At 34.9% G+C, this 144,179-nt stretch overlaps 2 protein-coding genes across 4 annotated transcripts in view; one reads left to right on the plus strand and one right to left on the minus strand.

Moving 5' to 3' along the window:
• The first annotated feature begins 7,992 nt into the window (after positions 1-7,992).
• Positions 7,993-118,233, plus strand: LOC145687693 (MAM and LDL-receptor class A domain-containing protein 1-like). Of its 2 annotated transcripts, none has more exons than XM_081761149.1 (18): positions 7,993-8,099; positions 53,914-54,064; positions 67,425-68,040; positions 76,503-76,652; positions 76,760-76,886; positions 78,624-78,840; positions 83,266-83,442; positions 85,070-85,226; positions 91,797-91,981; positions 92,810-92,894; positions 96,864-97,046; positions 99,816-99,924; positions 109,026-109,209; positions 109,933-110,020; positions 110,660-110,821; positions 111,422-111,627; positions 112,888-113,053; positions 118,012-118,233. In XM_081761149.1, the coding sequence occupies exons 2-18, from the start codon at positions 53,972-53,974 to the stop codon at positions 118,044-118,046; spliced, it is 2,940 nt and encodes a 979-aa protein (XP_081617275.1). In that variant the 5' UTR covers positions 7,993-8,099; positions 53,914-53,971; the 3' UTR covers positions 118,047-118,233. The 2 variants fall into 2 exon arrangements, with proteins under 2 accessions (XP_081617275.1, XP_081617276.1); XM_081761150.1 differs by having other exon boundaries at positions 67,425-67,521.
• Positions 118,234-129,267: 11,034 nt separating this feature from the next.
• Positions 129,268-144,179, minus strand: part of LOC145687694 (MAM and LDL-receptor class A domain-containing protein 1-like) — a 120,746-nt gene continuing 105,834 nt past the window's right edge. For both annotated transcript variants that reach the window (XM_081761151.1, XM_081761152.1), the window contains exons 15-18: positions 143,182-143,343; positions 139,955-140,166; positions 135,541-135,706; positions 129,268-129,914 (exon numbers count right to left, since the gene is read on the minus strand). In XM_081761151.1, the coding sequence (XP_081617277.1) occupies positions 129,862-129,914; positions 135,541-135,706; positions 139,955-140,166; positions 143,182-143,343 (593 nt within the window). In that variant the 3' untranslated portion in view covers positions 129,268-129,861. The remainder of the gene's footprint in view (positions 129,915-135,540; positions 135,707-139,954; positions 140,167-143,181; positions 143,344-144,179) is intronic.

The raw sequence follows: 144,179 nt of genomic DNA on the forward strand, positions 1-144,179 counted from the left end.
TGGGTAAAAGTTAAATCGACACAAAAACAAAAAATATAAATCACATCATTAAAGAAATGTGCTTGTATAATGTCTGTGGGTGCACTTGGAAACATGACAAGCTATTTCCTTGTATCAGTGCATTTTTTTTCTATTTGGTCCGTGTGCACTTTTAGTAAAATAACAACCTTTTCAGAATAATCTTTTACATTAATTATATTAATTAGATATCGATTCGTCCTTTACAATTAACGAACTGGTCACAAAGCGCATCGTTTGACTCTTGTCATTAATATTTTAATGCACTTTCAACTTGGACTTTAGAAAACATTTTAATGCATAAATTCTTGATTGCACAGACATTTCGTCAATCATTGGAGTCAAAATTGTTTTGTTTGTGATACATACATAAAACTAAACCCACAATAGCCTAAAAGTATGTCATTACTAAGAGTTAAAATTGTGTACTCTTTGACATTACAGCTTTACGACGACACGCAATCTATTTACTTTACTGATGTTCCTATAAACACTTAAATTAATCTCGAAAAAGATAAAAGAAACAGAAAAGAAATAAACGCTGGACAACAATAACGGTACTTCTAGGTTACGCTGATCAATGACAAACGTCAGAATTATGTAAAAGATATTATCGCTTCCTTTTCATCTGCATCCCAGCAAATACCAGATATTCTGTCTTTGTTGTTCCGGAAACGAGTGGCATCCAGTTTGTGTCATTGATGCACCCCGGGGTAGACATTAATATGTTCTTCCGCTCTGCCATAACTGATATCACAACTGCAATTACTTTGTTTCGTTTTCATTCAGTTGATGTTTCGATCCCTAACGTCAAGATTACATTCGGTCACTGACCCATCATAATGCTTCAAATGTACAGAAAATGAGATTTTTTTTTTTTTGCTTGTCAACATGGTTGATTTAATAATCATATTCTATTCACGTGTAGAAACATATTATATTGTAGCTTTTCTGCATACCCAAATTGTTCAATCTTTAATTATCTTGTGACTTACACAGTCTTATTAAAAATTTGCTTCTTTTATATAAAAGTAGTATTTTTTATAACATCTTTATGCTAAAAATAAATACAATAAAATTCTTAACGTTAAATTGTCCAGGAACAACTAGATACCAGCAAATATGAAACTGAGCGATTCACGGTCACTATCTTTTATAAGCTCTCCAGACAAGAGTTTGCTATTCATAAATACAACTAGCTCATCAATTGCCTAAAGATCGTGTAACACTGAAAATTATATACACTATGTGATTAAAAGTATCCGGATACCTGGCTGAAAATGACTTACAAGTTCGTGGCGCCCTCCATAGGTACTTCTGGAATTCAATATGGTGTTGGCCTACCCTTAGCCTTGATGACAGCTCTTCCACTCTCGCAGGCATACTTTCAATCAGCTGCTGGAAGGTTTCTTGGGGAATGGCAGCCCATTCTTCACGGAGTGCTGAATTGAAGAGAGGTATCGTTGTAGGTCTGTGAGGCCTGGCACGAAGTCGGCGTTCCAAAACATCCCAAAGGTGTTGTATAGGATTCAAGTCAGGACTCTGTGCAGGCCAGTCCATTACAGGGATGTTATGGTCGTGTAACCACTCCGCCACAGGTCGTGCAATATGAACAGATGTTCGATCGTGTTGAAAGATGCAATCGCCATCCCTGAATTGCTCTTCAACAGTGGGAAGCAAGAAGGTGCTTAAAACATCAATGTAGGCCTGCGCTGTGACAGTGCCACGCAAAAAAAACAAGGGGTGAAAGCTCCCTCCAAGAAAAACACGACCACACCATAACACCAGCACCTCCGAATTTTACTGTTGGCACTACACACGCTGACAGATGACGTTCACCGATCATTCGCCATACCCACACCCTGCCATCGGATCACCACATTGTGTACCGTGATTCGTCACATCACATAACGTTTTTCCACTGTTCAATCGTCCAATGTTTACGCTCCTTACACCAAGCGAGGCGTCGTTTGGCATTTACCTGCGTGATGTGTGGCTTATGAGCAGCCATTCGACCATGAAATCCGAGTTTTCTCACCTCACGCCTAATTATCATAGTACTTGGAGTGGATCCTGATGCAGTTTGGAATTCATATGTGATGGTCTGGATAGGTGTCTGCCTATTACACTTTACGACCCTCTTCAACTGTCGGCGGTCTCTGTCAGTCAACAGATGAGGTCAGCCTGTACGCTTTTGTGCTGTACGTGTCCCTTCACGTTTCCACTTCACTATCACATCAGACACAGTGGACCTAGGGATGTTTAGAAGTGTGGAAATCTCGCGTACAGACTTCTGACATAAGTGACACGCAATCACCTGGCCACGTTCGAAGTCCGTGAGTTCCACGGAGCGCCATATTCTGCTTTTTGTCTAGTGACTACTGAGGTCTCTGATAATGAGTACCTGGCAGTAGGTGGCAGTATAATGCACCAAATATGAAAAATGTATGTTTTGGGGGGTGTCCGGATACTTTTGATCATATAGTGTATCTAGAAAGAGAATCAAACTCAGGACCATACGTGGAAAAGGGAAGATTGCTATCTACGTTGAAAATGAGTACTAAAAGAAATAAAAAATCGACTACTTGCAAATATATCAACGAATACAATCGTGAATTGCAAGAAATAGATGCAATAATTGTCCGAGTGACAAAGTGGCAGAAATGGTTACTTCAGGAAATTCACAAATAAACAAATAATAATATAATACATTGATAATAAACAAATAAACAACAAAATATCAATTCCTAGCAATTATGCTCTTTAGGCTAACAAACACTATCTAAATCGAAATAAATAGATTAAATAATTTGTTGTGTAACAAAGTAGCAGAAACGAGTACTTCATGAAATACATAAATAAACAAACAGGTGTTGTTATGTTAAGACAACATCAGTTTATGACGGGCATCATCATGAAAAAAGAAATAGTGGTCTGGGATACGCTTTACTATGGTGGCAGATCTTTGCTGCCGCAGGCTCTTATCATTAAATATGTATTTGTGAAAATTCAACCCCTAAGAGAAGAAAGAGTGGTAAGTTTTACAACTATAGAGGAGTCAGTAAAAGAAGATCTCTGACAGCTCGCAGCTGCGTTGCGACTGCTCACGTGTCAAGGCTTTTTCCGGTGCATCTATAATGGCAATTTAATTAATGGTATGAAACAGAGTGATCGTGGTTAGTAACACTTGCACCAAAGTAGGAGCTGCATTTTCCCCCGCATGTGGTAAGAAACTTCAGAGACCATCTCTTGTTGGCCCTGCTATAACTCATGTTCTTTACTGCGGCATGAACAGGCTCAAAGTTTGGTATATGAAAACTTTCTCGTGCACAATGCACAATGATAATGCGTATAACGCGATAGTATCAACTCAACTAGGGTGTTACTGCAACAAGCAAATTTACTACTCTGCTACTGAAATCATAGAAGCATTTTAGTATATATATATGATGGACCATTTATCTTGATACATCCTTGTAACTTTTAAACTAACGGACAAAAACGCTGAAACTTTGTACTGTTGTAATATCGGAAGTCCAGTGCGCTAAATAGCGTCTTAAGAAAATCTCAGTTTCTCATTATCAAAGAGTTTGAATAAGGTGCTATTATTTTTTAAAAAAATACCAACACAAAAGCACTGTATCCCCCTTATACTATAGCTTTAACTCTCTTTCTAGTAAACAAAGTAGTGCTACAAAACGGTAGAGAATTGTGATAACTCTGCGTGAAGGTTTGAATGCTTTACTGTAGGGTAATTCTCAGTCGTAGAATATATGTATCTGTCGACTTTATCAAATGTTCATTTGCTTTCGTTAGGCAGGAACACAGTGCATGACGTGTTACTGTTGCAGGATTTATATTTCTATTATTTATTACTCTTTGAAAATTACTATTGTCAAACTAGGGTTCCTAATAGCCTAGTGATCAGTTCACTTCTATGTGTGTGTGTTCTTAGATTCGATTCTCAGTGGAAGCTCAGTCTCCATTAATGGACATAGTGACAAATAATTCTAAACGAACTATCTCGACCCTTTCCGTCAGTAACTAGTACATAACCAATAACTGCTAAGATGTGTTTTAAATTGATTTAATTGATCCACTTCACTAATAGTTTAATTTATAACAAGAATTTTAGGAATGATAAAAAAAAATGGATCAGAAGATTGCGATCTTGGCCAATAATTAGTTTTTTGATCAGGGGCCACAAAATTTTCAACGGCCCCTAAATCGAGTTTTAATATTTTCTATAGAATAAGCACATCATACTGAGTTAAGTGATAGTTTGGGTTTGGCTACACTATATGTAGTTTTTCAGATATAAGGCCTACAAGAAAGTTTGTGACTGAAATTTGATCTTTTTGATCCACTAAACATACTAGCAATAATATATCTTCTTCACGCGAAAAGATACACACAGTTCTGCTTCTAGAGGACTCGTCCACACAAGTTCGAATTCTCAAAAATTACGAAATCTCTCACATAGTATCCCCTAAATAAAAAAATGAAATCTTTAAGTTTTACGTCCCACGGTTATGCCGGTTAGGCTAAAGGAGACGGTGATGATGAGAGATGAGTGAAGGGGTGGAATGAAGAAAGTGGGAGGAAACGGGAGAACCCCAAGAAAACCCACGAGCACGGTGTTTGTCCACCACAAAGTTCACTTGGCGGGGGCTGGGATCGAACCCGGGACCCCAAGCACCAGAGGTGAACGCTCTACCACTGAGCCACCGCGCCCCCTATATCCCCTAAATGACTTATCAACATGACAACTACCCAAATTCCTCTCTTTCACCGAAAGCGGTACACTCCTTATTTCATGCTAAACATTACTTCTCTCCTCCGAAATGAATTTTCTCAAAGTCAATATTGAATAACTTTTTCTGAACTCGAGACTTAGTTAAAATGATTTTCTTGTACTTGTCAAATATTAGCTTATATAACGGAAATTGTCAGGGAAATTTCTTCGGTTTCCAGAAGTGAATTTTATCAAAGTACCTATCAAATGAATGTTTATATTCGAGACGTGTTAAAAGTGCATTCTTTTACCCGAGAACGGTGGATTCACTCCATGAAAATAGTTAATTTCACTCCATAGAGATAATTATGTGCTTCTCCTTGTAGTAAACCTTCTACAAGTAGGTCTTCAACGATTTTTGCGGAAGTCAGACCTAGGTAAATCGCTTTTTCACATAAAAAAACAGTAGATATATTCCATACAATAGAAGTTATTAAACAAAATTTAGTATTCTTTCCTTCTGCTCCGTTTCTTGTAATTAATAATTTCATGCCACATTTATTTGAGTTTCCAGAGCCAAATCGCTTCTAGTACTATGAAACAAAAGAATCTCCTATGTCTTGGAACATCGTTCTTTAAAACTCTAAACCTATCCGCAATGTGTTTTCCCAAATTAACTCCTAAATCAAACCTGAAACTTACCTTAATCATTTTATATCACTCTCAAGCGACATATTCACACAGAGTCATTAAGATTGTTATTCAAATATCAATACGTTTGCCAGTGTTTTATTGTGATTATTGTCTTTGACTTGTCTGTTTCCTACGATGCTCATACTGAATACCAGTAAGCGAATGATAGTTTTATGTTGTGAAACAGAAACCCGTCATACACCAAATTTAGTGCCATTACGTTCCTAGCCGATTCGAAAGTCAAACCACTGGATATAAAGAAGTGCCCTGTATTGTTCCGACTCTTCTTTACCCATATTATTTTTTTTCCCAAGTGAATAAGGTTCGTATTCTCTGAATGTAAACGTTACTGAACACAAACTTTCGTACCATTACGTTCACCGCTTACAACATTTATGTCTGGTTATCAAAACTCATTTGCAACCCACATAGCTGTTCAGTATTTTAGAATTTTTTGATCAGCAAGCATCTACAAATTAAAAAAAAATAGTAATAATTCTGTCAAGTTTCACCTCATTGTCAAGGAAAAAATCTTTGAGTTTTACGTCCCACGTTATGCCGGTTAGGCTAAGGGAGACGGTGATTATGAGAAATGAGTGAAGTGGTGGAATGAAGAAAGTGGGAGGAAACGGGAGAACCCCGAGAAAACCCACGAGCACAGTGTTTGTTCAGCACGAAGTCCACACGGCGCGAGCTGGGATCGAATCAGGGACCCCAGGCACCGGCGGTGAACGCTCTACCATTGAGCCACCGCGCCTCCCTCATTCTGTCAAGGAGTTCCGAATATTTAGTAGTGAATTAGTCTGTGATATTTTACTTTGACTTATTATTTTGTGGTCCTTTTCTCTCCCTCTTTCCACATTAAATTCGTACAATTAAATTACAGATCCGTGTTATGTGAGGTGCAATTCGTGTATTCATGTCTAACTGTTTCAAAGAACTATGAGAAAATGGTTAAATATTATCCTCAGGAGAAGAGGGAGATAGTAAAAACGGGAGTTTCTCTCTCATTTGAGGGTTGAATTTCGCAAAAGCTCTTCTTACTTTAAAGGGCTGAGTACATTATGTGTACACAATTATTAGTTTCTAAACACAATGGTTCTGATTATCTGGTAAGGGTGAAGAGAGAAGAAAAGCAACTTTTCTTAGGAGCTGAATTTCTGTAAACACAGTCTTATGAACTATGTTGGAATAGGACAAATGTTTATACAAACTTGAAATATTCAACGGTTGTAGAGGCCTGATCATGACTGATCACTGGGTTTAGTCATAGGCCTGTATTGTGCATCAAAAGTCTAACAATAGTTTTTGAGGACATTCTGAGATAAATTTGGTGAAAAGAGCAATTTTGATAGCAAATAATGTTCCAAATCAAAATGTTATGATCAGAACGCTCATTTCTCTCTCTTTCTATAGCATATATACATGACGCCTCTGTTTTCTTTGCATTTGAAATTATGGTCAATGTTTACGTTTCTAATTCTCCGCTCTGAGAGAGTTCCGCCATTACTGACAACTGAAAAGAATTTTATTTGGTTTGGTGTGAATTTAATGTACGGATCTACAGCCTAACATAAGATCCAAACACATGAGCTCCGACTGGAATCAAATGCTGGTCTTCTTCAACGAAGACGCAAACGCTAACCTTTTAGCCATGAGGAATCTCGTAAAGGAGAAGAGAACATGTTTAAGCTTACTATATTAGACATCATCGTGACATTTATCTGGTATTAAAATCTCACCTAACTGAAAATGCTGATTGATCATTGCACCTCATGCTTTCCTTCCACCAAATTTTTGTATGTATTCGTATCAAGAACCGTAATCTGAACTATATATTAAGTAATAGGTAACATGTTATAATTAAATATCGAATGAAAATAATTTCTCTTTGGAGGATAAAATTTGACAATGTGGCGACGATAATTACACTACGGAATCTGTTTGCAAGTTGGTTTGAAGGGATAAATGACAAGAAAGTCAGTTGTATGAAGTCAGTGTCGAGTGTTTTTATTATTATGTTGATAATTCCTGCGCAGAATTATTTACAATTACAAACAAGCTATCCCTGCTGGTCTAGTGACTAGTGCATGTGCCTTTGAAGCACAGGGTCCTGGGTTTCATTCCCTGTAGTAGAAAATTTTAACACATTACGATGGTTAGGATTCCACCTTAAATTGTAGACAAACGTCTCATATAGCTTCGGTGCTGAAAAGAGACGCCAAACTTCATCCAACAAGCCAACCAAATATTAAAAATCCACTAATTTATATTATTCTGTGGCTCTTGTGCAGAAAACAAAACTAAAATGAAACTTTAACGATAAGCGATCTTTCTTACTGAATTTCGGATTCTGAAAAGGTTATGAAAGAGTTCCTTTTATTGATGTGTATACAAAGGGACAAATCAACTTTACGTTGGAACAATATTGTACGCTACACTTTCTAAATAATAAAAGGGGGAAATATGGTTCGTTTTGATTCATAGAGTCGACCTCGCTTTCAGCGTCACTTGTGTCACGCATGTCACGTGGTCAGTGTCATATATGACGGCGCAATGTGTGAATGTTAGTTGGTGTCCTCGACACATGTCAGTTGTTCATCGCTATGGTTCTGTGACGGAAGTTGACAGCTGAGGCTTCTCCCGTAACTTGGTGAGTACTAAAGAACCCATGTGCTTCGCTTTGCTATTTAATTTTTAATGAAAATTGCAATACAAAGTAAGGTTGTCAAACGCCAATCAATACTTGTGGCGACATGCACTTAAACAATTATTAACTTGATTTACTACACACACACACACACACACACACACACACACACACACACACACACATATATATATATATATATATATATATATATATATATATATATATATATATATATATATATATATATATATATATATATATAGGGGAGAACATTAAACTTTTTCGTAGAGAAAGAGTGAATGTTAGAAACTTATTTCAAAATAGCACAACTTGCATAACGAAATTTGAATGACTGTCCTACGTTCACAAAGTTTTTGATGTTCAAATTAGCTACTTTTCGAACATAGATAATGTGCTATATTTGTAAAGATTAGAGAGTTAATTTTCCTTTTGCATAATAGGGTTTAGAAAAATATATGCAACTGGAACTATACTAAAATTAAATTTTGGGTCGTTTATTTGAGTATGTGTTTGTCATTACTTTGTGTTCAACTACAACAACAACAAATGTGTCTATGTTCTTTTACAATGTAATGCTCCCGAGTTGTGAGACTATTTGAACTAGAATAGAATATTCGGTTTCAGCCGGAATCACCCTATTCCTATCATTACAATTATTAAAATTGATTTCGTAATTGCTAAGAATCTGTGTTTATCAAAATCTTTTTCAAAAATCGTTTTTTTAGAGAAACAGGTCAAAAGTAAATGTCTTTTCTAGTTATCTCTTTGTGGAACTTACCAAAAAGAAAACGGAATAAAGAAGAACAAAAAAAGTTAGATTTGATAGTATACTATGCTTTCGGCAAATGTAAAAAGAATTGATACAACTTATTTTTTTTTTTTTTTTTACTATATATATTGCAAGAAATGTTTACTCTCCTTTTTGTCTGAACTAAACTAAGATAGGTTGATACAGGAGTGTTGTTATACGAAGTCGCAATGCATATTTTTTATTCTGCTCAACTTTCCAATATTTTAAATTTTACGTTTCCAATTTTTCTTTAGATCAATTATTTTTTTTTTGAGTAAATTAGATTTCGTGATTTATAGTATAACTCAATATATGCATATGAAAAAGTAACAAACCAAACAAAAGTTGAGAATATTTCAATGGCCTAGTATTCTCAACGGAACTTAGGAAATTTAACATTTGTGACAATACTAACATCCTACCCTAATAAGCAGTGAATAATATGAAGCATGAAAGAATAAACAGGTAGTTCTTATTCTGTATCTTAACTGATTTTATTGTTATTATTTAATAATTATAGTTTAACATCTATCTTAATCGCTGAGGCTAAGTAAGTTGTTATCTATATCTAAGGTGAGATCCAAGCCAGTACTCTGGTTCATATACGAGGTTTAATATCCTGCGGGAATCGAATCCCTGACCATGTACGCAGAAATCGCTTGCATTAGCGTCTTGGGATCGAAGGGGCTTATTAAGTCGAAAATAAGGCTACTAATCTAGATTAATGGCATCCGAAACCAATTAAAATAATATTGAGTTTCAGTAAAATCCAGTAAATAAATACATAAGTCGGTCTACATTCAAACGAAGTAGGAGTCTAAGGTTATAATTTCGCCAGATGTGGATTTGTTATCATCATGAAATCAATTTTTGGTATTATAATATTTTTCCATTACTTTCTTTAAATTTTCAAAATTATATTTGACATTATTTGGATTTTGAAATCAAACTTGACATCATTTGAATTTTGAAATTTAATTTGCTTAATTTTTGGTTCACTCTTCTATTTTTTAATAAGTACACCTCAAATGCTTATATGTGGCCCCGCATAGACTAGTGGCTAATACTCTCGTCTTTTAATGTGAGTGGCCCCACGTTCGATTTCCGGTGGGGACTCTCGGTCAAAAAAGTGTAAAACCTTTTTCAGGCTAGCCATCCTGAGTGGTGTTTTCCTCGTTCACACTAGGAAATTGCTGGAATAGTACCTAAGAAACATTTTTTTTTAAATGGAGAAAAATCAAGTTAAACACACGTGGTTTTTGTCTAATATATGTATGTACAATGTATGGCACATTCAACCACTTGTGCTTGCTTTTGGTACATTGTACAAAAAAAAAAAAACACATGTGTTTAACTTTAACTTTATTTTTCTCCATTTTTTTTAAAAAAAATGTGGGTTAGACCACTGTTGCACTGTCCCTCATTTATTTTACCGGTACAACTGGATATGTTTGATATTGAATGTCTACACCCAATACGTTCTTTCAGCATACTACTTCATGTGAAAGTTTAAAGTAAGTAACTCTCGAAAGCATATTTTCCACCTTGTTTCCTGATTGCGAAAGATTTGCTTATGTTTATTCATACGCGAATACCTAAAAGGTTGTAAACCACTGCCTTAGAATTTTCAAGGGAAAACAAAGAAAAAATTAGATTCCTTAGTCTGAGCTGTGATTTGAATATTTACAACATTTTTAGTTTAACGTCCCACAGTTATGATCTAAGGCTAAGACAGATCGTGATTATAATAATGAATAAAATGATGGAATGAAGGAAGTGGAAAAAAAGGAAAAAACCCCGAGAAAATCCACACACAAGGTGTTTGTTCCCCACAAAGTTCACTTGGTGCGAGCTGAGATCAGATCTTTTAGATTCGATCCAGGCAAATATTTCGCTTTCAGTAAATTATTATTTTCGTTGCTATTTTGACTTAAAAAGAGTACTAGAATGGTACATTGAGTAAAGGGCTGCGAAAGACTTTTTTCTATTGGTTGTATGCTTGCTTTGAAAGCATCGACTTTATTTGCTTTCTCGCAGAGAATTTGTTATCGTTCCTATCTTTGATATATAAAGTTCGTGCTTAATTATAATTCTTGTGAGTTCGTAAAGGTGGTTCGAGATTAGGTTAATCTGGAGGCCCATGTTGCATATAGCCCTAAATGTTGGTAACTCCGAACTTCAAACTACAAACAAATAATTTAATTTCATGTTATTTTCTTGCTATGCAGATTTAGGAGTTTGAATATGTATTTGTTCTACGACACAAAACTTGTATGTGTACTTTTTGGGAAATGACAAAGTTAAAACACAAAGTAGGTAAAGAAAAATGAGGAAAATGAATTTTTTTTTATAGTTTAAGGTCCCACGATTATGCTCATTAGACTAAAGGAGACGGATGGTTAATGAAATTGAATTATTGTGAAGTTAATTTCTTGTGCTTTCCCGCGGGCAATCGAACCCAGGACCACATACACCGAAGACATGCGCTCGGCACTAGACCAACGGATAGGCCAAATTAAATAGAGAATTCGTAATAATAATAATAATAATAATAATAATAATAATAATAATAATAATAATAATAATAGTTGTATTAGCAGGCCTCTAGTTGTGACGAAGTGAACCATATATATATTATTAGATAATTTTGAATAAAATGAAATTATATTGAAAACAACCATAAAACTTTCAGCTACTTTTATAATAATTTTGAAGTTATTTTGTAACATAGGTTTAGTTCTTTTATAACTGTTTTGTTGCTAGTATAACTGATATAAATTTTTGCCCTTTTGTATAAGGTCGCATTATAGCAACTACAATATAGATGCGTGACAAATATTCGGTGTATGTATACATACATTTTTTTTATCCTCTTGGGTTAGAATTCCCATCACGAAGCATCAACGTTAGTTTACAGTGCTGTGAGTGCAAACATGAATGTCGCTGACCCGCCAGGTTCATCGTTTCCGCTTCTCATATAAAAGTATCTATCCCTCTTGTTTGTTTATTGTTCTTTTTTTTTTGTCATGAGAAAAGTTGCTATATTGACTCTTTTAGTATTTTTGACGTTATTAATTTTATTGGCGCTAATTTGAGGAAAGTTTCAACTGTTTTGAAAATGTTTAGACTAATATTTTCACTTTATTTTATAAATATTCTGGCATCACTAACAGGACACTGTGATGTAATGTGGAAATCTTCATTTATTACAATCTTCAGCTAAATGTCTTTCTCTTGAGGTATGAGTTATTTGGTTTAATATCTTTTGCGGATTGCAACTTTCTTTGTTTTCTCATTTTGCTTGCCATATTTTTGACCACATGCCTTAGAATGCAATTCTTTCATAAACAATGAGTGCACTAATTTTCTTTCTTTCTAACAGACTTTGAAAAAGTTCTCTGTTAGATCTGTTTAGTATACGTACCTTTGCTGTAGGTATGTTCACGTATAACTTCAACATAGGTGTACCGAATTTTATGGTTCCTCTTATGTTTGTGCTATCCCGGTGGTCAAGTGTAAACTTTGTAATGACCTGATGATAATTTCTGGAGCTAGGCCATGAAATCTTTTAATGATTGACAGTGTTAATACCATAGTTGTGCGTATGTTCACGCATAACTTCAATGTAGGAGTACCGAATTTTATGTAAAATATGAAATGAAATATTTGAGTTTTACGTCCCTCGATTATGCCGGGTAGGCTAAAGGAGACGGTGATGATGAGAAATGAATGAAATGATGGAATAAAGATAGTGGGAGGAAACGGAAGAACCGCGAGAAAACCCACGTGCATAGTGTTTGTCCACCACAAAGCCCACTTGGGCGAGCTGGAATAGAATCAGGGACGAATTTTGTGATTTTTCCTATGTTTGTGCTTTCCCGGTGGTCACATGTAAACTTCGTAATGACCTGATGATAGTCTTTGGAGCTACATCATGAAATGTTTTAATGGTTGACAGTGTTAATGCGATAGTTGTGTATATGCCACATATAACTTCAAATAGCTGGAGTGATTTGATTTTTTCTTTATTCAAATGGACCCATATACTTATATTTCATTAGGATATGATAATAGTCTTCAGAGTTAGATCATGAAACTTATCAAAGGTTCACACATGTTTTATAGATCTACCCATTTTAAAGAAGTTAATGTACGCATCTAAACTATTGAGGTGACGAAAAAGTGGGAAAATGAAACGAACTTTAAAAATATTTAGCGACTTTAAGTAGACTTCAAATAAGAGCTTATAAACAGGAACTAATTAAAAGTGCTTAAAAGCGCTAGACGGTAGAAAATGGTTCTAAAAGTCTTTAAAGAACATAAAAAATAAGAAAAACCGCTTGAAAGTGAATTTAATCGGTAAAAAATGAAATTAGCGCCTAATAAAATTACAATCGAAAATAAAATTTTGTATCATGCAACAATCGGTTTTCTTTGGCAATGACTTCAACATGTTTTATAGATTTGTAACTGTTCAGTACTTTTTTTTATTATTTTCTACTTTTTTTAGTTTCTTTCCAATTATATTCTGCTTTTAGCACTTCATAAACAGTTTTAAAAATATTTCTGCTTTCTAAGTATTTTAATATTTTTTAAAATGAAAAAGCTTTTATTTGTTTCAAGTGTTGTTCATAGTACGGTCCTTACAGCTGATTTTCTTAGTTCTTTCCTATAACTGCATTTCGTGAAACTAGTCGGTTTGAATCGCTCTTGTATAAAGTTGACATATTTCTGCGCCATAGTGTACAATGCCTAGTTATCATTCTTACACACTTACTCTTCGGTGCTTTCAGGTACTAAGTTTTCTGTTGTCATATGCAGTCAATGAACAAAATAGTCACGTGATCTATTAGAATCACTATGCACAACAATATTTCTGGTGAGACATTTTTGTTTATGTTGGCAAATTCTTGATTAGAGTTTCGTCTAGATCACGTTCATAAACTAAATTGAATTTGCTGCAGTTATTAATAGAACACTTATTTGTAAAGTACGAATAAAATAATAAGGCACTTTTAGGATACCTTTTCCGAAGAAGTAAACCACCCCTTTTGGATATTAAGAAAATAGTTTACGGAACATTACAGATTACTAGTGAAATATTTATTTGTCAAATATGAAGAAAATCACCTGAGTCGTTTTTGAGGAAATCGCTCAAAAAAATCACTCCCAAGAGAAAACTACCCCTTGTGGATTTCTTAACATAACTAAATTTTATCATACTGTTAGACTGTTTATGATATATTAGCATCGATTATCTGCTTCGCTGGGTTAACCCTCCGTGGTCACTCTGGGGTCTGACAGACCCCAGATAAATTAATTTATGATCTGATGTTTTTCTGTTGTTTTTTTGAATCCTTTTCCAACCATGTAAATTCAATTTGTAACACTGCCTGTTCTTATGGCTGGTAAACTGCGTCAATTGCAAGCTGTCTGTTATACAAGACGATTGTGAAGTGTGTTTGGGGTCCAGTGTGACCGCCACGTAAACGTTTGCTTATTTTGTTCGCTTTTTAATTCCAACTATTTTCTTTTATTTCTGACATTTCTATTCATGAAATATGACTCAGAGTAAGTTAAAAGAAGATGAAATACTTGAACTTTTACTTGACAATAATGATGGTGAGAATGATATATAGAAGATTTTAGTATTTTCTTGAAGTACAAGGGCCAAAGCGTTAACCTTTTCAGGACCAACGGCTCAAGCGCTTAGCCAGCAGTTTAAACCTCCGTAACTCGGCTCCTAATTAACGTAGAGAGATGGCTTAGGTGTCTGTCTCTTCAGAAAGAATGAAAGTTGCCACATCAAGGGTCTCGAAACGGAAAGGTAGGGGAAAATTGCATGTTCTAGTTCCCTTCTCCCTCAGCATTTAGGGGAGAAACTCTCTCCCCAAAGGTGCTACAAGCATAAAAAGTGGCATCAACAAAGATAAATGAAGATATTAACTAGTGATACCCTGTGTATGGCCATTGGGCTTGCGAGGGGTGAATCAGAGGGGTATTGAATTTACCTTTCCTTTCTTCAGTATATATATATATATATATATATATATATATATATATATATATATATTACCTGAAAATTGTGGGACGCTGCCAAAACTGTTATTTTCCGTACGCCAAAAAGTAATATCACATGTACACCAGACATTCGGAACAATCATATAAAAAATGAAAGACGAAGATACAATAGCAAGCGAGTAAGAAATTCGGAACAATGTAGCTATGAGAATCACCCTGTATATATATATATATATATATTGCTGTCTACCCTGACGTTGGTAGCCCTAGCGATGTTCCTAATTGTCACAGAGGTATGAACCATATCTTATTGAAAAACTTATGGTACACAGAGTCTAACGGGGTAACTTTCGTGTCCCCGTGTCAACCGCAAAAGAAGAAAGTTTAAATGTCGTGGAAAATACACTTTTCCGAAGTTCTTGGGGCTCTGGCAACACTTTTATTTGTCTCACGCACGCAGGCACAAAAGTTACCTCGTTGAAATCTGTGTCCCATAAGCGTTTCAAAGAAGTATGGCTTTTATCTCTGTGACAATTAAGGCCGTAGCTAGGACTGCCAAAATATTTTGAAAAATATATACAGGATGATTCTCTTAGGAAACACGTTGGGAATTTTTTCTCACTTGGTATTGAATTTTAGCCCTTTATTTCTTTTACATGATTGTACACTATGGTTGGCCTACACGTGAAAATATTTTTTTTTTCTCCGTACGACAAGTAACAGTATTGCCAGCCTCTCAAAAAATTCCAAAAAACAAATAAATTCTCGTTTTTTAAAAATATTCTTCTTCTTCTTTCTCTAAGGGTTTGGCACGGGGGACACAAAGGTTAGCTGATTGGAATCTATGTTACATAAGTTTTACAACGAGGTATAGTTAAGGCCTCTGTGACAATCAGAAGGGGTACTAGAGCCGCCAACGTAAAGGTCCATGATTTTCATGAGATCTGTGTCGGTCCTGAAAAGGTTGATAATTTTACCGTTCTTCGTAAGATAGTGTATGGAAGATTTTTCTTTCATATTTTGTATAACACGTGTTTGATATGTTAGTATATAATATGCACTTATTATTAAAAATGATCCCTAAAGTAAAGAGATTTTTAGCTTTTTTTCGATAAAGTGAAAAAAAACTCATTTTTTGTTCTGACTGTTAATGAAAACTGTAATAAAAGTAACCAAATTATTTATAAGTGCTAATTTATAGCTTATGGCAAACAGAACTTATCACAGAACAGTAGAGACAAAAAATATTCCCAAAAATGTTTAAAAAGTTAAATAAGGAAAATGTAACCTATTCCCTTAGTCAGTCAGTTTTTACTATTACTAAAGCACTCTTTGATATCGGTCATTTTCGATTTTATATATATATATATATATATATATATATATATATATATATATATATTATCCGTCCCCCTCTCTCAAGTTGCGGGGCTGAATTTTGATTTAAACAGTATCGAAAGTGTCACTATTCCCCTCAGCGACCCCGAAAACCATAGATTCGACACTAATATCGGTCATTTTCGATCATATTTAAATGTCTCTCCCTTTCCCCCTACCCTAAGTTGCATCGTTAAAGTATTATAATAAAAAACATCTCAGGTCGAAACCTCATCTATGTTGAAAATTTGTTCAAAAGTGAAATCTTTAAGTTGTACGTCCAACGGTTATGCCGGCTAGACTAAAGGAGACTGTGATGATGAGAAATGAATGAAATGGTATAATGAAGAAAGTGGAAGGAAACGGAAGAACCCCGAAGAAACCCCCACACACGGTGTTTGTTCACCACAAAGTTCACTTGGCGCGAGCTGGGATCGAACCAATGGCCCCGTGCACCAGAAATCAAAGCTCTACCACATTTTACTGTAGCGCCATGGACAGAAATAGGTACTAATCCGATGGGAAAAGATCAGTACTATATATAGAGTGTGGCATTAGTTCGATACCGTCAATTTCTTTCATGTTTTGTTGCGTTTTTCTAGTTGAAATGGTTTAGCGTTATCCTGTTGTAGCAGGGCGCACTTTTGGTTCAATAGTATAGGATATTTTAGACGTAATGTAGTATACATCCGTTCCAACTGTTCAGAATAAAGGTCGACATTGATGATACGACCACTAGGAACGAACTTGAAGTGAATTTACTCCCTCGTAGTTCCACCATACACAGAGCATGACGTTATGCTCGAAACGACCTTGTTTGACGACCATTCTGGAAGTTAACCCTCGCTCAACCACTATTATTGAACATTCGGATTTCGTAAAAACACCAAATTTTCGTTGGATATGACAATCTGTTTTAGGAAACTCACATCACGAGGATTTTTCTGAGTTGTCGGCACACATCCACTCTTCTCTAGCCCTGAGCTGGGATCAACTCATGTGGCAAATTGCGGCAGTTTCTGATGGTTTTTCCGAATTCGTGAAGATGACAGATTACAGTGAACTGGCATGTGCGAATTGGTTTAACAATCGTCGTGTGCTGGTGGATGGATTTTCCTCGATGGCCTGTCCTGTGACCTCAGAATCTGTTAACCTGAGACAGACAGACTTTTGCTGATGTTTGACATTTTTACAACCTACACGAAATATCTGTAACCAACTGCATCTTTCCCTTTCGCATGACAAAGGTTTTGGGTTGGTGCCGCAGCGTTATGTTCGATTTCGAACTCAAACACTAACAATCCAGGTATCAGACGTTCTTAAGCACTCATTGCCTCTGCCATTTATAACTGACTTAAAATACTGACGAAGTGGCAACTTCCATGTTAAATAGTCCTCTTGGCACACTATCTCTTGGAAGAATTTCGCCTTGCACTTACAGTGTATACACCAGTTGCTGTTTCGGTTGTGGAAGTATTGCAAAACTTATGACATTTTCTGGTAGGACTGTGTATGTATTTAGGCCTATGGCTTTTAAATTCACCATAATAAAAATTTTTAGTTGTTCTAAACAGTTTAAATGCACTTTCTACTGTTTTATTTAGGTTATTTAGTGTTCATTCGAATCTTCGGTAATCCGAACAACTTATCCTCCAATTAATCCGAACTAACGAGATTTTTGGCACTATTATTATGACTTTGTCCGTCCGTCCGTCGAAAGGTATAAGAACAAGATCAGTAACATATATCGAGAAGCGGTTTCTTGCAAACGATTCAGTTTCAGAAATAGGTCTCATCTCCTCCGTTAACCCTCTATCAAAACTTAAAGTGGATCGAATTAAACATCTTTTGTTTTAACTCATATTGCGATAGAACAAAAACGGTAATAGATAGCGAGAAGAGGATTTTGCAAACGATTCAGTGTCTCGAGGGAACACAACATGATTATCCACAACACTCTACCGAAACCGAAAGTAGTTCAAATTTACTACTACTTCCAATTTTAATGCTGATTTTCATATAGCAAAAACGGTAAAAGATATTGGTAGATAGCGGCGTTTTTATATGGATAATACGATTATTCTGTTTACTTGCACCAAGTTTGACAATTTCAGTTCGAAGTTTAGGAGGAAAGAAGCCACATTCAGGATGGCAGGTGAAGGAAAATGAGGGATGTTTTAAAAATCACTAATGTATATATATATATATATATATATATATATACTAAATATAGTCAATTTCATACAGACGTATTCATTTTAAAATTTCACGCTAAACGGCGATTTAACATTTATTACATGTTTCTCTTGAAACTGCTTGATATAATAATATAGAATATGTTTATTTGGTCTTCTTCTTTCAAAGAAGATCAATGCATTATTTACGCGGACGAATTTGTAAATATTCTGTCTACAAGAAGTGGCAAAATGTTTTAAATTTTGTTATTACTTTTATAATCAGTGGCGTATTTACGATTTTGTTTCGTGGGGCTATGGTGAATACGTGAATAAGCACATTTTTCCTTAGAAATGGTATGAAGGATTATTGTTGTACGTGGAATTTAGTAAAGGGGGGAGATTGAGCCCTATAGCCACCATTCTAAATACGCCACTGGTTATAATATTTATTTTTAACCATTCGCAAAAAAGAGAAAAATAAAATATTTTTTGTTTAGTAAATAGAAACATGCTACTCATTAGCACGAATTGAGTAGGGAGGAAACAGCGCAATTTTTTTTTCCGCGGGAACACATGGTTGCATTTGTGGATATTTTATATATCAATTAATATACCTACAATATGACATTAATCTTTTAAGTCAAAAAGACCAGATGGAACAGTGTACTAATACATAGGATATGAAATGCAATAAATGAAAATGATATGTACTAATACACATCGATTATTTTCTATTTTAAAATTAGGATTAAATTAGGATTTTAGTGTGCAGCGAAACTGAAACTCAATTACGGCAAGCAACTAATGTACTGAAATCCCTTTTCTTTTCTTTGCTGGAAAGTCTATATATATTCTTTCAATGAATATAGAATTATATATTAGTGTGTATTACAAAGAGGAATATCAATTTGTAGGAACATACACAGCCTACATTATAGTGGCAAAATTCTTCATTTGTCAAATTTATCAATGATGGCATTATAACAATAACACATGTGCAATTGGTTGATTACCGATAGTAATAACTACTATATATTTTCAAACAAGAAGAAGGCATTCATTACGTAATTAGTGCTATACACAAAGAAGAAAAATGCATAAAATGAACTTTCTGTGGATAAACATAACACGGTTTCAGTGAATGTTTATAATTTTACCCAATTTAACTTGTTTCTAAGATTCGTTGATTGGACTTCCTTACCTATTTCCAGCATCGAAGCTATAGCATGAGATTTATAACTACAGGTAGCTTAACTGCTGGGATCTGAATCACATTTATTTCAACCGGGAATTAAAACTCTGGGCCCCGTACCAAAGGTAACAATGCTTTCCATTATCCAGGAGAAAGCTTATATGTTTGTGGTAGCATTATTCACGGGATGAGAAGAGACAGAAGTTTCATAACGATACAGTAGACGAGATAGGGCTCTTTCAGTATAAACAGACATATTTCGAGTTGAGAATTCAGAACCTTTTTCGAGACGAGATACCTGTGTAACGACCAATATATTTATTTAGTATATTCAGGGTTACACTTTAGCCCACAGTCCGAATAATTATAATCTAGTCTACTATCTTTTACTAAAATCCACTTAAACACACCATCTTGATATTACCTTTTATTATAATACGTAATGAAGTAAACATTTACACCTTTTTAAAGAATATACATGTTGATTCTACAAGATGGATCTTCTGTTATATTTTATGTTTCTCGTTTCTATGACGACCAATAACACATATAGTCAGATTACCATGCTAACATAATATCAATAATAATATCAGAAAGAAATTAATTTTATTTCTTTTCATATTTTCTTCTTCTTCTTCTAACTAGCTTGTGCATATTTCAATAGCACATATTGCCCGTAAATACAAGAAACGATATTTAAGATTATCTGTAAAATACACAATATTGTTATATAATGACACTCGAACAACAGGACTTTTTTTCGTTTAAAATAAAAAAAAGAATCCTGGACCGTTAGATATTCCATACTAATTACCTATGTTTTTGGATGACCCTCGTATATATAAAAATACAATTCATATAACTATATATCATATTCATTTTATATTAATATCATTTTCATATTTATTTTAATTTTCATAATTAATTTTATTTTAATCATTCACAAAATTCATCGATGATAAGGAAAGGTACATTCAAAATGCGGTATACTAGTTATTTATTTTTGGGTCCTAATTAAATTCTTTATTTTGATGCCATTATATATATTGAAAGTACAAATTATAAATTGAAATACCGACAATGTTTAGAATGAAACAAAATAATCAACATCATAATAAAAATTAACACAAATAAAGAAATTATCATATTAGGTATTAATTTAAATTTAAATGTCATTTATGTTAATCTTGGATACAACTTCAGAAGGAACCAATGTCTTAACTAATTGCATCCATTTACTTTTAGTATATTTTGAGAGACGCCATAATTGTAGTTCATCAATATTGCGTAAATCCAAAAGTTTACCAGTTTTCACACCCATTAGTTCGAAAACTTTAGGATTAATTTGTTTGATACATAAATAAGGACCTATATGCAAGACTTTTACCATATTAAGAATGAGCATAGTTATCATCCGTTAACTTTGTAAAGGTATTATCTTCATAGAATTCAAATAATGTACAAATAACAAACGAAATCATAACGATATTTACAGTGAAATAAAGCAAAAATCAATTGAATATGGTCTTCTCGGACGCCGTAACTTTAGCTTAAGTTACATGACCAACGAATTCATTTAAGTTGCATTGAAAGTCATAAACCGGAATATATTCTTGCGCTCTTTGTTTCCTATTTTGAGAATTTTTGCCATCTATGAAATTTCTACTAAATCCAATTCGAGGGAAATTAGATCTAATGATTACCTGCTTCCTATGTGTAGTACGATTACTATTTTTGTTGCTCCTAAGATTATGTTCGGTTACATTACCGGTACACGTGAATCTAACATTACTTTTCACATTGGGATCACACTTTACTCTCACATGGATATTTCGAACTTGGTTTCGATTAAGGTTAGTTTGGTTCAGGTTAGTATTGTATTGCACCATTGATGGATTTTCAAAATTTTGCAATGTCATACCTGTATGATTAAAGTCAACGAACTGTACCGCATTCGGTAAAGGCACCATCGGATTGTTCACTACTATCCTTTTGGTCGTTTCGTTGAATGAAGATTTCAACAGTTCCAACTCAATCGATCAATCACTACAAACATTGGTGGGAACATACGTTATCTTTCTAAATTTTATGGGTACTGAAATCAACTTTCTTCCTGCTACATGAACCAATGTCGCGTACATGTTATTAAACGGTTCTACTACAATTACTTCATCTCCAGGATTAATATCATGTTGAACATACCGTGAATACAAGCAATCAATAGCATTAACTAGACGAAGATGACCATAACTTTTCACATATTGATGCATACTAAAACCTTCGTTACACGCAGCATCAGTAAGGCAATCAAAAACATTAGAATGAAAAGAGAAGTTAGGATAATCTGATCCAACCAATATAGAATTATGTTTTTGCGAAAGCTCAGCAAATATCACCAATGCAAACTGAGGATCTGTATTTTCTGTTGTTTCTCTGGAAGTTTCAGCTTCACTTAAAGCATTCATGCTAACATGAGACGAAATTTCTTCGGTAACTGACAAATCTTCTTGTAATTCCTTACTTTGGTTATTATGCTCAGTGATTACAGTTTCCACAACTTCTACAGAATTTTGATGTAAAATCTGCTCCAATTTACGATCAATCTGATCTAATTTCGAAAGTAACTGTTGATTCATTTGCTCTATTCGGGTATCCCATTTAATGTCCATCTGTTGATTTGTTTGATCAATCCGTTGTGACAAATCCGTTGTGATAACTGCTGATTTGTCTGCTCAATCCATTGTGACAACTCTTGTGACAGCTGTTGATTTGTCTGCTTCATTTGTTCCCCAAGTTGTTTAATAAGGTCAGCGATGTTCGTGGATGTGTTAATTTCTATATTACCACTTTCTTCATGTATACTTTCACCTCCGGTAACACTCATTTTAATATTTCTGTAATTTTTTTCTCTTACTCCTTATCAATGTATACTCCGTGTTGCTGGATTTGTTAAAACTGCTACGTAATCTTAAAATCAATCTAAAGGTAGACTAGTCACTATTAATTAACGTTATCTCATTCTTGAAGTATATCTACTATACTTCGGCACAACTCCACATAAAATATAATCATGTGGCGGAAGACACCACTTAAAATGTAAGGTTCATAAGATATAATCCTGCGGCGGAAAACACCTCTTAAAATGTAACGCCAATATATATTTATTTTAGTATATTCAGGGTTACACTTTAGCCCACAGTCCCAATAATTATAATCTAGTCTACTACTTTTTACTAAAATCCACTTAAACACACCATCTTGATATTACCCTTTATTACAATGCGCAATGAATTAAACATTTAAACCTTTTAAATGTTATACATGTTGATTATACAAAATTGATCTTCTGTTATATTTTATGTTTCTCGTTTCTATGACGACCAATAACACATATCGTCACATTACCATGTTAACAAAATATCAATAATAATATCAGAAAGAAATTAATTTTATTTCTTTTCATATTTTCTTCTTCTAACTAGCTTGTGCATATTGCTCGTAAATACAAGAAATGATATTTAAGATTATCTGTAAAATACACAACATTGTTATACCTGCAATTCTTGTCTTTTAGGGAACCCTCTCTCTCTCTCAGGTAGAAGTGTTATAATTATATAAAGTAATAAGAGAAACAAAGTAGGTTGTTGATTAAATTCGCAGAATCAATCATGTATTTTCTAAGAAATTGAGGCTTAAGATAATAATAATAATAATAATAATAATAATAATAATAATAATAATAATAATAATAATAATAATAATAATAGACATCATAAGCTTATGAGGTTGGACTTTCTGCACTCAAATATTTGTACTTTCTTTTGAGTTAAGTAGCGCTCAATAATATTGATTTGTTGTCTTCATCTATAAAATCTGGGTAAGCTTGAGAGATAAAATCGAATTTTTATGTTTAGTGACCCACTGGCCCCTTTTGAGTGACCTGCTTGTCTACTAAATAATACACGTTTGTCTTCGATTTGATTGCTGGCTGAACTATTTAACTTCTCTTTAAGAAAATGTTTCGCTAATAACTCGAAACATATTTTTTTTCTATAAAATGCATGCATGACACAGGTAAGGAGGGATGTATCAGAAATTGGAATCATTAGTTTATTGCAAAAGTATTCTGCAAGCGCTTTTTCTTTTTACATTTCGAAATATGTGAAAGTGCTTTCCGTAATTGGTTAATGTGTTCTCGAAACCTTTCTTCTATCAAGTATACCAATTCTGGTTTTTCGTGAACTACATTAGGAATAATAAAATAGGTTCCTAAATATTTACAAAATACCTGATTGTGATTTTACTGAATATTACTATTTTTCTAAATTATTGAGTCTGAAATCAACCAAATTTTGAATAATTAATATGTGGAAGACTGAACTCCATCATATTGTTCATAAACATTGTATCTCCTAAAATCGCCTCTAAAATTAATTTGATCAAAATCGAAAACTAGCCAAATCGGTTTCTAAAACCTGCAATTGTAATTTTATTTTATTTCATGAAATATATAATTCTAAATTGTTTTTACAAAGTTGCCACCATACTACTGTTATAATTAACTTAAAATCTTTATCTCTTGTTAGGGACTAAAATGGATTCATTACTCTAACTCATCAAAACTGTTACGCGCTTCAAAATGAAAGTTTTCCGTAGATAAGTTTTTACAAATTCAAAACTGTTTCAAAAAAGTTTTCCCAAAATTGAGTCTTAGAAAATTCGCTTTTTTCTTTATCTGAATATGTTTTCACCTAATTTGGTGCAAATCTTTAGAGGAGTTTTGTAGTTTAAATATAAAATCAACCAATAATTCCTGGCTTTATATTGAGTTTCCAACAGAATCTGTTTTCTTATATAAAGACCAAGGTAAATGCCTCTGTTGTATTCAGAAACAAATTTCCAGGAAGTTTATATGAAAGTCAATTTAGCGGGCTTAAAGATATTTAAGGTACCCCGGAAATATTTTTCTGCGAACCTTAAATGACTTTTTCTAAAGTTGGTCCTACCTATATCAGTTTATCATACTCGAAAACGGGATTTCATAAAATTTCATTTAAAAAATGTTACAGTAGTTAAGATAAATTTGAGGAACGTTTGAACATCCAGAGCTCCTTCGTGTCTAAGAGGTTTGCGTAAACGCCTTTGGCGTGGGAGACCCGGGTTCGATTTCTGGTGAGAGCTCATGTGGTTCGGATTCCACGTTAATCAGTAGGTCCTCGTCTCATATAGCCTCGCTGCTGAAAAGGACATTAAAATCAAAATCAACACAACTCAACATTTGAATGTCCAAAAATTCGATCATTCAATGAAGAGCTGCTCGTTTTAGATTATTATCTGTCCATGTTATGTTCTGACTTAATAGGAATAATGTTAGAAGTTTTTCATGCATTTTCATGTGGACTATCTTGTTGTATCCTACATCTTATTAAACATTTGTTGTAGAAAGTGTTATGCAAGATATTTTTACATTTTTTCGTGTTCGGATTTCATCATTTAATTGAAAGTATTTATCTCATGTACCGTCGTTGCTAAAAGGAGCGTTAAGCCCCAAATAAATATAACTATTTTGCTATTTAGAATCACATTTATATCAGCAGGAATCAAACCAAGCCTACGACTATGATTCAAATCGCACATTTACAGTAGATCATTATCTCATACAAGCTTGGTGTTGTAAAAAAAATAAAATAAATAAAAACAAATATAGGAAACTAAATTTCAGTACGACAAATCAATCTTAGTTCTTTCAGATTTTTTTATCTTGAAATGTAAAATCAAGATAAAAGATAACGAGCTCCTTCGTGGCTAAGCAGTTAGCGTACGCGCCTTTGGCGTGGGCGACTTGGGCTCGATTCCTGGCGGGAATTCATGTGAATATAATTTCACGTTGTACTGTAGGTCCATGTCTCATATGGCCTCGCTACAGAATGGGACGCTAAACTGAAGTCTAATCAAAATCAAAATTAAATAAACGTATAGAACGAAACAATATTGGATAGTATTTAGTTTTAAAAGCTATTCAGTGGTCAATTTATCTGAACAGATCTGATCGTATGTCACACTGCACTTACATATTAACTTAGTATATAAAATTATTTTCCTAGAGACACTCTGTATCTAGTTGCACCTTCAATACTATTTATATATGGGGCAATGTCTGGTGGGATCCAAATCATATGCACCCCATCGAAAAATCAAATCTAGGACTATGCGAATAGAAGGCACGTATTCTGTCTGTTCGTTCACTCAGAAACTCATTAGTAAGGACTTGAGGTAGGTTGTTGACGTTACGATGAATTAATTCTGTACATAGTCATTTGCCAACTTTTATTGTCCATAACACAATTTAGGTTGCCAAACCCAAATTCCTAAATATTTTTTTGTTCGTTGTTTTTGTGGATAGCTTTTAGTGCTCCCGCATTGATCATTGTATGACTCTGCCTTGGAAAAAAAAAAGTATCTCATTTTCAAATTGTGCATGGTTACGCGGCAACAGAATACCACGATGACAAGTACATCCTTTCTACGAGCGCCGGAACCAATGCGTTGGTTCCCTGCTTGCCGAATCGAGACGAGACGCGTCGAATGATACGTGAATGTGTGACGTTGCTGTTTAGCTCTGTGAACCGTTGAGGAAACAAAGTTTATTATTTACGTGCAAAGCCTAACAACAGGAACAAGGTTGTACCCCAAAGAACGAACAATGAAACTTTATCCAGAGAAAGAGAAAGGACCTTATCTGTCACATCAAAACTCTATTATTGTTGCAATTTACTTTCCCATACGAAAGTTCAACAAGGATGTCGTACAATTTCATTTTCACAAGAAGAAAGTTTGGAATACATAATGAGTTTTCCGGATAAACAGAGGCAAGAGCAACTTTTAGTTATGATTATAGTATTACAGGGAATATACTATATTATTATTATTATTAAGTATTCTGCGTTTTGATAGGTCCTGGTACTAATGAGGATTTTTTTGTTTTCTTCTCAATTTTCAGTTTGGGCCTGGAAATGCTTCTTCCATGTTCCTCGATTTTCAGCTTCCTCTTTTAACTCCCAATATTCTACTTTCCAAATCATCGATCACTTATACTCTTTTTAATCCTATTTCTCGCTTTCCTTCCATCTTTCCTTCTATGGCGGTATGAAGCAGACAATTTATTCGCAAGATGTGTCCAATCCAATTGGCCTTTCTACGAAGGACAGTTGCTAGAAGCGTCCTTTTCTCTCCTATTAGTTTTAAAACATCTTCGTTTGTTACTCTTTCTGCCCGTTTTATCATCTCCATCTTCCTCCAACACCACATTTCGAAGCTCTCTAAATATTTCTTCTCTAACTTCCGTAATGTCCAAGTATCTGAACCGTAGTGTCAAGTCCAATACTCCATACATAGTACTTGACCAATTTCTTCCTTAGTCCAATATTAAGGCTGCTAGTTAAGAGTGACCTTTTCTTGTTGAATGATTCTTTGCCTATGGTAATTCTCTTCCTGATCTCTTTGGTACAGTACGCGTCTTTGATCAAAATGCTTCCCAGATATTTGAAATGATCAACCTCTTCAGGTACTCTTTGTTCTACTCTGACTCGTAAGGGCGCATTTCCACGGGATATTCTCATGACTTCCGATTTTTCGATGTTGATTTCTATATACTATATAGAGAATGGAATTAGCTTTTCGACAATAACTTAAGATGACTACCTCAAAATTCAGCTAAGGGCAACACATATTGTTAACCACCACAAAGCATAGAGACGTTCCTTAAACGACAAAGAGATGTCGGCATTGAGATATCGGGATGTCCAGATGCCCGCTTAACTCTTGAGACGGTACTAAGTGCGGGATTTATGTGGGACATTTCTGATCTTTTTGAGGGATAATCAGCGTATGAGTTTTGGACATCCAAATATGATCTTATGACAGACACATTCCACTGAGATCCAAAGGAAATCCTGTGGATGTTTCAATTATTCTTAAAGTTTCTATTGTGAGCATGAATGTTCCGGGAAGAACTTCCCGTTGACATGCTGTGCTAAAAGGGGCGTTATCCTAATTTAACGCTTTCAACACAAGAGTTTCAATAGAAAATGTTTGACACTCTGACCAAAGATGCGTGACCTTTCGATGCTTACAAACATGACTGAAGTAAGCAAATCTATCAGGAAGTGAGGGTAATTAATTTTCGCTGGGGGCCTGCCATCGTAGCATGCGAAAGCTCTATCTTCTTTCACCTCAGGGATTTCTCTCTTGCAATATCAATAGGACTGGCACTTTCTGTCAATAAATATCCTTATCTTTGGTCGACCACTATCTTGTGGTGATACACTGAGAAAAATCCGTTCCCCGGACAGCGGTATATTGTACAAATATACGGAATCCTCTTGCTTACTACAGAAATCAGTACGGAGCATACGTTATCCGTATGCTACATACGCACTGCCCTTAGATGTTACATCATGCCGTTGCAGGATGTCTGACGTCTAACCGTTTTCCGTATATCACATGTATATACTTATGTTACCTTCGTCAGCTATATGTTATATACGTCCATTTATATGTGAAATCCTGACCGTCTATATTGTTTCATACGGAAAGTACGTATAGATGGAATACTTATACGGAAAGTATTATAACACATGCGTTTTTCGTTATACTTATGTTGTACGTTAAGTCCAAAAACTACAGGAATTACGCTTGTAACCTACCTTTTTAAGTACGCCACCTACAATATTTTTCTCAGTGTACATTTATTATATTTCATTCCTCTTATTGCGTGAAGAAAACAAACAAACAAAAGAACAACACATTTCCATACGAAGAAAAATCCACACAAAAACTAACCAAGCAAAAAATTAAGAAAATGTGGTCTCATAGAGCAAATAAATAAATAAATAAATAAAACACGAACGAATGTGTTTCAGAAAAATATCCTTCTTAATATTAATTATGAATATTTAATATGTGTTTTCGTTAACTAATGTATATTTCCAAACGTAATGCTACTAAAGGAGTTTAACATTAATAAGGAAGCAATGGAATCTCAACAAGCAAGGACATTAGTAATGGTTTTAAATACCAGTTTGTTAAAATATACTTTCTCGAAAAAAAATACTATAATGGCCACATCTTTTGACTAAATAACTAAAGTTATTAAATACTTTACTGTTAAATCAAAGTCAGCATAGTTTTAACTAAATTCAAATCAGGTCCGTAGCCAAAACACTAGTACATGGGGGGATATTTTTGTATAGCTAGTTCACTTTAGAATCTTGCCTGGTTACTTTTTTTTCGTATATACTTACCTTAACAAATAAATGAAAGTTTCAGTGGATTGTAGATGATTTTAGAAGAGTTCAGCCACACTGGCCCCTCCTAGTTGTGGAGCTGCTTAAAATATTCCATGAAACATTGAACATTTTGCATTTTGAAGCATATTACTTAATACGATGCCAAAATGCTACCGTGATATTATTCTAACGTTGTATTGCAATTGAATCAGTAGTTTTGAAAAGGTCATGAGTCAGAAATGTAAAGTTTTGAGAAAATCGAAAAAAAAACTGTTTAATTTTTAAAAATCCTGACAGACATAGAATGATTGATATCTGTTTGAAAAAGGAGAGTTTTCTAGTCGTTGTTCCGATCCCGAAGTTGTGAGTAATTGGTGTTCCAAAATAAATAAATAAAAATTGAACTAAAGCAAAATCTAAATTTTCTTGCTCATAACCTATTCAAAACTACTCATTTAATTAGATTTGAAGAAGACATATGAGTCGAAAACACTAATCGTTATTTTTTTAAAAATATTGTCAGTTATAAATCAAATGTGAGAATTTAATTCATGCTAGGATTCAGTTGTGGAAACTTTACAAATAAGTTAATGTGATTCTGAAACTGACAAGCGTACATTGTTTACTTCATGATCTGACTTGACACGTATAAAAAGAAAGAATAATAGGACGCCATTATGCCACAATGTTACAAATGGAAACCTTTAGCTCTTAAAGTTTACATAAACTTTAATGTAACTGTAGATAAGTACTTAGAAGAAAGTTTGTAAGAAAATCAATATTGCTATAAATCAAAGTGACACCCCATAAAACCAGTCAGTTGTCTTTTCGAAGCAATAAAAAGCATGTGAACTTCTTTGAACAAACAAATTCTTTAATTAATATGTCAGCATTGAATATGGAAGGAAAAGAATGATGATAATTTCCTAATATATTGGTTAAGGTTGGTTGTAAGATATAATTGCTAAAGTCAACTGTAGAAACATCTAGAAATAAGATTTAAACATCAAGCGCTACAGAAAATACGTTTAATAGAGAGTTTATAATTCCATAACTTTTGTTTATTTACTATACCTTAAACGCCCATTTTTGCACGGGGCGAATAGATTTGTGGGAAATATTTGAATCCCCTTCCCCTTTAGAAACTTTATTTCAATAAAACGTAGCGATAAAATTAGAAAAGATACTCTAGTTCTGACATAATCATTGGAACACTTTACTCCCACAGCATATACCTTTAATCAAATTTATATGATTAGAAAATCAAGCCTGAAGCGGGTACTAATTATCTTTCAAAAGTCATTCCAAACGGGGCAGACGTTTTCCCGAACCCGAAAACCATGAATTCGACACAAAGCCCAGTAATTTTTGAAATTTTATTTTCACCTTCCCAACTCTCTGCCCATTGATATGAACTTGGACTTAAACGGGATTGGAGTGCTTGGGGTCCCGGGTTCGATCCCAGCCCCCGCCAAGTGAATTTTCTGGTGGACAAACACCGTGTGCGTGGGTTTTCTCGGGGTTCTCCCGTTTCCTCCCTTTCTTCATTCCACCATTTCATTCATTACTCATCATCACCGTCTCCTTTAGCCTAACCGGCATAACCGTGGGACGTAAAACTTAAAGATTTTTAAACGGGATTGGAACAAGCACTATTCATTTTAGCGAACCCAAAAGCTATCGACACTAATATCAGCCATTTTCCATTATTTTTACATGCCACTCCTTCCTGCTCCTTTGGGTTGTCTTACTTCCGTAGTATTTTCTCCTGATTAAAAGTCATATGTCTACCAGTTTTGTTGAAATTAATCCAGACGTTCTGGAGTTAAGCTGGAATATACAATCATACACATACATCCAAGTATATATAGATATGCAAGCAATGCCTTCAGCGTTGCCCTTGTAAATCCCCAATCCAGCTGGCATGCCCATTTATGGCTAAACTTGTGGTTAAATGTAATGACGATTGAACCTAATAGCTTGACGAACCCAAACTGTATATTCGACGCTAATCTCAGTCATTTGAGACATCTTATTTTGCACCTTTTCTCACCCTTTATGCTAATGGAAGCTGAGCTTGGATTTTAATGCTATCAGCAGTGCAATTATTAATTTTAGCGACATCTGTGACTATGAAATTTGACACTAATGTCGGTCGTTTTCGATTATTTTTACATGTGAATTGGTTCCCACCACCCTAGGGACGCTAATGGTGGTTAAACGTGAACTTAAATGCTATAGAAAGTGTTGGCAATTAACTTTGGGACCCCGAAAATTATGGATTCGATACTTATATTGGTCGTTTTTGATTATTTTTTCATGTCACTATTTCCTCCTCCTTGGTACTAATGGGGGCCGAACTTAGATTTAAACTGGATCAGAAGTGTTGCTATTCATCTCAGCGACACTGAGAACTATGGACTCTACACTAATATCGGTTATTTTCGATCATTTTGTATGTTAACCCCTTCCACTCTCCTTAGGTGTGCTAGATAGTCTTACCCAAGGTTAGTAGAAGGAAAGGTTGGGCTATTAGCTCAGACGCTTCGCACTCTGTTTTGCGTGACGTCACCAGCGAGGAGAAGCAAGTAGGTATAGTGGCGTAAGAAGCAGGCAGAATATGTCTTCTTTCTTTCTTTATGCATAACATTTTCGCTGTCACAACATCCTCCTACACACAAAACTACGAATAAATAAATAAATAAATAATCCAGCACTAAATAGAACTTCTTAATGCAGTTAATATTATAGAAACTTAACAATGTACCTATATTGTAGGATCATTTATTTATTGTTTGATGAGAGAGAATTCTTGAATTATTATTACATTTTAAATTTATTTATATCCGAAATGTTACTGTGAATGCATTTATGCAAAGTTCCAGATAAATATGTGTTTTACCAGGGTAATCTCTGAAATTTCCGAGCTCTGGAGTTAAATTAAATTAATTGCGAAACCAATGAAAGGTGAGTTCCGCACCCAGCATGAATAGATTACTTTGTGAGTACTGTTAGGCCTAGGAATATTTCAATAAATATTTAAAACAATGGATAATAATAATAATAATGATAATAATAATAATAATAATAATAATAATAATAATAATAATAATAATAATAATAATAATAATAATAATAATAATAATAATAAATTATCAATGCATTTTATTTTGTTCAATATACGGCACTCAGGCTTAAAGTTTAAAATTGGCAATTCATATCTGCTCCATATGAATGTTAAAACGGGACCATCCGTCTTAAAAATCATGCCGACTATCCACCACAGGTTATGTTTAATGTACCCATTGTTGACGCTATAATTGCACTTCGTGACATCAATAGTATACAGTCCGGAAAAATGGATTCGGTTTATATCTAAATATTTTGCATGCTAACTAGCAGGCCAATCGCCAGCCCGAAAATGTAGGGAGGCCGGTAGAAGTTAGGGGGCCTCGACCCAACCATGTGATAGTTCATTTGAAAGCCTACCGTGAAAATTTTAGGGGGACCAGTAAAGCTTTAGAGGGGCGTCTCCCCCGAGACACCCCGTGGATACGGGCCTGCTAACAAGACAAGAAATGAGGTTTTCTCGTCTTGTAGTGACTTGATTTTCGAACAAAAACTTTTTTCGTCTCGCCTCGTAGTTTTTCTAACCTCTTGTATGAATTTGTGCACAAAATGTATGTCCTGACTTCCTAATTTCAATTAGTGGTTATGTGAATCCATCCGAGTCACAGGAGATCCACGAAGGATGACCCACTTTCTGAAAGTGGATAGTCCTGTAAGTGAAAAGTTCATGCTGTTTCGGATGTATAGACAGTATTTTTTAAAAATAATAAATAAAGTTCGTATCATCAGAGCTTTATTCACGTCATCTTTATTCCAATGTGCTCTTTTCTTTTTTACTTATAAGATACTCTATTTGCGTAGGAGTGAAAATAATTTCTGTGATTGGATTAACACCAGATTTTACTTTATCATTAAAATTACTCTTTTCAGAGTTAATTTCTTTACTCTTCTTATTTATGGTACAACGCAACACAGCATTTCTAACTCTGAGATTAATAATTTGCATTTCGAGATTTTTGTTCGACTGTTCCATAATTACTAATTTTGTTTTTAGTTGTTCCATTTCAATATTAAAATCTCTAAATTCTGTTTGTTCACTTATCTAATTTTCTCTTTTTCGGAGAAAGTGTAGACACGATTTTCAGAGCCCGTTTTCTGACTTCTCGTGATTCATATGTTATTGTTCTATCAGGTGGAACACTTAGAGATGAAAGACAACCTTCAACATAACTTGTTTCATTTTCTGCAGGAATTGGACTTTGAATGTCTAGTTGGACTGAGGGAACTGCATTTGGTTTCAGAATTTTCTTGGGCGGCAAGAATAGAAGTTCAGATTTCAGATCTCGCAAATAATATTCTTCTGAGAAATGCACACTACAAACAGTCGCGTTTTTAAAGTTTATCTTTTCTTTTACATGCGTGAACCCATTGTTTAGCAAGGAGAGAGTCCTTAAGGAAATTGTGGTAAACAATACCTGTATCTTTTATCTTTTTTATTATGACTCCTTCACGTTGCTATAGCATAAGAATTCACAAACACACATGCACACTAACAAAAAACACTATATTACACGAAAGGAAAGGCACAAATACACGTAATAATAAATATGTACACAAGTACTCAAGTTCACCACACAATCTTGCAATATTGCATGTTGTACAGCCAAGCCCAGGTAAAGAAATTTTCCGAGATATTGACACGTACTCAAAAACGTACAATAGAAAGATGTGTCCACAAAAATTTGCCACGGGAAAAAAAAACAACATAATTCAACACAGCAAAAACCCAAACTAAATAAATATATAACGAATTGCTTGTGGTCTTACTAGCAAAATCTTCGCGCGCCAAGCAGACGACAAGCTCGAAGTTCCTCGCTGGTGACGTCACTGTGAAGAGAGCGTAAAAGTAGAGGCTCTGGACATAGGTTAAGAGCACCCCCTGAGTCTTACCCTACTGAAGGGTGAATTTGAACTGAAAGCTCAAGCTCATCGGAACTGCCACCAATCAATTTATGGACTCAGAAAACCAAGGACTAAACACTAATATCGGTCAATTTAAATTATTTTTATCTGTCACAATTTCACCCCCTTGCGGGTGCTAATGGGGTCTGAACCTGAACTTTAATATCTGCTGGAATGTCAGCCTTTATCTAAACGACCCCGAAAACTATCGACTCGACACTAATATCAGTCACTTTTAAAATCATTTTTTGTCTTCCCCTCTTACTCCTCTAGGAGGGCCAAAGAGGTCTTGCTCCCACCGCAGACAGAGCTTGGACTGAAACGGCATTAGGACTGTTACAAATTAACTTTCCGACTTTGAAAACTAACGATTCAACAGTAATTTCGGACATTTTCGATATTTTTATGTGTCACCATTTCAGCTTTGGGTGCTAATGAGTGCTTAAGTCGGACTTAAACGGCATTGGTGGTGTCACTATTTATCTAAGCGACTTCGAAAACTATGGCTTCAACGCTAATATCGGTCGTTTTTGATCATTCTCATATGTTTTGCCTTTCGTCTCCCCTTAGGAATACTAGGGTGTCTTAACCCAACTGGGAGCTAACTTTGGGCACCGAAACTGTCACCAATCAACTCACGGACCCAGGAAACTATAGATTCGACACTAATATCGGTCGTTTTCGTACATTTTATATGTTTCTCCCTCCCACTCCCTCTTATGTATGATGTTGGTGTTTCCAGACAGTACTGTTTCTCAGGCTATAAGTAATACGTTTACCGAATTTGGTTAAAATTACTCTAGGGCTTCCAAAGTTATGCTGGAACACACACACATACATTCATTTATATATACGTAAATATAAACTAAGTTTTAGATATGAGTTTGAATACATTTTATACTATAACATACATAGAATGAAACTTTGAAAATAAATTTGCTAAAAGTCAGGCAAAGACTTAATATTAACACAGCAGTGGTCGCGTAGCCCACTGGTACGGCATTAGTCGCCTCGAGGAGAATAGTCCTTATTTAAAATTTTATATATTTTACTGTAATATTTATACAGCTAACGTTTATTGTGTATGCATTCCATATCAATGGATTATTTAATTACTTTTAAATGAAATAGGATCTATTAGGGTAATAAAAAATAATAAATTGTAATAAAAACAGCATTTACTGAAAGGGTAAAAGAATCTGTCTGGAGGACTGTTGTCCTCCACGCGACTATTTTAGTTAAGGGTATCAATCTACGCACTCACCTGTTGGAGTGAGGAAAATATTAGTCACAATAGTAGATTGCAGAATTCGAACCCGTAACCGCCCTCTTGCCTTGCAAGAGGGCTAATTGTTCAGCTACTTTCGTTTGGTAAATAACTAAATACTTTCTTGGCAATAATTTTTTTTGTAAACAGTAAATAGTTTCTTTACGTGCTTCGTTTTTTTTGGGAGATTTCAGAATAAATTCACACTGGTAATGGCCATGATTGGTATTTTGTGTCTTAATTAGTTTCATGACGGAAGCACTAGAATAGTGCTTCAATTAACAACATGAGTGCTTTCATCTTCATTCATATTCCGAGGTATAGGTAATGAAATACCGGAGTCACTGGAATAAATATCGTGCATTTAAATTAAGTGCCAATAAGAGTTTGAATACTATATTTTAAATATTGAAGTGCAAACGTGAAATGGAAGTAAGAGTAGGAATGAGGAAAAGAGACTTTAGGAGGGAGAAAAGATTATTTTGTGGGACCTTGAATAAATAGTTGAGAAAAACAAAAAAAAACCTCGTAAAATGCTTCGTATGGAATATTGTAATGTATGGGTCAGAAATATGGACATTACACAGAAGTGATGAAAGATGACTGGAAACTTTCGAAATGTGGGAGTGGAGAAGAATGAAGAGAATTTACTGGGTCGAACGGAAAACAAATGAGAGGGTCTTAGAAGTGGAAAAGAACAATTTTAAATATTATTAAGAAGAGGAAGAGAAACTGGCTGGGACATTGACTTAAAAGGAACTGTATCATGAGGGACGTGTTAGAGGGACGTTATGGTGGCAGGAAAGAGAGGGAGGGAGCAAAGGAGACTACAATTAATGGACGATATCCAAACAGAGAAATTGTGAAGAAGAAGAGGTTAGCGGAAGACCGTGGAACATAGAAGCTTCTCAGTTGCGGCAAGTGACCTGCCAATAACGGCAGAATACTTATGATGTTGGTGATTATAATTTCGGATTTTTAAACCCAAAATAAGAGATTGAAAATTTTTTAAAAAATGCTACTTGGCGTGACAACTCTTTGTGGGCCTAAGCCGCTCCAACGCCATCTTTTTTCGACCAGCTGAACTACATCCATCCTAGTGACTAACACGTAGTCAGCGCGCTGCGACGTCCTGTCTCTAACAGACTTATCAGGATCATTGTAGACCTAGTGGCGGTCACGTCTTTTATTCACTTGGCTCCCCAGTTTTCCTCACGACGCTGGGTGGACACTAAAAGTGGGAAGTACCGGACGGAAATCGAGCTAGGGACCACACGGACGTGAGTCCAAAGTTTTAACCACTAGGCTACAGTTGTTTCAATCTTAAAGACTGAAAATAGTTAAATGATATTTTTTCGAATGCGAAATTAAGCTAAGCGAGCTTACCAATAATGTGCTTCCAATGTGCCATTGGGAAGTCCACCGAAGAGAACACTTGCCGCAGTTCCTTAATTACATAAGCACTCCCTCTCTGCTTGTCTAGTGGGTAGCGCGCACACTTTGTTGAACGGGATCCCCGGTTTAATTGCTGATGGGAGAACTTTGAGATCTGAGCGCGTTACAGTAGTTCAGATTCCACCTTAAACTGTAAATCCATGTCTCATAGGACTCGGTTCTTAAAAGGGACGCTAACGTCCAACCAACAAGCCAACCAGCAGTTAATCCTTGATAGGTAGTGTATAAAAATAGGTGTGGTTTTATAAACTGTTGCTGTCGCAGAAATCCGCCCCATCAGACTTCCCAATTCTTAAGGTATCGATAATCGCATTTAAAGGAACGACACATGTAGATCTTTGTTAGGTTTACTGTACTATATTCTTAGAGTTCTTAAGTTCTGTGTTAAATACTTACTGTGGAAGTCCTATCTAGTTGATGCAAAATCAAATATTAAAAGCAAAAACGTTACATAACGGTTCGAAATTATCATCGGATTTAATCAACAGTATCAAGATATCTGGCGAAAAGTGTTCTCTTCACGAAGTTCGTAACTCAATCAGAAGGTGATGCGAACAGATTATCTCAAGGAATGTTCTCTTGAACTGATTGGTGCGAAAAGATTGCTCCAAAAGCCGAGGAGGAGTATTGTGTATGAGAGAGAAAGAGAGAGAGAGAGAAAAAACTAAAAGTGAAATTAAGGGCTCCCCTTGTCTGTGCAACAAATTATAATGTTATTTTTAATTTAATTTTTGTTTATATAAATTTATAATTTCCATATTAGAAGCTATGATTAGGTTAAAGACTACGTATTTTTTCCTTCTTGAAGTACACATGGATTTTAAGCATAAACAACCAATACCAACTTCGTTTGTTTCCTCTTATATAAGGCTGAAACAATGTTTCGGTATACTCCCTCATTGTTTAATCCGTGCATAAATTTTAATGATAATTAACGAAGTGCATCGAGCGTAAAGTTGTTTGTGTTGGATCATAATCAGCGTCCACGTTAAAGTAACAGTGATAAACAAAGAGAAAGAGGAAGATAGTGATGAGTATTTGGAATTTGCGTGAAATTTTTTTGGAGGTGAATGTCTTCTGTCATGGACTTCTTCCATGCGAGGGGGCAAATTGATTCGGTACTGTGGTTGGTGACAATTTACTGAATCGAAAGCGAACGTAACATAACGTAACAGAACAATCTTATCTCAGTTTTGACCTAATGGCATTGAACTCATTGAAGTTTTGAAGTTCAACGATGAGTGTTAATCATTATAGGATGCATAAGTGCTACAGAATATTTTCTTTTGAAAGAAAGGTCTACTTGTTTGTGTAGTGGACGTACTCAACACACACACAAACATATATATATATATCGCCACACAAACAAAGCTATCGCCAGAAGTGACCGATATGTTTGATTTTGGTGTAGTTAACTCATAAAACAAGCCTAAGTATAACAATCGTGTTAAGACATTCTGCATTTTATATTATTATGTATTTCTGTTTCCTTCATACCCTTCTTAACCAAATATTTAATAACCGCTTGGTAACCAAAATTTGTAATTAAAAGTGAAATAAAATAAACATACGTACGTACTCAATTGAGAAATATTGTTGCCATATGTTGATAATTCTGAGAATTTGATAATGTTTAGTTATTATAAATATACAGGGTGTTTCAAAATAACACCGACAATGTTGGGAGGTGTTTCCTGACACTAAGACAAGACAAAAAGTATAGACCAACCTGGGTGCATAAATGCTCCCTTTCGGAGTTATAGTCTGCCGAAAACATGAAAAAAATGAACTTTAAAAGTCCATAGCTTCAAAACTATGAGACCTATCGTAGTCGCGTCAAGACTTCACTTAGGGATTAATATGTGCCATATTCAAATATGTTTCAGAATCCTGCGATACTTCCACAATAATTTTTATAGAGATTGTTGGTGAGTACTTCAAATTATATGCCCGTAACCAAACTCCCTCTACAAAAAATTTTGCGTCAGTACCTTAGGATTCTGAAACATGGATTTTTGGAGAGGGCACATTTTAGTTCCTTAGTGAAGTGTTGACCGACTGCGGTAGGTCCCATAGTTTTGGAGCTATGGACCATTAAAGTTCATTTTTTCATGTTTTTGGCAGCCTATAACTCCAAGCGGAAGTATTTGTGCACCCAGGTTGGTCTATACCTTTTGTTTTATCTTGGTATCACGAATCACCTCACAAACGTTGTCGGTGTTGTTTTGAAACACCCTATATATATATATAATGACAATTTGTTTGACAGTTACATGTTTGACATAATTTTTTCATGCAAACTTTCTTATATATATATATATATATATATATATATATATATATATATATATATATATATATATATATATATATATATATATATATATAAGTAAGAATGTTTGCATGAAAAATTCATGTCAAACATGTAACTGTCAAACAAATTGTCATTTTAATGCTACAGGAGGAACACTAATCAATAATGAATAGCTACCATAAAAGTAATTCTAATATTTGTAATTTGTGTTGCATATTTTTGATATTTGCTATCAAGAATATAATATCATCAAATAGAACTTTTCTAGTTAATTTATAATATATTCCTAAAATGCACATCCGACGCGGGAGACCCATGTTCAGTTCCTGGTGCGAGCTCATGTAGTTCGGATCCAACATCAGGTTGTAGACCCACGTCTCATATATTCTCAGTGCTAGAAGGGACTCTAAACCCCGACCTAACAAATCTATTCCTGAATTAAAATTGAAGCCACTTTTTTGTACGTTGCAGGCAGTATTATAGAAAGTATTGAGTTTCATAGATAACTTACATTGAAAGAAAGGTTCTTGCTTTGAGTTTAGCATCCAGCTATATAAATGTGAACTTAGGGTTTGTTGTGCGATCCGTAATAATTGTGTTCCCAGACAGGATTGAACCAGGAACCACATACAGGAGAAACCAATGTTCTAGCCACTTGTCCACATAGGAGCTCAAACTTGGAGGAAGGATTGGGAACACACTTTAATTATATTTAAACCAGACTGCTTTCTTTGTTATTGCTATTTTGTGAATGAATTACTCCTTTAGTTTTGAAATTAATCAATATATATAATAAAAGTAAGTATGGTTTGTCCGTGCGTGCCACAAAGGCTGCGAAATCAAGACCTGGAGCCCCATGGTAGTTATAAGTTATTGTAGTCCTGTATCTCCCATTCATGAAGTAGGTTTCGGTTTTGACCAGCAGGGGTCCTGAGGGAGAAAACGCCCTAGCAACGGTGTTACTGTGCTAAAAAATGGGTTAAATTTTAGAATTATCAACAATTTTGAAAAATGTTACAGACTGTTATAGAAGTTTCCCAAAGGTTCGATAATCTTCTAGAATTTTCAGGATGCTCTAGAACATTCTAGAATGATTCAGGATGTTCTAGAATGTTCCAGAATGTTCAAAATTGTTGTACAATGTGCCAGCATGTTATATTATTTTCCTATAGGTTCGAAAATGTTCTAGAGTATACACCAGTAGGAAGGTACACATTAAGAATACGGAGTCATTTTTATTAAAGGTTACAGGTATCATTATCATTATGCTCAGGTTCTTCTCAACCTATTTAATGTTCTGAAAGGAAAATGGCGGGGTTATATCTAGATGATGGGAACCAGACAAGAAAACCTACCTTAACCTAACTTAACCAAATCCGAGCTACTACTATTGTTTTTACTACTACTAGCACTACTTACTACTACTACCAACTACTACTATTACTATTTGTACTACTCATGGTAGCCCAAAGGGGGGAACAGGGGGGCCCGGGCCCGCTCTAGCTCAGGAAAATGTATTAAATTTCTTAAGATTTTCTTAATACAAATAAAAAAAACAAACATAATATAGCAACCAGGGAGATGAGCCCCCCTAGAAAATTGTCTTCGGGCGCCCATGGTATTACTACTACTACTTCTATTAAAGGCTGCTTCCCATATCTAAACACAATTCTTTCTGTGGCGCCCCTGAAGTTTACCTGTTCCAGGTTGAGTATCGCCATGCGCCAACATAAGAAGAGTCTATATAGAGTAGCGACACTATTTCCACAAAGAAACGTGTTTCAGAGTTACCGTAAGAATTACTTATTCAGAAGCATAATTAACTAAAATTATAGATTACTGAGAAACAACTTTTCCGGGAGAACATTGAGAGAAAGCTAAATAGATGTCAGTTTCATCTTCAAATTACTTAACGCTCTTTGGCACCAGTATGCTCAAATAGCACCAATGAAAGTTAACAGGCAACGATAGATTGGAGTCTGAAACACTAAATTTATTTACAAGTTTGTTTAAAAGATGATATAATATCTACAGACATCGTTGAAAATACAATCATGGTTTCAGAATTTTCGCAAAGTAACTAAAATGCCCGTTCTTCGCACATGGAAAGTACGTTTATAGGAAATGAATGACTCTCTATAAATTGGAAATTAAATATATGCCAGGGAAACTTTTAAAATATAAGATCGGATCAAGGAAAAGAGAAATTGCCAGACAGTTATTTCTATGCCAGTGATATGTTTAAAACGTAACAAGTGAAAGTAAATTGCTAAAGGTAAAATTTAGTCTAATATAAATAAAATGAAGAGTTTGTATGTCTGTCTGTCTTTGTGCTGCCTGGCGACAAGACGAGTAGACCGAGAGTTACTAAATTTGGGTCACGGTTACTTTTTTTTTGGTATTTCGAACCAGGGGGTCTCAGGGGGGCATTTACCGAGACATTTAAAAGAAGTACAAAATGACCGATATTAGTATCAAATTCATAGTTTTCGCGGTAGCTCAAATCAATGGTGAAACTAAGATCGCATTAACTTCCAAATTAACCCCTTCGGCTGCGGGCCGGGGGGTCACCGGGGCCGGGGAATACCGTGACACGTAAAAATAATCCAAAATGGCTGATATTTGTGTCAAAGCCATAGTTTTCGGGGTCGCTGAGCTCAATGGTGAAATATTTCCCATCAATTAAGGAACGGGGCCCATACTAAAGAGGGTGCCGAGACATGTAAAAATAATCTAAAATGACCGATATTTGTGTGAAATTCATAGTTTTGTCTACATTTACGTTGTTTTTTTCTGTTTAGTAGTAGATGGTTTTATTGTGGTTAAAAATAGATTAGTTAATCTTTGTATTAAGTATAAACCGTGTTTACTATTAAAGTCATTCCAATGGAAACACATCTACTTTATCGGATATGCATTCACACAAAATAGATCCAATTTTAGAAATGTTTAATTTTTCTTTCGTTGTTCAGTTTGTTTACATATATATTTTATCTGACCCGTGCGAAAAACGGGTATAACGGCTAGTTAATTATTTAAGAAATTAGGAGAATTATGTATGCTTGCTTTGGCGCGTATGCTAACCGCTTAGTCACGAAGGAGCTCTCTTTGACACGTGTGTAGGTTATGGGATAAGACATGGATTTGTAAAATGTAACCCTTATAGGATAAGGTGGTGATAGGAGGTGTTTTTGCCACTCATCAGATGTGCAAAATTGTTAGTTGAAGAAAACTCAAATTTTGGCAAATATTTTCCTTACACACTAGGCTAAGGACAAGACAGAGTTTAACGAAATTCGGGCCCTAGGGGAGAAAGGGGACTTAGATCTTTCTTTTTGCAGCTCTCCATGGCTCTGCAAGTTTTCCGAAAATGTCTATTGTACTGTAGTTTCGTTAATGTTTCATAAATAAATAATTATATTAAGCATAACACGATATAACTTAAGAAATCAAAGCGAGAAAATTTAGTATAGTAGTCCATATCTTTTATTATAATTCTTGCGGCGAAAAGGAAATAATTTGGCTTTGATAGCCTTTGGAATTCTGAATACCTGTATTAACAGTATTAACCAATCATAGAATTGTACTAGAAATAAGCTTACAATTATTTTCTCACACCTTATTTGCAGAGATTACTTAAGTTTACAGAGAAATTCATACTTCTTCCTAACAACACAAGAATTTTAAAGTACATTTTACGAAACAACGTGACTAGGTTCAAAATAATTTCAGTCTTAATGTAATAGTATCATTAAATCGATAATGAAGCGTGATTGAAAATATAAACTAAATAAAAATAGTCAAGTTAGTTTTAACCTACTTCAAATGATTACGAATAGGAAGTTCAATTCAAAAATATATCCTTTTAAATATCTTTCCCAATCAGGCAAACTTTTCCAAATGTACTGACGACCGTTATGCTCGAACGATATTACAGAAACTGAATATTGAAATTTTGACCATAAAAATTTAATTTATTTTTCACTAATTCTGTAGAAGAAATCACTGTTTCAATATTGACTCACCAAGCTTCTAAGGTTTTTCCTTTTCATCGTACAAAACCTTAAGATTATGAAACCAGTTTGAAGTCATTGTAGGTTTGGTTGCAGATCTTCCAAGGGAATAATGTGTCACATGGCAAAATTAACTTATTTTCCTTTACTTCCTGGTAAGTTGTAAACTGAGATAGCATACAATTTCCTTTACGGTCCAACTCACCAAAGGCTATAATTGACCAGATGACCAGATGGTGCACGTTCAATTAAGTGATGTGTGGTTAGCTCACATACTTCCAGCATTAGTGTTGATTTTCTAGACCGTTGTAGGTATCTTAATTTAGACAACACTCTAATTGCCTCGTGATGCTCAATTAATAGTGAATATGTTGTTTCCCTCTGTGATTTAAACCCAGGACCGTACACCAAATTACCAAACACGTGTGCACTAACCAGTACGGAGCATTGCAAGACAATAAGTAGTTAGCACTGTTTAAATTATTTATTTATTTATTTATTTATTTAACAATTACCAGATACAGCTCCGAGGCCATTTTACACTGGATATCCAACAACAACAATAACAATGGAAAGGATTTGGGAAGGTATCGGCCAAGGCCTGTTTAGTAGGTACCATCCCGGCATTTGCCTGGTAGGACTGAGGGAAACCCTGGAAAACCTCAGTCAGGATGGTCGGCAGCGGGATTCGAACCCACGACCTCCCGAATGCGAAGTCAACGCTCTACCACTTGAGCTACTTCGCTCGGTTATGTTGTATCCATGTTATTTGATAAGAAGCATATCGGCTCACTGTTTATTATTAATAGTCATTGGAAAATATAGAGAAGAGCATTTCTGATTCTAATTGCCGTAAGGTTGTTTGGAATATTTCAGCTAATTTAGTTTATCTTATGCAATAGAAGTACCTCATTTAATTAACATGCATTTCCATAGTTTACGCACACAATCTTAATATATTTTATCTTAATTTCTATTCATATCAACCGGGTTATTTGAGTTAAAATGACAAAATTTCTTTATTTTTTCTTTATTTACATAGCAAAGTATGTCGCACAACTCATATAGGCTGATAAATATGTTTTCGCTGGGTTATGTGTTTCGTGTATACTTACATCCTTTGTAAGAATTGAGAGAAAAAGTATACAGATATTGCATTATAAACGTATAATTATTATGTCATCATTAGTATTTGTTCTTCAGATAACAACTTACTTCTTCAAAATAATAATAATAATAATAATAATAATAATAATAATAATAATAATAATAATAATAATAATAATAATAATAATAATAATAATAATACGTAAAGTTGAATCAAAGACACTCTTAAGTGTCTCACCATTGGTGCAACTTTGTGAGACAATTGGACAGTAATTTGAATTAAGGTGCAGAAAACTTCAGAGTAGAAAATCAGTAAATGTAGGTCTATGAGCTGACGGATTTATCATCTAACTGAAATCTGTCAGTAGCTATTCATGTGCTGCGGCTTAGTGTAGTTTTAGCTCTACTCTTCTTATTTCAATTCTGTTATTAATAGAAGTAACCCTAGTTATTTGAGGTATATTATTGTCAGAGTTATATTTGCTCTTCATTCTTGTAATGGAGAAGAAGTAATTTGAAATTACTTGAGTCATACGCCAACAGATTGCAAGGTCAATGACTTTTGGAAGAGGAAGTAAGTATAGTCGTACATAATTTCTCATGTTTACCCGTCAATAGCAAATCGATGCATTGTTCCCCAGCTTTCTACCAACGGCCCTTGCTTCCGCACGAGAGCTCCTAAGCGACCATCGATTTCCGGAATGATGACCCAAGGAAGCTCTTTACACGACGGGATAATATTGACAAGTTGTAAAAGCTCACTGAGGGACATTGAAAGCGGTCGCTATACTGAATAATTTAGAATGCTTGCACGTTACTGATAACACGTCCTGATAATTAATCACATTTTACGAATATCAGTTTTAGTCCTTTATTTTCCTACAAACGCACATGTCGTTTGATGTAAGTTAATACACTAAGTGCAACGACCTTTCAGGAACGTTTCGCACTATCTTCTCATCTGAGAAATCAAGACAATGGAAGAATCTTTTCACTGGATCATAAAGTAAGATTTATATGCCTATATTACCGTCGTTATGGTTACAGAATAAACATTATAGTCAATGACATTATTGTCATAGTGATAACATTATTTTGTTTTCCTTCGTCTATGGATTCCTTATTAAATTAGTATCGTTTTGTCTTAGTACAGGATGGTGGTGGTTTTGTGTACAGGTCAATTTTTGTAATGGTTATATGATGAAAGGGAGAAAAGGAGATAAACCCCGAGAAAACTTTCACATACGGTGTTTGTCCACCACAAAATCTACTTAACAGGAACTGGAATCGAACGATAGACTCCGCACGCCAGAGGTGAGCGCTCTACTACAGAGCCACCAGTGTCCCTTACCCACCTTTTGTGTATATACAGGATGGACCATTTATCTTGAAATCCTTGCAACTCTTAAATAGATAAAATTCAATGAAATTTTGTAACGTGCAAATATCGACAAGAGGACTTTGTATATCATATTTAACAACACTACCCGATTAACAGTGTTGCCAATCTAACAGAAATTTATATATTTAGTAAATGGCACTACGTCAGGTTATTATATATTGCACATCTACTTGTTAAACAAAAGCTTACAATACTACATTTACTATTCAATGTTAAGAACTAAGGACGTTTAATTTTACAAAGATTCGTAGACATCTAAAGTTTGGTTGCTTTTACAGCAGTAATAGCATAAGTGTGACGGATGTGTAAATACACATTGGGAGTTCCTTAGTATCCAATACTGCCATGCTAGAACGTACTTCTTAAAATAAGAACAAAGTTACAAGGAATCGAAAATTTAACTTCCTTTTCTACTTTATTTCTAAAAAGGTACCTAAATAAAAAAATGAAATGAAATTTTTGAGTTTTACGTCCCACGCTTATGCCGGTTAGGCTAAAGGAGACGGTGATGATGAGTAATGAATGAAATGGAATGAAGAAAGTGGGAGGAAACGGGAGAACCGCGAGAAAACCCACGCACACGGTGTTTGTCCACCACAAAGTTCACTTGGCGGGAGCAGGGTTTGAACCCGAAACCCCTAGCGCCAGAGGTGAACGCTCTACCACTGAGCCATACTTAAATAAAGTATCACGTTTAATGACACAGATGGTTTCCAATAAATGTGAAATCGTAATGCCGTTTACAGCAATCTGATATTTCAACTCGTTCCGGACATTAAAAAAAATAAATGGATACAGATAGGCATACTACTCAAAATGATCTGGTTGTAGGAAATTATTTTTTTAAATGTTGCTTTTCTCAACTTCTATAACATTACGAGAATAGCTTTTAATATTTGTAATTACACCAAGTTCTCGCAATTTTATAATTTTAGTCTTGCAAACTTCAACAATATTTATCAAATATCCGGAACGGGTTGATATATCTATAGGGTGTTGCGAAACAACTCCAAAACCTGTCGGGAGATGATTCCACACACCAAAATAAGATAAAAATATAGACCAACATGGATGCAGGAATGCTCTTTTCGGCTCTAGGATCAGCCGAAAATTTTCAGAAAATTCGGAAAACAGCAATAATTCTAGAATGAAATGTCAGATTAAAGTTTGATAAAATTTGAGTTGAGTTGATTTTGAGTTTAACATCCCTTTCAGCAGCGAGGCTATATGAGAGTGAGCCTACTGATTAACGTGGAATCCGAACCACATGAGTTTCCGCCGGGAATCGAACCCGGGTCTCCCACACTAAAGGCTCGTACGCTAACCGCTTAGACATGAAGGAGCTCTAAAGTGGGATAAAAGGTAGCACTTATTATTTCTAATCTAATAATTAATTAATGCACATTTATATATGGTGCAGGAGTGGCACAAGGACAACTCCCAAAGAAATAAAGAAATCTCTTGAGTATTCTCCAAAAGTAAAGGCAAAGGGCGTCCGCAACCATGATAAGCTATGTAAGATACAAGCGCAGGGTGGAGATAAGTCTTCACAATTACTAGAATACATCATATACTGGAAATGGTCTAGTAAACATCACGGTCCTGCCATATTTACTCCCAGGTTTCCAAAGGTATCTATTTTACAGAAGTTGGGTGAACCAATAATCCGTATTGGAATAAGGGTAGAAAAAAAAAGTAATTCCCGCTCCTACCCAAAATCGACTCGAAATTAATACATTTTATGCCTAAGTAGAATATATCACAATGAGGCAAGTGTTGCACTTGGTTTTAACATCAGTCATGGAGCTCCCTCAGGGCTAAGCGATTAGCGTATGCGCCTTTGACGTGGGAGACACGGGTTCGATTCCTGGCGTGAACACATATTGTTCGGATTCGTGTGAGTTTTTTTTGATTCGTATCTTTTAGACACAATACACAGTGAACCTATATTTAACGGCATACTTTATATTCGTTACGAAATGGACATATTTCAGTTTAATATTAATTGTCTCGAACTTCGAAAATTCACTCAGCGTATAGCAACAACTACAGAGAAGCAGAGTCATTTGTTGAACCAAACTCTTGAAATATGTATAGTTTTCTATCTGATCAATGGTGGTAACTTTGATTAAAATGTAAAGAACTACATACAGCTAATACCAATGGTAAAAATACACACACACTTACATAAAATTCTAATTGCATTTTTTATAGTAATTTGTGAACGTTGAATTTAATGGAAGTATTTAAAGACGTATCTGCCATGGGGCCACGGATGAAATGACTTTAAATTTGGAATACTTATATTTATTTACAATATATCCTAAATTTGGGATAATTTTTCCTCGCGACCCCGTGGGTTGATATATTTTAGAATAATCCATTGGATCCAGTGTTTTCAAATTTGTCTAAAAAGCGCAATTAGAAATTTATTCAAGCGTGGGCACCATTGTAGTTCTTTTCACTGTTAACACTCTATTCAGCTTAGGAAACGACATTGATTTGCTTAACGCTTAAAGAAATAAATCTTGACGATACAATCTTTCCAAGGGGCAATTTTGTGAGCAAACTTCAGCAAAATGCATGATGCACATTTATCTTACTATGATTTCGATAAAATTAGATAACACCTCGTCGTTTTTATACTTATTATATGTGATGGTGGTTGAAGGAATTTTCTAAAATTATCTATTTGATGATATCAATAAAAAATATACAGGAAATGTGGAATTGTCGAGTACACGTAGTATTATTTCACTGAATAAATCACACTCAGACGAAAGTTTCAAGTACTTTTCTCTAAAGTGAGTCCAGGTAGTATGTTAATAATTTTACCTAATGGTTAGTATGATTACCTACGATGCAGGGATTCTGGGATCATATAGAACTTTTATTGGATCACAAAGGTTCTTGTGTTGTGTCAGTATTGTGGGGCAATCTTCAATTCATTTAAATTAAAATATAGCAATAACCTGCATATGAAGCCAAAAATAATGACATATATCAGGTTGTCTTAAAAGAATTGAGTTTTAGAAGGTCAAACTTGAGAATACATTTAATGAAATTTGATAATAATATTGTAAGATTACGTATGCACCATTTTCTTTCCTGACCTTCTGCCATTTTTCCACCAACACCATTAATCTGGTCGCTGTAAGTCTTCCGTGATTTCAGGTCAAAAAATCGTGACACATGGTTTCCACAGATCTCTTTTGAAACTAACTTAACACCATTCAGGAAGTTCTGCACAGACTAAATCAAATGATATCTAACAACACAAGATTTGTGCTATATGGTGGATGCATTAAAACCTCAAGCAATGTTCTCTCAATTTCTAAAGGGACTTTAAAGATGCGTGCGATCTGCTGTTGTCAGCATGTTATACGGCAACCTTATTGCTGACTCATTCCGGTCGTTTCTTTTTTGACATGATAGGTGTACTGGCGCTAATATTGTCGACAGTATAGGTCCGAGCATATCGTTCTGCCGGGCTCCATCAGCTCGTGATGCACGATACCCTTCCAATCCCATCAAACTTACGGCATAACCTTCCTTGGCGACAGTGTGGAGTTTGCCACAGACTGTGGAGCTTCTCCTTTCTTTGAACAGGACCTATTTCACACATTGTTATCGTAAGTTATCCATTTTCATCACTCGTGATCATCCATTTCAGAAATGAATTGAGTTCGTTATGTTTCAGAAAAAACATACCTGATAGTTTATATATATCAGATCATCTAAAAGTATTGAAACTTTTGTACACGAGATGGCATTAGTGTCGAAAACCAAGAGTATATGAGTCACAGCGGGCCAGTTTGCCGTCATTTGACAGTTGACAGTTGAAACTAGTAGATGTGCGAGAATCGTTGGAATTTTTATGATCAAGTAAGGACTAAGCTGTAAGGATGAGTGAACTTCCTGAGTGAACATTCTGCATTGTACACTATAGTTTACTCCGATAAATAATTAATGGTGCGCAGGCTAATGAAGAAATTTATGATGCCTATGGACAAGATAGTCAACAAAAGAAACAGAGGATAATTCAGTCGCTTTCGTTTTGGAAATTTTGATGTCTAAGTTGTTACTTGTACTGGGCAGTCACAGCGAAAGTGGATTATATTCTGACAAAAGTCGAGCATGCCTGGCATGTAAGCAGTCATGATATCGCCAATGACCTAACATTCATCACCAAACAGTGTTAAACTACTTGAAGAAAGGTGGGTACAACAATAAACTCAACGTTTGAGTGCCACCTGATATGATTCAAAAATATTTATTTGATCGAATTTCTATACACGAATCTCTACTAAAACGTAACAAACTCGAGGCACTTCTGAAGTGATTGCTCACCAGAGCCGTAGCTAAAGATTTCGGTGCCCGGGGTGAAGTAGAATTGATTGCCCCTTTACAATAATCTCACCAAGCTTTTCCTTCTATCTTTTTTTCTCCCCCCCCTTTTTTTTTTTACATATAACATACGTTTTTGTTATGCTACACTGAATTTTTGTCAAGGTGCTTGGACATACCATTGCAACAGCCAAAAGCGATCATTATGTATTCTTTTACAAATGAGAGCTGTTTTCAAGATGTTTATTTTGGACATTTTGTTAAAGTTGACTAAACTACCTTTGATTGCATACAAATCCACTTCGAGAACAATTATGGAAATGCATTCAAAATATTCGGAATGGGTGAATGCATGAATTTACAGTAATAACTGTAAACTTGTGAAATTTTATTTTGTATGTAACCACGCAAATAGCAGTTTAATTTCGATTCTTTGCAAAAGATAATTGAAATTCAGGGGCCTTCTTGGTGAACTTCTGAATATATTGATCGATGGAGCAAAATAATATGTTTAATGTTTGTATTTAAAATTCAAAATATAGTTTGGTTACTACATATATTTAAAATCAAGCAATTACTTAATTTCTTAATGAATGAAAGTTCTGAATTTAAGGTTGCTTATTATTAACATATAAAAAAAAAAAACAAAACACACACACACACACACACACACACACACACGCTCACTCCCCTAGCTCTGGTTCTGTTGCTTACGTGTAATGAAAAGTGTATAGGACAACAATGTGTGAGAAAAATCATAGTTGAAGTGAGGGGAAACTACAATCTGTGTCAAAGCCTACACTGACGCTCAGATAGGTTATGCCTTGGGATTCGAAGACATCGTGTATCACGATTATGTATATGTATTGTGTACTACTTGTGATCCTATCACACAACATAGTGTTAGACAATTCTTAAATCAAATTTTAAATTTAAAATGAATCATATGAATGATCTGGTTCTAACAATTATGTATCATTAGTAAGTTTTTATCACAAATAAATCTGATTCCTCCTTTGTTTAAGAGTAGGTAATTGTAGTAGGTGTTAACCATTATGAACTAGAAAAAAATATACTACATTATAATTCTTTCCATTGAATTAATCAATTCGATACACAATGAAATACATGTTAAATACAAAGGTGTTAAATATAAAATAAAACAAAAGGGGAAATAGTAGAAAGTACATATGAACATTTTTAATCTTGATTTAATAGGTATAAAAAGACCCATACTATGGTAGGAAGTATTATTAAACTTGTCATTTCTCTATTCGACACAATACATCTAGTGTTTTATTGTTGCTATAGAAATGAAATACTCAAAGAACAAGAAGCAAAAGAAACAGCACTAGCATTAATATGATGTATCGAAGGTGATTCACTACGCAAACAGAAACAGTACAATACCTTACTTGTGACGGCTTAGTGTGATTCATATAAACAAACAGTTTTTATTCCTCATAAACTGTATTTCCTTATCATCAAATCTTCTTTTAATTTTCTTCCTCTGTAAAGATACCTGACTTTGTCAGTTTAATTGATTCATTGAACTTCTGTGACAAGATATTCCATCTGTTTCTTTAAGAGTACGTTTACCTCTTGTAACTTCAGCTTTACGTTGACATTACAACAATATAATGATCACGCTAATTCACGGAAGTAAGAACCAATGAAACATTGATGTGGTCATACTCCACAAAGTAAATGATTATCGTAAGTAGGTAATTGATCCTTATAGAGAAATTACCTCATATGTAAACATTGTTACCAAATATACGGGTTTACTTTCGTTCGATAATATCAGGCACGAACTCGTAAAGAATGTATTGACGTATTGAGTTGTATGAGTATTTAATAATGGAACAATATATTAATACAAGAATCAGTAACAACATTTGTTGTTTAGTTTATTTACCTATCAGCACAAACCGTAAAATAATACAATGTCCTTTTCGTTGACGTATGAAGCTATTGGTACGTCACAAATTGTTGAACTACTTCTTGCATTTGTTTTTACCTCAATATTAAGTTTAGTTGAGGTAAAGGAGTAGGTGTATATAAAAGACCTTAAATATCCCTTATACATGTAATACGTGAATAATTTTGTGTACACTTTCCTGTCATTATCTACCCTCATGCAAGCTTGACAGGTTTATAGCTACAATAGTCTGTTCATGTCTCAAAGTGAAAAGATAATGATACGTTTCCGAAACACTATAAGTAAAGTGCTTGTAATTTATCTATATAGATTCACTCAGTTTAATTTGAAATAATGCATTTGTGTTTAATTTAGGCACTATGAGCACGGTAGTTCAATGGTAGATTGCTTACCTTTGGTGCGTGACTCTATCGCGGACAAGTAAGTTTATGGGGGACATAATTGTGTTCGTGGGTTTTCTCGGCATACTTTCGTTTCCTCCCATATTGTTATTCCATCGATTCTTCCATCATCATTCACTTGCCTTAATAATCGGTCTCCCTTAGCCTAAAGAGCATAATCGCAGGATGTTAAACAGAAAAAAATCATTTCATGTTTCAGGCACTACTAAATTTAAATCCTCTAGAAAATTTTTGGATGATCAACTTAAAGCAGAGAGGTAAACTGTTTAGAAGTGAAACCTATGTAGAAATTAAAAAAAATACAACCAAAAATTTAGTCTTTGGTTTCTGTAAGAAATAAAAACGAATTCTTTGGATTGTCTTTTATACAAATGTTTTAAAAAGACATTTGATCTTGAAATGGTCCAGACCGTTATACATTAAAAAAAAAGAAAAATAAGTAGCAAATTTCAAAGTTCAATTTTAAGAGAGAGAGAATGTTAAGAAGCTTTGGATTACTTTGTTATGTCTTTTGTAGTTATACTGCGTATATTGTTAATTATTTGTTCGTAATAAGTTTGAATTTATAAACATAATAATTCTGATATGTTAAACTGCAAGTAGGTTTCTCATATAGTTTCGGTGATGAAGAGAGACTTTAACGACAAAACAACGTGCAAATTCAGCATGGAGTAGACAATTACAATGCTGTTTATCAACCAGATTACACTTGTCATATATATAATACTCTACCATAGAAAAGAAGAAATGAACACATTTGGTAATTATTTCAACAATAATAAATATTGCGTTGACACATTATAAATTTACTACAAGAAGAAGGAGCAAATGTTAGGCTTACACTAACAATTATTCAGCAGGTAAATGCATTCGAAATCTATATTTAATTCAATAATTGCAACTGTGAAAAGCTATCAATTTACGTTGACATACACTGCCATTATTATCTTTACATATCAGACATACTAATATTTAAAAATGTTTTTATGAGATTACGAGCCCTTCCAATTGGCGTGATGGCTAGTGAAGAGGACTTGTAATCTCATATAATATTTGATTTTCGGTACAAAGAATTACAATTTGAACGTAAATAAAATGAATTATTTTTTTAGTTTAACGTCCCACGTTTATGCTTCTTAGGCTAAAGAAATGGATGATTAATGAAAGTGAATGTTATGAAATTAATTTTTTGTTCTCTCCCACCGAGAATCAAGCCTGGGTTCATGCGTACCAAAGGCACGCACATTATCTACTAGACTAGCGGGATGGCTAAAATTTCAACGTAATAGTGGTTCGGATCGGACCTTAAACTGTAGGTTTACGTCTCATATAGCTTTGATGCTGCAACGAAATGCTAAATTTCAACAAAGAAACAATCGAGATTGCGAGATGCACCATTACTTTCGTAGCTAATATAAACACTTTAAACTGTAAAAGGAAACAGTTGAATTATGCTATTGAAGACTTTAGATATTCTATTTCATTGACATGTGGAGTAGTTCTAGCTTACTTGCCCCCAGCAAACTTTCACTTTAATATCTTTGCTAATTTTCTTCTGTAGCCTTGATATGATAATATAGTTGTGGCAGATATGAATTTTGATGATAGGAACAATCATATCTATCTGAACATGATTTAAGCTAAAATAATATGTTGTTTATTTTCTTAAGCATTTCCGGAGAAAAAGAAGATTTCACTGCTTTTCAATTTGGTAATTGATGAACAACGATGCACGCCCATGTCGTAGTAATCCTAAATGTATTTACGCACCTGTCCATTGCGTGGTCCCATCCGACAGAAAGGGGAGTGACCGGAAAATCGGTAAGTACTTTCTAAATGACCGCTAAATAAAGATAAGTTTAAAAAAAATAGAAGGAATTTCCTAATACTTGCCTATTTTGCTATGTTCATTTAAAGCTTTTCATTTTTTTTTCAGTATTTAATACATGATTTTCTATTTTTTCAAAAGCAAACTTTCATGAGTATGTTTGATCAAAAAGAAGCACGAGAAACATAATCGTTCTTTTATTTCGATTTCGTCGCTGCGCCTCGAAGAATCGCCATGTGTTAAAACCACAACTTTTCGGGAGAAACAAAAGAAATTCCGAACTCTTAAAATTTTGCCAAATACACGGAAACACTTGAAAAAAGTAACAAAATTGGTTCTGCATATATTATGCACTGCATATTGTTGAAGTTTGCTTCAACAGTAATATTTTGAGTTTACGTAGTACCATTTACGCCTTTATAAGCACATAGAGGATTTGTATACATTGATCAATGCGTACGTGTTGAGAACCAGAAGCCTTTAATTTCAATCTATAATTTTTCATTGTTGTGGCAAAACAATTGAATATTAAGTTCTGACAATATAAGGGACGCTGCCTAACAGGTTTCTGGTTTATTTGCACGACATACTCCATTTTCGACAAAAATGTCACATAGCGATTCTTCTTGGCGCAGCGACAATTTCCTATTTAAAAAAAAGTCACAAGAATATACAGGGTATAACATTAATGCATGTCCAAAACTGACGAGGTGATTACGGATATAGAAATAAGTAAAAATGTTCCTATAAACATGGGTCCGATGCCGCTTCGTATCCGAGATACAGGGTGTTCAAATGTCGAGTCCCTCCAATGGCTCCCTGTGGAAAAGTGAATGGAAATGTTCCATATTGCAGGAATAATACAATCAAGTGGAATTATGCCTGCACAAATACATTTACACTAACATGGAGAATGAAACTAATCAACATTTGAGGTTGTTGTGTTGTCAGCGTTGCCAACCTGTTACAAAGTGTTATGTTTTCAAATAGTACTAGGAGTCCACACGAAGTGGGCAACAATGTTACTTCGTGGCTTTTAACATTTAATTACTTTCTGGCTTCATATGTAAGTTATTCTCATGTGCATTCATTTGTAACGACACAATAACACTTTAATGCAAGAGTTTTGATTTGTGAACCGTTGTTTCCTATTGTGGACCGTTAATTGACTTTACACTTGGAGGCTTTGCCTTTCGAAAACGAAGCGGGATCTGCCCCATGTTTAGGAATGTTTTGATGTCAGTAACCATATGCTAATGTGTGGACGTCTAGTGCTATTTGAAAACGTAACACTTTGTAGCAGGTTGGCAACACTGACAACCCAGTAACCTTAAATGTTGATCGGTTTCATTCTCTATGTTAGTGTAAATGTATTTGCACTGGCATAATTCCATTTGATTGTATTATTCCTGCAATATTGAACATTTCCATTCACTTTCCCATAGTGAGCCATTAGAGGGACTAGACATTTGAACACCCTCTATCTCGGAAACGAAGCGACATCGAACCTATGTTTATCGAAATATTTTTACTTATTTGAATGTCCGCAATCACCTCGTCACTTTTGGACATGTAATAATGTTACATCCTGTATATGGTACGCGATCGACAAACTCATGTGATCTTAACGAAACTTAATATGATAGTAGATCTTGAAGAGTAAGTAGAAAAATGGAATATCACGGTGAGCAGGATGCTTGTTATCCCGTATTAGTGTCTGGTTTCTTTGTCATTTGGTCTTAATATAATTTTAGCGAGAAATTGTGTTATTGCTATTTAGAATAAGAAAACACAGAGTAGATCTTTATTAAATATTAATTTGTGTCATAAGAAAACAATGATGAGCAAATTAATTAGGTGTTGTAAATGCAGTGTGTAGTTGTATTACAGATTTGCTAAAAAGAAATTTAATGAAGGACGACTTTCTTCGCATTTGGGGGACTTACTAATTTCATTTCTTGTGCTTTCTAAATTATAGCTGATAACTCTACAAAGTGTGTCACTTGGCTACGCAGTACACTATATGATACTTCTACTAGTTACCTGTTCTCAAGATTTTTGAAAGTATATTTTGCAATGTATATGAATATCTAATTTTATGAATTGTTTACGATGTGTTTCTCGTAAATTGAAGCAGTTCTCACAGTAAATATAAAAAAGCTAAAATAAATAAATAAATAAATAAAATCGTGTATCAGAAGCGAAACTTGTTTCTAATTTATTTTTCGTGCTCCAACATTAACGAGTGTAATCTGCAGTGTAATAATAAAAGCTACATAACTGACACAAAATTACGGGTATTTCCGGTTGAAGTGAAGTTGAAATTTAGCCTGCTTATAGTTTTAAGAGGGAAACTAACATTTAAAAAATCAACTTTAGTGATGTTTTATTAGAAACAGGAAAATCTTCCCCCAATATTATTTAAAAATTTAAATGAGACGTCTTCTACACCCCATAATTATTAGGCACTTTTGGTAGAACTACAATGATGAATTTTGGCACAATTTTAGCTTACATAGACTAACCCACAGAAAAATTACCAAAAGTGAATATTTTTTTTGTTTGTAAGGGGTCTAAGAGGAGAAGAAAAAAAATTCCCGTTGCTATTTAAAAGGTATTTTTTTTTTTAATTTCATGTTTTAAGTAGTTGGAATTGGAATAAAAATTTGAAATGTGTTGTGCTTATAGGTTTCTAACAGAGTTATGTAAGTAAATCACCAAAAGTAAAATTTTCCAAGCTTAGTGGATTCTTATGGGGGAAATGAAATATCTTCCCCATGTTATTTAAATGGGGAAATACCTCATAATCATTAGCCACTTCCATTAGGACTAAATTGATGAAATGTAACACTTTTGAAACCTCTAGGAACTAATCCGCAGAAAAACTGCCAAAAGAGAATACTTTCAGTTTTTAAGTGGGGAAAGAAAATTTCCCCATGGCTATCAAATGAAGTTATTTATCAATGAAAAAACTTAAAAGAAAGACACTTCTAATTGGAACAGAAACTTATAATTTGAGTGTTCGTAGGTTTCTTGAACTGAGAAACAAGAAAGTTGTCAGAATAAAATTAAAAAAAAAAAAATAGGAGGTTCTGTGGGTTTTTAAAAATTCCTCCCCATGTATTTTTAAAGATTCGTAATTTCCTTAACATTGATGTTAGAGAGAAAATATAAAAATAAAACACGAGTAAACAAATATAGTATTAAGAAGTAAAAGTTGAAATATGAGCTGTGAGTCCGTGTGCCGAGCAAACGAGTACGTCTGAGGGCGAAGGTAGACTATTGGTATATTAGACATGGCGAGAGCAATAGTGTTCTATGTGATTATATATATATAACACAGTGGAAAGAGATTAGAGAAGGGAGACAATGGGTAGAATCCGAGTCTGAATGAGAGGGATCTAACAATGTTGAGGTGAATTTTCAGAAAGAACGTAGAACTAATGTGGTACGACTAACTGCAGAACTCAGCTAGCATCTGGAACTATATGTATCTACAATCACAGTCCAACGATAGCACATATGCATAATCAGATTCCAGTTTCAAACTTCTTACTTTTGCCACGAATGGAATGGCACGAAAATAATCTGTCGAGTCAAAACACGGGCTGCCGATGATCAAATGAGAGTAAATTGCTCCGATCGGGTATCTCTTTTCTTGTTTCCAGAAATTGTTGACGTACATGTCCGAAAGCCTTTATATTACTGTTTATCTTGGAGGCACATGGTGGTCCTGATTGCAAAAAAACTTGGCCAAAATCCCTTAAATTCAAGTTTCAATTTATAAGCTTTAAGACCTTAAATTGTTTGTTAGCGCAACGTAACTTTACCTTCAAAAACGATCGTTTTGAAGACCAATTGTTATACCTGGCTGTCGAAATCTATTTCAATCTGAAGGTTAGCTCATCACATTACAGGGCTCATAGCTAGTCACTTTTTTAACTAAAAGTTACTTTTTTCATGTTGGTCACTAAAAGTTGCTTTTTAAAATCAAATTGTTACTCATTACTCTTATGAAGGCTTCATACTTGCTCCCACATGTGAAAGAGTGAGCTTTATTCTCATTTCAACTTTAATTTTTTCTAAAGCACAGTGGATGGTTGGTGGATGCTTAACTGGGAATCCTATGGTACAATTTGTACCATATGCGTTTTTCATGGTACATTGCGTTATTTCTCTTCTATTTGAGCTTTTTCGTCCATTTTTTTGTTTTTAAAGTCCAGAGGCATTGTAAAGACATTAGGTATGGTTTCAGACCTTCCTGCGTCCAGACATAGGAGGTGATGACGTCATAAGTCTAAAATTTATTTTTTCATTTACTAAGCCTATGTTCAACATTTTTTGGCGGGCTTATTTTTGAACGTAGAAGATTGAAATTTTGCACAAACATTCAGTCCACCAAGTAGTATTTGCCAGATTTTCTTTTCAGATTTGTGAGTTGAAACAGGGGGGGGGAACCAGAGGGGCAAAGGGTTGAAAAAAGGGATATTTTTAACCCAAAAATCCAGTTTTTCAGGATTTTCCCGCCTCACATACATGATGGGGACACGTGAGTCATACCATCTGAAAGGCAGTTCCATTCTAAAGAGAATGACGGTCGAATCATTATCCTAGGGTAATTAGGGATGTCTCAGGGAATTTAAAAAAAATATACTTCTATATAGGGAAAAATGGGACATGGTCGGTATATTTTTTTGGCGGGCTTACTTTTGCACCTAGAAGATTGAAATTGTGCACAAACATTCAGCCCACCGAGTAGTATTTATCAGATTTTTTCAGATCTCTGCATTAAAACAGGGGGTCCAGAGGGGGAAAATTGAAAAAAGGGATTTTTAGACCAAAAAAATCTCGTTTTTCACGATTTTCCCGCCTCTAATACACGATGGAGACACGTGAGTCATACCATCTAAAAGGCAGTTCCATTCTGAAGACAATGACGGTCGAATTATTATTCTAGGGTAATTAGGGACGTCTCAGTGAATTTTTTCAAAATATACTTCTGTATAGGGTAATACGATTTTCTGATTTTTTTTGGCGGGCTTATTTTTGCACCTAGAAGATTGAAATTGTGCACAAACATTCAGTCCACCGAGTAGTATTTAAAATATTTTTTTTCAGATTTCTGCGTTAAAACAGGGGGGTCCAGAGGGGCTAAAAGTTGAAAAAAGGGAAATTTAGAATAAAAAATCCCTTCCCGCCTTAGATACATGATGGAGACATGTGAATGGTACCGCCTGAAAGGCAGTTCTATTCAGAAGAGAATATGGGCGACACATGACCCTAGGGTAATTAGGGATGTCTCAGGAAATTTTTTCCCTGAGATCATAATGTTTTGTGGTAATTTGGGGCATTGTGGGAGTTCTTGATAAAATTTCTCCCGCCCTTAGTATTCAAGATAGAAACTTGAAAGTTGGCACACATATTTAGTATACCAAGCACTATTTATCAGATTTTTTAGATGGCTACGTTTACACAGGGGGGTCCAGGGGGAACCAAAGTGCAAGAAAAAAATTTCCCTCCGAAATTTTCTCTTTGACATCATTTTTCCCGCTTCTGGTATATGGTATGAGCATGCAATTGGTACCATTTGAAAGCAAGCTCTATTCTGAAGAGAATGAGGTATGAACCATGATCCTAGGATAAATAGTGACGATGCAGTAGCTGCTTGACTGAAAGTCTAAAAAATAGCCCAAAAAGCCGGGATCCGGAAAGGGTTAAGCTCTCGAGGTGGGGTTGAGAAACCTTCTGTGTCTATTCTTTCTTCTTTAATAGTATTTTAGTTTTCTCTCGTAATAGTTAACGCTCCGATCAACGTTGTGTGTGTGTGTTTGTGTGGTTCATCATGTTCGTCTTGTGTTATGCTTCTTGTATGTTCTTCTTAAGATTAAGTGATGAATTTGAATATTTTATGGCTCTGAGAACTCTCAATGCTAAGTTAAATATAATGTCTGGGATGATGAAATTCGGGAATAGGCCAGAACTGGTTCCACTTACTCAGAAGCTTCTTACATCTGCTAAGTTTGTTTACCGTAACTACAAAACACACTTAGAAAACCTAAGAAAGGAGGAAGCTCAAAAAGAAGAAGTAAAGGGAAAAAGGGGCATGATGAGATTTTGGTCACTTTTTGGCCACTTTTTCGTGTGATTTTGGTCACTTTTTAACTATTTACAAGAGACCAGTCCACTATGAGTCCTGCAGGACCAGATAAATGCAGTTTCTGATCTTTGTATTTTTGTTTCTTCTTATTTTTGTTTTTCAAATAGAGCCAACGACGAAAAGTTAATTTTAACCATGTAAATAAAATTTAAATGTTATTGAATTATTGGAGTATTTATTGTTGTTGGGCGAATTTGTATTGAATTAACAACTAATGTGTAAGTTTACTTAAATGAAATAAATAATTATCAATTGTAGCTAGCCATGAAAATCAATTGCAATAAATCAATCAATTGAAAGTAATTGCTGTGGCAAGTACTTGCAATTACATTTAGTAGTTCAATTGCTATTAAATGTAGTTTGCTATTAATTGAGTTGCAATTAGTTTCAATTTATTCCTGTCCAATCAATATTAATTGAAATTGAATTCAGTCATGAGATTTATAACTGAAATTAAGTTAATCATTTATTTGTCATCAGAAAATTAAAACTTGTAATTACTAATTCTTAATCGCAAAGGAACAATTGAAACGTTTAAGTGTTAATTGAAATTGAGCAACTGTCACTTATAATTGTTAATTATTAATGTTTATTGCAATTGAAGTCAGCAATTCAAAGTGAAGAAGATGTGTATATTGTGTTGCCTACTCGAGGGTTACACAATCCATAGGTTTGAAATGAGGTACTTACATGCAGTGGTGGATGACGACCCTCTCTCCGCCCCTTCTGGGAGGAAAGCCGGAAAGGTCGACCGTCACAAACTATTATATTATGTTTATGGTTTCATTACCCTCGGAGGCTTCTATATATCTGTCACGCAGACGGTTTACGGATAAAACATTTACGACCAAACAGCGACTATAACAGTCGTTATTGGTTTCATTTTCCGCGTTTCTTCTTAATCAGTAGTATTGACATCTGATTCTGACTCAGTAATCTCAATAATCCCCTCCCCTCTCGCTATTATCGTTTCCCGCTCTCTCTCTGTGTCTCCCCCCTCTCTCTCTGTGCCAAACAGGCGTAGCATAAGGGGTTATTCACACAAGCCGTCAAACAGTTACATTCTAACTCGACATAATACGCTTCAAAGTATTTTGAATAAGTGCATGTATTCATATCTGCCTGCAATTTTGTCGGGCAGTATTGTGTAGAGCAAAATTTTATTTTTGCGAGTCAGTTACTACGCGCTAACAAGGGGTGTGCGTGACCTCGGACGCTCAGAATCGCACGAAAATAAACTTAGATTATAAATCACAATCACTTGTTCCTAAAACAGTGGTATGGGTCATTCTGATACGAAACGCATCTGTTGTCTGGTAGCGCCATTCGACAGTGGCATGTTGCACCTGCACGGACAACTAGTTACTCTAGTTGTGTGAATAGTATAACTGAAGTAGGAGGCTTTCTTTTGGAGTGTTCGGTTATGGGTTAGAGTGTCAAGAGTATACATCAGTAGCATAAGATGAATTAATCCCGTGAATGTTGTTGAACTGTTAGAGACAAAGTTGCGTCGTGCTGAGTATGGAAACGTAATCGGAGTCGAGGATGTGGAGTTCGCAATTATGCTATATGGCATAATAATTCACAAATTCAGCGGGAATGACGCAGAAATGCATGAAAATACACAGGATAGGTATAGTGGTTTTGAAGGACAGATAGAGTCCGCACCTGAAATTGAACTGGTCAGCAGTACAAGACTTTCATCTCCAGAGCAATATGAAACTTCAAGTAAAAGTGAATACGAACCATCCCAACTCGAAATGTTAAGAGTCAATATATTACAAGATATTGATGATAACATAGGCTATTGGAGAACATTTATAAAGACTATTACTATCGTGGCTTCAACTCCTATAGCAAACTTTTGAGGCACTATAAGTGCATCCGAAGTAAATCAAATTGCAAAGTAATAGTCATAATCATTTAATCATATAGTCTTAATAGTCTTGCAAAGTAATCATTTATGTGACTAGCAAAAGGCGAGATCGAGCTCACTTCTAGAGAAACAGGCTGTCAAAATTTATGCTTTTGATCCAGCATTGTGAGACAGTTGGAGTATTACTTAAATTAAAAGGCTTTTAACTTTATTGTTAAAAGCAAAAGTATATAAATATTATGGACTAAAGTGTATGTATAAGAGACCAGGTTAAGAATTGTCGTAGCGAAAGAACTATCCAACAAGGAAAGGTCATTCTTAATTCTTTAACCCTTCCGTGGGCCAATTTTTTCTACAAATAATGGAACGATACCTCCTTCATGTTACCCAACACGCAGTCAAAACAACCAAGCAATCCAAAGGTGTGATTTCTCTAGTGCAATTCCCATTTCTGTGGTGAAAACGACTCACAACCAATGGAAATATCGCTTCCCAGTGGAGTAAATAAGATCACACTTATGTTCCCTTGGCGGGAACTCTTCTTCCCACTGCCCACGAAAGGTTTAAGTGGGTAACCCGTCTTAAGACGCTACAAGATATGTACAGTTTGTATCTTAGCCCGTCTAAAGACACAAGTTATTTCTGTACCACTCCTGCGAATGAAAGTTCTCGTCTAAAGACGCTAATGCATTTCTTGAGCGTTGGAAACTTTGGTTGAAATTTTTCCTGGCAGCATTTCCATATGATCTGACAATTTGTATTTAGAGTAAAATGGAACTTGCAGCAGAAATTCCGAACGCCTCTCTGATAAAACAATAGCTGAGATTCTTCTTAGGACTGAGAATAGCGATTACAATGAGTCTTTTGATGATGAGGAAGGCTTTGGCTTATCAATCACTACTTTCACTGAGTCTGCAGAGTTCTTCCATGATGATGGTAACAATGATAACTGGTCGGCAGTTGAATATGAAAGACAACGTTATGTGTTCAAGAGAAATGTTGATGTGAAAGTGCATGTAAATGATTTCAGTGAATCATTGTGCATTTTTGAGAAGCTTTTTGGCAATGGACTACGTGAACTCATTGTTGAGGAAAAAATCAATATGCTTTGCAGAAGACTGACGAAAAACATTCCCCTGGAAAAGAAAAGAATAAATCTCGTGATAAGGTTTGGGTGGATACAACGACTAATGAACTGAAAACGTCTCTTGCTTTACTTATTTTGCAAGGTATAATCGGAAAACCAACAAATCAGATGTATTTTTCACGAGTCCTTGAAATGCCAGTATTTGGTGAAATTATGTTGCAGAAACGCTTTATTTTGCTGACAGAGTTATGACACTTCAGTGATAATACAACATGAATGAATGTGATTCTAATCCTCGTCTTACAAAATCTTACCTGTATTGACAGATCTTGTTCAAAAGTTCAGAAGTTTTTATGTGACAGAAGAAGGTATTGCAGTTGATGAATCTGTGCTTTTATGGAAGAGTTGTATATCATGGAAAATATACATTCCAATCAAGAGATCACGATTTTGCATATAGTCGTATGAATTGTGTGAATCTAACTCGGGTTATACATGGAACATTATTGTGTATACATGAGAAACCACTAATAATAAAACATTATTGCTAACTCTAACATTGAACATTTACATAAACCTGCGTTGCCGTTATTTGAATTTCTGGCGAATCATCAAAATGATGGTGTGTGAACTGCGCGTGCTTCAGAACAACGGTCTTCCAAAGGAAATAAGGGAATAAAAAAAGTACGCATGATGAGCATTGCACATGAGGATTCAATAGAGGTCACTTTGAGAAGAGGAAAGGTGTCGAGCATTTTCAACTAGCTCACTTTGAAATAAGTATAATATCAGCCTCTGGTATTGTTGATAGTTAATATGCGAAAGCTGATAATATAATAGTTATGAATGATTATAAGATAAATAATTTCGCTTAGAGCCATCATATTATGCACTTGGACCTCAGTATAACCAAGGTTATTTTGCGATTGTTTACGATTGTTCAATAAACGGAAAACTTATTCAACGAAATTACGTTTCTTACAAGGGAAGTACTTGAAGTGGTATGCAGGAATCTGCATGTCTCATATATCGTTGGAAAGGTCATACCAAGTACACTTCATATGTAAAATATATCTCTTTGATGGGGCCTATAGAGGGCGGGGCAATCATTTGAAGATCAGAACAAGGTACGCTCCGAAACACCAGAAAACGTGGGCAAAATAGGAAGCTATGATGTAATTGTTTTGAGACGTAGTATATATAGATTTGAAAGGTAGCTGAATACGAACCTGACATCAAATGTTTACAAATCAAAATGGCGGACACATATTACAAAACACAAGCTATGGATCTCAAATTAGGTATATAGAGATGACGCTATGTACGAATCGGATATTAAACATGTACGACTCAAAATGGCAGATCCAAGATGGCTAACAAAATGCAAAATACTGCTGTGAAACTGAAAGCGGATAGGTAGAGGTTTTCGTGGTCGCGGAGTACGAATCCAATGTTAAAAGTTCAAAATGGAGTATGACAGATCCAATGAGTAAAGTTATCGGTATGTGGTTTTAGCAATTGTTTTAGCGTCCCAAGAATAAGTCAAGCTCCTCCGTTAATCTCCTTTTAAATCGTAAGTGGTTCAATTAGCCATTTGCGGTTACCACCTTTATCGGCATAGAACAAAAATTATTTTAGATAGAGACCAGTAGTTTTATGCAAACGATTCAGAATCTCAATCGTTCAATGAATAGATACAAAGGCGTTTGCACCATGAAAATACTAAGTGTGAACTTTTCTTATTCTTTACACTGAAATTCAACTTTCACAGTGAAGAAGCCAAACACGAATATGTGGTAAGTTGTTCCTATGATATTTACATCAGTCCGGGAATTAAATGAATAACTCTTGCCTATTTATTTAACAAGTTTCCAGAAACATTCTGCAAAGAAATATATACTAAAAGGATTAACAGCCAACAACTACAACAACACTGAGAAAGGAAGCGGTAAGATTTGCTTGAATCATTGAACATCAATATATAACATTTTAATGAGATTTAAATACAGTGAAACCTGTCTATGTTGGTCATCATCGGTTCCATTGAAAAGTGGCCAACTTAGACAGGTGGCCAACTTATAGAAAGTAAGTGTGATTGATGTGTTTTTAGAATAGGATTTCTAGTATTACTTGATTGTAAAATTTTAATAAGCAATGACACGACAGCTACTTTTAAATAATCTATATAGAGTAATAATAACAATATACAGTACTAGAACAGAAATAGTACAGTATGTTTAATCTGAAAACTAGCTTGGTACACTGAATTATTCGAATTGAAATCACAACACAAACAACCATAAAATAGAAGCATATGTACTCAGTTTATTGAAACTGATACTATAGCACACTGAGTTGTTCAGATTGAAAACAAGAAGAGCAAAATTATATATTGAACAATTTATATGTAGTTTATATCACTTGTTTTTAGTTTTTACTGTTCTTTCTTGTTTTTGTTTGCTTTATTTTCATTTTGGATAAAATCTTATGTGCTTCAATTCTGTTATCCAGGCGAAACATATAATCTGGAAACTCATTCTAGTTGACGTATTTCTTTTATTCTTTTTGCCTTGTTAATTAGCTACATGTGTTTCCCTCGGAGCAAAATATGTTTTGAGAAAATCTTAAGGGAATTCATATCTCAAAACTTCCACTACTTTTTCAACAAGCCGTCATGTGCCAATAGTTGGTAATTGAGATTGTTGTCTTTAACCTTGAGAATTTCAAGGAATTAATAAAGCTTTCCACTGATGAAAGGAGCCGATATAGCTAATGGCTTTACCAAAACAAACAGGGTAAACAAATATATACGTAAACCACTTCCTGAATTCCTGTACGTACTTTTTCTTATTCACATCTTCCTTCACCACCCCTTCATCACGGTAGTGTTCTGGTCATTGACCTCCAAGAACAAATCGTGCAAATCCATGTTTCTCTGTCTCCAGTCACAAATACAGAACATCTGCCTCTTATATGGGAATACGAAAGAGCTAAGAAAAATAACAAAACTGCATTTTGCGTGGCCAAGATACTCAGGTAAATTTATCATTATCATCATAGGTAAATATTGCTTCAATGCGGTCAACTTCCAAGATAGACAGGTGGCTAACTTACAGAGTAATAAGTAACGAATGTCTTATGGGAAAATGCAGGTTCAAGACGAATCAGGCCAAGATAAGCAGGTGGCCAACTTAGAGAGGTGGCCAAGTTGACAGGTTTTACTGTACACACGATACGGATATTACACTTATTTTCACGATTGCAGAAAATTACATCACAAAGGATCCGCCGATGCTGTGATTTGTTATGTCATGTGGCAAACTTTGGACTCGAAGGAAGAAAAAAACTAATGATTATCATTTGTATGAGTTTTTAAATCCATTACAGACAGGACACGGGCTTGATACACGCTTACCAAGTAACTTGACCTGTGTCTCATTTTCAAATATTTTAGGTATGCTTGAGGTGAGTTAGTTGAGTAGAAATTACTGATTTTTAATTTCCTTTTATTTAGAAATGAATATGGCTAACACACGAAAAAATATAATTATATTTAAAAGAAGGAAGTATTTTTGTCTAAAATAGAAAAATGAACAATATAGTTTCAGATTAAAGCATTAGCTTGCAGAAATATTAAAATTTCGTGCTTACCTTTGCTGTGTGAGATCGGTTTCGACCCTCGGTGAAAGGGTATATAATTCAGATCTTGCGTTAAGTTATAGGTTTACATTTCGTGATGCCATGGTTCTAAAATGATACGTTAAAGTCTGAGTAAATGGACAAAGCAGTCAATAAAACTCTTGTGACTTTTGTCGTGGTGTATATTGTGCGTTGTACTTGTGGATGACGTTTCCAATTGTCAACAAAATTGTTCTAATCTCTTCAACATTTCTTAGGAGAGACTTTAGGATGGATTATACGAAAGTTTTGTTTTCTGAAAATTGAAATTCAAACTCACTAACCTTAGAAATAATATATTTCTGGAGAGCAGCTAATTTGATTTTCCATAAACACAATTGTTTCGAGTATGTGTCAAAGCCTATTGCGATACTTCGAAATATATCTAAACCATACGTAACAACTATGGCTTTATTGATAGACTTGAAACAACTAAAATTGTGAAAATGAAAGATTTAATTTTCAATTTGTTGCGAATTCATACTTTAATTAATCTTAAACTCTGAACAGAAATCTTATGAGAAGTTACTTCAGCAATATTTTCTTTTTCCACAGCTTGTTAGCCAGTACCTGCCTAAAAATCGCCTAGCAATTTCGGAGAAACTGGAGGATGATGACAATGATGATAGCGAAAGAGGGGAAACAAAAGAAGGTGAGGACGACAGCAAGGGCGGTGGTGGGGAGGAAGCAGGGGATACGGCAGGGGATGAGGTAAAAGATGAAAAGTCTTCAGATAATTCAAGTGATTCCAATCCAGAAAATACTCAAACAATCAGTCCTCAAGAGGACAAGAGTGAATCAGAGGAACCAGAATCTATGTCAAGTCCACCTATTGAAGACAAAAGTGAAACTTCATCTACTACACCGCATACCAGTGAACAAACGGAAGTATCACCTGATAGTGAACAAGCAAGTGGTGACACTGTAACTGAACAAACTACCACGACGACTAAATCTCCAGCTACTAGTACTACTACTACTACTATTGCTACTACTACTACTAGAAGAAGTACTACAGTTAGTACTACAACAGCTGCCACTAGTTCAACAACACGTCGAAATGTTATTGATGAACCAGGTGGTAGAGATAATACTCAAACTTCAACCAATCATGGCCAAGGGCAGGTGATGCCTACCCCTGCCAACCCTGCATCCTCTAGTATTTATCAAGGTAAGGCAATTGGGTAATATATGTCGTGAGTGCACGTCAGAGGAAGATAGAAACACAAGAACATACTCAATGGGCTCTGCCATTGGAACAAACAATAACAAAATCTTTCTCCATCTTCGTGAGTCCTGGCATCATCACATTTCATACATAAAATATCAACATCAACTCAATTCTATCTTTTACCTATCATCTATGATATTTCATTGACTTACCAACACATTGTATCATGTATGTGTATCACTAAGACATTAGAATCTGGTCGTATACAATAACGTATTTTTTTAGATACTGTACGATATTCATAATTCAATCATCCTTAAAGTAGGACGATATATAAAAGTAGAACATAAATGTAATAAATGTAATTAAATCTATTTAAATAGCATACAAATTTAATGAATGTTTCATAAAGCTTAGGAACAGCCAGAAAATCTTAGTGTCAAACATAGATTTCCAAAACATAAGACGAATTCATAATAATGTTTAAAAGAATCAATAAAGTTTGTATGAGAACTCATAATGCAAAATATTAAATTGCTAGTATGTTTAAAATCGATTGACCATTTAGAATACCAGTTCTAAAATTTGATGGTAATTTGTGAGTGTCGTCCAACCATTTTGTCATTTTTTGTTATGTTTTGTTAAATGTATTTTACATTTCTAAAGAAATTAAATAATCAAATATATTGTTTACTTTTCTAAGCAATATTTTATAGAATTTCAATTAAATTATTTACAATCATCAATTAAGCAAACTTCAGCTCAACTTGGTAGTTAACTTCAATATATTACAGGGTACACATATTTGTGTACCATCAGTTATGCTCCGAGAAGTGGTATATATTTTTCTTGTATACATACGCACACATATTTTTATTCTACAACAAACTTCTCACAATAACTCTTAATATCATGTTTTTCCTGAATTTGCAAACATTTACATACATTGGCTATTTCAACTTTATTGAGCAACACTGCTTTATTTAAGAAAACTTTTACATTGTCACATTACTACAGTTCAATTGATTTGATTTGAACTAAGATACTAATATATTGAAATTAAGATAACGTACGCAAATAAAGAATTAAGTTAAGCATTCTTGCTGCTTAAGAAAGATAGGTATTTCAAGCACACTTTTTACATCAATTCTTTAGAATTTAAGTCCAAAAATACACATAGAGTAAATTGAAAGCTTTTGGAGTTGGGTCCGATTTAAATTCCTTATGGGTAAACAAGCAAAAAGTTCATATGGTCATATTAACTTTTTGCTTGTTTACCCATAAGGAATTTAAATCGGAAACGCATCACTACAGAGTTACGGCCATTGAGCCACCTGACGGTGTGAAATAGTCGCATGTTGATCGCCCATCAATATGATTCAATTTAAACTTCAATAACTCAGCCCCTAATTAAGCTCTGCCCCTGGTATCAATGTGTTCCTCAAGGATGAAGCTTTCCGCTGGGATGTATGGGAACACCACGGCGGACGGGGGAGAATAAAGTATGCGATTTTTCTTTTTCTACATTAGGATTTTGATAATGGCATTCCTTCCTCCTTGGAGTTGCACTCACAAAAATTGGTATATGAAGCAATGATATAGTCCACTATATGGTAATAGCATGTATGTATACTTGCTGTTTATATGGGAGGAGAAGGGGAGGGTAAATTTGGCAAATTTTTTGAGTCTTGGTTTGAAAATTACATTTATTTCCAGGGTGGCTCCAAATAAGATTCCTACTCAACAAGTACACATACAGGGTATTACCATATAGTGGACTACACTGAGAAAAATCTGTTCTCCGGACAGCGGTATATTGTAGAAATATACGGAATCCTCTTGCTTATACAGAAATCAGTACGGAGCATATGTTATCCGTATGCTACATAGGTAATTCCATTAGATGTTACGTCATTCCGTTGCAGGATGTCTGATATCTAACAGTCTTCCTTATATTACATACATATATGTATGTTACCTTCGCCAGCTATATGCTATATACGACCATTTGTATGTGAGATTCTGACTGCCTATATTGTTTCATATGGAAAGTACGCACAGATGGAACACTTATACAGAAAGTACTATAAAACATGGGTTTTCAGTTATACGTTTGCTGTACGTTAAGCCCAAAAGCTACAGGATTTACAAATGTAACATAGGATTTTACGTACGCCACATACAATTTTTTTCTCAGTGTATTTCATTGCTTCACATATCAAGTTTTATAAGTGTGCTCACAAAGGAGAGGGAATGCAATCCCTAAAATTCTGATGCAAAAAGCGAAAAAGTGCGTACTTTACCCTCCCCCGTCCGCCACGGTACATCTCACATACATAAAATGCATATCGGCGAAAAGGTTCGTCCTTCAGAAACACATTGATATCAGAATTATCTTCCTAGCTTAATTAGAGACTTAGTTATTAAGTATATAATTGAGTCATACTGAGGGGCGAATACAACCCTGTAATTTTGCCATATCTTTTTGTTATACCCTGTATATATATTCTAACTCTGCAATTTGAAATATTTTCGAAATGACAAAAAAGTGTGACAAATTTAGGTGCAGAGGAATATATCCATGCCCGGGACCGATAAAATCCTGTGAACAGCAAGTGCCATAGGGCACTCATCATAGGGCTTAAGGGGCAAACTTGGAAATTTGAAATGGCAACATGGGTCGAGTGATACCTCGTTCGATAAATATTGGAAAATCAAACAACGACCAGAGAAAACATTTGGGATATAGAGTACTGTTTTCAAAATAGCCGCCAAAAGTCTAGCAAACAGAAAACTACAGGCACAATTAATGATAACGGACGTGGTTGAACTTTTCTAAACACAATTACTAGTAGCCTGCACAGTAGCTCACAGAAGCGTCATATTTGTATATTACAGCTAGCACGGTAAATGCGCTCATAAAGAATCACTAATACATTACCTGATGCAACTGTTTCACTTTAACAGATGTTCGAAGTGACCAATGTTTGTATCAGTACACATATGGAAACGGCAAATAAGACAGCATTATACAGATTGCAGTGTTTCAAGAGATATTGCCACGCACGCCGCAGTAATACGTTCTTGCAAATTTTCTTTTGTCGTTGTTGGTGCCTGATACACTTTATCTCTTACTGCACTCAGAGAAAGAAATAGCCCAATGAAGGAATGCTAATCAATTCATATTACGTACTCCTACTCTATCTCAACTTCAATAGTTTATGTTAGTTATCAAACGCAAAGGATAACAATTTGTTTGTTTGAATGAAACATGTTTTGAACTATCCGTTGAAGATTCATTTCCAAACATAAATCTCCCCTTGTGCCAAGCGAATGAAACGTATTCTGTTTATCAACCAATATACGTGATACACTTTCAGACCTTCACCTTAAAGCAAAATAAATAATTGAATTTACTGTACTCATAATCTTGCTAACTAAGTATTTCATTCCGACATCCTTAAAAGCAATATAACCGCTTGCCACAATTTTTGTTCTGAGCAAAGTACTACACACTTGCACAACGTCAGAACAGCGTCTCCCCTGCCATCTTTTAAAAGTCTCAGTAATTTCAGAAGGAATGAAAGATAAACCACGTCTGTTATCACTAATTGTACCTGTAGTTTTCTGTTCGCTAGAAACAGCATACATTTTTGGCGGCAATTTTGAAACCGATGCCTCATATCGCAAATGTTTCCTTTGTTCGTTGTTTAATTTTCCAAGATCTATAGCTTGGGGTATCACTTGATCCATGTTGCCATTTTAAATTTACAATTTGGTCACTATGATAGAAACCCTCGGGGCACTTCCTGTTCTCAGAATTTTATCGGCCCTTGATATGGTTACATTCCTGCTCAACTGGATTTGTTACATTTTTTGTCGTTTCGAAAATATTTGAGGTCGCAGAGTTAGATGATACACCATGTATATGTATATATCAAAGAATATGAATAGTTTATATGAAAGTGCGACGCTATTTGATAAAATTTTAGTGTTTAGTTTCTATGTGCAAAGTACATTCCAGTACTCTTCTTACTCATAAGCTAACAAAAATGTCAAGATCGTATATGTTTTTAAATTGGATAGTACTGTCCATAATTTGGAACATTGTTAATTATGTGTTTTTGTCTAAGGTTGCACCTAATTAGATCACTGAAATTCATGAAGATGTAGAAAAAAATGGGATTCGCTTCGTAAACATCAATCACATTTTCTCATACTAAGAAAGTATATAGATTTTAGTTCAGTAAAAATAAATAAGATTCTACAGAATAAGCTCGTTGACGATATTTTCATTTATTTTGTGTTCGTCTTATCACTATTCTCTCTTCTAAGTATTTTTTAACTTCTTGTCAAATAAAATATACAATGAACCCAATTTAAACGCAAGGTTTTTAATACCTTGCGTTTGGTCACAATAAACTATGTATCGTGAATTTTGGTACGTGACCGTGGGAAAGACAGAGAAAAGTTTTCGCGCTCTTCACCTGATGAATATAGGATGAATGAAATGCTTGAATATAGGAATTTCAAATTTGTACATATAGTACTCTTAAAACATAGGCTTTGAATACGATAGAGTTTGCGAAATTTAATTCCACTATTATATATATGCTTTCTGAACCAGTTGACACAAAAGTACAAAATTTGGTATATGGGAATACTTTCTTGAAGTATATGATAAATACAAATATCCCGTTTGATTTCTCGAATTTGGAAATTTGATTCCGATGAAATGGGAGATGGAGTTAAATTGAATATCATTGATTTATTTCTTTTAAACTATTTGGCAAAAAGATGAAAGGAGGTGGGTAAAGGTTGACCTTTTTAGCCTATGATAATCATACAAAGTGAAAGTGTTCATAAATGTCATTATATCATATGAATATGAAATTCAAGCATTAAACGTTACATCTATGTAAGATGAATGTAAAACATATTGTAGGAAGTCATATAAGAAAGGGAACAAGCACACTTGTTGGTATTGTATTAGTTTAGACGTTGTTTGAAACTTGCAACAACAATTTTAATATGTGGCACTTCATGAACCATTATAGTTCTTGTATACGTAAAGACTAGATTTAATAAGCCTATCAGTAAGCATTAGTTTAGTGTGGTTCATGAAGCGCCCCACATACAAAAATAGTGTTGTAAGTTCAAGAAACAAAACATTTAAACTGCCAGAATATCAACAACCAACTTTGTCTCCGAAATTCTTTATGTAAATTGCTACAATGTTTTTCATATACATCTTACATAGATATAACGTTTAATGCCTGAACTTCATATTCACACGTTCCAGTAACTTTTGTGAACACTTTTACTTTTTATGACTATCATACGTGAAAAAAGGCCGATCTTTACCTTTGGTATATGAGAGCTTGCTAGTGTATTAGTGCATGAATATATTGACTATTACGATAGGAGAATTGTATTTGATAGTTTTCATAAATATATTGATAGTAATAAAGCAAAATCTCACATCTTTATACACTAAGGAATATTAGTACATAAAAAGAAATGAATATAATGAGCACATTGACAGCAGACAGCAAATTGTAGACATCAGATTTTAGAGTGTAAATTTCCTATAGCTATCATAAGTAAACCAAAGTAATTAAAAAGAAATAGGTAGGACTACTAAAGAAATGACCCAACTATTAATGTGTCAAAATCTTCTACTAAACATTTGAAGATTAATTAATTACGAGTAACTATATTATATTCGAGTGCAAGAAAACAGAGGCAATGAAATAATTTATATTAGACGGTGATAATCAATAGTTAACAGACTTTAACGTAAAATGCGACTTTAGTACATCTATAATAATGTAGGAAACATAACACCACCTATTGATTTGCGATTAATATTGTTATAGTACTCCCTTTTCATAAGCTATGTTTTGCTTTAATGAAAAGTCTTTTTCAGAACATTTATGAATATTATGTATTATTGTGCACTGTGCACAAATATTTTATTATCATTTTTTTTTAAAAAACTAATACTGTTAGTTGGTGTTCACTAATACAGATTAGAACAAAACTTAGAGTTAAATTACTGATTGATTTTATGTGCTTTTATTTAAATGAATGGCTCAAATTCGATAACTGATAAATTGAGTAAATGTTGGGAAAAATACAACACGAAAACATAAAATTTATATGAAGATACCAAATATTTGAACGATATTTGAAGAGTACTGGATAAATAAGTTATCAATAAACACCTGTAGATGCTAGAGAGCTAAAAAGTTTTAAAAAGTTGAAGAATATTCTGATAAAATTCACTGAGATTTCCTGGCTAAACATTCGCACAAGAAAATTAAATATTTTGTTGATTTAAGAAAGCTGCGAATTAATATATGAAAGATAAGATCAAGTTTCTAAATATTTAAATATATCAATATTAATTATTTCTTAGAGTAATGTTACCAGTAGAATGGAACTGTGAGAGAAACTAAAAGTGATACAGTAGAATATAAAATTTGGATTCTTGGGTGTTGGCAAAGTTTGGAAACTTAGAGTAGCAACGTTTCGGAAGTAAAGAACTTGGTAAGAAGATATTGCTGAATTTGTAAGACATCGAAATTCGCTATGATATGATACGACACCTTATGATATGATCGAAATTCGCTAAAAAAGTATTATCTTGAAATGAAAGAGATCCAGAATGTACATTTTGATGTTTGAAATGAACTGACCATAATGGATTTATAGCCCATATCCAGCAAACTCTGTGAAACAGAATTTATCAGCAAGAAAATAAGAAACGTTGAGAAAATTGAAGCTAAAATGTTACAGGAAGTCGAACAGAACTGCGACAATAGCATGATTGATCGAAGAAAAACGAAGCTTTTAACATTACATTTGAAAAGACTTTGTAATTCTGAGTGACTATCATATGAATGGATTTCAAATATAAATTCAATCAGTATTGTATTTTCTAAACGGACTGCTGATAGAGAGAACTATACAACATTTAATGTTATCGGGAAGAGTGAAGGATAATATTTTCTTATGGAGTCCTTGAATTAAGACCTAATGACTAGCATGGAGTGGTAACAAGTTTCAATTGTTGTTGTTTGTTGAAATTTTTGTTTCATCTTTCGTTTTTTTCAATAACACCTTTTCGAGTTTTTGTGCAATTGCCTGATGCTTTTAAAATATCAAAGTTCACAGTGTGTTTTAATTAAGCAAATACTATTATTTTGATTTCAAAGTAGGCACTATTTTATTATGCATTATTACTTTGTGTTCTCGTTTAGTGTAAAATGTATCCTTACCCAGAAAGATTCCAACCGGCATAAACCTTTATCGTATTAATAATTATGATTAGTAATTGTACAATTTTGGATAATAACATTGAACATAGAAGAGGTAAATGAGTTGAAACACAAAATAAGGGAGAAGGACATATACATTCAACTTATATTGTATATCAAGAAACAATTACTTGTTAATATACTTTTGTGGATGAGCATACAAATATAAATCCAATTCTTGCGATTTGCCACTCAAAATTGTAGGTTTAGGTTTGGTGCACAAAATAATATATATATATATATATATATATATATATATATATATATATATATATATATATATATATATATATATATATAATTTAAACAGAACGTTATGCCTCGTTTTAAACTATCATTTTCCATATTCTTAGCAAGATATTATTTCTCATTGAAATTGTAATATAGAATGTATTACAGTTATAGAGTTCATTGCGAATTGTTTTTTTTTTTTTTTTTTTTTGTGTTTCATTAACTTTATTGTAGTAAATCAGTGTTTTTTAGAAATAACCGTAATTTAAAATAGCTTATTATTAACGTTCTGATTTAACAGATAAGTTTAAAATAAGGCTCTATAACTATAGTACGATTTAGTTATAGCAATTTTAGAGGGAAGGAAAGCCCGAATTCTGAAGAGTAGATGAATGGTTAACACTTTGTGTTTGGTACTTGCGGTTTCGTTATCGATTCTGGTTTCCGTTAGGTTGCAGGTCGTTGCTATAGGGCGTAAAAGTAAATAAACTTTCAAATCTATTTTATATAGATTGCATATTGCTACATTTACAAATTTAAAATAAAACTTTTTACGTGTATGCATCAAAATGTAGGCAAAATCAAAGTGATACTTGAAAAAAAATCTGAACTTAAAACGAAAGTTTTAGTTTCTTTTACATTCTTTATTTTTTTCTTACTTATTTTATTGCTTGCTTGATATGTTTTATTGCCTCACTACTTTAAATTAATCATCACAGGAAAGAAAATGTTAATTTGAGCTCCCCTTTGAATTTGCAATGTTCAAATTGAGAATTCATTGCAATATGATTTAAAGGTTTTCTTGGGAATTGAATTTGCATGCACTATGAAATATCATTATGTTTACTCGGTTGCACCAAAGTTTTCCTATAACAATTCTTGCTTGTTGATAAATATTTCTTTTTGTAGGATCTTGCGATTTCGGTGAATACAAGAGACAAACCATGTGTAATTGGCACAATCACGTCAGCGCTGCACTAACATGGCAACTTGGAATAGGTTACGACTCAAACTGGATTGGTGGTCCAAAAGATGATTTTAATACCAAGGAGTCGAAAGGTATAGATGCTTAGCCTTCATGTGAAGTATCGTTATGTAGGTTTGTAGATTATTTAATAATTGTTGACATGTAAATCTTGTAATTTTGTTACGTACAAATATTCCAGGTGGTTACATTTTCTTGGAAACTTCTCAACATACGACGAAACAAGCGAGAATAGAAAGCATGGGAGCCATGTTGGAAAGCCCACTTCTTCAAAGCACTGGCCCTAAAGGATCTTGTTTGATTTTTAGGTAAGGATAAAACTAAGCTAAAATTGTGAACATATATAGAGAAATACAGAGATTGTACGGAATGATGTGAGCAGTAGTGAGAAATTACATGTAACTTTCGAGCGTTATTGTACAACACGTGTTGCAGTTGACTATCGTCTTTTGTTTCCTGCGTATGTCGGGGATCTTAATCACCTTTCACCAGTACTCAATTCACCGTGAGTGTTGTGGTGTGTTTAAGTGGCAATACTGACAGATTTCAAGAAGGGCAGATTATTGTTGCTTGGTTAGTGGGAGCTTGGCACGAAAGCGGCAAGTGTTTGTAGCGGTATGGACAGCCACTCTCTTCAGTGTTATGAGGACATAAACAGTTAGTGGACAACTTTATACTCCTTGCACCATCGTAGTCGTTTGGAAGTATTTACTGGTGTCACTGGGAGCATGACCATAGCTGCTCTGCCATGAATATGCATTTTATGGAATTTCCTGCACATTGTTTTTGTAAAAATTGGAATCTCTCAGTGACTATTGGCTTCAACTGTAATTTTAGTGGCAATTATCCTTATTTCTTGCTGCAATTCGTTTTAATGTTCTTTTCCTGTCTGACAGTGTTCTCTTTCGACCACTCTTGTGTTTCACAGGTGTGGACCGGCATGACAATGGAGAGATACTCCCAAAATACTTGCCACTTTCATCACAGAAGCTACCAGTAACCGGACACCCACAGTATGTCTTCACTAAAAGTCTTCAGGTGTGACATTTGAATACACCTTCGTCACACCAGAACACTTACGAATGAATTGAATACTTATAACACATGGGCAAGGTCCACATCATACAATCATCACAAAACATTATCGTCAACCGCAACACGTGTTGTAGAATATCGCTCGAAACTTACGTACGATTATCAGCTATTGTCGACATTATTTTGCCAAAAATTACAGCCTGTGGAAAAATAAAATAGTCAATAAACGCCTGCTTTTAGAGTAATTGACCGCCGAAAATGAGAAAAATAATGTTTTAAAACGTTCCAGTATTAAAATTAAAGGACCTATCGCAAGCGGTTTATCAATTATCCAGAAATTAGTATGCGCTTTTTGTAAATATCCATGTTTCACAATCCTCTGGTAGTCACACAGCCAGTACTCAATTAATACTTAAAAGTGTATTTCCATACTCCAGTTATGTTATATAACTCATTACGCATCTATCAGAGGATTCTGTAACATGAGTATTACATAGAGTACATAGCCCCTTTGTATTGTTATTAACCGCTTGCGACAGTTCCCATAATTTTCAAACTGGGACATTTTATAAAACATGACTTTTCGGTGGTTAATAACTCTGATAGGAGGCGTTTTGTGACCCATGTTTACTAGATTTTTTCATTTTATATGAGTTTTGTAATGTTATTTTTCTGCAGACTATGTATATGTACTCTATAGTAGCAAATATAGAGAATGAACAAGTATTTTGTGCGTGTCTCCTTTGCTTCTCAGGATAGACATAGTTGGAATACTTTTTTCCTAAAAGTCACAGACGATCTTACTTCGAGTGTTTTCTAAAGTCTACTAATCTGTGTTGTGTCCTTGGTATTTTTTTGCAAAATTTTCTAAGAAAAACGAAAAGAACTGGGCGAGATTCTCATAGCTGTTATGTGAAAAGTATTAGTCATGTGTATACATGTATCATTACATTTCCATGTGTTTCTAAACTCAAATAAACTTCCATATACCTATTCTTTCTCCGCTTAAGGTATGCTATTGATGGTCTCAGTCCGGATAAACTGCGTGTATTGCTACATCCTATGCCACCACTAGGACACGATATAACAGATAACACAATACAAGATAGCACTTTTGAAACTAACAGCAATCACACGGTTGACCACGTTCTGTGGCAAGTGCGAGATCACACGCAAGGAAAATGGAAGGAAGCAGAAATACTATACACGTATAAGGGACCACACAAGGTACTGTAACTATACTATTAGATTTTGCGCTAAAACAAAATGAATTTATTTTTGTCAAATATAGTGTGAGAAGTATGGTATTAGTTTATATTATGTTAACAACCAGGGGTGGACTGGATATGTAAAAAGGGCGCGGTCACATATTCTGGGAGGGCGCCGTCCATCTGAGGCTTTCGCTTGTATGGAATACCCCCTCCTAATAAAAGAAAATGCCGGGGGGCTTCCCCCGGAAAATTAATACACAAAAACAACAAAAGATTAAGTAGCTATTGCAGTTAATCACGATAGAATTATACAAATTCAATATTTTCATAAACAAACAAAGAGACTTTGAGAACTAAATACGAGGCTTGTTTTTTTAAGTAAGGTCCGTTTTGTTGTAGACACTAGTAGTTCGCGCGCATACCGCAACTAGCGTGTGCGTCGTGTACCGGCATTCCTCGAGAACAACTGTGCTCAGTTTCAACTCTCTAGCTGACCTGTACGGTTGGGTTTTGTGCTTTCACAATGTTTAAGACTATCAAGTCGCCCGCTGCGTGTGAGGTTTGCTCAGTGATACGGTTTTTGTCAGCAAGTAACCTGTCTGCTGCAGAAATTCATCGACAGATTTGCGAAGTGTACGGTGATACTGTTATGAGTGCAAGCAAAGTGCGTAAGTGGGTACGAGAATTCAAAAATGGCCGTGACAACGTCCATCATGAGGACCGCTCCGGTCGCCCTTCTTCGATTACAGACGATTTGGTGGCTTCAGTTGAAGCGAGGGTTCGTGAGAACAGGCGCTTCACAATAACAGGTCTCTCAAACGAATTTCCTGACGTGTCGAGATCAGTGCTTTACAAAATTGTTTCTGAACACCTAAAGTTTAGGAAACTGTGCTCCCGTTGGGTACCGAAACTCCTAAAGAGGACCACTAAAACCAAAGATTTGAGTGTGCCATGAAGTTCTTGACTCGTTATCACGAAGAAGGTGACGGCTTCTTGAGTCAGATTGTAACTGGAGACGAAACATGGGTTTCACATATCACCCCCGAATCGAAGCAACAGAGCATGGAATGGAGACACACACACTCGCCTGTAAAGGTGAAGGCCAAACAGACTCTGTCCCAGCGCAAAATCATGGCATCGGTGTTTTGGGATAGGCATGGTGTTTCGTTGATCGACTTCATGCAACGAGGAGCCACTATCAATGCAGAAGCATACTGCCAAACCCTGTGAAAGTTACGCAGAGCGATTCAAAACAAACGACGCGGCATGCTGACAAAGGGCATTGTTTTTCTCCATGACAATGCAAGACCTCACAGTGCAGGTTACACCCGCGATTTGTTGGACAGTTTTGGCTGGGAAGTTTTAGACCACCCACCCTACAGTCCTGATCTTGCGCCGAGCGATTACCATCTGTTCCTTTACCTCAAACAACACCTCAGTGGCAACCGTTACAATGATGACGACGATATGAAAACGGCAGTGGACTTTTGGTTATCGGAGCAGACGGCAAGTTTTTATGAAGAGGGTATTTTGATATTGGTTGAGAGATATGATAAGTGTTTGAACAAACTTGGCAACTATGTCGAAAAATAGAGTAAAGTATGTACTTTCTGAAAATACATTTACTTTTTGAAATAACCTTTCGTTGTGTACTTATGTTCAAACGGCCTTACTTAAAAATACGCCTCGTATATTAGGCCTATATAAATCTGCACACTTTAACTGAGACTACAAAAATCACACCAGTTGTTTAAATTCTTCGGCTACATTTGTTAACAGCCTAATTATAACTGAAGATTTGAGTTAAGTTTGGGGCTTATGCTATTTTTCATACTTCTGTCCTTTTAAAGCTATGTTCATCATAATATTAACGTATTTTTCATCTATTTTTAAAACCGTTAATAAAAAGTATACATGAAACATTTACTACAAATTAACAAAAGTAAATTTAGAATTATATACCTACCTAGCGAAAAAAGAAATTCAAAAACAAAACTGGAAAATGAAAGTAAAGTGACTGCTTTATGCTTGAAGGAGCCTTCGTATCTCCTTGCTTTTTTCACACATTTTGTCAATAATAAGATTGTTGTCTATTTTGGTCAGAGTGTCTCTTTCTGAGTTCATCAAGAACAATGATTCCAGATGTTCATCTGTAAGTCTTGAACGGAGTCTGGTTTTTATGTAACGCCACTAGCGCCTCTAACGGCGGGAGTGGGAGGGAGAGACATGTAAAAATTATCCAAAATGACCGAGATTAGAGTCAAATCAATATATTTCGAAGTCGCTGAGATCATTAATGGTACCACCAAAGCCTAAAACAGAAAGGGCAAGGCCGTAGGCCGAGTAAAGACGGGATCTGGGGGAGAAGCAGTGGGAGTGGGAGGGTTGATATATAAAAATCATCCAAAATGACTTATATTAGAGTCAAATATATAAATTTCAGGGTCCCTAAGATCATTATAATGACATTCCCAAAGCCAAAAACAGAAAGAGCGAAGCTGCAGGCCGAGCAAATACTGGGATTTTGAGTGGAGCGTGGGGTTGATAAGGGTGATATGTAAAAATCGTCCAAAATGACCGATATTAGAGTCAAATCTATATATTTAGGGGTAAATCTAATATTAATAGCATTCCCACGCCGAAAACAGAAAGAGCGAGGCCGCAGGCCGAGCAAATACCGGGGTCTGGGGTGGAACCCTAGCTGGCCAAAAACTAGCAAATTTATAAAATAATTATATAGCTTTGTTCTTTTTTAAAACAATGTGTTCAGAGAGGAAACTGTGCGCCTTCCCGAGGCTAAGGCGGGTCTTAGCCCCTCCTGAGGAGGGCGCAGCGGCCATCGGGCCGGTACTTGATTATGGCCAGTCCACCCCTGTTAACAACCAATATTATCTAATGGAGAATTGAAACATAGTTGGTTCATTTGCTAATTATAGTTTTACAAAATTGAGCAAGTTAAATTTTGTGCAACTATTATTTCTTCTTTTTTACTTTTTAAAAGTAAATACTACGTTTGAAACAACATACATGTTCAGCTTATCTATTTGATGAATGCATATTTAATCCATTGTTAAAATTCCATAAAAAAAAAAACTTGTTCAAAAGATTTGAAAATATTAAAGTAAACAATCAAAATATCTAGGCACACCGGCACATGTTAAGCATACAATTAACTGATTTATATTGTTCGATGTGCAAACCTCTGTAGTAACATTTTAGGAATAGTTATTTATTTTAATGTTTTTAATAAACAATTGATGGATACTCCATTAAAAACACCATTTTCTGCTGTTTCTATCCACGGTATTGGCAGCTTGATTAAAAAAAAAAAAACCTTGCCTGCTCTGTCTTCATTGCTAACAATTCAGATTTTTTTTTGCTCTGTATTTGCTATTACTGTATAATTATATGCCTAGGCATATTCTTTTCAAGTTACAATTCAATTCCTTACAAAATTTACAACAGTGGGAATATTATAAGAATGAAAACTGGATCTACTATTGACTTGCAATTTTGATTTAAAGTGTTTTGATTCTAGATTTTTTGAATGTAGGTGTATAAATTTATGTTTTGTTCAGTACTTCTAAAAGTCCATTGTTATTTATAGGATTACATTTTTAATTTGAAGAGTTTTCCTCGCTTATCGAAGCACAATATATCAGGAGAACAAACTTTCATTTGACTACTCAAAATAGTTGGTTGTTAATTATCGTTTTCTCTTCTATTGCTTAGCGATCTGAGCTATAGTAGAATAATAGAACGCTAGTAGTTACTTAAATTTTGAATTTTGACTTGAATTAACATTAAAGAAAACAAATACTTGCTATGTGACTTTTTTGTTTGCACGGTTATTGATGTTTTATTATTCGAATTATGTGGAAAGTGAGAAGATACAATAAATTTATTAAACTCAATCAAGGGCATGGTCTGCGGAGAGCTGGGGCGATTGCTCTCCCCTGAGTTTGGGATATCCATGCCTTTTAATAAATGTTATACTAATATATTAATTAAAAGCACGTGAAGATCTTAACTTATCCCCTAGAAAAAAAGCCTAAAATGATGCTACTGAATTCAACCCTATTTTACCTTGTTTTACCCTTATGAAATTTTTGTTTCTGTTGATTTTTATGTATGCTTATGCATTTAGATGTGTTGTGTATGCCACAAATTACTAAAGCTTGAGATCGTCACACTGTTATCGCTCGTTTGTTTTTAAACATTGTCCATTTTTATTATGTACGTTGGCGATAATTACTTGCGTTACAAGCATCTCATCACAAGCAACTACCTACAATATGGAATAGTGTAAAGAAAACTTAAAATATGTGAATTCGCTATTTGGATTACCTCGACTTGCTCCCTAAATAGTACTTTCTTCTTTTATCGATATTGACAAACATCTGATGACCTTTTATGTATTCGTTCTTTTTGACTTTTTAAGATTGTCTTCGAAGGCGTTCCGAAAGAATTGATAGATCCTGCGAGAAAATTCCGTGGATATATTTCTCTTGATGCTATTGAACGTCGCAACGGAGATAGATGTAAAGGATTTTGTACCTTTGACTCTGGATTTTGTGACTGGAGTAATGAAGAGGGAGATGATTTTAATTGGTCGTTGGTAAGTATAATTTATGTTATATATATATAAAAGAAAAGCTAATAAGATAATCAAGTCAAGATAATCAACTTGAAACGAGGAGACAGGTTAAATTAGCAAGATAGATTTTTACCATTTTCTTTCTCGGCGTGTTCTTATAACAGCTGTGCTCATATTTTGTTAGATTTCTGGTTAAATTTAAATACGAGTACACTGTGCTGAGGAAGAATTATTTGTACTGTAGTTGAGTAATTACAAAATGTATTGGTTATGATGGCTTAATAGGAAAACGCTTATTTTTAGTACGAAGAGATCCAAATTATTGCTGGTTCGATTCCACACCATGTGAGTTTTTGGTAGACAGCATTGTTTTCCTGGTTTCAAAGTTCTCTTACTTTTTTCATTCCACTATTTTCTCCATTATTCATTTATGTTTATCAGTTATCTTCTTTAACTTTAGTGCCTAATAGTGGAACTTTAAACTAAAAAGTTTAATTTTTATTCACAGGTATTTAACTTTTCTTATAATAAAAACAAGCTACACGTTATAACATTAACGGACAATAACATTTTTCTGAATTTCTCAATTATTGAGGGAAATGAACTTAAAATCACTTCACTACTAGTTTAACCAACATTGATCCGAAGTTTTGTTTCATATTTAAGGATGAATATACCTAATGACCAGATGTTTCGAAGAAAACATTCTCTTGTATCAGAACATATCTCGGCACTTGTATAAGGTGGCTTACCAAATAGTAATTCTAATACTTAATCAGGAACCAGTAACTTCAAAATTTTTTGTCGTAGTCGAAACTAAAGCTTTGTGTTATGACGTAAACCCGTCTCTGTAGTTAGACACTTAAACTTAAAGCAAAGGGCACGGTGATTCAGTGGCAAGAGCGCTTACCTCTGGTGCGTGGTGGCCCTGGTTCAATCTCAGGCCAAAAAGATTCTGGTGGACAACATCGTGCCCGTGGATTTTCTCGGATACTCCAGTTTCTTTCCACATTCTCATTCCACCAATTCTTCTATAATTATTTACTTGCCTTAATCATCCGTCTCCCTTAGCCTAATAGGCATAATAGATTTCATTTTTAAACTGAAAGCAACATGGTCAATTGGTTTCTTATTATTTTGACATAGAGAGGGTTATCTCAATCTTTAATGAAGATACTTAATTGTATCAATGTCGTTTTACATAAGCCATGTGAAGTGGAGATATAACAATACTAATATTTGTATAATACATGTGACAGGATAGGTTTTTACTTTAACTTTATCTGAATTTTTCATTGTAGAAGTATTTTGAAATCAGGATTTTTTTTAAATTTATGTAAGTGTTTGTTCTTATTGAATTAAATGAAAATAAATATTAATATTTGAATGTAAGGGTTCCAAAAAAGTATATTTATAAAATAGTATGTTCTCTTCTCTTCCAATGGCTTTTGTTACATCTTTTAAAGCATATTCTCAATGTATCATGTACTAGTAAATCATTCAAAATTGTTTGTTTGGTTTTTATAGGAAGAATGTGACTCATTAATGGGCTTGAGGAAGTTTTTGATTGTTATCACTGTTAAATAATTATGATGTCAATTATTATCAGTAATTTTCGGGACCTATGTGCCTTTGTTTTTTTTTTCAGAGTCGTGGAAGTCATGATTCGTCAACTGGTCCAGCGCAAGATAGTTCAAGCTTTAACACTGGCGATATGGCAGGTGGCTATTCGTTTATTGACTCTTCTTATCCCAGAAGACCCGGAGATTCTGCTAAGCTTGTAAGCTCCATATTTCCCGCTACAGGTATGTTGTTTGAAATGTATGTATTTAGATTGTATATGTATATTTTCTTCTAGAGCAATGCATTAATTTATACTAGCATTTCTAGCTTATGTTTGTATGGTCTGTTTTAAGCAGTCGTCTGTTAAAAACAGAGAAGCCGATTTATACACTTTCTGACGATAATATGTTGTCCGGGAAGCGGGCAGGCAGCTAATTAGATTGCCTGTAAATCGTGCACTGGTGATGATGTTTATCTCTGACGTACATAATTGGGTAATCGTTGCGTGAGTAAATTTCGCTGTACGATGAAAGGAGGCGATAAATTTATTGCAATTCCATCACAGATAGTTATTAGTTAAAACGGACAGGCTATGTGGACATATTGCTGCTTGTTCTACAGATCATTTTATGAAATAATGTCTGATTCAACCTATAAGAAAACTAACTAAATTGTTAAGAGTACGTTTCTTTATATGGCATTAATAAAAGCGAATGCGTGTATAACCAACTAAAATGACTGGCAATTTGAGACATGTAATATAATTTAAATTGTATGCCATGTTCGTAGAAAGCAAAGACATGCAGAATGTCCATGTTGCACACAAATCATCATGCAGTTAGAATCACCGTACTGTTTTTCTAACTTGCGTACTTTACATAACAAGGTATATTTTAGAATACAACGAGATACTTTCTTATACCAGTGGATCAGGAGGTATCAAACTTGGTATATAGGGTATGAGTATTGTTCATAAATTTTGAAAATTTCACTTCGGAGGTAAAAGAAAAGAATATAATTTAATATAGCAGAGTGGAAGGAAGGCAGGAAATCTTTCTTGAACATTAGGTTTGCAGGTGTATATGCAATTTGGTATGTTGGATTTTTTGATACGCTGAACTGCCATATATCATTCATATTTAAAGCTACTTAAATTTATTTTCACTAGTTCAAACGATATTCAATTAATGTTAAATGGAATATACTTTATTACAAGTGTAATATAGCAGGTAGTTTTACACATTGTTATTAATTAATGTAGTAGTAAATGTAATGATGAGAAATACTAATGAAAACGGAAAACAATGTGGAACTTTTAGTTTGCTTTCCCATGGCTGTTCCCTGTAGACTGAAGGATTCTTATAGTAAATATCAAAAAATGATGGGAGAGAAGAGAGAGAGAACTTTGAGAAAATCTCCTACTGACATGGACTCCGAATAGTGATCTCAGTTCACGGGCTTTTGGAACAACCCTCTTAGAAATAAAATTGAATTTATAGTTTTACGTCCTTCGGTTATGCTCCTTACGTTAAAGGAGATGGATGATCAACAAAAATGAATGAAATTTAAAAAAAATAGTGAAATGAGAATGTATGAGGAAACGGGAGAAACCTGAGAAACCCACGGACAACAAAGTTGTCAACAACAAACTCACTTGGCTTTGTTTGAACTAGAGACCTCTAGTATCAGAAGTGAGCTCCAGTGTCACCGTTTGTATCTAGAAAAATTACAATACTCATAAGATAATGAGCTAAATAATAAAGTCGAAAAAAAAATCATAAGAAAATTCAAGTTCATGCCCTTCACTAAACTACTTATTCTTTATTCTGTGTTCTTTTTTTAAAAAAAAATATTCTGACTTTTCCTGCAGAAAACCAGGCATTGATCCCAGTGGGAGCTTATGTTGTCCTGATCCTACTTAAAACTGTAGATTCATGTCTTATTTAGCCTTCGTGCTTGAAAAGTAAATTTGAGCTATTCCCTCAAAGTATATGCTTAGTACGTATGTTTTTGCCACGGTAGACCCGGGTTTAATTTCAGATTTGAGCACACGTTGTTTGAATCTCACGTTAAGTTGTAATCCATGTCTTATATTGCCTTGTTGAAAGAGACGTTAAACTTCGGCAAAACTTATCAATGAGTACCTATATAACGTAGAGTTCTTTTTAATACTAAGTCCCCGTTTCAGAGATCTTTATAAGTTACTGAACTAGTTCGGAATGGTTTTTTTTTTTTTTTGCTCGTAACAATTTATTTTTCTTTTGACTTTTATGTTTGCTGATTAGCAAAATAAGTTCTGAAATTTCATTTCTGTCGCTGTACTCGTATGCAACATTAAAAATCTAAGTATCTTGACTGCATGTTATATGACATCACGCGTTAAAAGGTTAGATACCGAGTTATATCCTTTTTGTGCGATGCTATCAGAAACGGAAGTAACATGTCGGCCTTTTCATATGCTTTCAAAAATAAACTGATATATTTAGGACATGGTCAACAGTATCAGAAAACATAATAGGAGGAACAGTTATGAAATATATTCTTAGCAATGTAGTGAAGATTCATATCTATCCGGTAAAGATCAAGCGACCGAAAAATGTGTGAAGGTTTAAACTATTGCGTCAACATAGTTAACTTTACATACTGTACAACACAATAAAATTTAACTTAACAACGGAAAAATGATGGTTGTGTGCAAGGAATGTTTAATAGAATTTGTTTCGTTTGGTAGTAAATAATAGAAAACAAATATTTATTAAGCAGCAACCTTCAACATATCCATGCCATATTTTTATCATGCTCTTTTTCGAGTTTTCCGTATTTTCTCCCTATACAGTTAATTAGGGAGAGTGATTAGCAGAAATTGCTACTTTTTCAACAATGACTTACGATTTTGATTATATTCTGTAGTTTATTTACAACTCAGTAGTAGTACAACTCAGTACAATATTCGTTTGTTCGTTTCCTCTTGCAAAATCAAGTAAGAACATTTTTCTTTTTAATTCTTCTTAGCCTTTGATTTTTTACAAATATGAGTATCTAGGGGATTTATCTTCCCTTTGAGTTTCAATTTTAGACGGGGTAAAATATACTTTCGGTACTCGATACTACCTTACAATGGACACAATCACATACGGACATGCATAGCTCCTTGACCAACTTCTGGATCTGTTTATATATTGAAAGTGCCTATATGGTACGTGACTAGACTACAGTAAACTAGCAATTATGCATTTGATGAACAAGTTTGAATACATGTAATTAGATTTGTAATTTATTAGGGCAAGATAACCTTGTATTAGAAGTTTTGCAACAACCTATTAAGTACAAACTAAGGGATGAGATACGTTTTTACTTGGTGTAAGTTCTAAACAAAACAAGAACACTTTTTTATTATATATATATTGGATCAAAAGATCCAATATATTTCAGGAAAAAAATTCTCGTAGGCCTTATATCTGGAGAACTAGATACAGTGTAGCCAAACCCAAACTATCACTTAACTCAGTATAATGTGCTTATTCCTAAAAAAAAAATCGATTTAGGGGCTATTCAAAAATTTTGTGGCTCTTGATTCAAAAAATCCATCAATCAAAGCTTTTCCTGTACGCCTTATATCTGGAGAATTATATGTAGTGTAGCCAAACGAAAACACTTAACACTTAACTCAGTATGATGTGCTTACTCCGTAAAAATAATAATATGAAAACTCGATTTAGGGCCGTTCAAAAATTTTGTGGCCCCTGATCTTAAAACTTATTATTGGCCAAGATCGCAATCTTTTCATGTATTTTTTAATCATTCCTAAAATTCTTATTTAGAAATAGGTCCTGCAGAGTGAAGATGTTGAAATGATATAATGATGTGAATAAAAAAAGGGAGATGTAATTTTAGTGAGTTTTTAATTTTTAGCTTTAATTGTTTTAGTCTTTAACAGTGTGTAAGGTAGTACGTCCAGTGCTTATAATTTACGAAGGGTTGGACACAAAAAAGATAAAGAGCAAAAGTGAGATAGAGAAACGTCAGAACACACATCAAATGAAGCGCTCTGTTTACTCTGCAGGGCCCCCGGAGCCACCCGAAGATTTTGAATGACAAGGTGGGAAATGTTTACATAATTAAAAAGATAATGGGAAATAGACGACTTCCGCAGGAATAAAGAAGTTTCTGGTGTGAGACGCTGTTTACAAAATAGCCACCATTTCATTGTGAATTCTTGTGCAGTAAGATAAAACTCGCAGTTGCTTGAGAAGCCATTTCGTATACAGGGCCCGACAAGAAAAGCTTTTTCCTATACTGTTTTCCCTTAACCTTTTCAGCGATATAAAAAATCAGATATATTACTATTTAAAATTTTCTGATGATACCCAGGGTCTCATGGTTGATTGTTCTGTAGGGTAAGCGGAGCGCTGCATTCCCTATTCCTATTTTACTGTTTGTTTCATTTTTTTATCTGCAACCTCTTGTAATTTATAAACGCTGTACATATTATAAATATAAGTAAAATTGAACATTTGCAAAGTTATTTTTGATAAACGTTCCTCCTATGTGATCTTTAAATCACAAGTTGTCCCAAAATTATTTTCCTCAAAATCAAGACCTGGCCAAATCGTATTTTAGCAACCAAATTGGTTCAGCATAGGGTAACTGTCCCAATAATTGACAGTGTACCAGTAATTGACACTGTCGTCTTTTTTTCCGACGCAACAAGACTGCGGGACTAGATACAAGCAAATGCTGCCACCTTTTCTTCCTTTGCAGTGTTGTTAATCCCACACCACTGTTAATATTTGCCTCTAAGTAGTAGTTCTCCAAAGAAAACAGAAAATCGATGGACAGTGCAAAATAGTACTATAATAGCTATATTAGCGAAAGAAATAAACATGTTTATCCAGGTGGAAACTTATAAATCAGCTTGATAAGTTGGTGGAAAATTATATGGTTCATTAGAATAAGATATTAGGAGATGTGAATTACTGGGTCACAAGGTGTCAATTACTGGTGAATCTCACAAATCTTGGTGTCAATTACTGGTACAATGATCAGCTTTTCGTATACATATTGTAAAAAATAATAATTATTAGTCTATTATTTTTATGATGGTCTATATAGATGAAGGAAGGATGCCTCTACGAGAGATCAGTAAGCCAGGCTCATTTAAAGGGTGAAGAAACTTGCAATTTATCAAACACTGTTCTTATACTGTCAATTATTGGGACAGTTACCCTATTCCATGGGAATTATTAAACATTACTTAATTAACATTCACAATTTCGATTTTAAATGAGTTTGCTCAAAGTTAATGCTTAGCTAAACCGTTTTCTCTTGCTCTAAAACAAATTGTCAACTAATTTCGTTTGAAAAATCATTCGGGCAATTTTAAGTTAAATGTAGACAGTTCTGAGAAGATATATATTACAAAAGCCAGTGAATAAAGTTTTCCAAAGTTGATACCTAGATAAATCATTTCTTTCGGACGCTTTGTCATAAACTTCCATAGAAATCCGTCGAGACAAATTTCAGATGACGTTTGTAATCATTTAAACATACAAGGAATTATTGTTTGTTTTAGACTATAATGATAGATACTATATTTCATTAACAACTCTACAAATATATAGTATACAAGGTATTTCCAAAAGTTCCCGACTCTACTCGAAATATCGCGCCACTGGCTAGTGATAAGCTGTTCCTAGCATATAGTGCCATCTATGGAAGAAATAAAGTATTAATTTTAACTGTCTACGTGCATCAATTTGTTGAAGATAGACATTTAAATCATTCACTATGCGTTGTGGTTGCAGACTGCATGACAATGATCCAACAATGGCACACGGTTGTTATTGCCAAGGTTGCAGTGCATCTTGCCTATAGGGTGGGTGCTAAAGTTCCTCGGAGTCACATCTTTCCCTGCAGCCCTTGCTACAGCAGCCTTGTGGGCTGGAGCACTGTCATGCAGTATGCGAACTCAATGCACAGCGACTGATTTAAATGTCTGCCTCCAACAAACTGACTCAGCTAGATAGTAGAAATTGATGCATTATTTCTTCCATAGATGGCACTATGTGCAATGAACTGTTTATTACGAGTGGTGCAATATTTCAGTGTCAGGCCGGAAGCCTTTGAACTACCCTCGTAATTATTTTTTCTCGAGAAAATCCTTCATGGATAGTTAGTTTACTGTTGAGAGCAAGTTTGTTTTGATTTTTTTTCGAAAACGACTATAATGATTTTGTCTATATTTACTACATAAATAAATTTTCTAAGTTAGTCCTTACGGACGATATGTCATTGTTAGTGACTCAATTTATTATAAAAATGGATGCGAGGAGTTTAGACAGATGGCCTGTGTCTTTTACTATTTGCATTGCAAAATTATTATGCAATATGTAAATCTTAAGAGATTTGACAGTAAAAAGTGAGCAGGATAACATTTCTTAACGCGAGATGTGAACAACATTTATTTTTTCGTGAAGTATTTGGACAAAGACAATTTGTGCAGAGAAATAATATATTTTATTTTCGTTGAGTTCAAATATAACACACATTTAAATATAAGAAAGTCATTTGTAAATTTTCCACTCTTGAATTTATTGGTAACTACAAGGTGACAACAACTTTAGATATGTAAGTTGAAGTAAACATCTAAGAAATACTATTTGTATGAGACATACTATTCCTATTAGCAATTTGAGAGATATCAAATGAATTTCTAAAAAAAAAATGCATTCGACTATTTGCGTGCAAATTGTTCAACTATTTATATTGTTTTGGTCTATTAAAAAAATTAAATTGTATTTGTTTTATTTTAGAAGTAGATTCTCCAATGTGTATGCGATTTTGGTTCCACATGTTTGGAACAGGGATTGGTACTCTTGGAGTTTTAGTGAGACAAGTTCGAGATCAAAAAACGAAAAAAGTGTGGAGTTTGACCGGAGAAGCAGGCAATGCTTGGTTCCGAGGAGAAGTTTCTATTTCTTCATATGAACCCTTCCAGGTAAGCATAATAATAATAATAATAATAATAATAATAATAATAATAATAATAATAATAATAATAATAATAATAATAATAATAACAATGAGATAAGCAGCAAACTGTGACGCCACAGAGCATTTAGTTAAAAATAACTGCTCTAAGACATTCGTCTTTCTGTAGTACATTTCTTGCTAAAATAATCTTAATCGTGAGAATTCGTAGTGTTTCATAGTATTTTATTGTATTCCACTTAGTCTAATATCTCTTCTTTGTAAATCAGGAAAATTTAAAATGTGTGTGTGGCATTCAACATTGAAAATAACAAAGAAAATGATCCTTACTTGATGAAATAAAGCATGATTGCAGTAACAAGGAAAAAAAGTACTAGTGTTGGTATTGCTATTTACTCATTTATGACTTATTTATTTCACTACCAGATAATGTTCCATGCACAATTAGTATTGTGAGAATGGAATTACGACTAAAACTAAAAAAAAAAATATTATTAAGTATGTAATAATATAATTTTAAATTCTCTAACTATATCTTTTCTTTATTTTCTTTATGAATACAAGCATTGCAAGATACACCTTTATTTAAAATTTTACTTCTTCTTTTATGGCTTAAAATACACACAAAGGTTATATATATACCACGAAATATTTAAGAAGATTTATTTCCATTAGTAAACAGTGTTAACATAAACAGTATTAACTTCTGGTAGGTAGTACAAAACGAAAAGTTGTTATGTTTTCATATCCATAAGTTTGAACTAAAATGTACGATGTGGTAGACTTCATACAGAGTTTAGCACTATCAATTTCAAATTATTGTTTTTTTTTTCAGATAATATTTGAAGGTGTTATAGGCAATCAATACATGGGTGACATTGCAATTGATGATATATCTTTTACTAGAGGAGCTTGTCCAGGTGAGGGCATTAAATTATTTGTTTTAGTGAGATGAGTTTAAATTTCATATAATATGTAAGGAGAAAACGTTATCTATTTCTTCATACACTCATACTGTAATAAGAAATAAATGAATGAAGAACAGACAAGCTTACACAATTTATAATTACTTGATTTTACTTAGATTAATAAGCTATCAAACTCGAGAGTGTTGTGTATGTACTCTAATAATTATAAAGCGAAATTCATAGTGTATTCAGATACTCAACTCTCATTCTTGCAGTTTGAACTACTGGGCTGACTCCTAAATAAAATTGAAATGATGTAGAATATATAAGTTCAAAGCATGTGAGCGTCAATATGGGAGAAACGGAAAACATGATAGGACATGTGAAGACCGCACACTGTAAAAAATCGTTGTGTTATTTCAACGAAATGCCTGTGTGTTAACACGATTGTGTTAAAATATAACACAAACAGGTGGTTAGAACAACTCAATCTCCATTTGGAGTTGTGTGTCAAAGGCTGGTAGTTGAAATGACACACAGGCTGTGTGTTAAATTAACACAAGTGTAGAATCTTCGGTGTTGTTTTCTGCGTGATTGCCAAATATGTTGGCCATCTAATTATAAAGGCTTATGTACTGAAGCTAGACACAAACACAGTAGAAAGAAATATTTAAACAAATCTAGGTATACGCAAAATTTCAACATGCAAACCGCGCGATGTGTTTTCAATTGTTTTACATAATATTTCTGAAGAAATATGTCAACAGCGAGAAACAACATCATATTACTGTGTCACTTCTACACTGCACTAGATCTCACCAGTCAACACCGGGGACTGTGCTTCAAAAATGGAGGAAAACAAGTAGAATCACGTTTGAGAGGTAAACATATTATAAGGATATAGGTAAGAGTTTCCTATCATTCTTGAACAATATGTTGGTGAAGGTTGTGTTTCGCACCATCAAGAAATACTTCACAATAGACGTTAGGGAGGATGACAAAAAATCTTATGAAGATTTTCTATATGAAGTGTTCTGTAGTTTGCTATCCTTATTTAAAAAGTAGAATCTTCGGTAAGCGTAAGCATGCTCACCGCATGGTTTTCCAACGCAAAAAATAGTTACATCAACACCACACATGGAATTATTTCAACACCGAAATAGGTGTCGTAGTAACACAGAACTGGAGTCGAACTAACACCAAAAGCAGTGTTAATCTGGTGTATCACCTTAAATTTTAACAGAGAGAGTGTTGAATTAACACCAAAACGGTGTTACTTATACGGTTTCGATCTTGATTTATGACACAGATTGTGTTAAAATAATAAGAAAATGATGTTGAAGTAACTTATGGACTGTTTTATATTGATACTTGACATGGCGTAATGTTAACACAAAATAATTAACACACTACATACTGTGTTACTTTCTTCGTGTTCGTGCAACACTGCCACAAGTAACACTCAACACTTTTCTTCACACTACTGACTCTGACATGGTATCGAATCAACACCGAAAATACTAACACAGTTCCGAATTTAACACCGCTCAACACCGATTGTGTGTTAAAGACGTAAGATCCCCCCTGTGTTAAACGCCTACACCGCGGGGTCTGTGTTGAACTAACACCACATAGTAGTAGTCACGCTGGAACCACTGCCCTGTGTTAAAATTGAGTTGAATAAACACAATCATTTTTTACTGTGTAGTAGAAATCGAATGAGAGGGAGTTAGGAATAATGGGGGAGAAAAGAATAAATTTTTAGATATCATTCAGAAGAGGAAGATAAAGTAGTTGGAACATTGCTTAAGAAGAAATAGTATGAGGGACGTACTAGAGGATGAGGTGGCAAGAAAGAGAGGGTGGGGACGAAGGAGGCAACAGCTGATGGACGGTATAAAAAGAGAAAAGTCGTACGTATAGACAATGAAGTAAGCAGAAGAGCATGAAGCAATGAAGTTTCTCAGTTGCGGAAAGCGATCTGCTAATGTTGGCAAAATATCTGTAATGATGATGGTAATTACAAGTAGCATGCGTATCAAGAGTATGCGTGTCATCTTTTGGAAAGCTAACTGCATATTTTGTCACCAAGTACAGCACATGAATATGGAAGAATTTCTTCCTGCAAAATAGAAACTGCCAATAAATTGTCAACAAACAACATACTTTTAAACATGGTTTTTTCGGTTTTCTCGAATACCCCACATGAAAATTTAGCTTCAAGCATGCTAATTTGTTCAGCTTAATGTGACCTATTGGCAGATATACTGTGTGTCTTACACAGGGCTATTATAAATTGGAAAACATTCTAACTAAACAAAAAAAAAAAAATGAAATTTAAGCATTAATGATACATTTAGGCTAGATAGAAGGTCACACCCATGGCGGGGGTCCATCTGGTTCGGACCCCACCATATATTTATACACTTTGTCAATAAAACTATACTTGTTTAACAGGAAAATGATAAAAATTTGATGTTACACTTCATTTGTACCCTTTATCTTACAAAACAACCTAGTTCGATCACTTTTTTTCTGAAAATATAGGCGGACGTATTGTACAATTACTTATCGTCTTTTCGGGTGCAGAATACCCGTTGAATACCGCATAGACGTAGTGGCTTGTGGTATTGGATCCTACCTGTATTGGACTCGTAGTTGGCTTCGACTTCTCCCTACCCCAAAAAAAAAATCTGGGTGCGCTCCTGGCTAGATCTCACTAACCACATTATATGGTGCCTTTCTGCTAGTGTCATAATGAAGAACTTAATAAGGGTATAAAAAGGAAATATTTCAATTTAACGTTCGACGATTATGTCCTTTAGGCTAAGGGAGACGATGATTAAGGCAAGTGAATCATGATGGAAGAATTTGTGGAATGAAAAAGCGGGAGGAAAAGCGTACACCCTGAGAAAACCAACGGATGGCCCCCACAGACTTGCTTGGCCGGGGACCGAACCAGGAATCTAGTAAGTGCTCTAACTCTGAGGCACCATGGCCTCTTAATAAGTGTATAGTTCAGCATCAGTTTCACCTCATAAAGTGATATGGTCTTCGTATAGCGTCAGTTTTTAGGTTTACAGATTTTTTCACCTCCATTTTCTCGTAAACCACGCTTCAGCTTTTGCACCCACGCATATTATTTTGCTTAACGGAATAAGATATGATTGATTGACACTTTTCTCACCTTAGACCATCTTTTTCCCGTTAAACGCTATTAATGATATAGAAATTATAACATAATCATGATCAATTTTATGTACGATATTAAGATTCGGGTTTGTGAAGTTTAAAACAAGGAATTATCTCCATTTCTTTTGGCAGCATTTGGGTAGAAGTCTTACTTACATAAGGTTATGCGAGAATGGGAAGCCTGATTCTCATTGTGTATGTCATAGAACATGGCGGACACCACTTGGAACATATCTTGTGATCGTATCTTTCTTGTGACAAAAATACCTAATACTGAAAGTTGTTGGGGTTGTGAAGAAATGAAAAGAAATAATTTCGTTATTAATAACTATAGAGTAAGAGTAAGTATACCGATATGTTGTCAGAAAATTGTGGTAAAATCTAAGATTCCCATTTAAGAATTTTGACCCAAGTCTGACATTATTGCGAGAGTCCTCACGTATTTTAACATGCTTGTGCCTTCTCCTACATTACATTTACGAATTTTTTTATACTTATCTATGAGGCATTCCAAGTAGTAAGGGCAAACTCAAGAAATGCTTGGCTCTTGAAAATGCACTCTCAACGTTGTAAATATTCATAATTTATTTTGAAATTATATTTTTTAAGAGAAATATGAACCACTTCCACAAACTGTACATGAGGCACAAGAACTATGTGCCATAAAGCACTTCGGTATTTCCACTCGAATATTTTCAATGTAATTTCGATTTCAAATGTTAATTCAATTTTTATGCCATTAAGTCTTATTAATTGTTTTTCATTGACGTTTACCTTCTAATGTTTTAGTGGCTCCTCAAGTGGCAAATCCATCTTCTGGTGATTGTACCTTTGAAGTTGATGAATGTGAATGGACTAATTCCGGTGTACGAGATAGAAGTGATGAAATTGACTGGGAAAGAACATCGTCTCAAGATCCACGTTTCAGGCTTCGACTGCACGTGCATGGCGGAAAAGCTAATATGGAAAATGGTAAGTAATAACTCAGTGGAATCGATAGGATTCATTTGTTTAAAATTCTGTTGATTTCTTATTGAACGATCTGAGTAGCTTCTTCTTGTGAGAGAATATTGCAATCGTATAAGATCAGACGTATTCATATATAATGTAATAGTGAAAGAACTATGTAATGAAACGTAATCAATCTTGTATCATTTAACTGAATTAGCGTTTGTATGCCTGTTCGTATATTGTTCCACAATAACTCTCACAAAATTGTTTCGATTTTAATGAAACTTTGTATGCTCTTTCCTCCGAACTTAGGAAATAACGTTGTTTGAAATTGAAATTCGTCGAGAACAAGAGTGAAATTCGTCAATAAAACCCTACGTTACAAGTCATGTTACGTTTACAAACCGCATATATGCATAGTGATATAAAATAATTTTCCAATATAATCTACGTAAATATTATTCAATTCCGACACAATATGTTGCATGTATCTTTAGAACTTTCATTCCGATCATTACCGTTGGTTGCAGTTGAAAGCTTTAGGAATGAAAATGTGAATTTGTCTCCTTCCCTGATTAGAAAACAATTTCAACGAGAAATTTCGTAAAAAGAAAGTACGATATTGATGCAATATGACACATATTTTTGAGTCTTCTCATTACTCTTCACGGCTTGGGGTTAAAATCAGTGAAGCATATAGGGTGTATTTACCCCGAGTTATAAAAATGTTCCACGATATTTTTTTGTAAGAAAAAAAATATTTTCGTAAAATATAGCGTATATTTTCTCGGAGGTTTATTGAACATCACCATTACTTGGAGTCGAAATAGGTCTATATCGAGAATGAATTTACGTCCTTTAGTTTCTTTAAAATATATTCCGCAAAATTTTTAATGAGGTTGGTAAAATTTCTCAAATTTTTATGGAACATAGTGTGTGTTCTGTTTAAGTTTAGACATTTGGATTGTTTAAAACTGAAATTAGTCAAAATAAAGATGACCATTTCACATTTATTATGATTGTTTGTTAATCATATTTTTTTTCTAAATATACGCGTATACCTTCATAAACATGCCTTATGACTTCTTTTATTCTTCTCAATAGAATTAATTTGTTTTCAGTTGGCATCAGTAAAGGACATGAGGAATTTCACCCTATCTTTAAGAACATGTTTCAGAATAGTTTTCGTAGGGAAAGAGAATAAAAAAAATAATAAATTTCTTGCTGAGATTAAAGTGCGGTTCTTGAGAGTTGCTACAATAGATCTATATTTTTAATATAACTGCCAACTGAAATTAATTGATTTTATATTAATCTAAATTTTACATAGAAATGAAATATTAAAAATTAGACTAGCTGATATATGGTGTGATCAACTGATACTTATTTGTTGACCATTACTACAAAATGGTATGATAAAAAAGACTATGTAGTTGTACTGGTATACCATGGCATATGCCCTTGTTCATGTACAGTAGAAGTAGCGGTTCTGTTTTTCGTCGTTCATCAACTTACAGTATTACAGTTCCTTTCTCCTTAAGAATGTCAACCAACTGAAGTGTTTTGTCAGATGAACGACGTGTGTGTTGACGCATGCATATTAAGAACAACATTGGTCGATTGGTCAATAATGTTTCGGAGAGGACGTGCAGGAACAAGTGATTGAGACCATATTGTTACCACTAAGAGCAATTGTCCAAAGGAGTCTGAAACTACTCGTACGATAGATGCCTGAGAATTCAGTCCGTAGCAAAGAAATTCAACATGAGTTGTGGAACTGCCCAGAAGGTTTTACGTTTGGGATTTTACAAATTGCAAGTGCAGTGGATTCCCAGGATGTTAACGGAGGAACAAAATTCGCATGTTCTCTTGAATATTTGTCCCACTATCAGTTAGAGGAGAATGACTTATTGTTGCGTATTACTCTTGGATGAATCATAGTGCGAACATTTTGATCCAAGTTCAAGGTCTTTCAATATGCAATGAAGACCAAAGGAAATTCAACTCACAAGCACCTGGAGGGAAGTCGTGGTTACCGTCTTGTTTTATTGCCATGGATCAATCCTTGTTAATTTCAAGGAACTGGAAAAGAAACCATTAATTTTGAACACTACTTTGTGACTTATACACGTTTTTGCACATATATACAAAACAACATACCTGGTTTATTTACATTTGAGGTAATTGTGTTAAACAATATAGCCTGTTTTCGTGTTGTACCCGACGTCCAACTGTTGCTCCGGAGATTCAATTGGAAAATACTGCGTCACGCTCCATAGTTCTGACGTTTCACATTGAGACTTTCATGTATTTGGTCTTCGAAAGAATGACAGAAGTTTCACTCAGATAAGGAAGTGATGGCCAGTGTCCGTCAATGGTTTAAGGAAATAGTTCCAAATTTTGCATAGATTGGTCACAAATTATAACACATGTTTAAGCTTGTATGGTGACTGCTTCTGAAGCAAAAATTCTGTGACATTCTAATCATTTATGCCTTTACGTTATGCATGAAAGGCATTTAAATACCACTAATACTTTTGCAGATACTTTATACAAATGTGTTTCAGTCGATCATACTGTACACTTCCAAAATGGTATTATTTTTTAAGATGTATAATGAGAGAGTTCATGCCAATAAATTACAGTGTCAGCTGAATGACTGCGATTTATTTGAAATTCCAAAATAATAATTTTACAAATTCACTAAATACAATTTATAACTATATAAGGTATTAGCGGGTATTTTTTATTAACATGTTACAATAATGTTATTTTTTCTTCGCATTGCAGAATACTTCCTTACCTTAGGGCGACCAGAACTTAAGCGCACCGGAAGCACAGCTCAATTTCTATCAAAGGAATTTGAAGGGAGTGACAATCCGCGGTGCATATCATTCTGGTAAGTATTCAGAGTTTTTGACGTATATTTTCGTAAATCAGATTTTGTTTTTCTTTTTTTCTTTTTTATTTACGAGCAGTGATAGGAGAAAAGAAAGTAAGGCGATCGTGAAATTCAAGATTTCATTGAACATATCCGTTTCATGGATCCTACACGCAAAAAAAGGGATTTTTCAGTGCCTGTTCTTTTCAATTTCTTCTGTTCGACAATTCGTTTATCTTTATGTATGCACGTTCACCTGGGGGTCATACTATTCACTGTATCAATATCAAGGAACTAACGGTAATGCTACTGGTAAAAAAGTGTCAACGCTTAGAGAATTTGGCAATTACCCTTTTTATACAAATCTGAGGACAATGAATTCAATAAAACTGTTTCTGAACATATTATTTCATGGTATCACTAAAAAATAATCTCAAAATTGAGATCTCTAAAGTACCGCTTATGTCAATGGTGAAAGTGCCCACATCTTGGATATGTTTCTAATTGCACATTTTATACTAATTTGAGGACCCTGAATCCAACGGAACTGTTTTGAAACATATTAATTTTTATGGGCTCAAATTTGGGCTCTTTGAAATACCGCTTATGATAATGGTGAAAGAGTCCACGCTTAAATGTATTGCTTACTTCGATTTCTACACTAAAGTGAAACCTGTTATCTTGACAACTTCCCTAAGTTGGTCCCCTCTTTATCTTGAACTAGCTTTTCTCGAACCTGTATTTCCCCATATAACATACATAATTTGTTACTTTGTAAGTTGGCCAGATGACTATCTTGGAACATGGCCACATTCAAACAATGTTTGTCCTGTAATGTTAGTAATAAATTTACCTGCGTATCTTAGCCATCCAAAATACCATACTATTTTTTGTTTTTCTTAACACTTCCATGATTTTTATATGTGAAACAGTTGTGTAGCATATATAAATGGAAACCCAGAAGCATGCATTCTCATGATTTGTCCTAGAAAGTTATTGCCTAGAAGAGCAACCTGATTGCAAAAAGGGTGAAGAAGTAAAATAAGAACACTTATAGGAATTAAAGAAATAGTTGTGTTTGTTTCCCCTGTCCATTTTGGGAAAGACAATGAACATAACGACGCGTTTCTTCAATAGACAGTTTCAGTAACTGGAAAAGGGTTATCAAAAGCTTGTCAACAGGTAGCGGAGGTTTCGAACTATGGATTCTGTTAAGATTTTCTCAAAGCATCTTCTGCTCCGGGATAAGCAGTTATAGCTCATTAACGAGCGGTTAAGTTCAAAATTAGAGAGTGCATATATGGCAAAAAGAATAAAGAAATACATATAGAATGAATTATAAAGAACGAAATAGTTTCTAACAACTGATTTGCTGCAAAGTGCTGCGAGTGAAATCTAAAAAGGATCAAATATTAGGGGATTAGTTTGCTGTAGAAAATAACATCTAATATAAATAAAATATTATGTTTGTTTGTTTGTGTGTCTGTCTATGTGTCTGTGTGCGGCCTTGGGACCGGACGAGTGAACCGAGAGTTACCAAATTTTGGTCACGATTACCTTGGTCCAGGTCCCAGACTAAGACGAAGTGTTGTTTTCAAAATTCGAACCAGCAGGGCGTCAGGGGTGGGCGTCTACCGAGACATGTAAAAATATAAAAAAATGACCGATATTAGTGTCAAATCCATAATTCTTGCGGTCACTGAGATCAATGGTGACACTTCGATTAGCGATGACTTTCAAATTCAGCCACCATTGTATGGGCCGGGGGTTACCTGCGGGGGGAATTACCGAGATATGTAAAAATTATCCAAAATGACCGATATTAGTGTGAAATCCATAGTTTTCGCGGTCGCTGAGATGAATGGTAATACTTTCACAGGCGTTGACTTCCAAATACAACCCTCATTGGCTGGGGGCCAGAGGTGTTTTCTTTTTTTCAAAATTCGAACCAGGGGGTCTCGGTGGGCGTTTACATAGTAAAAGTAGTAGAAAGTGACCGATACTTTTTCCTTTCGTTGTCCAGTTTGTTTACATAGATATTTTATCTGAGCCATGCGATGAATGGTTATTTCAGCTAGTTATCAAATAAATTTAAGATGTACTATTATAATTTTAAAGTACGAGCACTTTTTACCAGTGATATTGACGTTAGTTGTTTTAAACTTAAGCTTTTTCGAATAATAAACACTTCTGACTAGAGTATAGACACTTATTTATTAAAAACTAAATTACAGTGTAACGGTTTCGATAACTTAACCTTGCCTTCATCAGACACTAAGTGAAAGAGATATCTTCAGAGCACAGGCATTTATACTAAAAGTGAAAGTACTCAAATTCATTGATTTCACTTTTAGTGTAAATGTCTGTGCTCTGAAGATACCTCTTTCAGTTAGTGTCTGATGAAGACAACGTTAAGTTGTCGAAACCGTTACACTGTAATTTAGTTTTTAATAAGTAAATATACTCTGGTCAGAAGTGTTTATTATTCCATTTAGTGAGTTCCAGAGTCGTGATGGATTAAGCTTTCTATTATATTCCCCAGGTTCTTTTTTTTTTCGAATTTTTATCGTAGCCTTCAAAATAAGGATATTTTACCGAAGAGTGAAAATAAAAAATTGTGACTTCTGAAGACAGTTCTAACGATTTTGTTGTTTTTCATACATCAACATTTCTTCAACAATCTTGTTCTGAGGTATAAATAATTTAGAAAGAAAACCATTCAGAATGAGTAGCTTACTTTTTTACATTTCACTTGTTTTCGGAGGATATTATCAATAATCGATGGAGGAATATGGGAATTTGATGTATGTGTATGTATATACCTTACACTCATTACAGTTTTAGAACATGTCGGGCGTAGGTTTACACCATTATTTCAATATTAGAAAGTTTCGATTATTGACGTTGTTAATATATATATAATACCATAAAATAGGGATGATCAATTACCAATTCACTGCGGTCCAGAATAATATAAGATTCAAACTGTGGGTTATTTTCCATATCCCTTTCCCTCCACATTTCTTCTTTGACCATTTGCGAGAAAATATTTGAAGAACCCAGAAATTGACTTCTACTGAAAGGTGAGTTTCCTTTGGACAAAATTTTCAGAAAATGCCTAGTATAATTTTGTTTCATAAATAAATGCTTCAGTAACCATTACAGCATGACATGACTTGATTGACGAAACGGGAGCGAGAAAGTTTATAATATGACCCTACCTTTACATGTTACAATTAAAATGCGTACGAATTAGAAATAAGCTGCAGTTGAACCAGTGGCGGATCCAGGGGGAGCGATCGGGGCGATCACCCCCTTCCAGAGGAGGAAACTTTTTTATTTTGTATATCAATAAAACTCATCCCAGAGTTTGGAGCTCTTAAAAGTAGCTCTAAGTAGCAGTATTACAACCCACCGCCCCCCAGAAGTCCGTTCTGGATCTGCCCCTGAGTTGAACTGGAGTTTTCTTCTGCAAACTAGTTGTCTTCCTCCTCGAAGGAGAATTATATTGTGTTCTTTAGGACAAGTACAAATATCCTCACCTTAATTACTATTTCCTAACTGAAGCATTTTTTCCTTAAACCCAAGTATGATACTGGATTGGATATTGACTTTTTGCATACTATAGAGGTGACCAAGAAAGTTCTGCCAGTTTTTTTGGAGGTCTGTTTTCAATTTACCCTCACACCATAAGTTGAATGCGAGTGAAGATTATACGAAAATCAGTTGTTGGTGTGGGTATATACAACATACTACCTGGTTGTGGCAGTTCAGTTACACCGTGAACATGCGTAAGAATAAAGGGAACATGGGATCTCCACAGAGCATCATAAGTGCGTATATTTTGTACGAGTTCAAACTGGGGTCAAACGCCAGCGCAGCGGGCCGGAAGATATGCCAGGCCTTTGACGACGGTGTCATAAGTACGCAGATAATGCAGCGGTGGTTTAACAAGTTTAAGGACGGTGACGAAACACTCGAAGACGCACCACATGCCCGAAGACCAACACATGCACAAAATGAAGATCTTCAGACAGCAATTGAGGCGTACAGTGGCCACACATGTGACGAACTGGGACTACAGTTCAATGTGAGTGGAAAAACCATTCGGCAGCACCTACGCCAACTTGGGAAACACTAAAAGTTGAGTCGATGGGTCTCTCAGGATTTGATGTAGGGCCAGAAGGCAACGCGAGCAGACACCTGTGTTTCGTTGCTGTCTCGTCTGAGGAAGGAGCCATTTCTGGACAGGATGTTGACATGTGATGAGAAGTGGTCCTGGACCAAGATCCACGCCGCCGTCATCATTGGTTAGCATCCGGTTCTAGAACAACCGAAACCTGCACTGCACCAGAAGAAGGTCCTCCTGTGCATTTGGTGGACTGTTCTCTGTATCGTGCATCGGGAAGTTCTACCAGCTGTTGAGAGTATCAATGTAACTGTATACTGTCAGCAGTTGAACCGTATTCAAGAAAAACTCAAAACTCTGAAGCCAGCACTTCTGAATCGCAAAGGGGTCCTCCTGTTACTTGACAACGCTAAACCCCACGTGACTAGGATGACCAGGAACACCATTCTATGCCTTGGATGAGAAGCAATATTGCATCCGCCATACTCCCTGGACATTGCACCGTCCGATTATTACCTGTTCCATTCCTAGGAAAATCACCTCAGAGGACGCCAGTTCAAATATCTACTAGAAGTAAAAAAATGCACTTGCTACCTTCTTCGCTTAACGGGCCACCAAGTTCTACTGCAATGGAATCTACGGCCTTCCAGAACGTTGGCAGAAGGTCGTCGATGTTGATGGGGACTGGGTTTGATCTTCCAGGTACGTCTTAGGTGAAAGATCGATGTTCGAAAGAGCTCCTTCGTGTCTAAGTGGTTCGCGTACGCGCCTTTTTCGTGGGAGACCCGGGTTCGATTCCCGGCGGGAGCTCATGTGGTTCGGATTCCACGTTAATCAGTAGGTCCACGTCTCATATAGCCTCGCTGCTGAACGGGACGTTAAACTCAAAACCAAGTCAACTCATCGGTGTTCGAAGGTGGTGGGTGAAAAGGCGACAGAACTTTCTTGGTTACCTTTATATAAACCACTTAGAATATGTGTGCACAATGTGGGCGCCCGGGGAAAGTTTTCTGGGGGGCGGGTTTAACTCCCTGGTTGCTATATTACGTTTGGTATTTTTTATTTGTATTAATAAAATCTTAGGAAATTTATTACACTTTCAAAAACTAGGGTTTCGGGCCCCACCCTGCCCCTGGTCACTCATGTTGCACGACATTCTTTAAAAATTATTTGTAGAACCTACGAGAAAATTGTAGGATCTAATTTCACTAAGAAGCCGGAAAATACTTAAAATTTTTAGAGTACTAGTTCTTGGAATAGTATTATTTTGGAAAGGAAATGAAATGTGACCTTGCATGTCTGTGTGTGATGATGCATCCATTGTGTTTTACTTGAGTGAACCTTTTTGATGACACGAAAACGGTTAATGAACTGAATTTAGCAGCTACAAAGCGTCATTCTGCAAGTATTGAACCAGGAACTGATCATGCTGTTTGACTGAACACACCGTATTAAATGCCAGGATATTATGAAGGATAACTCCATCCGGGAAACGAGAGTTCACTGAGACAGGTGTCAATATCACGCTTGTCCTGTATAGCGGTTCCACGGACCCCGCAAGGACTTCAGTCCTCACAACGCTGTTCTCATGCCGGAGGTTGACACCTGCCCGTGACAACTTCTGCAGAACGCAATTTCCTGTCACAAACAGCAGTTCTGTCAACTTGATACTGTCTTTGTAAATCTATTAGTGCTTTGCAGGAAATACATATCAACGGAAACAATCCACTCTTTAATGTTGATGTGTCAATTTCTGACAAACACAAACGTTAAAGACAATAATACAAGTACTTTTTGTGATACATGCTTTTTTTTATGTATACATTTCGTGTTTAATGTATCCTTTCCAACAGAGGGACAATATTATACATGAACCTACAGTTTTAATGTGGGATAATGAAAAAAAAGAAATAAAATCTTTCAGTTTCACGTCTCACGGTTATGGCGGCTAGGCTAAAAGAGACGGTGATGTTGAGAAACGAATACAATAGTGGAATTAATAAAGTGGGAGGAAACGGAAGAATTCCGAGAACACCCACGCACACGGGGTTTGTCCACTAGAAATTGATTTGATTTTAGTTTAGCGTCCCTTTCAGCAGCGAGGCTATATGAGACGTGGACCTACTGATTAACGTGGAATCCGAACCACATGAGCTCCCGCCGGGAATCGAACCCGGGTCTTCCACGCCAAAGGCGCGTACGCTAACCGCTTAGCCACGGGGGAGCTCTGTCCACTAGAAAGTCGACTTGGCGCAAGCTGGGATTGAACCTGGGACTCCATACACCAGAGGTGAACGCTTTACCACTGAGCCACCGCGGCCCAAATTTTTGGCTAATAATAATAATAATAATAATAATAATAATAATAATAATAATAATAATAATAATAATAATAATAATAATAATAATAATAATAATGTTTATTTCTGTGCCATGAACAGCCTAACGGCAAAAATACAGCACTTTATCAGACAATATAAACACATATTACATACAATGTAAGCTATATACTGAAACAATAAAACATAATGATAAAATAAAGTAAAATAATATCGGATTAATAATTCCTTGTCAAATTAACACCATTTTTTTAATATCAAAATAGTCGTCATAAATAGTAAAAATAATATTTGTCAAGCTCTAAAATTCATGCTTTTATACTGATAAAAATAAATTAAACTAAATTAAAAGAATTGGTCAGTCTTCTTAAAATTACAGATTACGAATTCAACGGAACTAATGTTGATATATTTCTTGTATTATACATTGGTACCCTTATACCTATATTATGCAAGCAATATTCACTATGATAGCTATTGTCTAGTAATTTCTTAATAAAATCTCTTTCAATAACTTTTCTCCTGTCGCTCAATGCCTGCAATCCCCAAAATTGACACTAGTATTCATATAATAATAATAATAATAATAATAATAATAATAATAATAATAATAATAATAATAATAATAATAATAAACATGAGACCATACCAGGAATATAACCAAGGAACGCTGTTAAGCGAATGGAACCTTTACATTTTTTTTTGTTTGATCTGTGAACCGTGCATGTTTCAGACTTCCAAATTATTTTATTCGTAAGTATCGGAATTCTTATAGAACGGCTATATTCGTTTGTCGACAGGTACCAGACCAAAACCGGTAGAGTATAGTGATAGCGGTTTCTTCCAATAGAATCAACGTTCCAAGAATATATTCCTCTCTTCCGTTAAACGGGGATACAGTGGTAGAGCGCTTACACCTGGTGCGTGGGGTCCCTGGTTCTATACCCGGCCAAGTAAGTTTGTGGTGGACAACACCGTGTCTGTGAGATTTTTCGGGTACTCTCGTTTCCTCTCACATTTTCATTCCACCAATTCTTCCATTATCATTCACTTGTCTTAATCATCTGTCTACCTTAGCCTAACGGGAATAATTGTGGGGCGTTAAACTAAAATATATCATTTCATTTTTTCTAGCGTTAAACCTCTATTCAAACCCGAAGTGATAGAGATTGACCGTTTTCAATCTCAACATTGATCATCATACAATGGAAACTGTAGTAGATAGAGACATGCATTTCTTTCAATTGATTCAGCTTCTCAAGTAATCATACCATAACCACCTGTAACACTCTACTAAAACAAGAAATGGTTGAAATTTATTACTATTTCAGGTTTCAATATTGATTTATATAGAAAAAAATGGTCATATGTATTGAGAAACTGCAATCGATTTAGCGTCTGAAGAATTGAGTCCATCTCCTTTATTAAACCTCTATACAAACTAAAAATGGTAGAAATCAACATTTCACATTGGACAAAAACTATAATGTGTAGTGCCAAGCGGTATTTTGAAGTCGATTCAATGTGGCTAGGAAACGGACAGTCTCCACTCGTATTACTCTACTAACAAGTAATACTTCCCAAGTGTAACACTCCGATTTTGATAAAAATTTGGCAGGTAGATACTACACATAAATTAAACGAACACGTGTTTTTTTAATTTTCTGCGGAAAAACGGTTTTAGGGGGGGCAAAAGCACTCACCCAAAATTTCGGAAGTTGACGTCCGAAAGGCAAAAACAAGTGGACCGAAGTGAACGAAATTGCGCACAGATGTAGACATAAAACTAGGGAATACGTGTTAAGTATTTTCCTGAAAAAAAAATGGTTAGGTGGGGCAGAGACCCCTCCAAACCTTTGATCACGAAATATTAAAAGTGCTAATAACAGTATGTCAGTTGCGTAAAGAAAATGAAGAATTGCAACGAAACTTTGTGTAGGGACAAAATGCAATAATAATAATAATAATAATAATAATAATAATAATAATAATAATAATAATAATAATAATAATAATAATAATAATAATAATAATAATAATAATAAAATAATAAATACATAAATAAATAAGTAAAAATAATAAACGAATATGTTTTTTTTAATTTTCTGTGTAAAAACGGTTTTAGGGGGCAATAGTTCCCATCTAAAATTTCGAATCTTTGTACTGCTAGATTCATAAAATTCAGCTGTCGTTTAAGTGTTATTTATTGAATCAGTGTGCTGTTGAAAAAGTGTTAAACATTAACACTGCTCTCACAACATTTATTAATATTGCTTTCTATCATTCTAGTTAATACCTGTTTAATAGAATTAGAGTGAACTTTTAATTTCATGAAAACCAATTTATGAAACCTAGAATTTAGAGAAAAATAATGATAAGCTTTTAATTTGAATATTAAGCTTTTATTTGCTTTTAAAGTAATAAATGAATTAAATGTCATAAATAATAATAAAACATATAATAAATTAATATAAATACGCTAAAATTCTAATTCTATTAAATTATTATATAGAATAAACTGTAATTTAATAATTCTTTATCAGATTTGAATAAATTTATTTGTCTTGAGTCACAAATCAAATAACACAAATCAAGGAAAGTAAAAAAATGTATTAAAGGTGAAAAAATAATAATAGTCAATTGTATTTTAGGTACCTGATGCATGAACCATTCATAGACAATACGGGACCCAGTTTAGGTACTCTGAAAGTTTTACTAAAAACCAAGGGTGATTCTGGGAATGATGTAATGACACCAATTTGGCAACTATATAATTACCAGGGATTGGAATGGAATTTGGGACAAGCAATGATAAAGGAGACAAAGAGATATCAGGTAAGTGTTAAAATGTATTATATTTAAATGTTTAAAATGTATTATTGTGCAACATAATTCTTTCATTTATGAAACTGGATTGTAGGGGAAACCTCTTCAATAATTTGAACATACAATTTCCTAGTTTATATGAGAAAATGTTAAATTTCATTGACGGAAGCTTGTTACAGAATATCAAAGGTCATAAAATTCCATATATTATAATGCTATATCAATCTATATAACTTGTTGCAATTTTTTAAGTCGTTTTTTTTTTATAAATTAGTATATAAAATATGAATATAAATTAGTTTGTAAAAAGGAGATATTTTAACAATTTTTGTTATTTTATTTCATTATGTTTTAAGAATTCTTCATTATTCATTTAATAGCAATAGTGCAAGTTACGAAGCAAATGACAGAATGTGTTCTGCCATGTTTCACACATACATCAGAATGATATAATCCGTTTTTTTAGTTTTCTCTGACTCTACATTAAAAAGTTTTAGACAATCCCAAGTTAAATCAATCAAACATTAATTAAAACTTACTTTGCATGAACCAGTTTAAGCGGAAAACATACGCATAAGGTGTTATTATGTAATGCTAATAAACAATTGCATTCTGACAAAATATGTGTTAGTATTTGTTGCTTCAATTTTTTGGATCTTTTTGTACAAAAATCTTAATTTCTGTCAAATGTATGGAACTTAGAATTGTTCAGTGACTGGTTCCTTTCAACAGGTTGTATTTGAAGGAACCTGGGGACCTAACAGAGCTGGTGGATCAATTGCTTTCGACGATATTGCATTTTACGATGGACCATGCAGTAGTGAGTATTTGTTCTTTTTCCCACTTCAGTCTCTGAATTATAGAGGTAAGAGTAACATGGTTTCAGGTTGCTACAGAGAATGCTGGTTACGGTCTTATCAAAACGATTGAATAAATCCTTGTGAAAATTCAGGATTATTAGTTCTGTAATCATACTAGTGAACTATTAAGTGGAAGGCAACCACGCAACTGTTGGTTTAACTGGCCTAATCACACAAATCCTGCTAATGGATTTACATAAAAATATTCTCCCTCACGCAGATCAGTACATTAAAAATTTTACTCACTATCAGTATTATTTGTCACAAATTTATGAATGTGCCATTGACATAGAAAATATTTAGTGTGCAATTTTTGCTTCCATTGAAAAAAAAAAAAAAAAAAAAAACAACACTCAATATTGGCACGATTTCACACTTTACTGCATAATGTGCAGTAGTTTCAGATAATTTATTATAATGCTATTAGCGAAACGTATGTCGTTATTATTATATGTAAAGATAGAGATTTTGACAAGTGCATTATTTGGTCTTGATTTCGTTTCAATTAATGATTCAAGTATACTAAGAATATATGAGTTATACTTCAAAATAATATAATGGAAACTTAGAATGTCAACACCATCAATTTTTTGTTACAGTGAAACCACTGAGTGCTAGTGTCCGTCCTCAGGATTGTTCATTTGAGCGTGGACTTTGCGGATGGTTGAATAGAACAGTTATAGGAGAAATGGTTACTTGGCAATCTGCATATATTGCTCATAGACCGTCAAATTTGCCAGACAGGACTTTTGGCGCTTCAGGTAGGAGAAACTGAAGATGTATCTTTTAAAATCTGATAAGAGATACCTACAAGAAAGCAATTGAATTAGACCTTCCTAGTTACCTATTTATTAGTATTATTTAGTATAGTGTTCAGATCCAAAGTGCTATTACACGGTTAGAAAATAAGCTTGTAGTTATTAGAGGAATTCATAAACAATCGGTTCTTTAAAAGAGAAACAAAAAGAAAATCCCTTTTCAGCTTCTTACATGATGCAAACTCACGTCGAAATCTATAGTTGTCTCTAATTAATCAATACTCTTGTTTATCATTTTTGGTTATCTTTGTCTTGCCGAAGTTTTGAATAAACATAATAAGAATTATTGTCCCCTTATACTTCACCTCAGACACTTCTGCATGTGATATTTTCAAATGCCCCGGAGATTTATTTATAATTATAATTTAGAAAGCAGTATTAAAATATCGATGTAGATACTATAGGCATGGTTCGGTGTAATGGATATAGATTCGAATGCCGTCTTAATAATGTGTACACTGCATACATTTTAATGGAAACGACAGAGTTGAAATTCATTATCAAATAATTTTGTTAATTATTTCCTTTATGTTTCTTTCGTAGATGGCTACATTTATTTTGACATTTTCAATACAAATCAGAAACAAAGTGCTGTAAGATTGGTGTCTCCCATTGTCCACATGCAAAACAATGAACATTCTGTATGTTTTACCTTCTGGTATGCAGCGTTTGGTGCTAGTGATACTACTGTATTAGTTGTGAAACGTGTGACAACACAAGATGATATGGGCGATACCGAAGGCGAAATGGTAAGCGTTATAAATTTAAATTTATGCAATAAAAAATTGTTTTCTGTGTTTTGGTTTCGTTACACAATAGTTTGTGCGTTGTTGAAGAAAATAAATGTTATTAATAGTTAAAGTATGCTTTTGCTATCCTTTTGTCTATAATAAGACTCTTCTAGTATTGTTTCTTATTACTGTTTTAGTTTTCATTTTGTAAATTGTTAAGTTTATATTACTTTATCACTTTAATATGCTTGTGTATGATATTGAATTCCTACTAATTCTCACTCGCATTGAATTGTGTAGACTCATTTCAAAATCAATTTTGATTATAGATAACAATTAAGCTTGTGTCAGATTTAACGACTCTTTCCCACCCAATTCAGTTTTAATTGTAAGGTAATCTGTTGTGAGGCACCACATAGAATATGTTTCTTACTACACCCAAGAATACGTAAAAGGGGAGTCAAGGGCCCTGATCAGTTTATGTGCTAATTAAGTATTAATTACATCCTTTAATTACAAAACTTTAGAAATTATTTGTTAAACTAGTAGTGCCCATTGGAGAACCGTCATGGTCTATAATGCATCGTTGAAATTTTAGGGAAACGGTGAGAAAAAATGTTGATATATTTAAATGAGTTAACAAAGTAAAATTACATATACAAGCGTATAATTTATAGAAGTGAAACAAGTTTAACCAAATGAACCTATACGAAGAAGGGACATTGCTGGTCCAAAACATTTTCTAAACTTAGAAGTCGTATTGATTTCAACTTGGGAGAACATACCAAGATGCCGTATGGAGAACACATTGTGGAACATGGGAACGAGCACCCCGAATCAAATAGATAATGGAATTACCCAAGTGGTTGATCTTTTTGTATTCGGTAGATAAGTAGGAACACGGCGTATTTTGAGATCTCACTAGCACTAATAAAACACCCATGGCACCTCTACTGGAAAATGTTTAAATAATTTATGTTCTTTTTTTTTAAAAAAAAACAGTCGAGAAAGGGTGAAAGCAAAGAACCGGAGAGAACTGATCCATCAAAGCGAACTAGTGTCTATTTCGTGAGAATAAGTTAATAAATATTTAGAATTTCACAGACTACATGAACGATTAAACGTATTGAAGCTCCTTACTAATAGACAATATGAACACCATAATATTCGGTGACATTGCCTATATTTTGTTGGTGACCTTACTGTTACATCATGTTTAGTGAAGAGTATGCCAAATTTTCCTAATTGGTTTATGATTTAGATAATTGTTTCTTTCAGCTTTGGAAATTAACTGCTAAAGGACTTGACACTTCAAGACCTGTTTGGTCTCCGGCACAAGTTGGCATAACTAGCGATATGGACTTCCGAATTGTCCTGGAGGGTCAAGCAAGCAATGGAGGTTTTGCAGTTGATGACATCCGATTTCAATCTGGTTTCTGTCCAGGTGAGCAAAATTTCTAGAATACTAGTTTTCATAATAGTAAGTGAAGGAATAAGTTCCAATTGCTTCCATAAAGCATTATAGTTTTATCGTTTTTAAAAATCAGTAGAATACTTTTGTATTGTAATTTTTAACCTGGATAAAAACGTGAACTATTCTTATGGCCGGCTACATACAGAAATTGGGACTTTTAGTAAATGTTTACTGAGCTCCTTCGTGGCTTATGGTTAGCGTACGCGCCTTTGGTGCAGAAGATCGGGCTTCGATACCCGGTAGGAGCTTATATGGCTCGAATCTCACGTTAACGTGTAAATCCACGTCTTATATAGTCTTAGTGCTGAAAAAGACGCTAAACTCCAAATCGACCAATCAAAAATGTTGACTAGGAACACAAAAGCTATCGCCAGAAGTGACCAATATGTCTGATTTTAGTGTAGTTAACTCACAAAACAAACCTAAGTATAACAATCGTGTTCAGACATTCTGCATTTTATATTATTATGTATTTCTGTTTTCTTCATACCCTTCTTCAGCAAATATTTAATAACCGCTTCGTGACCAAAATTTGTAATTAAAAGTGAAATAAAATAAACATACGTACGTACTCAATTGAGAAATATTGTTGTCATATGTTGGCCATTCTGAGAATTTGACAATGTTTTGTTATTATAAATATACAGGGTGTTTCGAAACAACACCGACAACTTTTGGAAGGTGATTCCTGACACCAAGATAAGACAAAAAGTATAGGCCAACCTGGGTCCGTGCACAAATGCTTCTTTTCGGAGTTATAGGCTGTCGAAAACATAGAAAAATGAAATTTAAAGATCCATAGCTTCAAAATTATGGGACCTATCGTAGTCGGGTTAGGACTTCACTTAGAAACTAGTCTGTGCTCTATCTAAATATCCATGTTACAGAATAGTGCGTTATTTCCGCAACCATTTTTATAGAGGTAGTTAGCGAGTACTTTAAATTATATGTCCGTAGCCAAACTCCCTCTAAAAAAAATGTTGCGTGAAAGCCTTAGGATTCTGAAACATGGATTTTTGGATAGAGCACATATTAGTTCCTTAGTGAAGTCTTGACCCGACTCCAGTAGGTCCCATAGTTTTGGAGCTATGGCCCTTTAAAGTTCATTTTTCATGTTTTCGGCAGCCTATAACTCCGAAAAGAGGCATTTTTGCATCCAGGTTGGTCTATACTTTTGTCTTATCTTAGTGTCAGGAATCACCTCCCAAACGTTGTCGGTGTTGTTTTGAAACACCCTGTATATGTTTACTTATTGAAATTTATGATCTCTTTACCGATTAAATTTTGAATATATACACGAAACAAAGAATGGAAAAACGAATAATATATGATTAATTTATTGCTAAAGTTTGTTGTCCATCAACAAAACGTACGATTTCGTTAATACTAGTTAACCTTTTTTCTTCCTTGAAGGAAGAAATAATGAATGAAATATAATATTATCAATCACTATTTTTACACATCTATTTCTGTTATGGCTAACTACTTGTTTCACGCAACATTCTTGTTCTTTTGAAAGGAGGTGGCCACTTATCTCTCTTTAAAACAAACATTCTTTCTACTGTACGTACGTAATCTTATTTTTTAAGCTTTAAATAAAGATCTCAGTTGGTCAAAGAAGATTGACAATTGTATTGCTTATTTGCATCTAAGAATAAGAATATAGGACTTTCCAAGGAAATGGAAAAAGTTTTAGAAACAAGATTGAACTTCTTGCATGAAGATTCCTATTACAAATAAAATTGTGTCTTGTTTGGATCATGTGAATTTTATTTCTTGTTTCTTTGCAACATAATTTATAATAAACAAGCAGATAGCAGCAAACAAGTGAATTGGAATAAATAAAATGTAGAGTAGTTTTCCATGGTTATGTCCTGCTAACTAAAGGAGACGGATAATTAATAACAGCGAATAATGATAGAATGGAAAACTTCGAAAAAAGATGAGAAAATAAAAGATTCTCGGACACAGTGAATTCTACAGCTTAATCTGAGATCAAACCGTTGACTTTTCTACCAGAGATGAGAACTCTACCACTAAGTAAACATGTTCCCAGTAGATAAACACTTTCCTTTTGTTGATTTTCTTCTCGTTTTTATCACATAAGTCTTTTGTGTTCTTAACACTGCAGTGGTCGCGCTTTTTAGATTACGTGTTTGGTCGCTGGATCACTATTGTGATCCACAGCTTATTTTTTTTTTTCACTGGGTTATATTTATAGTACTGTTATTATATGGTGGGTGGAGAGTATAAAGCAAAGTATAACGCACATTTTAATAATATTTTTTATTATTTAAAGAAAAACACATTTATAAGACTTTTTGTAATTTTAACAAAACTCATAACAAACTTATGACAAAACTTATTCATTTTATTGTTAATCAGGCAAGCAAACGCCCTAACAGGCATGCGAGCATTTTTTGCATCACCCTGAGTGCCAGGTGCATGAAAAGGAGGTATTATATTGATATATAGAAGTACGTGGCAATTGAGGCTTAAATATCAGCGGGTTGGCTCTCTTTTCTTACCTCTTTCCCTATCTATTTAAAACTCATGTAAATCAAGATTAGGTAGTTGAGGTTCTCCTGTACTTCTTGCTAATAGTGGAATATCTTCCTCTGCTACTTCTGCAAGTAGGGGAGGTTCTGCTGCAGCCTCTCCTTTTTTGTTTTGTTGATCTCCGTTATGGGGCGTTTACACTTAGTCGATTTAGTCGCACGACTAAATCGACTCGCTGCATTTGCCACTAAATCGAAGCAACTAGGCCGAATCAGATTGATGGATGTGTTCAATTATTTCAACCACAGAAAATAAAACGTCTTTTAATTCAGTTGCCAGTCGATTAGTCGTCTTCGATCAACAAGTGATTAAGTTGAAGTCCCGTTTACACGGTCGATTAAGTTGAAAGTGACGTCAATTCAACTGAATCGAACGCAAATCGACTAAGTGTAAACGCCCCATTACTGTCGAATTCAGAAGAAACTTCATTATCAATCAAGAGGTCTTCCTCTACTTCGTCTGGGTCTTATATACCAACAATGCTGTCACAGTCACTCTCTGTTTCATTTAACCACTTACGTACCTGTCCACGCTCTCGGTCCGACATTTTAAACACTACTTATACCCAACATATAGAAAAGAAACACAGTTATACCAAAAACAAAAATGATCAAGTTTTAAAAAATGTAGTCCGTGTTTGGTCGCGTGGATCACAATAGTGATCCAACTATAAAAACGAGCACCCGATAAACGTACGTTTGACAGTAGGAAAGGTGTGACACCACTGGTCTGTTTCACATGATGTGGGTGGAAGGTAGATGGCTGCTCAAAATCAAGCATTGTACCAACTCCTAGTGGCAACAAAAGATATACCCTTGGATCACAATTGATCCGCGTGACCACAGCAGTGTTAATAACTAAGATAAAATAACTTACACCCATTACAACAATAATTTATTATTTTGAAATTTCTTCTTTTCAAAAACTCTTGTCAAAATGTACACACTTCTCTCCCAAAGGAAAATATACTTTAGAAGCTTTTTTGTTAATTACGTCTTAAACATTATGCAATAAATGTGTTTGGGGTATTCTTATGCGTGATATTTAGTATAACGTAAAACTTATGAAACTTACGATTGGAGAATGAAGACTGATATATGATTAGATGAATCACCAACAAATATTTTTAGTTAATTATGTTGAGATGTATAAACTCGCTTTACCATTAACTCGACACTAGTCGCCTGTGGAATTTTGTTCGGCGTTGATGTACCTAGGTATTTTTATGAATAATTTCTTCAAGCGGAAATCTTTCAAACTTTCTCTAGCTGCCCTTTATACTTTCATAGTTATACAGCATAATACAATTGTTTGGTTTTCGAACTATTGAGGAGGAACTTTGTTTTGTTGTTGAATAGTGCCTTTTGGGGGAATATCCTGACTAAATAAAGTTACCTTTCTTCCAACTTCACTACTGATGCATTCTTTAAATTCAACTTTTCCCAAAAATAATTGAGCAATTGTTTCATTTGAAAGAGTATGTCCAATTCCGTGCTATCTAGTTCCGCATTGTGGATCTTGTGCATTTTGCGTAAACATAAAAAATGGGAAGGCCAAGTAGTTTGTGCAAAAAGTCTAAACTTTGTGTGCAGGGTGCATAAGGAAAATATAACGTAATGTAAATTTGTGTTCAGAACGATTCAAAATACCTATATGAACATGATAATATATAAGTATTTCGAGTACTGGCCTACAGCACAAGAATATACTAGTTTTTTTGAATAGCCAAAACTAATAAATTACTTTAGCTTTTTCATAATAAGTCTCATGATCAAGACACTTTAAATTTGTGCTACTTGAAAATTTATAGTTTAACATTTTGTATTTCTCATTATGTTTCTGATATTTGTAATTTATAATTGTTTATGTAATATGCATACGTCGTGTTTGAGCCTGGTGATTCCTTACTAAAACTGATACCAATGCCCGATATAGAGATACAAGTTCTTTATTATTTGAGTCATAATGTGACGTATTATTTCATTGATATGCGTAAGGAATGCGTTAAATAAATGTACACTCTTTTACCTCGTATTCCAATCTAGCATGAAATCAAAGTAGGAACAAAACTAGCTATTACAGTAATCCTATTTCATCACTATTCTGCGGAAAAAAAATTCCGCGCGCGACAAAATTCGTAACTTTTTGAACACGACTAATGCCAGGTTAATTATTTTAATTCTTTTTTCAAACTCCAGTTTCGCACATTGGTATCTTTGAAAGAGGAAAAAAAATACTGCATATTTTTATAAATGTGTTGTACTTATAATGGTGAAATCAATTTGTGTGATTTATATTTAAGATAACGATAAATGAACTATAATATAATACGTTTATTTTGTAACAAAATATTTATTATTTAATTTCAGTACGGCCTGTAGACGCAACTCCAGGTAGAAAATAAAACATCGTACAAAACCAACAATTTTTGATCGTGTGAATATCATTTTTCAGTTAAATTATGAGTGTATTTATTATGTTTATACTTTCATGAAAAATACACCCTCATTGAAAATGCACTGTAATTATTTCTACGAAATTTTAATAATTTATGTATTGTGTTGTGTGATTATAGTGTCTATTTTAAAATACTGTAATTTATTCTTTTTAAAATAAAGTAATTTTATTGAAATCGTGTTTCAATTTAAATTTAGCAAAAAAATCCTGCTGCCTTATAAAGACCTACGAATTGTAGTTAATTTTTACAGTCACTAAGTTATGTAATTCACGACACCATCAAACGTAAATGTCAGGATCGTCTCAGAGAAACTATTTCCTTGGTTTATTCAAATAAAAAAGATAATAATCTTTTATTTATAATTGTTTATTGTTTATTAATTGAACACATGCTGTATCTTGTAATACAAGATGGCCATACGGACAAGAACTCCAAAGGAAATGTTGAGACAGGCTAATTAAAGCAAATGCTTTACTTTTGCTGTCTGCAATAATGCTTGTATTGATCAGAGTTTGGTTGATACCCATACCAGAACTTTAACCAATAATTGAGAGTCCTGCACTCACAAAACAAATTTTCAATGAAAAGGCCATTTAATGCTTACCGATAGCTCTAAGAATAATTGTAGGTGCACATCCATATTTTTTTAAGTCCAATACTACAAGCAACTACGTCTATGTATTACTATAACGGTATTATTCTGTATCCGATAAGTAATTGCAAAACACTTCCATCTACATTTTCAGAACAAAATGATAGAGCAACATTGTTTTTATAAGAGAAAGAATACAGATGAAGTGTAAAATCAAATTTTCATGCTACATCACTCATTTCCTTGTTAAATGTGCGTTGAGTTATGAAATTTTGTGGGAGGAGTCCGGACCCGGTGCACTCCTCGAGTGTGTGCCAAAATTAATTTGAATACTCTTTAAAACCAGTCGTTAGTTATTTTAGTCAATAACAGATTAAATGATGTCAATTAACAACTTTACTGATATGAATTTCCACTTACAGCCTGCGCGAACCTTATACAGTATATTATTTAGCATGTAATAATGCCACTACCCTAGAGATTTTCTGACCTATCACGTTGTACCAGTTTGATATATGGAATTTGGTATAGCACATACGTTTTGTCGGATTTAAAAAGTATTTTGGGGATTCAGTACATATCTTCATATTCCGTTTCTTTTGATCCGTAGGTATTCGCAAGCTGCAGAACTAGGGGAATGCGTTTAGCGACAAATTATTTCAAATATTTTAACGTAATATTGTTATATTTGTATAGGACTCTAACATTTCAAGGAATAAATAACTCTAAATAGATGTTTAATTTCTCAGTTATACACTAATGGTTACACATCTTATAATACCATTATACATTGTCCAATTTGACAGAAATTCGCAACACAGAATGAGCATCTCCTGTAGAGAGCCTACTTAGTTTGAAAGTCCCAGCACACCGGTTACAGTAGAGTGAGACTGAACATTCTGTCTGTAGAGGGCATGCTGCTAGTAATTTGAAGTTAATCGAATGAATATGTTGGAATACATTATGCGTGAATCACAGTTTTTAAAACCATTGATAACGTTCTGCTTACCTTAGTAATATATGTTTAAAACATGAAAATGGTGTTCAAACTGTTTTAAACATGTTTTAAAACACACACGAAAAAAAGCACGTTTTAAACATTTCGAACAGTTTAAAACATGATTTTAAACACATTTCAAAATCGTGTAATAACGTATTTATTTAGAATTTTTTGGTCTTCCAACCGATCTTTTCATTCATTTTATTCTCGTTAAGACTGCACTATGTTGAGTACAGAATATTTCAGTATAGATTAGTAATTCTCAACTTATTTCATACCACGATCCCCATTTATTACACTTTCTTGCCAGTGACTCCCGTAATAAGCCTTTCTTGGTTGTAATAAGCCTTTTAGGTAGACTGTAAACTCTACCTACTATGGAGATTTCACACAATCTATCAATATGCATGACGAAACAAAAGTCCTCACCATCCTTGTGTGTTGAGAATGGGTTAAGGGAGAATGATGAAACTTGGAAGTGGTCTGACACATCAGATGATGTTAAGAAGCATCGTGGCGGACACCTTTGCTTGGTATTCAAAATTTCAAATGTAAAGAGAGTCATATTACATGTTTTAAGGATAGAATTTTACTGGCAATACGGTTGTGCGGTTATTTTACCCCTACAGCAAGTCATTTCGGAGTTACCGCTTCTGAAAGTTTCCTAGTTAAGCCTTTAGGGGATGAGATCGCTTTTGTGGAGGCAGGTAAAATTTTTGTTGCAAAATTTGATACTATTTCAGAACCCTGATGCTAATAAAACTCTTTTAAAATTAAAAAAAAAAAAATCGAAAATTAATGTTTGAAGCACACTTCATGTGCTAACTTTAGAATATTTTCTTAAAATCTAGGTATTCGTTCTTTCTTGAGTCAATAATTTATTGACGAAAGGTAATATTTGGGGCGTTGAGAGCACAATGAATCCAAACCCATTTTCAATAAAGTTCACTTTTGCTCAGCAAATGAATTCTATTTCAAAACGTAATATTTTCGCAGTCAAGAGTCCCAAACAAATGTAACTAAAACCATGTGAAAGGGCATATGATAGTTTAATATGGCAGCCACTGGACAGGGGCCTCAGTGCGACCTCCCCATCCCCACCCTAAATTTCAGATTTTGGGGGAAGTAAGGCAGCTTTAAAAAATCTTTTGATAAGTAAAGTCCAACAGAACAAGCTTCAGGTCCTTACACCGAATAAATACGGAGAACATACAGATGACTAAAACTGGAAATTGCTTAGGCCCAATTTCCAGAATTTTAAGCAGGCCCTAAACACGAAAGTAGAGCCACCTTTGGAATCCTTGGGCCAAAAAATATACAAGAGAGTAATATAAGCCTATAGCTCCTTGCGGTCAATGGAAATAGATTATAACTGATCAAAATCCGTATTTATTCGGTGTAAGAACATCAAAATTTTTTTATGTTAGACGTTGCTCAGAAAATATTTCTAAATCTGCATTACTACCTCCAAAATCTGAAATTCAGGGTAGGGGGCGGATTACCTCTAAACGAACGCCCGTCCCTCTTTAGCAGTACGGTGTCGTGACGGGAGCGAGTGGGGCGACGGCCCCGAGCGCCGAAGTAAGGGGGCGTAAAATTTGGTAGGAAAATAAAGAAGGAAAGAGGAGAGAGGGAAAATCACGTATATTTTACCGCCGTATACTCTCACCCCGGGCGCTGATTTTCCATGGCACGGCACTGCTCTCTAGCGGCACTTATATAAAATTCTAGACTGTATCTTGTCATGTAGTTTTTCTTTCTTTCATCTCGGATTCGTGGTTATGAAAATATGACGTTTTCCGTCGGTATATTCTTTTGGACACACCTTGCATTTATTTAACGTAATTATGCATCATTGACTACGGCATTCTGACCTTGACTTGTTAATCATTCCTATGCTGCAGCGTGCACAATATAATGTTAATATCTTAAATTTATGATCAAGGAGGGGGAAATTAGCCCTCCTCCCCCATTCTATCAATGTTCTTGTCTAGCGGCTGTCCTATGAAACTCTAGTCCACACCCTTTCACATGGTTTTTGTTTCATTTATTTCGTACCCTTGACTACGAAGATAAACTACATTTGCTGAGAAAAAGTGAACCTTTGTGAAAATGAACTTGGATCCCTTGTATTCTGAACGCCCCATATCTAAAAATATTTTATAAAAACTGAGTTGGAGCCAAATTTACCCTGTAATCCAAGTTTCTTTGAAACGCGTAAAATTAGTTTGTTTAGTTTGATTGATTACAGCCTTGTATCAGTAGCAAGAATATATGAGACAGTTTTTTTTTGTTTAAAGTGCAATCCGAACTACTAGTTTTTAAATTTTACGTCGGATCGCAGTCAAAATCTATACAGCAAATTCCGACGTCTCGTGCTTCTACCCTTAAGATATAATGTTAAAAATCCGAAAATTGCACCCTGTAGCGTGGTGCATACATCCATACATACAGACGAACAAATTGAGATCAAATTGTCCCAGACACTGACGTTCGGCACTGATGTTAGAATAAGTATCACGCTTTAATGGTTAGTTACGCGGGAGACTGCCATACCTTGCGCTTTCTCGCCTGGTCCCTTCATACAAACCATGCCAAAGTGTAACGTTTTAAAGAAAATTTAGAACTAAGGTGGGGAACAGGGGCGATATAAAATTTTCATAATATAATGAAAAAGATATTGCTGATACAAAATCAATTCTTACCTAAAGTTTCCAGTTGCATCTCAACCACATTACTGACGTTAGAATCATCAGAAGCAATTTTCGAATCAACACTCTTACCACTTGTTTAGGTTTTCAGTTTTTTGAATTAAACCAATCGTTTCTTTCTTACACGTTTCGCTGCGAGCTCGTATGATCGTTTTCTTATCTGATGGAGTTTGAGTTACTTTAATAAATATGCTCCAAATTATGTCTTTTTTTTCTTTTCGTAAAATTCATGTTAAAGGATTCCAAGTTGTACGGAAACTGAGAACCAACATGTACTCTATCAACGAATGCCTGCGATATTTTAATTTCAGAACCGCAATTTAGCAACTAACTTTTTGTTGGTTTTCTGAATACAACACGAAAATTTGTTTCCACGATAATTATTTTATTTATTTTTTAATACCAGTTCTACAAGTAGTCCAACCTTCGATTACGACACTTTCTCGCAAGTTAACTGAGAACCATTTAAATAACACAATATGCGTTAAAAATAAGGGGGAAAAGAGAGAAAATAAATTGTAGATCACCACATTGACCTGCTGTAACCTGACAAATTAAAACATTCACATGGGAAGAAAATAGTCGTCTGAATTGGGAGCACTTTTTAACAATTTTCTTGATTTAGCATTTTTTTTTTACAAAAAGAAATTAAAATAAATATAAACATGCGTTTAAAACAAGTCTTAAAAATACACGTATTTAAAACAAAATGTTTAAAAAAGTATACAAAATTTATTTTAAACGAATTTAATTGTTTAAAACAAGTTTTAATCATTTGTTTTAAACAAAACAACCCTGTATATGAGTGGTAGAAACTCATTTTATTTGGTGATCTCCTTCGTGGCTAAGCGGTTAGCGTACGCGCCTTTGGCGTGGGAGACCCGGGTTCGATTCCCGGCGGGAGCTCATGTGGTTCGGATTCCACGTTAATCAGTAGGTCCACGTCTCATATAGCCTCGCTGCTGAACGGGACGTAAAACTCAAGGACAACTCAACTCATTTTATTTGGAGACCTCCTAGAACCAAACTCATTGTGACTTCTTTCACCAATGAATATGATTTATTTCATTAGGATTACGCAGTGAAACTTATAAGATTGTGTTCTTAATGGAGTCAATCCGTTAACGGATTAACGAATAACGGCCGCTTAAACGGTGGCTATATATAACCCATATTCCATACATGAGAGCAAATTGCTTAATGCTGTTTTTGTAACAGGTGGCTAGACTTTTAATCTCGGTAGAGTTCGTTAATGTAGTTAATCCATTAACGGATAAACACAATTTTAACAGTGGATATCTACAGCCGATATTCCACACACAAGAGCGAATTTTTGAATTCTACTTTTTATAATAGATAACTAAAGCGATTATCTCGTTGAAGTTTGTTAAGGGAATCAATCCGTTAAGGGATTACTGGATAGCGGTGACTTTAAAGCTGGCTATTTATAGCCCATATCCCATACGTATAAGAGAATTTTTACATTTTTTTTGCAACTGGTAGGTATGAGCGATTACCTCGACCGAGTTCGTTAATGAAATCAATTCGTTAACGATTTTAGTTTATCGTCCCATTTGAGCAGCGAAGCTATATGAGACCTGAACCTACAGCTTAACATGATATCCGAGCCACATGAACTCACGCCGGGAATCGATCCCATGTCTCGCACATCAAAGGCGCGTACACTTTCCGCTTAACTACAATGGAGCTCTCAATCCGTTAACGATTTAACATATAACGGTTAAATTACTGGTAGCAATCTATAGCCCTCTTACATGTAAGGACATTTTTAAGTTCTGTTTTTTGCACAGATAGCCTCGTTCGAGTTCGTTAAAGAAGTAAATTCGTTATCACATTAACGGATAACGCCGACTTTAACGGTGGCTATCTATATCGTATAACCCATACATGTAAGCACTGTTTTGAATTTGTTTTTTTTTAAATCATATAGCTAGAACGATTATTTGAGTCGAGTTCATTAATAGAGTAAATCCATCAACATCTTAGCTTGTAACTAAGGTAGCTATCCGTGTCCTATACATGGAAATAATTCGCGTGAACCTCTCTACTGTCTTTAGCAGAGTGTATCATTTGTTTAGGTGTTATTCTCAGCCAAGACATCGTAATTTTACAAACTTTGAGGTATCCTCTGCCGATCGCCCAGAAAATGATTTAAGCTTATTTACATTCCCTAACGCACTCAAAGCAGCGAAATTAGTTACGAACACACTTGTTTAATAGTTACGTTATTGTCCAATCTATCAGGTGTCAAACGACTATTAATTTCTTAAATCATTTGTGAAAACGGTAACTGTCTGCGTAATCGCTGTGAGTAGTAACGTGATAAGACAAGACGAAACAATAGGAAGAAATATTCATTATTATGTTGATGTATAATTTCATATATGGGTAAACCTAAGCGTCTAGAACTATATAAAAATATGTAAAAAAAAAGTATATGAAATAAAAAGGCTTAATGCTATTTAATATACACTACTTACGTTTAAAAGATCCCATACCTAGAAGAAGACATAGTAGGAAGTCCAATTTTGGAGAATATGCAGAGTATGGAAGGATAAACAATTGATTAGCACGACAAGTATGCCATCTACTGATAGCAAGTGGAGGCCGTCCAGAGAGCTACAGTTCACTGGTAGACGAAATTTGGTGTGACACAAGTGTGTGCATATGGTCAAAAGATGCCTCGTCGTTGAATGCCGCAGTCCTTCCAGCAGTTTCCAACCTTTGATTGCGGGCGAATTGTGAGGTTTAGCGAGTGTGTTTTATTCTTTTATGACATTGGTGTCCGTATTAGACAGAATACGGTCACAGTGCAGCGCATATGGATCTCAACGACCGGGTTATAATATGCGCCACAAGGACAGAGGGTTTGTGCGTTAAAGCTCTGGCGGATCAGTTAGCCACACACTGCAAACTGACCCAGGAGTGTGCAACACCACTCAGTGTTCCTACGAATATTCGTACGCTGTCTTGCAGAGCAAGACATATTTACGCGACATCTATTAGTGCGGTTTCCGCTGACTGCACAGAATTTATGGGATACTATAATGGCTTCGCGAATGAAGAGACGAATGGCAGGACATCCTCTTTTCCGACGAATTTTGCTTCTGTCTGCAGCATTGTTATGGCCGCATCTGTATCTGGCAATACTGTGGGACTAGGCTAGGCGACGCTTGCATTATGCTTCATCACGTCGGTTCAGCTCCTAGCACCGGGCGTTATGGCGTACAGTGCCATTGGATATCGTGTCTGTTTATGTATCCTATGCATTGATGGACATTCCACCAGTCAACGGTTCATTGAGGAGGTGTTGGACCCGATTGCGGTCCCTTTATTTCAAGTTCTGACGTGTACTACATTCCATTAAGATAGCGCGGGTCTTCGTGTCTCAGGAGAACATAGAAGGGCTCATCCTCTAGGTGCCTCAATTTATTGTAGCCCTTCTGACCGCTCACAGTGGGATCACAAGCTACTGCCCATTGCCAATTCTGCACCACTATTGTCACATTGTCACGCGTCGCATATAGCCTTAAGTTTACCGTTTGCTATTTGTACATCAGATCTCTGTCTGCCAATTTTCCCGTTGCTATCTTGTTTTGTTATCTGTGTTGCATTTCTAATGGCTAGCAGTGTATTAATTAGAGGATTAATATAGGAGGGAATAACTAATCTTTATTGTAGGACAAAGGATTAAACCAATAACCTGTTATTTATGTTCTAAGGCCGTAATCTCAGCAATTGTTCACCATGTAAAGATTCACCTGTATTTCGTGAGTATCAAACCTACGAATACTAGGGAAGAGCTAAAAGTAAAATACAAGACTTTCTTCCAGGTTAACAAGATTCCGTTTCTAGTGCTCTGAATTGTGAACTGGGTGTAATACGCAATGTAACTAGTAGTCTTATCAGGTATGACAGTATTACAGAGAAGAAAAAGATGATTTTGGATGGAAGGAAAAATAAGGAGAATCTGATGTTTGCAATCATGTTCTCTTGCTGATCAATAACACTGGATTTTTCTTTACTATGGATCGGAAGTCAGTAACTGGAAACTGGCTTCTATTTTATCAGGACTTCTAAAGTGAAAGGATAGTCCATTGCCTCGTTTCCTTCCTGGAATCTAATGTCTGGAGGTAGATAGTTGTATCTCGGATTAGTCTGGTTCTGTTTCTATACTAATAAACGACTGTCGTAACCACAGCTCCTTGATTTTATTCCCGAAAGTACAGGGCGGCCCAAATTAGGTATACAGACCATCGTCAATCAAGTGTGACATTTTAATTGATTGATATAATGATTTTATTTGCTTTTGTTTGTTCCGAGCTTAAGGTATAAATGAAAATAAATTAAAAACAAATAAGGAAGAAACTAAATCAATACCTATAAGGATAACAATAAATAAATGATATAAAATGTCATGAGCCGATCAGTACGTGGCTGTATACCTACTTTTGAGCCACCATGTATTTATAAATAGAGAAATGTTATTGTCATCTAAAGATGATCCCACAGAAGACTATGACATTCGTATTTATGTTGACACACACGCACACAGTAAGTTTCGAACACGTATGTAAGGTGGGGAAAGAAGGGAAAATCTGCAACTTTCATGTATAAATGATGTATTATACGATTTTAGCAACCCATCCTTCTGGGAATACATGACAGTTTTTTTTAATTTTTTTTTTTAGATATCTGAGTTGAAAATTATCTTTTTCAGTCAAGAGAATTGTAGCCAATTTACGTAAATGCTGCTACAAAATGAGCTTTTCTACTACTTACTTTTTCCCCGTTTACCTCCAGGCTATATAATAGTTAAATCAACAAAAATATGCAAAAACAACAACTGTTTCGTACAAAGAAAATTATGATTATTTATCAGAGTTGAGTTAGAGTTGATTTTGAGTTTAACGTCCCGTTCAGAAGCGAGGCTATATGAGACGACTATTTATCAGAGTAATCTGGGGAAATTATAACGAACACTTAGGGTCATGGTCATACCCACGATAAGATTGATTGATTAATTCGATTTTAACTTTTATTTTCAATACCCAGATTACATGAAACCTCGTACAGATACATTCCTCGTATTACATAATTCATTCCGAGAAATCATCATGTAACACGAAAATGCATAAAGTGAATTGAGTTTAACAAGTATAACACAAGGATAGGTGTAGTTTGATAGGAAGAAAGCAACTAACACATCAATCTATGCTTTATTTTATAATTGTATAATTACACAAAAGTTTACTCTATGCACGTTAAAAGCTGGCATATTTAAGTCATGTGAGAATAATTGGTTCTGGTAAGTCAGGGTCACTTTATTGCTCTATTAAAAGGCATAAATAGAAGGTTAGCGATTTTTGGCTCTTGTCAGAAAATGATCTGTACTTATCTGACGGGTAGTATTCTTCTATTTGTACAGTTTCTTATAGAATATCAAACAAATTTGAATTTACCTGAAATCTTTGGCATCTTTTCCAGCCTTTATCTTAATTTATGGGATTGTTGTGGTTTACCTAAATCACTTTATATCGAAAACGCGTATAAGGATACCTGTACAAAATTATGTTGGATAAAAATTGCCGTATAGTTAGATTGTTTCTCAGTCTCGAAGGGAATAGGTTGTTTCCAAACTTGAAAACGTGAATAAGCGGCTCGGGCGAACATAATGGTAAGATCCTCTTTCAGTGAAATTGAATTATTAGGTAAAAAGGGCTGTAATCGGACCACAGACGAAATGAAATGGAATGAAATGAAATTTGTGAGTTTTCCGGTTATGCCGGTTAAGCTAAAGGAGACGATGATGATGAGAGATGAATGAAATGGTGGAATGAAGAAAGTGGGAGGAAACGAGAGATCCCCGAGGAAACCCACGCACACGGTGTTTGTCCACCACAAAGTCCACTTGGCGGGAGCAGGGTTTGAACCCGAGACCCCAAACACCAAAGATGAACGCTCTACCACTTTTTTTATCTAAAAAGTCAACTGACTCACCGAACGTGTTCCAGTAACTTACTTAAACTACTTATATCTAACTTTAATTGCTTTACTCATTTTTACTTGCTTTCTCCAATTACCTAGAGCGACAGGGACACGAACACAGAAATATCGAGGACAGTTAAAATCACAAAGGCTCTCCCACCGGGAATTGAACCCGGGACCCCGTACACCAAAGGCGCACGTGCTAGCCACTAGACCAGCAGGGAGGGCTACCACTGAGCCACCGCGGCCCTATATGGATCACAGATGAGTATGTAGGGAATTTCATTTCGGAAATGTACCTGGATATGGGAGGGGAAGCTTGTTTTGTGTGTGTCATTACATTTTATTGTATGGAAATTGTCAATATTCTTCTCCAATTTACTTGAAAGTTAGAAAATGTGACATATTATCGTGTTCACTCAGGTCGCTCATATACATAACATTGTGGAAGAAAAAATGGCCGACTGTGTAAATAAGCAAATTTCTGCCGTCACGTCAGTGAAAATAATAAGTTTAAAGTTGTGTCCAATTCTTCGGACATCATATCAACCTGACCTTTTCATAGCTATACGAACAAAGAAGCAAATACTTTTAGTTGGGTTTAATTATGCAGGGAAGATGAAATTTGTAAATCCACACTTTCAGCTAAACTTTATCGCTATTACAGAATATTTTACACTCCTATAACCGCTAGAAATTAAAGAAAACAATGCTCAATATAAACTTGGGAACACTAGTCGTAAGAATCTTTCATTTCAGTTTATTTCTGCATGAAGATAACTGGAAGCATGAGAAATGGAAAGGTTCTGTAGGTAACCACACTTCATTAAATTGTCAATATCAAAGTAGTTTCACATTTCGACAAACACTTTATTGATAATAAATAATACACATACAAAATAATTAAATACGATAATAAATCTTCCCTCCCTATTGATTGTACTTTACACAATGAAATAGCAAACTATAAAAATATTGTTAATATGGCAAGTACAAACATTTTGATCATAGATAAATCAAAGGTAGCAATATACAAAAAATGGCAGGAGGCACACTGCCTGTTAAAGTTTATTTTGCAGAAAATGAATGTACATAGTATTCTAGGTACATATTGGACGGATTTGATTTTAGATTGTATCCTATACTTCTCTCGCGGACGGTTACATAATTTTAAGTTTGATATGCTTCATGTTTATTTGGTTCTCTAGAATAGATTAAACGAGTACTTCTCGACTTTAAAAAAATGTAAAGAGCAACGCATTATAATTTAGAATGTTTTCACTTCTTTCGGTGATTTTCAGTTAACGAAATGCATTGTTATTCTGCGTATTTTTGATTTGCTGCTTCATACACAACGCATAAATATACAAAAGTCTCACTTAAAACCACCGTGATATCAATTTGTACAATTCCTTCTTTGGCAATTTCGAAACTCTTCCAGGTCTTCGTTCATAGTTCTTCATCCTCCTCTTCTTCTTGTATTCGGGCTTTGTCAGGTCGAACTAGAAGGAAAGAAAGAATAGTGTAAGACAATCTGGATGCCATAAATCTACCATTTAAAGATATGAGTAAATACATGGAATTGGTTAATTCAATGAAATCACTGAACTAAGATGTAGTCTCTTTGATGTAATACAATTATTCGTTAATTACTTAGGTTAGTTATAGATGCATAACGCAATAAATTACCTTAAATTCTTTAGTTAGGAAACGAGTCTCATTTAATTAGATGGTAAAGAACTAGAAATACATACTAAATACTTTGTAAAATACGTGATATTTCATAATTACCTCCAAAATTTTGGAGGTCTATAGCTCAGAGACAAACTCATTCACTGGTGAAAATATCGCAATGAGACGAGTAAATAACCAAGTTTCTAACCTACACAGCAAAAAATAAGGTGTTAAAACAACACAAAATGACTGCCACTTTAGCATGTTACTTGTGTGTCAATTCAACACCAAGCTTTTTTTTAATGGCTAGTCGTAGTGACTAGCTACCTATAAGAGGGTTACGCCCTCTTTGAGGTGCGTGGTGGGAAGGAAGAAAGGAGAGCTATGGGAAAGAGATTGATGAGCTAAGAGATTTTATTTCATTCCATTATCATATCGATTTCAGAATCTTATAAAAGGTTGGACTTAAGGAACTTCGTTCCTTAACATGAGGTGTGGAAGGAAAGGAGAACAAAAATATCTATATTTACACATAAAACATATTTATAGCTATACACAGGAAACAATGTAACAGATTAATATAATAATATAACGTAATAAGCGCGAAAATAACGAAATAACAAATGATGTTGGAACATGGAGAAAACGGCAGCAACTATGATGACAGAGTTAAGGCATGGTAATTGTTAAAATGTAAAAATGGAGATGAGGGATGAAGCGAGGTGCATTACACAGGACATCACATAGGTTCTGTTAGTGAGACAAATGAAGTTATCTTCTGCCTAGGGGCAGCTCTAGGCGATAATGAGAGACGAAGGGAGCCCAAGTTAGACACAAAAGGGATTACTGTGCAGGAAAAGATGGATGAATGAAAGGAAGATGTTCATGAAGAATGTAATCTCCAATGACTAATAATAAGGGATCTCCGGGCGGTAAAGTATAATGGTATAGGGTGAACAGTAGCGATAATGGAGGATGAAGATGTCGGTGTGGTGTAGGGTGGAGTGCGAGATGATGCATTGCGTCTTGAAGTAAGGGATGCTGAGTGTGTAGGCGTTTACTGATATAGGTAAGGCGAAGTTTCTCAATGTGATATTGTAAAGTTGGGAATGAAATAAGGCGGTATAATCCTGAGTTGGGCTAGGTAATCGGATGCGGAAGGCGATGCGAAAAGCATGACGTTCAAGAACTAGCAGCTTATGATAGAATTTAGGTGGAGCGGCTACCCATGCGGTAAAGCCATATGTTAATACTGGACGGAGGAACACTTTATAAGTATTTAGAATGGTGTGCGGTCGAAGGCCCCAGGTGGTACCTGTCAAGCGCTTTAACAAATTCAGCCGATTGTAAGCTTTAAGGGTGACATGTTCCAGGTGTTTAGTCCAAGTTAAGTGTCTGTCGTATGTTATACCTAGATAGGTAACTGTGCGACGTGGTTGGATAGGAACGTGATCAACGTGTAACGTGAGCAGTCGTTGATTTCGATGAACTCGAGAGTAGCGTCCACGTGGTAAAAACACTATAGCTTGGGTTTTGGCCGCATTAATGGTAAGTCTCCACCTAGTACACCAGGATGTAAAGCGATCTATTGCGGTTTGGAGGAGAAGGTTGATCTGTTGGATAGTGGTAGCAAGAGTGAGGAATGCCGTATCGTCGGCGTACTGAAATAAATGAGTACGTTCGGGCAGTCGAGGCATATCTGAGACATAAAGAAGGTACAATAAGGGTGACAAAGCTGAGCCCTGTGGTACACCAGAAAGAAGAAAAATGGGATGAGATAAACAGTCATTAATTGAAATGTATGCCAGTCGATTAGTAATGAAATTATAGATGAGTCGAATGTATACTATGGGCAAGCGAAGTTGTAGTAGCTTATAGATAAGTCCAGTATGCCACACTTTATCAAAAGCTTTTTCTAAATCAAAGAGGATTAAACAAGAAGGTTGGTTTGAATTGTAGCAACACCAAGCATATTGCCTTCAGAGCATATCAGAAATACCTCGTTACTGGCAGTGAGTATTTGCATTGTTTTTTATTGTTTGTTATGAGCAAAACTTTGCGAAATATATTTCGCATTTATGGCAAGTAACTAATAATATTCTGTGTTTTCTGTAATCAGTCACAACAATATTGTTGTAAACCTGTGAATCATCTGACAATACTTACACAGATACCAGTGCTTCCATCTATTTTCTTTATCTGTTATTCTTGTGTTTTAGCACGTATGAACAGAAGATGGCAGAACTGCTGCCTATGTAACTGTCCAGAGAGACGAGATTTAGCACGATTCTCGTCTACACACACATAAGATGTTCTGTACCAGGGTATATATAGGTTTGTTGCTTAGCCAGGACCAGTCTGTAGAGCCACAAATAGACGAAAATCATTCGTATATGGTTGTATACTTCAATAAATATTTAACTGGTTGTGTACAGATACTACACAGCCCAGAAAATCTGCATCAGAAGATGACCTTTCTACGATTGGAGTTCTTCTGTCGTGGCAGGAGCAGCGCCAAAAAGCCGCCTGTAGCTGGAATCGACGGAGTTTCCTTCTAAATGAGCTCGATTTTTATCTCTGCGCAGAAAGGTGGAAGCATTGAAGTTGCTGAAATTGCAAAGCGAAGTGATAACGGAGGTTTTGGGAGTGCGGTTCGGAAGCGCCTGCAGCTAGTATGATTTATAGCCATATCAGTCTCATGAAATGTAATTTTCTGCTCGCGTGATTTGTCGTCTATTATTGATTTCTAGTGATGATTTTCGTAAACGAGTCACAACTTTAGGGAATGACTCCGACCTGTCTGTTCGTTTTTCTGCATAGAAAACGTCTTCTTTTTAAAATTCTCATAGCAGTCGCTTACTGCTTGTTAGTTGGTGATTCTGATCAATACATAGTTCTAAATCCGCGTCGTGCTGTCTCGACTCGACTCGATTTCAGCGAGTTGCAACACACAAAATCTTTATGTTCACCTAAAAGTTCTTTTATACTACTCCGTTCTAGCGGAAACGTATCTAATTCCGCGAGCCTTATAACAGACAAAGGAAACTTGGATATTTTTAAGGACATGCTTACGTCTACTGTAGGTAAGTTTGGCTCTGATCTAGAGATTTCTAAAGTTCTAGATGGACGTATAGGATTGAAATTCGTATATAGAATACAAATATGCATCTTGTTAGGGAGTTCAGATTACGCCAATTGGAGTAATTAATAAGAATTAATAACAATTTGAATTGACAACAATGATTAAAATTCTTTATAAATTTTGAATCTTAATATGTCTGGACCAGGTATTGGGATTAAGACAATATTAATTTTTATTAGAAAAACATAATTTTACAGAAACAAGGTGTGCCTTCCTTGCATTGATAAGTCTAAAGTTGCAGTGTTTAGACTTGATGGATTATTTAAGTTAAAGAGTGATTTTGTAATCTACGATGGCTAGTCAAGAAAGACTTGGACTGATTTTTTTCTAGGCAATTTATTATTACTCAGCAACAGGCACATGATCCTTTTCAAAGTAGTCCCCGCCCATTTGAATGCACTTTTTCATTCGAGTCTTCCAGTCCTCAAACACGTGTCGCGGGCCATTCTTTGAGAGGTCCTTCAAAACCGCCTCCGATGCCTTCAGAACCTCGGAATTATCGGAGAAGCGGCGTCCACGCAGTCTGGATTTTAGGGCAGGGAATAGAAAAAAGTCGCACGGTGCGGTAGGCGTCTCCACCATCCCCAAACCTTTGCAACAGCTCCCTGCAAGTCTCCACTCGAACGGCCTTCTGCTCTGGTGTCAGGAGTCGCGGAATCCATCGCGCACACACTCGGCTCATGTGGAGATGGTCATGCAAAATTTTGAAGGCACTGCCATGAGATATGCGTAGTGCGGCTGCCAGATCGTCGATACTGATGCGGCGATCTTCTCTAACAATGACTGCTGCCGTGTTAATGTTCACCTCAGTAACAGCTGACGCTGATACACCTGGTCCACCAGCTTTCGTGATTGTCATTCGGCCCTCTTTAAACTCTTTGAACCACCAGAACACGGTACTTCGTGGCAGAGCGTCATCTTTGTAGGCTGCTCTCAACATTCCTAGAGTTTCTGTTGCACTTTTCCCCAGGCGATAGCAGAACCGTATAGCTGCAAATTGTTCATCTCGTAATGACTCCATTTCTTCTACATGCGACTTCTAGAGGCGGCGCAGAACATCACCTGCAATAAAAAGTCGTGGTTACCAAACATGCAATGATTCCTTAACAACATTTTATATATATGCACAGCAAGACCCACCCTACTTGTATGCCAAACTATGAAGCTCCGGGAAAAAAATCAGTCCAAGTCTTTCTTGACTTGCCCTCGTAAGTTATATCACGCATCGCTGTGGTATTTCTTAATTCAGAGATGCAAATAAGCACTCGCCTAGTCGCCCGGGGCGAGTGGTTCATTGGTGCGGGCGAGTATTTAATATCATACCAAAGGTAAGTAAATGATTTCTATTGTGGGAAGTGGGCTAGTAGCTATTTTCTTGGGCTAGTAAAATTTTGTTGCTTATTTGCATCCCTGCCTTAATTATTAGTAACAACAGTGTACTTTATGATGCTGTATGGGTAATCTATTACGTGCATGGTTATTTAAGAAAATGTTACCCAAACATAAACTCATATCAGATTAAAATATAATACACACGAATATTAAAATATGTCGCTTTCTATGAGAAGTGGAAAATGTAGCATATCGAAATTGAACACAACAAATTGTACTGTAAACTAATTCATATTCGGATAATTTATTTATGTCTAAAACTAATCTTGCAGTTCTTATAAAACCTCAATACAAAACATCTTTCTTTTTTCTTCGAGTGAAATATCTCTAATCACAATAGCACATGATAGTTTTATAATAACTAAACTCTGTTCAACAAAAACGAATATTGATTAAACTCTTTCTATACTGCAAGTGAAATTTTCTTCACAATCGCACAATCTTGTTGAAAAAGACAGAGGAAAAAAAAGCTTTAGCCAGTACATTCTTGAAAACATTGTACGGTAATAACTAATATAGTAGTTTTTGATCTACAACGTTCGTAAGAAATTATTCAAAGGGACGAAGAATATGATACGTTCAGAGCACAAGGGAATTAAGTCCAATTATTAAAGTTGTGAGAAATAGAGGCAAAGTTAATACGGTACTCTTAAGTTAACACTGTTTCCCATATTATAAGAACTATTTATAATATCCGGATACGAAACGTTTAGCTCTGCTAAGAGCTTCAGATAGAGACCTTAAAACTGAGTGGAATTTATTACTTGTGCACTCAATTCATCATATTTGGCTTTTCTTCTGGAATGCTTCTTATAGAAAGGAATATGGGACTTCTTTACATGCGAAAAATTTTTTCCCTGAAAATGACTAAACATTAAATATGAATGAATATGATATTTTGGCTACTATATACTACATACTTGTGCAGCCGCCAGGTGCGAACGAAATATCATCAACAGCAAATCCTCCATTTGCAGCTTGTCCTTCTAAGATAACTTTGAATTCGCTGTTTGCATTAATTGGTACCTGTGCAGGCATCCATGTTGCGCGTGTAGTATCTATATGATCGGCTTTTAACATCCAAACCTGAGAATATAAAGTCATAATGAAGTGAAGTAAACTGAAGTTTGAATTTTTCCGCGTTAAAATCATATATAAAGGATAATGGATTTAACACACACACACACACACACACACACACACACACACACATATATATATATATATATATATATATATATATATATATATATATATATATATATATATATATGTTGTTCACATATATATAGATTAATTTAACATATCTTTATAGCACTTCCACAGTCTTTATCAAAGAAGACGTTAAATAAATAATGACTTACTGATATATGGGAAAGCTGCATGTAGACTTAAAAACATATAAAATTCTAGTCAGCAATATTTTAATCTTTTTTTTTTTTTTGAGGTATTGTTTTACGTCATTTACTTTAGTATGCCGTCTTAGTGTTATTTTGGCGATCTCACAATGTATACATATGCTTTTAATCAGTGATGTAATGCTAGTATTTTAGGTGGGTATACGCTCCATTCCTTGTTAACCTCACATATAAACATATATACGGTGTTCAAAAAACGGCGCCCACAGACCACATATAATAGGGTATTTCATAATTACTATTACAGCGTTTGGTGTTGAGTGTAGACAGGAAAACATGCAATAACAACTTTATTACACCGAAGTCGAAAGCGGCGTCCTTTCCGCGTTATGAGCGCGGAAACGTGCTGAAAATTGAACTTTGAGCATTAATAGCACAAAGACTAATAGTGTTAGAAGGAACAGTATTGTGAATTTCAGAGGGAACCTTACCTGTGTTTTCGAGAAAATGCCACATGCAAAATGTTCAGGAAATTACGCAAGATTTCGTTAAACTTTGCCACATTCAATCCACAATTATCTATGAGACCTTGACTTAATTTGTGAAATTCTCTATCTGGGGCCGTTCACACATATGGAAATTTCAATAATAATAATAATAATAATAATAATAATAATAATAATAATAATAATAATAAATCGGTCAAGAAGGTGTGAAGAAACCTTTGCAGATCAGCTATCCTAAGAGATGTTTTTCTTCATTCGCACCAGGCAAATGTCGGAATGGTACCTAACTTGTACGCCCCAAGTAGTCTCTTTTCCAGTGCCTTTAACGAAGGACGTTATTCCTCTGACATCTTCGTCATCGAGCCAGAGATGCCATAACAACCTTTATAATTTTAGCAAGTCTTCTCGGGCTATCAGCCAGGTGAAAGTATTGACATCCGACGTTTCAATGCAGTTATTCCATTCATCTACAAGGATTGTGGTGGCGACCGGAGTCAGCCAAGCCAAGTGAATTCTGTCTTCCCCCTCCAAACGGGGCAGGAACGCCTAGACCTTAAACGGCTACTTTGTCCAATGTGTATATTTTCTGTTGATGTGTTTGTGGACAGAATGCTTTGAGGCCTTGTGATTAGCTGAAGGAAATGCTGGCTTTTCGTTGGCTGAGGGATACCGGCCCCTGATTGACTATTTTTGTGGCTGCGAGAAATGGCTTTGTTGAATGTCTTCGTTCGTTCTTGAAAAGGGCCAACCAGATGGGGCTGAATTGAAACTCATTATTTCTATTGAGAATGTTTCTTTCACGTAATTCCCGGCAGAAGCTCATGTGGTTCGGATTCCACGTTAATCAGTAGGTCCCACATTATATGGCTTTCCTGCTGAAAGGGACGTTAAACTCAAAATCAACATAACCTTTCATGTGAGACAGCTATGGCTTTCTTTATTATTCTGTCCCAAAAATTGCTGCAGTCGACTACTGTGGTGATATTTGTAAATATCAATTGGCTAGATATTTAAGAATAACTCTTATATCATATCAGACAAGACAAGTATTCTGCTGAATTTACGGAGACTGCTCTGTAGATCAAGATATTTAGCACTGTAAGACGTTGAGGCTTTTGACGGAAGCTGGTTGCTTTGAGATAAAGATCCGTATGTGTCGGCTTCGTATATACGTTATATGAAATAAATAAATAAATAAGCTTACGTCTCTCTCTGAAGTCAAGAGCTGGCAAATTAACATGTCCTTTGGATTTTTCTTCGCTATTTCTCGATGTCTTTGCTTTTACATTTCCATCAAATGAATTTACAAATGTACCTCTTTTCATTTTTTATAACTAATTTTCTAGCACCTTCTTGAACGTCTTGCAAATTGCGAAGCAACTCTTAATTCGTCAGAGAAGCTTAAACACTATTAAGCAAATATTTTCGCAGTGACGTTTGTGCTGAAATGATCAAAGATTGCTGTGAGATGCTCATACGTTACAAGTCTTTAATGACTTTTGTTTCTACCCCCTCCTGTTAATAAATTGTCTTCAAATATTCTTTTTATCTGAATGAAACCGAAACAACAAAGAAAATGTTTATTTTTACACCTCCTTTTTTGCCCAGTAGGTTGCGGGGAAGCTACTACTGCAGTACTAGCTGCTGGGTATTTATAGAAGTAAATTGTCGCTTTTTTGATGTCAATTGAGGCTACAAATGAACAGTACTTATACAAGGTTCGTTGGTGTAGTTGATGGTATTGGGAACGACGATGAGTGCTTCAAACTAGACCGACGATAGATCACATGTTTTTCTATTTTTGTGGAGATCAACGATTTCTTGGGGCAAATGTATTCATTTAATTTCCTTTTAACCCTTAAACTAAAGTAAAGTCAATATTTTTTCAGAACCTCCTTCGGCGATTAGAAAGGAACTGGGTCCATCCCATATTGTTTCGCTCAAATTGTATCCTATTGGCAGACTTTGAATTTGGATCAAAGAGGGCGTGAAAACTGTGGCTATTCCTATGTCCAAACATAAAAATTTCAATGTCACTACATGAATATAGCCATGCTCGTCACACTCAACTCTATCTCCCACTGATCTTTAGAAACAGAAGAGTTTCTTAGAGTTTCCAAGAAAAAACATTTGGAAGCAGCTTGGCTTTATATAATAATACCAGAGGTCAGCTTTCAGAAGATAGGGACAGCGCATCTGACATCTTGAGGAAAAGCCACTGCAGGTTCAGAATGCTGTTTTCCATTATAGAAGGGATTCTCGGAAAACTCGATCCCCACACCCCGAAAATGCAAACATTTTAAAACAATTAGATATCATTCGCAGCAACAGCCTGGTGACGAGCTGTTTTGTGAGATTTTTTGTTTTGAAATACAGAACATGAAAAGCAGTTGTTGTTTGTTCCAATGAAGTGTGTATACTATGGATCGAATGTAGCGTATACCTGCATACTTCCTAAATTTTAAGTAGCTATACACTAGTTTCCGAAGGTGGCTATACGCCGTATACCCGCGTATACCCTCCATTACATCCCTGCTTTTAGTAATGAACCATGGGGTAGAAAGTGCGGTAGCTCACTCGTAAAAAAGCTTACTTTTAGTGAGAAATGTTTCTGGATTGATCCAAGGAAATGTGAACTTGCGGTGAATAGCACCGAGTCTGTGGGTTTTCTAGAAGTTCTCACGTTTTCTTATACATTCTCATTCCGCCGATTCCTCCATAAGCATTCACTTACTTTAATCATTCTTTAACTGTTATCAAATTGTTTGTTGCTATGTTAGTAATACAAATATATTTGAAATATTTCTCAAATTACTTTGAAGAATATTTTGTGTTTCGACTTAACTATATCTTAGTTCCATTAAGAGGAAAACTATTACATGAAATGTTATAGTTAATGGCAATTCACCCCATTATCCTTGACTATTTCCGACCCCAACTAATATGTCTCATTGGGAAGCTTCAAAGAAAGCACATGCAATCTCATGTAAATCTGATGTTTTTAAAGAAATATATTTTAAAGATAGAGATGAAATCAACCTCTTCCCTGGGGGTCGCGGTGGCTCAGTGGTAGAGCGTTCACCTCTGGTGCATGGGGTCCCGGGTTAAACCCTGCTCTCGCCAAGTGAACTTTGTAGTGGACAAACACCGTGTACGTGGCTTTCCTCGGGGTTCTCCCGTTTCCTCCCACTTTCTTCATTCCACCATTTCACTCATTACTTATAATCACCGTCTCCTTTAGCCTAACCGGCATAACCATGGGACGTAAAACTCAAAAATTCCATTTCATTTTTCATTTCAACCTCTTCCCTTGACTGATGTTAACCAAAAGAACAAAACTATTTTTTAATTGTTAAAGAAAACACATGGTGTGTTTCATGTTTGAATAATTTTAACAATGTTAATCGTCTAACAGTTTTCTAAGTGTTAATAATTTTGTTGTTCATAACACACAGAAAAGAGCTACTTACTTTCTGTGGTGCTTCTTCCACATCGTTAAGACTGCTACTGTTATCCATTCGAATGACAGTTAACTGTGTAGATTCTCCAGATCCAAACACTGCGTACCAGAAGGTAAAACAAAGCTGGTCCTCTTCTCCTACTGGAACAACAGGTGACACTAATCTAGCGCTATTAGGGTTGTTAGGATTTTGATTAAATAAGTCAAAATAGACGTAGCCCTCTGAAAATTGAAATAGAAAATTATTACTTTACTTCTACGCAATACTTCTAGTAATATACATAATTAGTCTTTTATAATTTTCAGCAATATAAGGATCATAATATGTGTTTCAATGACAAAGAAATACAGAATTCAAGGTTTTGTTAGATTACACGCTTCATCGGCGAGAGAAAATACACTAATAAAAATTAGTTTCGTTCGTGTGACTTTATCAATAACATTTATAATGACTTCAGTCCTATTCTAGAAACTAACAGATAATGGGAAGCATACAAAATCCTGTAGTTAGCTGATACTACAATACATAGCAGGTTCAATAATTCATGATTAGTTCGGTGGTTCCTGGTCAGTTCATTAGCTCCCAACTCCATTATTTATGTCTTCCTAGGACAGAGCTCGTAACATTGTGAATCAAATATCTCCCCGATTAGTTTATGATGCTGAAAGCTAACACCGACATTTCTGCCCTAAATTAGGAATCGAACACATGGCTACATATAATAGAGTCAGACATGCTAACAATTTGGATTCATAGGGTAAAATTATCATTACTTGTTTTCGCGGGAAAGACTCAGACAATGCACTTTGCTGACAAAAGTGAGTTTTGTATACATAATTTTCTCGAAAAGGAATCTTCGATTTTGTCCTACTATTTTATAACCCATTCTTATTAGTGACACAATAATATAAGACTATGTATTTTAGAAAAAAAATATTTATTTCTAATCATCCTGATACTTAGTAGATCAGTTTTGATTGGGAGTTAGAGTAGTTTGAAACCAATAATCATATACTTGAGCGAGATAATTTGTGTTGTAGATCTGCACATTTTCTTTAAAGTTCAAAGTCATCTTCGGGAAAGTCATTAGGTTGGTGTGAGTAAAATGTCTGATTTGACGTCTGGTAATAAACCCACCTCAGTAACACAACACAGAAATGAACTAAAGTCACACATCTAGCGTCATAAACTCAGTACACGTCCAGTAAATAGGCTGTGGCACCCAGACAGTCAAGAGGACATGCGTTGTTGAACAGGATCATATGAAATCTCATCATGAGGGACTCACAATTATGAGTGATTATTATTTACGAATCTCAACTGGGACATTGCGCATAAAAAGCCGGAGAAACATTAACATCTTATCTGAGCCAGAAATGGCGAACGAACACACAATTCCCCGTTGGTTTGTCAGATTTCGTTCCGTTTATACATCACAAAATGAACCCAGTGTGTACCAACCAGTCATGTTTGGATGTATTTCTCAGGAACATACCGGCAGTAGAAATGGACCCTACAGAAGAGTGTTCGTGCCATTGTAAACAATTTAGGCATACAGTATACCACTGTCACTCGGAAATTTCGTGAAATTAGTAAGGGGAACAGTTGGACTCATGGGCGCCACGTGCATTGACACCGGCCAACAGGAATCGCTGTATGAAGGTGTGCAGTTCTCTGAATTTAAGGAAAAACTGAAAAATAAATTCCTGCATCGGATTGTTACTTCAGATGAAAAATAGGTCTGCTATGACAATCGTATACGGTCAAGACAATGGATGCATCATGATTAACGTTCAGGACGGTTTACTAAACCATTTCTTTATAGACAGAAGATGAAGACGTTGTTGCTGTATGGTGGTCTATGGTTGAATTAATTCAGCATTTCTGCCTCTGTCGAGGAGAAACCACCACTGCAGTACCCCATGAAATGCACCGCAACTTTGCCTACAAGCATCCAGTAATGGTCAAGAGACGCGATATCCTCGTGTTGGATGAATATGTTTGTCTCATGTCGCTCAAAGGACGGTGCAGGTTTTCATGAGATTTAGTACGAAACCCTTCTTTACCCATGGTATTCCACTGATATCTCTCCTACAGACAACCTCCTCTTCCGGCAACTCCGTCACCTCTTGGGAGGGAAAACTTTTCCTGAATACCATGCGGTGGGACATGCTGTCGAAAACTTCTTCGCATCGCAGATTCTAGTCTTACTGTGCACAACAATAAAATCAGTTTAAAGAAAGGATGCGTTTTAAAAATACCGTATGGTCTGAAGTAGCCAATTTTGGCGTAATTGGACCATATGTGTTTCAAAAAGACATATTTAATGACAGTGAATTATGAAATTTATATGAGGCGCCTAGTATCAAAAGCTACAAAATGCACTTTTTAACCGAAATTGAGTTATATGTCGCTTGTTATGTTTGATCTAAAGGAATTCCATAGAAATAGAATTTTGTTTAAAAGCTTAATATTTCATACTGAAAAAAATAGTTCAAATATGGGACTTTGTACGCGTGTATACGAAGCTTTACTACACGTTTGCAAATTTAGCCGAAACCAAGCGAAATGGATGTGATGGATCTTGATACTAGGCGCCTCATATTATCTTAGCAATATTTGCTTTTTCGAATAACTTTGCAGGCAACAAATTGACCCTACGGACATTTGGTTGCAACAAGATGGACCGACTGATCATATATCAAAGATATGGATGACTGTTCTGACATAAATATTTTCCGGGGAGTATCTCTCAACAAAGCAACGTAGTATGATAATCTCGATCACGGAGCTATCGTCATGTGAATATTTTCTATGGAGTTACCTAAAAGGCCATTAATGTTTATGGACAAAACCATACTCTAGAGAATACTTAAAAGACAGAGTTCGAAGGGAAACAAAGACAATTTCACGAGATGTGACCCAACATGCTATGTGAAATTTCAGTGACAAGTTCCGAGATTGTGTTATCAAGAATAATTCTTCTTTTGCATGAAACCATTTTTAGAACATGCATTTTCTTTGCTCACTTTTTTATAATTAATATATGGTGCTTATTTGCTGCAAGCAAATGCAGTCATTGTGTTGTTTAAATTACAACCATGTCCTATGAGTGATTTCAAAAACTGTTAGCTTTGCCTGTAAGACCCTGTACCTTTATATACAACATTCTAACTACAGTAGTGTTGTAGTAACAGTATGTTAAAATGGTTAATGGTAGTTCTAAAAAATTATACCTGGAGCACCAAAAGTTTTATCTGGTAGATTAGCTGGTCTTCGTTGAACAGTAGCTAGCCTCCAAGAAGATGGTTGTCTTCCTTCTGTGTCGTTAATCCATGCACATGTATCTCGTTCAAACCTACACTCTCCTATCCGTACGGCAGCTGCCGTTGGGGTTGCTAAAAAGAAGATACAGAATTTAATAATATATATACAAAAACACATTGTATAAAACACATAGCAAACAATTTGTTACGTTACAAAGATATATGTTAAAAATATCTGTTAAACTGTAACTGTATCTGTGTAAAAATAACTGTTAAAAATATATTATTTATTTTTCATTAGCAGATTTATATTTCTTTAAAAAAAGAAGCTTGATGATATGGACTTATATCAATGCTCACTGCGTTAAGGGTTTTAAGTTCAAAATGGTCTAATTGAACTTTCCAAGGACAGTTTATAGAGAACATTTGATGCAATATTTAAAATATTCAGGTGTTCACCAACAATGCAAGGTGCTTAATAAATACGTAAACTGACTTTACAAAATATGAATTTTTCTCAAAAGATTACTATTTACAATTTTTGGACTTACAATTTTTACGCAACAGACACAGATGGATGGTCAGAACATAAGAGAGCACTTAAAGCCTATTTGTATATATTTTAGAAAAGGAACACTTGCACTATATTTTCAGTCTATTTGAATGTTAAAATTTTGAATTCACATTGAGCTTGTCAATATGCTTAATGATTTACATATTAAACTGTACTCAGCAACCAAATGTCTGCCGAATATCAATATAATATGTAATGCATACAGTATACAATTATTGCTAAATTACGTTGATCAAGACAATGCAACATTAACTACGAAATGTATTTACGTAGAATACTTATAATTATTCTTACGAAACTACGTGTATATTCAAATAGTATATAAATGATCTTTATGCATATGAAAATACACTGCTCCACAAAACTTAAGCAACTCGAAGAAAGTGGCAGAAAA

This window comes from Thermobia domestica, chromosome 6, assembly GCF_964235325.1.
Source record: "Thermobia domestica chromosome 6, izTheDome1.hap1.1, whole genome shotgun sequence".
Lineage (NCBI taxonomy): Eukaryota > Metazoa > Arthropoda > Insecta > Zygentoma > Lepismatidae > Thermobia > Thermobia domestica.

Bases quoted from the DNA above. Each gene is read 5' to 3' on its own strand.
- LOC145687693 (XM_081761149.1), top strand. From the start codon at position 53,972: ATGCACGCCCATGTCGTAGTAATCCTAAATGTATTTACGCACCTGTCC. The intron at 76,653-76,759 runs GTATAGATGCTT...CAAATATTCCAG, and splicing joins TAATACCAAGGAGTCGAAAG to GTGGTTACATTTTCTTGGAA. The intron at 110,021-110,659 runs GTGAGTATTTGT...TTTTTGTTACAG, and splicing joins TTACGATGGACCATGCAGTA to TGAAACCACTGAGTGCTAGT.